Source organism: Carcharodon carcharias, chromosome 1, assembly GCF_017639515.1.
Source record: "Carcharodon carcharias isolate sCarCar2 chromosome 1, sCarCar2.pri, whole genome shotgun sequence".
Lineage (NCBI taxonomy): Eukaryota > Metazoa > Chordata > Chondrichthyes > Lamniformes > Lamnidae > Carcharodon > Carcharodon carcharias.
The window spans coordinates 247,647,806-247,791,984 of NC_054467.1; the positions used below are offsets into that span (position 1 = coordinate 247,647,806).

Genomic DNA, 144,179 nt, shown 5'->3' on the forward strand with positions numbered 1-144,179 from the left:
TCCAGGCTTGGGCTGGCAAGTGGCAAGTAACATTCATGCCATACAAGTGCCAGGCAATGACCATCTCCAACAAAAAAGAAACTAACCACTGACCCTTGACGTTCAATGGTATTACCATCGCTCCATCCCCAAATATCAACATCTTGGGTGTTACCATTGACCAGAAACTGAACTGGACTAGCTATTTAAATACTGTGGCTACAAGAGCAAGTCAGAGGTTGGGAATCCTGTGACTCATCTCCTGACTGCCAAAACCTGTCCAACATCTACATGGCACAAGTCAGGAGTATGATGGAATACTCCCCACTTGCCTAGATGAGTGCAGCTCCCACAACACTCAAGAAATTTGACACCACCCACCATAAGGAGATCAATAGTGGACACTATATCCAAGATATGGTCCCACAAATGTCTGTTTAGTTTTAATGAATAATTTCTGATACTATTTTGTGGTCGCAATGAGTGTGATTGCTCAGTGAAAAGGAATTGTGTTTGATACTGGGAAATCAGCAGGTTTTAATTTTGGCTTGGTGTCAGTTTACATATCACAGCAAGACAAGCTCTGCATTCAGGTATGCAGTTGGCAGAGAACACTGTCAATGTCCGGTCATCACCTACGATTCCTTGCATCCTGGCTCTGGCTTCCAGTGAGAAGGATTTCTGTGCATGTGGGACCATGTGTGCTCAGCCGTTTAATGGTCGCCAATGTGCAGCATTTTGATCCCCAGGGAAAAATACTGCAGAGCTACAGGAATAGGGTGGGCGAGTGGGGCTAGCTAAACTGTCCTTGACAAAATGGGCCTCCTTCTGTCCAGTAGCCATTTTATGGCTCTATGACACTGAGAAACAGGTTATTTGGCCTAACCCCCAGTCCATTTTGCTACCTATGCTTCATATGAGTGCCCTGCCACCTTAATTATTCTAACCCCATCAACATATTGTTTGCTTCCTTTCTTCCTCATGTGCTTATCTAGATTGCTCTTAATTGCATCAATGCTATTCACCTCAATTACCTCATGAGGTAATGAGTTGCACATCCTAATCACTACCTAGGTATAGAAGTATTTCCTGAATTTTCAATTGAATTTATAAGTGACTGTTTCATCTTCACTACTCCTAGTTCTAGTCTTGTCTTCAAGTGCAAATATTTTCCCTACATTTGCCCCATTAAACTCTTTCACAACTTGAAGAACTCTTTAATGTCACTCCTAAGTCTTCACTATTCAACAGAAAAGAGGTACAGTCTGTTCAATCTTCTTTGATAGTTTTAACCCCTCACATCCAATATCATACTAGTGAATTTTTATTTTGTCAAAGCCTGCTCATCATCTTTGCTATATGCAGCCCAGAATTGCACAGTACTCTACATGCGGCCAAAACTTGACAAAGTTTCCCTGCTTATCTGCTCTATTCCTCTAGAAATGATTCCCAGTATTTCCTTTGCATTTTTATGGCCTTGCCAACCCAGGCCACGAATCTTGCGAGCAATAAAGGAGTGGATTTTAAAAAAAAATTCATTCAGGGGATGTGGGCTTCACTGGCTAGTCCAGTGTTTATTGCCTTCCTGATTTGCCCTTGAGAAGGTGGTGATGAGCTGCCTTCTTGAACCACTGCAGTCCATGTGGTGTAGGTACACCCACAGTGCTGTTAGGGAGGGAGTTCCAGGATTTGGACCCAGCGACAGAGAAGGAACTGTGTTTTATTTACAAGTCAGGATGGTGAGTGACTTGGAGGAGAACTTGCAGGTGGTGGTGTTCCCATTTATCTGCTTCCCTTGTCCTTCTAGATGGTGGTGGTCGTGGGTTTGGAAGGTGCTATCTTAGGAACCTTCCTGCAGTGCATCTTGCATATGGTACACATTCCTGCCATTGTGTGTCAGTGGTGGAGGGAGTGAATGTATGTGGGTTTTTTTTAAATTCAATCATGGGATGTGGGCATCCCTAATTGCCCTCAAGAACTGAGTGGCTTGTCCAGCCATTTTAGGGGGCATGTAAGGGTTTGAGTAAGGACAGCAGATTTCCTTCCCTAAAGTATTCAGTATTCCCTGAACCAGATAGATTTTCACAACAATCAACAATAGTTTCATGGTCATCTTGACTTTTAATTCTGGATTTTTTTTTATTGAATTCAAATTTCACCCCTTGCTGTGGTCGGATTCAAACCCGTGTCCAGCACAGTACCCTGGGTGTCTGGAGTAGTAGTCCAGTGACAACACCACTATGCCACCACCTCGCTGCATGGGGCGCCAGTCAAGCTGGCTGCTTTGTCCTGGGTGATGTCAATGATGTCAAGCTACTTGAGTGTTTAGGGAGTTGCATTCATCCAGGCAAGTGGAGAGTATTGCATTACACACCTGACTTGAACCTTGTACCTCGACAGGCTTTGGGAAGTCAGACATTCTATCAGGTTATTCGCCGCAGGATTCCTAGTCTCTGACCCACCCCAAGGTTTCGGTTCCACATCGAATCAGCCCCTGCACTCAGAGCTGCCAGCCGGATCTACCTCTGCCTCGATCCCACCCCCAGGATCGGGGCCAGAGGGGGTCCTCTCGGGTCTCCTCTTAAGGCTCTGAGTCAGAGGGCGGCAGCGGCTCAGAGACCCAGCATATCCCGGAAAAGCTCCAGTCCCAGAATGGCAGCGCCCAGTGCCAAGGACTAAGATGGAGTGGGGAGGCCATCCTTGCCACCTGCCGACCAATGACCCAACAATTAGGGAATCACCGCAGGCTCCTGGCAAGCCAGGTGGCATCTCGGGGATACAAGGTGGGTCAGAGTGGGCACCCGCCTGTTGACAAAGAACAAAGAACAAAGAAAAGTACAGCACAGGAACAGGCCCTTCGGCTCTCCAAGCCTGCGTTGATCATATTGCCCATCAACTAAAACATTTTGCACTTCCGGCGTCCGTATCCCTCTATTCCCATCCTATTCATGTATTTGTCAAGCTGCCTCTTAAACACCGCTATCGTACCTACTTCCACCACCTCCTCTGGCAGTGAATTCCAGACACTCACTACTCTCTGCGTAAAAAACTTGCCCTGCACATCTCCTCTAAAGTTTTCTCCTCTCATCTTAAATCTATGTCCCCTAGTAATTGACTCTTTCACCCTGGGAAAAAGCTTCTGCCTATCTACTCTGTCCATGCCACTCATAATTTTGTAAACTTCTATCAAGCCGCCCCTCAATCTCTGTCACTCTAGTGAGAACAATCCAAGTTTCTCCAACCTCTCCTCATAGCTAATAACCTCCAGACCAGCCAGCATCCTGGTAAACCTCCTCTGCACCCTCTACAATGCCTCCATATCCTTCTGGTAATGTGGTGACCAGAATTGCACGCATTATTCCAAGTGTGGCCTAACCAAGGTTCTATACAGCAGCAGCATGACTTCCCAGCTTTTATACTCGATAACCCTGCCAATGAAGGCAAGCATACCATATGCCTTCCTGACTACCTTATCCACCTGTGTTGCCACATTGTGACCTGTGGACCTGTACACCCAGATCTCTCTGCCCGTTGATGCACTTAAGGGTTCTGCCATTTACTGTATAATTCCTGCCTGTATTAGACCTTCCAAAATGCATTACCTCACATTTGTCCGGATTAAACTCCATCTGCCATTTCTCCGCCCAAGTCTCCAACCGATCTATATCCCGTTGTATCCTTTGACAATCCTCTTCACTATCTGCAACATGGAGTCATGAATTCCTCCACATCCAAGGAGTGGTGCCTCTTCCGAGGGTGGTAAGGGGCTGGGGAGATCTCCAGTAGTGATGTTCCCACTACCTCACCCCCCTCCCCCCAGACGCTCCGCCCTCTGGGGTTTTGGCATGGGCATCTTTCCAGGGGTGAAAGCCTTCTATAGGTTGGGGATGAGTTGTTGGGGGGGCGCTTTCAGCGTAGAGTACAAGGGGGCCGTCTACAGGGTCTTCATGGGTGAATGAATGTCTGGATGTCTGGTCTTCCAGTGCTGCTTCTTTCCCCTCGCCTTGCCTGCAGCCAAGGTGGGATTGGCCACCGGCATCACCTCCCCTTCTAGGAAAGTAGTCAAAGTGTTGGTGGAGGGAGGTGTAGCAATGCCAACCACGGCCACCTGACCTGCCCCACCTCCTCGCAGGCATGGCATCGTGTGAAGACCCTGTAGATGGCACCCTCCTAATCTACACTGATAGCCCCCTCCATAGGCACTCATCCTGGGCCTAGCGTACAAATACTTGGTGCCAGACGGAGTACGTGTGACGGAGACTTGCCTCCGTGAGGCTGAGCGGGATTGGTGCGATCCTGGACCTGACCTCACCCAGTAGATGGAGGTGGGGAAGGAGGAGCTCACTGGGGATAAAGGGCGGGACATTGGACAATATGAGTCTCTAGGCGGTGGTTCGGAGGGGTTCCCCACCAGAAAGGTTTCGCCCACATTGCGCCCCTTTTCCAGGCCAGGCACACCGCCCACTTGGACCTCAGGAAGAATACAGTCTTGCCGTATATTTTTGGGACCGCTACAATGGCCGAGGGGCCAAAGACCCCAGCTATTGCTTTGATGCAGGCCTCAATAGACCTGTCAGGGTGGGTGTAGCTTTTAACACCCTGCTCTCTAGTCTCCAGACGAAAAGGTTACAAAGCCATAGCAGCAACAGGACATGGAGAAGCCAACGCTCCCGCATAGATAGTTTTCGATGTTCCAGCCACCGCCGGAGATGGTGTAGCCATGGGCTATCAGAGACACACCCACCCCTAAAAGGTATTGGCATTACAACAATAGGGGAGACAAGGGTGGGAAATGCAATCCCTAAACAAAGAAGGTCAGAGAAAGGAGGGGAGAGAGAGAGGAGGAGGGCACAGGAGGGAGGATAGAATGGCACAGGGTGGTCAGGTGCCACTGGTGGGTAGGTGGTTTCTTCACCGTAGGATGTCTACGGACAGGGGAAGACAATTGCCTTCGTCTGGGTAGCTAGAACTGCCTGGCAGATTAGGCAGGTGGTTCACCATGCAGCCCCAACTAGCCTGGACTTAAAAGGAAGGTGAAGAGTGGGGTGGGCACAGATAGCCACAAGATTACAAAACAGAAAGTCCACAAACACAGCCACATCCCGCCGGTATTGGTAGCTCTTCCTTCTCCCTCTATCAAGACAATAACCCCTTGGAGAAAGATTTTTTCCCCCCACCCCTCTCAGGCCCACATCACCCACCTCTTGATGTCGCAACAGTTTCTGTTCCAGATGTAATATGCTCCCTCGTGGTCTTCTCCTCCCTCCAAATGGAGCTAGGCCCAAAGCCTGAGGCCTCTGGTTGTAGTCCTCCTGAAAGTGCAGCAGTTCTCCCCCGCTTCTCAGCAGTGTTCCCTTTCCCTTTCCTTCTCCCACCAAACAGGCAAACTCCCTAAGAGAGATGTTTCCCTGTTCTTTCCTTCCAGGGAACAGTCGCATCCACAGCAGCAGCAGTAGTGTCAGTGGTAGCAGCTCCAACTCCAGCCCCAGCAGAAACTACTCACACCTCTTTCCAATCAGGAAGGTGTAACCCTGGTGAAGATTTTCACCAGGGGCAACAGCAAGATGTCCGGTCGTGGTAAAACCGGAGGCAAAGTGCATGCCAAGGCCAAGACTCACTCTTCCAGAGCCGGTCTCCAGTCCCCCGTCGGCCGTGTTCGCAAGGGTCACTATGCCGAGCATGTCGGGGCCAGAGTCCCCATCGATCTGACCCCTGCCCTCGTGGACCTGAGCGCCGAGATCCTCGAGCTGGCCGGCAACGCGACCCGGGGCAACAAGAAGACCCGTATCATCCCCCCGCATCCCGCAGCTCACCATCCGCAATGACGAGGAGCTCAACAAGCTGCTGGGAGGGGTCATCATAGCCCAGGGTGGGGTCCTGCTCAACACCCAGGCTGTGCTACTGCCCAAGAAAACCAGCCATCCCAGCAAGGTTGATGCATGAAGCGGCAACATCAGAAAAAGATCTAGAGAATTAAATTAACAAAAATAGGGAGAAAGTAAGTGGCGGCCCCTCAAAGGGAAACTGCAAAAGAAAAATACATCACAAATTTTAATTTCCAATTTTTCAATTTTAAGTTTTCAATTTTTCAATTTCAAGTTTTCAATTTTACAGGCAAGCAATTGCATATGATCCAAAGTATATCAAAGACTTTCTAATGAGATAGCCCAAGATTCAACTACAGATGGAAGGTTACAGCAAGGAGCTACGAGAGATTGTGGATGGCATTGACAAGCGTCACAAAGATGCCACAATTGCGAATATCACAGGGTCTTCTGCAGGTGTTGTAGGAGGAATTCTCAGCATTGCTGGATTAATTGCTTCTCCTTTCACATTTGGTGCCTCATTGGTCCTCACAGCCATGGGAATTGGTGTGGGTGCAGCTGGTGGTGCCACTAACATTGGAGCCACTGTCACTGATAATGTTATACAAAAGGTTAAACAGAAAAGTGAGAGAGATCATAGAACAATATGAAAAAGACATCAAAATCATGTCAAACAGTTTTAAATCAGGTCCACCATATAATTGAATAATTGATTGAAGGCAGGGTGAAAAATATACCAAAATGCTTACTGATTGGTGGAACTCAGACATTCAGCAAATCCTTGAATACTATTGCTGTAGTGACTTCAGCAGCGACCAGACATGCTTTAAAAGCATTCAAAGCTGTTTCAGGAATTCTGTCAGGGCTCCTCATGTTTTGGGATATCTATGCTTTAGTGAAGGATGCACAGGAACTTCACAAAGGAAGTAAGACTGAAGTTGCTCAAAAGATACATGAAGCAGCTGGACATATAGAGGAAGAAATACAACATTATGAAAAGGTTTATGAAGAACTGGTGCAAAATTTCAATTGTGAGTGATGGCGGAGAGTTGAGGCAGAACCTTGTGCCCTCACTGGAGGCAGGTTTGGAGGCAGGAAGGGCGCGTGGCGTACACAGATGCCTTCCCGCCTGTAGGCACGAGATCCGATACCTCAACACGTTTGCGTTCATGGAATTTAATCTTTCAATATTCAGAACAATTCTCCCCAAAATATTAGAAACATCTCTTATTCCTTGTAAGATAAGTTTACTTTAAACTTTACAAATTCAGTTTTGAATACTGATGAGTGAATGGTCAAATGGAAAGTCAAACCCATTTCCATAAACTAAGGCTCATTCAGATCTCTAACTCGCGCAAAGGCCCACTCAACATTTACCGTTGTGTCCGCTGTATTAGCTCTGTATTCGGAAAAGTCTCATACATACATATGAACATACGAACTAAGAGCAGGAGTAGGCATTTCAGCCCTTCAAGCCTACTCTGCCATTCAATAAGGTCTTGGCTGATCTAACTGCACCCTCCTGCCTATACCCGATAACCTTTCACCCCCTTCTTTATCAAGAATCTATCTAGCTCTGCCTTGAAAACATTCAAAGACTCTACTTTCACTGCCTTTTGAGGAAGGGAGTTACAATGACTCACTATCCTCTGAGAGAAAAAATTTATTCTCATCTCTGTCTTAAATGGGTGGCCCCTTATTTTAAGCAGTGACCCCTGGTTCTAGATCCTTCCACATCCTCTCCACATCCACCCTACTAAGACCCCTCAGGATCTTTATTGTTTCAATCAAGTCATCTCTCACTCGTCTGAACTCCAGTGGATGCAAGCCAAGCCTGTCCAACCTTTCCCCATAAGATACCTGTCCATTCCTGGTGTTAGTTTAGTAACTGCTTCTAATACATCTACATCCTTCCTTAAATAAGAAGACTAGTAGTGTACAACAGTGTTCCACATGTAGTCTCAAATTTAAAATGCTTGTGTCCCAACGCCTTTACCCCTTGATCTTCCCTATCTCGAATGTGATGAGACATCCTGGTTCTGCCGGACAGTCCTGGTTTCTCATTAACTCTCCCGGTGTCCGGACACTTTCCTAAAAATGGTTCAAATGTCCCAGTTTTCACCTTTCACCTTTTTGTCCTGGGGGTTAGGGGTAGGGGGTAATGGTGGAGAAATCTGTGTGAAATTTTGTTCTTCTTTCTGTAAATGCCCATCACATCACATTGCATGTAGTGGACCTGTTGCTCCCCTGCCCCCTGACTGCCACCTTGAGGCCTCCAAGGGACAGATGCAGCCAACCGTGCTTCCCGATTCTAGCCGTCGGGAAGCTCGACACTCCTTCAAACTTCCCTGAACTTAGTGCAAAAGTTTATCTCACAGTTGGGAAACTGATCTCCCTCCCGTTCAATTAAGATCCCCCACCTTCCTGGCTTCTCACTCCTGGGAGCAGCACAAGATCCTGTATTATAAGAAGAAATTTGATAATTATACATAAAAGCGGTATGAATATTTTCTGCATTATTGTCTTACTGTGTGTGCTCAGTTCTGATATAACTCATACACATGGGCCTCAGGGCTGTGCGATTTTAAGAAGCTTAGCAAGTAAGATTTATTCAATCATTTTAAGTCTATATTAAGTTTTTTTTAAACTTTAAAATGATTTCTCCTGGAACTTCGGTTCTCAAAAGCCTTTGTCTAATAGTTTTCTTTGCCCTCCTCAGCTGCTTCCGTGGGTTTTCCAGTGGGAGTTATCCGTAGCAGGATATTGCCGGAGAAAGAGGAAGAGGCTCACCAAAGCGATGCCATGTGGGTCAGGCTGCTCCATGTGCTTTTCTTACCCATTAGCACATCTGTACTCTCATCAGCAGAGAGAAGTAAACATTCCTCAATCTGATAGAGTATTAGAACGTGCAGAGCCTTCAGCTCTGAAGATAAATTATAACTGCAGACCCAAAGAGATGGCTGCTTCCACCCCTCAGGGAGCCACTATGCTTCATCTCACTTTGTGTATTGCTATCCACACTCCATTTGGGGCTGAGGAGATGCTAACACAATGTGTGGAGTTGGCTATGATAGTGGCCATATTTTTGGCAGGTAGAGGAGCTTGGGTCTGTATTGCCACACAGTAACTGAAGTTAGAATAGCGAGTTAGAAAATAGAGATTTAGTATAGTTGCTCTGACTAATCACTAATTATTCATCAAAATTAGAACACAATTAACAATAAAAATATGCCTGTAAAATTTTGGCTGAATGATTATTTTTCTTCTGTAATTTTCTAATGTGTGTTTAATTTCTTTTTGTTGCTGGGGTGTGTGACTGTTTATTGCCCATCCCTAGTTGCCCTTGTGAAGGTGGTGGTGAGCAGCATTCTAGAACCATTGCAGTCCATGTGGTGTAGGTACACCCACAATGCTGTTAGGGAGGGAGTTCCAGGATTTTGACCCAGCGACAGTGAAGGAGCAGCGATTATATTTCCAAGTCAGGGTGGTGAGTGACTTGGGGGGAACTTCCAGGTGGTGGTGTTCCCATCTATCTGCTGCCCTTGTCTTTCTAGGTGATAGAGGTTGTGGGTTTAGAAGGTGCTGTCCAAGGAGGCTTGGTGAGTTGCTGCAGTGCATCTTGTAGATGGTTCACGCTGCTGCCACTGTGTGTCAGTGGTGGAGGGAGTGAATGTTTGTGGGTGGGTGCCAATGAAGCGAGCTGCTTGGTCCTGGGCGTTGTCAAGCTTCTTGAGTGTTGTTGGAACTGATCTCATCCAGGCAAGTGGACAGTACTATATCACATTCCTGACTTGTGCCTTGTAGATGGTGGACAGACTTTGGGGAGTCAGGAGGTGACATGGCAGGATTCCTAGCCTCTGACCTGCTCTTATAGCCACGGTATTTATATGGCTTGTCCAGTTCAGTTTCTGGTCAATGGTAACTCCCAGGATGTTGACAGTGAAGGATTCAGCGATGGTAATGTCATTGAATGTCAAGGAGCAATGGTTAGATTCTCTCTCGTTGGAGAATGTCATTGCCTGACACTTGTCAGCCCAAGCCTGGATATGGTCCAACCTGGATTTGCTGCATTTGGATATGGACTGCCTCAGTATCTGAGGAGTTGTGAATGGAATATTGTGCAACCATCAGTGAACATCCCCACTTCTGACCTTATGAGGGAAGGAAGGTCATTGATGAAGTAGCTGAAGATGGTTGGGCTGAGGACACTATCCTGAGGAACTCCTGCAATAGTGTTCCGGAACTGAGATGACTGACGTCCAATAAGCATAACCACCTTCCTTTGTGCTTGGTATGACTCCAACCATCAGAGAGCTTTCTCCCTGATTCCCATTGACTCCAGTTTTGCTATGGCTCTTTGATGCAGACAACTGAGGCCTTGATGTCAAGGGTAGTAACTCTCACCCTGCTTCGGGAGTTCAGCTTTTATGTCCATGTTTGAACCAAGGCTGTAATGAGGTCAGGAGTTGAGTGGCCCTGACAGAACCTAAACTGAGTGTCAGTGAGAAGCTTATCGCTAAGCAAGTTCTACTTGATAGCACTGTTGATGACCCCTTCCATTATTGTGATCAAGGGTAGATTGACGGGGCTGTAATTGGTCGGCTGGATTTGTCTTGCTTTTTGTGTACGAGACATCTTTGTGCAACTTCCCACTTTCTTGTAGCTGTACCGGAACAGCTTGGCTAGGGGCGTGGCAAGTTCTGGAGCATAAGTCTTCAGTACTATTACCAGAATATTGCCAGGGCCCATAGACTTTGCTGTATCCAGTGCCTTCACTGTTTCTTCATGTCATGCAGATTGAATTGAATTGACTGAAGATTGGCATCTGTGATGCTGGGGACCTTCGGAGGAGGCCAAGATGGATCATCTACTTGGCACTTCTGGTGCTGTCTTGCTATAACAGAGATCTAGCTCAAAGAAGGGCAGGACTGGATGTCAACTATTCCTGGATACACGTTGTTTAGGACAGAAAGGAAAGGAAGAAAAAGGGTTGGAGTGGCAGTATTGGTTAAAGATGCATTACAGAATTGGAGAGAGAGGATGTTCCGGAGGGGTCAAGGACAGAATCTCTCTGGCTAGAGGTAAGGAATGGGAAAGGTGCAATAACATTGAATGGTGTAGTATATAGACCGCCAACTAGTGGAAGGGACATGGAGAAACAAATTTGTAAGAAATTACAGAAAGGTGCAAGAATTATAGAGTCATCATAATGGGGGACTTCACTTGGCTGAATATAGACTGGAATAGGAATAGTACAAAAAAACAAGAGGGACAAGTGTTCCTGGAATATGTTCAAGATAATTTTCCACAGCAGTTATGTTTCCAGTCCAATGAGAGGACATGCACTTTTGGATCTGGTTCTGGGGAATGCGCTGGCACAAATGGATCAAATATCAGTGGGAGAGCCTCTAGGGGCAGTGACCATTATATAATAAGGTTAATCTTGGATAAGGACAGGGAACAATCCAGGGCAGGGATAACTAATTGGGGGAAAGCCAACTTCGATGGGATGAGAATGCACCTGAGTCAAGTGAGTTGGAATCAAATGTTGGCGGAGAAGACAGTGGCTGAACAATGGGCCACCTTCAATGGAAAGGTGTTGTAGGCATTGTCAAGGTATATTCCCTTGAAGGGGAAAGGAAGGACAAATAAATCCAGAGTGGTCTGGATGACAAGACGGATAACGGTGAAGACGTAAAGGAAGAAGTGCACGTACGACAGGAGTCAGGTAGGGAATACAATGGAGAATCAGGCTGAATATAGGAGGGCCAGAGGGGAAGTGAAGAAACTAATAAGAAAAGCAAGGACAGAGCATAAAACGAGGTTGGCAGGGAACATAGAAGGGAATCCCAAAAGGGAATCTTCTATAAGCATTTAATAATAAAAGGGTGGTAAAAGAAAGAGTAGGGCCAGTTAAGGATAAAAAAGGGGACTGTGTATGTGGAAGCAGGAGAAACAGAGGAGGTGTTGAATGATTACTTTGCATCCGCCTTTACAAGGGAAGAACTTGGCCAAGTTGAGAGAGGAGGTAACTGGTACACTAGAAGAACTTACAATCGAGAGGCAGGAGGTGTTGGAAAGGCTACCTTTACTTAAAATAGACAAGGTACCAGGACATGATGAAATGCATCCAGAGTGGAAATTACAGAGGCACTAACGATAATCTTCCAGTCTTCCTTAGACACGGGGAAGGTACCAGAGGACTGGAGAACTGTGAAAGTTATACCCTTGTTCAAAAAGGGGTGCAAGGATAAACCTGGCAACGATAGACCAGTCAGTTTGACCTCAGTAGTATGGTAACTTCTGGAAACTACAGTACGGGATAAAAATGATTCCCGGGATGACGAACTGTAGCTATGAGGATAGATTGGAGAGGTTGGGGCTGTTTTCCAGTGAGAAAAGATGGCTGAGAGGAGACTTGATTGAGGTATTCAAGATCCTGAGGGTAAGGACAGGATAAATAGTGAGAAACTGATCCAGCTCAAGTGAACATCAAGAACGAGAGGGAACAGATTCAAAATAATTGGCAAAAGGAGTAAATGTGATGTGAGGAAACTTCTTTTCACCCTGAGGGTGGTTGGAATCTGAAACAAACTTCCTGAAAGGGTGGTGGAGGCATGTTCGATTGAGTTATTCAAAAGGGAATTAGATTGCTACCTGAAAAGAGAGAATGTGCAAGGTTACAGGGGATAATGCAGGGGAGTGGGACTAGGTGGAAATACTCTTTCGGAGAGCCAGCACAGACTTGGTGGGCCGAATGGCCTCCTTCTGCACTGTAAAGATACTGTGTTACTGTGATGCATGAGAACATTTAGATCCCTTTGCAACTCGTAGTTCTGCAGTCGTTCTCCATTTAAGTAATACTCTGCTTTTTTTATTCTTTCTGTCAGTGAACAGAGATAGAGATAGCTTAAGTAAGTTATACTTGTGTTTGTGGGTGTAAGGAATGAGTTTTAGCTTTAAAGTTTAAGTTCGATCTGTATTTATGTGTGTGTTAAGAAAGGTCAAATGGAGTTTTAGTTTCACTTTAAAGGCTGCTTGCACTTCTAATGAGATGTTTCAACCCCTATAAAGTGAAAGTAAATACACAAGATTAGGAAGAACAGTGCTGTTGCTTAGCGACAGGCGGGGCCAGATAGGCAGGTTCCTCCCACAGGCACACACACCGAAAAAGGACAGCTGTTTCTGTTTGAGTCCAGTTGGTTTGAAGGCAGCTGTGAAGCAGAATCAGCCTAAAAGGGGGAGAGATAGCAAGTTCCAAGCTAAGAAAAACCCCAAAAGTCCAGGGGAGTGGAAGAAGAGAAAGCCTAAAGAAGCCCTTCTATTTAAAGGAAGGACAGGAACCTGGGAAAAGGCCCTGTTAAGTGAAGTTGAGAGTGTAGGGTAGGGAAAAAGGCTCTAAGCTTCAGAGGTAAAGTGAGAACAGCTTGCAGGAAGCAAGAAGATTCAAACAGACAGTTGAAGGTCTATAATTCTTTGCTATGGGCATTTGAAGCAGTGGTGTACTGTTAAGGCTGAGTTGGTGAGAGACAGTGCATGGAAGACAGCTTGAGTGCATGTGGTGGTGAAGCTGGAACTCAGTGAGAATGGTTGGCTCACAGTGTGACCAGCGCCTGGGGGGAGGTGAGAGATCCTTAGCATCTGTTTGAGATGGCATCTGTCACTTGGTTTCAGAGAGTGGTGTGCCTGACCACAGGTCACCTATTGGTTTACATGGACTGTATACTTTGTGTGAACATTAGAGTATAAGATAACTTTTGTAACTTGTGTTATCCTTACAAACCTGTAAAGGTATAGTTGTGGGTGAAGGAGTATTGTAATATAGTTCACCTTTTCTTGTTGAATAAATGTTTTATTCTTTTGTTAAAAGTTCATCAGCTGATTCCTGTGACTCTGTTCAGTAGCCAATCTCCACATATCTAAATAAACAAAAATAAAAGTTAGGGTCTATCAAGCTGAGCTCCACTCTGGGATCAGACTTGTCCAGGGGTAACCTCAGCTTGGATCATTACATTCACATTTTCCCACATGATACTCCACCTGCCAGATTTTTGTTCGCTCAGTCAACTTATCTATATTTATCTGCAAACTCCTTATGTCCTCTTCACAACATACTTTCCTACCTATCTTTGAGTCATCCGCTCATCTAAGTCATTGATGTAAATTTTAAAATCTGAGGCTGCAGCACAGACCCCTGCGGGATTCCACTCGTCACATCCTGCCAGTCAGAAAAAGACCCATGTTTCATACTCGGTTTTCTGCCACCCAGCCAATCCTTTATCCAGGCTAATATGTTACCCCTGCACCATGCGCTTTTATTGTTCGCAATAGCCTTTGATGTGGCCCCTGATCAATTGCCTTCCGGAAATCCAAGTACAGCACAGCTACAGGCTCCCCTTGTCAAGAAGATATAATTCTGTCTATAATGTTATTGGAAATTATTTTAAAATAAGAGTTTAGTGGTGTCTGTGGGCGGCATTTTCCAAGCCTGCTATGTCTTGGTGCTCCCCGGACATCCACAGCAGAGCCGACTGCGACGCCTTGTCTGTGATGACTTTGGCTGCCAACCTCTGGAGGGCCGAGACTTGGAGGGCCCCGGCCTGCTTTCGGGGTCCTGCTGTGTGGCAGTGGCACCCTCCTTGGCCTGTGGAGCTGGAGCTGTGGAGGTCACTGGAAGATGGGAATCGGATGGGCTGGTCAGCGCCAGAGTCACCCGGGTGGATGGCCCTGGAGTGTGCTCCTGCTGATCCTCCTCCCTATGGGCAATCGAGGGCCCCTGGCTGACTCTGTGAGTGGAAGGGGAAGCAGGAGTGAGATTGAGCTGCCCAGTATCCCTCTCACATACACACTGTTGGAGGCCAACTATGGCATCAGCGATGGAGTTAAGCTCATGCAGCACAGCAGGAGTGACATCCTGGACCAAAGTCGCTATGGCAGCCTCCATCCTGCCAGTGTTGACCTCTGTGCATTGCAATGCCAGCGCTATCACCTCAGCCTGAAGCTGGAAGGACTCCTCCATCATTCCTTGAAATCTGAGGAATGCAGTGGACATCCCTTCCTGATGTTCCTGAGCTTGCTGTTGCAGCTCCAGCAATTGTGACACGACCAAGTCCAGGGGCTCGTCATCTGACTTGGACTCAGCAACATTCTGACCTCCAGCAGTCCTCCGAGTGCCGGGGACCTGGGAAGTCCCTGCCTCCACCTGCTGTGGATCAGAAAGTGCGATGTGTTCACCAGATTCTGATCCTGAGGCTACTCTAAAGCTAGGTCCCACCAAAGTGTGTGTCCCTGCGCTGGTGGAAGGTGTGGGTGAACGCTGTGATGGGACTTCAGGGAGGGTGCCTTCAGATTCCTCTTCAGAGGTTTCTTCAGAGCTTGATTGGAGGCCCTGGGTCATGGACACTGTTGGCTGTTTGGCAGATGTGCCTGCGAAAGCAAGGGGAGATAATTAGTGCATGGCAGTGGCCTGTGAAACAGGACACATCACTCACAGCATGGTTGTCTGATGGGTGTTGCACTGCTGCATCCTCACTTGGTAGAGCAGCGCTGACCTCACCGTCAGTACAGGACCGGTCCCAGTCATCGCCGGCCAGCTGGATGGCTCTCTTTTCGAATCATGCCAGAACTTTGAACTCCGGCATCCCTCCACTTGCCTGCGACCTTTCCCTCTTGTTGTAAGCCATTTTGTCCTGCATTGATAGAGCTGGGGAGAGTCTATTAGGATGCCTGCTGGGCCAGATGAAAAGTATGCCTGGCATGTGTGGGTGGTGAGTAGTGCCATGGACGGGATAAGGACAATGAAGGTGTGTGTGTGTGAGAGAGTGAATGGTGATGTCCATGCACTGGCAGTGAGTGAGGGCCCTGTGGGTGTGTGATGGGTTTGTGAGTGGGTCAGCTGGGAGTGATGAAAAGAGTGACTTACCCTGGCGGAAGGGAGGAGATCATTCATCCCTTTGCAGCACTGGGTGGCTGTCCTCTTCTGCAGGGCGTTTGCACTGACCACTGCTGCCACCGCTTCCCAAGGCGGGTTGCTGCCCATCCTGCAGGCAGAGCGATGGTCGAGCATACCCCATCGGGCTCCACAGCATCCAGCAGTACTCGAGGAACCCGTCGCTGAAGCAGGGGTAGGTGGGGGGTGGGGGGGGGGGTGGGGGCTGCAGTTCTCTTTTCCCTTGCTGACCATGTTTCCCAGCCAGCGGCGATGATGAGCTGGTGGCCATGAGCGCTTTGCTGCCGGGAGCCTTTTAAAGATGGCGGCCGGCGTGATGCAACAGCGGGGTGACAGTGGGCAAATGAGAGCCCGCTCGCCATGGAAACGGTGTTTATCACGGGAGGGAATAAATGATGAGGCAGGCTCGGGATGATATGGTGTGAAAACCCATTTTCATCGGCAGGTAGGACTCCATTTTACCCGCTTGCTAACGCACTTGGTGCAGTTCTGGGAAAATTCCACCGCGTGTGTGCGTGTGTGTGTGTGTGTGTGTGTCTTAATTGGATTAGAGCCAGCTGGTTGAGAGGCTTTGATGTATAGAAGAGAACAGGTTTGAAATGTTAATTAAGTAAACATGGAGGCAATTTCCATTTTTTGTTTAAACAAACTAGTGTGGCTTGCATTCAAAGAGAGGGAGTGAAATATATTACCTCCCCCACCCCACCAGCAGTCGCCTCCGAGGCTGGCAAGCATTTGCTCCCAGACATCCCCCCCACCCGCCAGCACGCCCCCCCACCCCACTCCCCCTCCCCACCCCCACCTCCTCTGCAGTTGCCTGCGGGGCCAAGCATCAGTTGTACCCCCCCAACCCCTGGCATCCCTGAGGCCTGTAAACAACAGGGGGTGAGCTGTGGAGAACGCTGCTGCTCGCTCAGCTCAGTTCCCCCAAAGTGAAGGCCGCCAAGCGTACATCGCCTGCGTGATGTTGTCAAACACGTCGTTGTGCTTTCCCGCCGACGTGGGCGGACGATAGAGTGGGGTTCCATGAGCCTGGTGGGATGGCTTTTTAATGCTGTGCTGATGTATTACAATTGTCTCCTCGCCGACCGAAGGCAGGAAATGCGCCCCGCCGTTGGCGGGCTAAGTGGACAATCGCGACCTGCCTTCACACCGTCACGAAACGGGTCTGGCCAAATTTTTTTCATGCGCGCCACCTATCGCACCCACTGCCAGCAAGCTCGGAAAACTCCGCACGTTACACCTAACCAGGAGAAGCTCAGAAACAGCGGCTTCCACTTTCTTCCTGTCTGGTGGGGGTGGGGGGGGGGAATGCGGGAGTGGGCGCGGGTGCGTGGCCTTCCGATCGGCGCCCCCCAGTCGGGGACGCGGCGCCATTTTAGGTGGGTGGGCCAATTAAGACCCATCCAGCGTGACGTCCGCCAGAAAGCGCTATGTGCTCCCTGTGCGAACTGGGGGGTCGGGGGGGGCGGGGGGGCGGGTGGTTGGGGTGGTGGGATTCCCTCAGTCAGGAGTGCAAAGCAGTGCCTCAGAGCTCGGCTCCGATTGAAAACTTTAAATAAAGGTGATTAAAAAATTTCCCTGCCATGTCCACTCATGTGACACCGTCACATGAGTTGGGACCATGTCCATAACTTTTATTGAAACATTTCACAAAAATTTAAGTACCCTCATGAAACTTCATCCCGCCCAGGGATGAGGCTTCATGTTTTTTCAGAAGCCTGCCAGGGCTTGGGAAATGACGTGGTAAATGCGGGCTCACTCTTAGGTTTTAAGAATAAATTGGATCGATACGTGGATGGGAGAGGTCTGGAGGGTTATGGATGGGTGCAGGTCAATGGCATTAGCGGAATAATATTTTGGCACAGACTAGAAGGGCCGAATGGCCTGTTTTCTGTGCTGTAGTGTCCTATGGTTCTATGGCTCCCGGCCTGCCCTTAAGGTTGGACGGCCAGGTCCATTAATCATCTTAGTGCTGTGCGCCCGCCGAACTGAAAATCTAACTGACTGGGGGGGGTGACGTTGGGACACATACCCGACTTATCCCCGTCTTATTTCACGCATCGGCGAGTGGACCCCACCCCCCCCGCTCGCCAACCGGAAGATGCTGCCCAGCGAGTTTGTTTATTTTTCCCAAGGATTACGAATAAAGTGGGTATCATGAAAGCGTCTTAATATTAGAAGAGATAAAGTTCAAAGGACATAGTGACACAATGAAAATTTGTATTCAAAGAGGAAAATATGTGTAAAGGAAGAGAAGGCTGTTGGTAAAGCGAAGGGGGATTCTAAGATCTAAAGCAAAAACAGAAACAGAAATACCTGGAAATTTTGGTATTGGTATTTCTGTTTCTGTTTTTGTTTTGGATTTCCAGCATCCGCAGTTTTTTGTTTTTGTCTAAGATCTAAAGCCTCCAGCCTCAAGCCACTGTCTGCAAGGACTCAGAGCTGAAGGAAACTCAGTTTAAATCTGTGTGTTTTACTGTTACCTTAATGGAGGTGTAACTAGGAGTCAGCTTAATTCGGGGATTTTGAGAAGTTATTATAGTAGTAATTTGTAGACATATGTATGTGTTTACAATCTTTTAATTAATAAATGTTTAATTTAGTTTTATAAAAACCTCCTGAGACTCGGTGGTCTTATTATAACTGAATTCAAAGCCTGCATCTCGAAACATACAAATTTCAAAAATGGGTTATGACAATTGTTTCAAGTTTCCCACTGGGATTTGAACAGCTCAGAATTTACCATCGGCTAAGTCATAATAACCTCTATCCAGCGCATATGTTATTCCTTCAAAGAACTCTAATAATTTGATTGAACATGATTTCCCTTTTATGAAACCATGCTGACCCTTCCCAGTTAACATTGAGCTTTTCTAAGAACCCAGCTAAAACCTCCTTAATTATCAATTCTAATGCCTTCTCCACCACAGACGTCAAGCTAACTGGCTTAAAATTTCCTGTTTTCTGCCTCCCTCCCTTCTTGAATGGAAGGGTTATATTTGCTACTTTCCAGTCTGATGGAACCTTTTCAGAAACTAGGTAATCCAATGGATCTACTATCTCATTAGCCACCCCTTTTAAGACACTAGGATGTAGTCCATCAGGAACTGAAGATTTGTCAGCCCCCGGCTCCATCAGTTTGCTCAGAACCGCTACCCTAGCGATTGTAATTTCACCAAGTTCTTCTCTCCCCTGCACCTCCCTGTTTACAGCTACTACTGGAATGTTTTTTTGTATCCTCTATAGTGAAGACAGAAGCAAAATATTTATTCATTTCATCCACCATTTCCTTATTATCTACTATTAGTTTCACACTCTCACTCTCTAGAGAAACAACATTCAATTTATTTACTCTTTTCCTTTTTAGATACCTGTAGAAGCTCTTGCTATCCATTTTTACACTTCTAGCTAGCTTCCTTTCACACTCTAATTTCTTTCTCCTGATTAACCTCTCTGCTGTTCTTTATATTCTGACCAATCATCTGACCTGCCACTCATCTTTGAATAGTTTTGGACCTTGTCCTTAAGTTTGATGCTTTTCCTAAACTCTTTAGTTAACCATGGATGATCTCTCCTCCCTTTAGAATTTTCCGTTATTCTGAGTATTCCAAAATATCCCCTCAAATGTCTGCCACTGCTTTTCTATTGATCTATCCTCTAGCCTACTGTCCCAGTTCACTTCAGCTATTTCAGCTTCCATGCCCACATAGTTGCCCTATTTAAGTTTAAAATGCTAATCTTAGACCCACTCTTCTCCCTTTCAAACTGGATGTAAAATTCAATTGTGGTCGCTGCTACCAAGGGGCGCCTTCACTCTGAGGTCATTAATCAATCCTGTCACATTATACAATACCGAGCCTAATATAACCTGCTCTCTGGCTGGTTCCAGAACGTGCTGCTCTAAAAAACTATCTAGAAAGCTATGAAGTCCTCATCCAGGCTATTACTGCCAATATGATTTTTTCCAGTTTATATGTAGATTAAAGTCATCTATTGCCTTTGTCCCTTTATCCCTTTATCACAAGCACCAAATATTTCTTAAAAGCAAAATACTGCTGATTCTGGAAATCTGAAACAAAAACAAAAATTGCTGGAAAAACTCAGCAGATCTGACAGTATCTGTGGAGAGAAAGACAGAGTTAACGTTTCGAGTCTGTAAGACTCTTCTTCAGAACTAAGAACCAAAAGAACCAATATTTCTTCTTGTATACTTTGTCCTACATTGTGGTTACTGTTAGGGGGCCGGTGGACCACTCCCACTAATGACTTCTTTCCCCATCTCCACCCAAACTGATTCCACATTCTGATCTCCTGAATCAAGGTTATCTGTAACTATTGCACAAATGCTATCCTTGATTAACAGTGCTACCCCTCCACCTTTACCTAGCTTCTTATTCTTCATCATACACCCCTCAATATTCAGGACCCAACCCTTGTCATCTTGTAGCCAGGTCTCCGGAATAGCTATCCGATCATATTTATTTACTTTAATGTGTGCTATCAATTAGTTTACTTTGTTTTGAATGCTGCATGCATTCAAATACAGAGCCTTTATTCTTTTTGTTATCTTTGCAACATCTAGTCTTGATTCTTCATGAATTCTCTCTGTCCCTTCCTGCCTGTCTCTGACCCTCATTTCCCATGTTACTATATTCCTCCTTTGCCTTGTTTCTACTCTTTGATTACATCTTTCCACATTTGATCCATTGCCCCAACTATTTCACTTAAAATCCTCTCTACTTCCGTAGTTATTCGGTGCACAAGAACACTGGTCCTAGCGTGGTTCAGGTGTAGACCGTTCCAATAGTACAGCCCCCACTTTCCCCAGTGCTGGTGTCAGTGAGTGCACCATAAACCAGGCAAAAGCAAAACACAGCGGATGCTGGAAATCTGAAACAAAAACAGAAAATGCTGGAAAACTCAGCATCTGTGGAGAGAGAAACAGAGTTAATGTTTCAAGTCTGTATGACCCTTTTTCAGCTCTGAAGCAGGTTGGTAGATGAGGCCTCATATTGCTTATTTGACATTACTCCATATATATTTTTTTATTCTTTCATGGGATGTGAGCATCGCTGACAAAACCAACATTTGTTGCACATCCCGAAATTACCCTTCAGAAAGTGGTGATGAGCCGCCTTTGTGAACTGCTGCTATCAATCTCATGTATGTACGTCTGCTGCACTGTTTGGAAATGAGTTCCAGGAGTTTGCTCCATTGACAGAAACTGAACAACAATATAACTAGTCAGAATGGTAACTGACTTGGAGGTAAAATTGCAGGTGGTAGTACTTCCATGAGTCTGCTGCCCTTGTTCTGTTGGAGGTTGAGGCCGTAGGTTTGGAATGCGCTGTCAAAGGAGCCTTGGTGAGTTGCTGCAGTGCATCTTGTAGATGGTACACACTGCTCCCACTGTGCGATGCTGCTGGAGGGAATGAATCTCTAAAGTGGTGGATAAGGAACCAACCAAGTGGGCTGCCTTATCTTAAATGGTGTCAGTTATCTTTTGTGTTATGGGAGATGTGCTTTTCCAGGCAAGTGAAGAGTATTCCATCACACTCCTGACCTGTGCCTTGTAGACAGTGGTCAGGTTTTGGGGAGTCAAGAGGTGAGCTACTCACCTCAGAATTCCCAGACTCCGACCTGCTCTTGCAGCCACAGTATTTATATTGCTGGTCCAGTTCAGTTTCTGGTCAATAATAATCCTCAGGATGTTGGTAGTGGAGAATTCAGCAACGGTAATGTTTTTAATTCAGTTAATGGCCGTGAGCATTGCTGGCTGGGCCAGCATTTATTGCCCATCCCTAGTTGCCCTTGAGAAGGAGCTGGTGAGCTGCCTTCTTGAACCACTGCAGTCCTTGTGGTATAGGTACACCCACAGTGCTGTTAGGGAGGGAGTTCCAGGATTTTGACCTAACAACAGCGAAGGAGCTGCACTTATCCAGGCAAGTGGGGACTATTCCATCACACACATGACTTGGACCTTGTAGATGGTGGACAGGCTTTGGGGAGTCAGGAGGTGAGTCACTCACTGCAGGATTCCCAGCCTCTGACCTGCTCTTGTAGCCATAGTATTCATATGGCTATCATGTTTGGACCAAGGCATATGGTTCAGTCTCTGGTCAATGGTAACCCCCAGGATGTTGATAGTGGGGGATTCAGCGATGCTAATGCTATTGAATGTCAAGGGGCAATAGATACATTCTCTCTTGTTGGAGATGGTCATTGCCTGGCGCTTGTGTGGCATGAATGTTACTTGCCACTTGTCAGCCCAAGCCTGGATATTGTCCAGGTCTTGCTGCATTTGGACATGAACTGCTTTAGTTTCTAAGGAGTCACGAATGGTGCTGAACATTGTGCAATCATCAGCGAACTTCCACACATCTGACATTATGATGGAAGGAGCTCATTGACGAAGTAGCTGAAGATGGTTGGGCTGAGGACACTACCCTGAGGAACTCCGGTAGCGATTTCCCAGGATGGAGACGACTGACCTCCAACAACCACAACCATTTTCATTTGTGCTAGATATGACTCCAACCAGCGGAGAGTTTCCCCCCGATTCCCATTGACTCTAGCTTTGTTAGGCCTCATTGAAGTCACACACAGTCAAATGGTGTCAAGGGCAGTCACTCTCACTTCACCTCGGGAGTTCAGCTCTTTTACCCATGTTTGGACCAAGGCTGATCTGAGGTCAGGCATTAATTGGCCCAAACTGAGCACCAGTGGGCAGCTTGTTGTTGAGTAAGTGCCTTAAATAACGGCATTGCCGACAGCACCTTCCATCACTTTGCTGATAATCGAGAGTGGACTGATAGAGTGGTAATTGGCCAGATTGGATTTGTGCTGCTTTATGTGGAGAGGACATACCTGGGCAATTTTCTGCATTGTTACATGGGAAAAGCTTGGCTAGTGGTGCGGCTAGTTCTGGAGCACAAGTCTTCAGTATCATTGTTAGACTGTTGTCAGGGTCTATGGCCTATGCAGTACCCATTGTCTTCAGCCATTTCTTGATATCATATGGATTGAATTTAATTGGCTGAAGACTGGTATCTATGATGCTGGGGAGCTCAGGGCAAGGCCGAGCTGGATCATCCGCTCAGCACTTCTGGCTGAAAATTGTTGCAAAAGCTTCAGCCTTATCTCTTGCACTGATGTGCTGGGCTCCCCCATCATTGAGGATGGGGATATTTGTGGAGCCTCGTCCTCCAGATAGTTGTCTAAGTGACTTCCGCCATTCACAACTGGGTATGGCAGGGCTGCAGAGCTTGGATCCAATCTGTTGTCGGATCGCTTGGTTCTGTCTGTTGCATGCTGCTTCCACTGTTTGGCACACAGGTAGTCCTGTGTTATAGCTCCACCAGATTGACACCACATTTATGGGTATGCCTGGTGCTGCACATGGGATGTGAACATCACTGGCTGGGCCAGCTTTTATTGCCCATCCCGAACTGCCCTTGAGAAGATGGTGGTGAGCAGCCATCTTGAACCACTGCAGTCCATGTGGTGAAGGTTCACCCACAGGGTGAGTGGCTTACTGGACCATTTCAGAGGGCATTTAAGAGTCAACTACATTGTTTCAGAGAGGAGCCATACAAACTGAACATTTTAACTCTCTCCACAGATGCTGCCAAACCTGCTGAGTTTTTTTTCCAGCATTTTCTGCTTTTATTTCAGATTTCCAGCACCTGCAGTGTTTTGTCTTTAGTCTCTCCACTGGCCTGGATGAATGCAGTTCCAACATCGCTTCAGAAGCTTGACACCATCCAGGACAAAATTGCCCACTTAATTGGTACCCCATCCACCATCTTTAACATTCACTCCCTCCATCACTGAAGCAGAGTGACTCCAGTGTGTACCGTCTACAAGATGCGCTGCAACAACTCAGCAAGGCTCCTTTGACAGCACCATCCAAACCCACAACCGCTATCACCTGGAAGGAAAAGAGGAGCAGCTGTATGGGGGACATCACCACCTGGAAGTTCCCTTTCAAACCACTCACCATCCTGACTTGAAAATATATCACCGTTACTTCACTGTCGCTGGGTCAAAATCCTGGAACCCCCCCACCTAAACAGCACTGTGGGTGTACCCACACCACATGGACTGCAGTGGTTCAAAAAGGCAGCTCACCACCACCTTCTCAAGGGCAATTTGGGATGGGTGATAAATGTTGGCCCAGCCAGTGAAGCCGACATCCCATGAATGAACAAAACAAAAATCTATACACACATTTTCAAGGTGGCGGGCAAATTGATTGGGTTAAAAATCAGTTTGGATCCTTGGCTTTTCAGAATCATAGAATGGTTACAGCACAGACGGAGAAGAACAAAATGTAATTTTATTGAAACATATAAGATCCTGAGGGGGCTTGACAGCCTAGACACTGAGAGGATATTTCCCCCGTGGGGAATCCAGAGCTAGATGCACAAAATGAATTGTTTCCTATTTACGACTGAGATGAGCAGGAATTTCTTCTTTCAGAGGGTCATTAGTCTTTGGAATTGCCTTTCCAGAGAGCAGTGGAAGCTGCATCACTGAATATATTCAAGGCTGAGTTGGGCAGATACTTGATGAATTAGGGAATCGAGTGTTAATGCGTGATTCAGACAATCAGTCTGCCTGGAGGTTACAAAACAGGGACCCTTTATTCCACTGACATCAAACTTTCTAAACATTAATGGAAAAGCTTAGCTCTGAGAAACAAGCTATTTACAATGGCCATTCGCAGCTGACACTCCAGATCTACCAGGATAATGTCTACAGCTTAACTCCTGATCTTTAATCAGTGGGGTAGCAGAGTTCTGTTGGGGGTGCTCTTATTGCTAATGTCCCATGACCACATGAACCAGATTAGATAACATTTTAAGGAGTGGAGGTTTTTGGTATGTGGAATGCTTAAGAAGCTGGTATTGCACTCCTTAGAGCAGAGAAGGTGAAGGGAAGGGTTTTCAAAATTATGAAGAGGTTTAATAGAATAAATAGGGCTGAATTGTTTCCAATATGGCAGCAAGGTCAGTAACCAGGAGACACATATTTATCATAACTGACAAAAGAAACAGGCCTGCTGCCCTATGCAGCAAATTGTTTTGCACTTCCTGAAAGGGCAGTGGAAGCAGATTCAATCGTAACTTTCAAAAGGGAATTGGATAAATACTTGGAGAGGGAACATTTACAGGGCTAAGGTGGAGGAGCAAGGAGACTAATTGAGCTGGCACTGACTCGGTGGCCTCCTTTTCTGTTCTGTAAGATTTTATGAAAGTGGGGATTGCGGCCTTCCATTACAGGCACATCCCTGCTTTAGCAGTTGGGAAACAAACCAGAAATTGTGCAGATCACCCAGGCGGGCTGCCCAGTTCTTCAGGTGATTGGGATGGCAGCTTGCCCTTCAAATGTTAATGATGCCCTGGAGACAAAGTAATTAGCAAGGCCACGGGGGCTTGCTATACACTTGGACCCCAGCCCAATGGATCACTGCTCAGAGCTAAAATCAAACCTCCCATTAAAATCAAACCTACTCATGAATAATAGCTACTTGGGCAATGTACTGCAGAGCATGTGAAAGCCCTGGGACTTTACTATCACAGGGGGTTAGCACCGATCAGAATGGAGTGAAAATTCTAAAAACAGAAAGATGCTGGATGCATGCCAGTTTGGAGGCAGGGAACTCATTATTTGTGTATGAAAGCCTGATTTATAAAAGAGTATCACAGCTAAAGTACATTTATGAAGAGTCACCTCCACATGGACCCTTCCGCATCCATAACTTTTAATAATTAATAACAACTATAGTCACTCAGACAAAAAAACACTCAAGGTTGTTTCTCTGCTGACCATGCATCGACAAATACATGTACTGAGGATGCAGTCGATTATCCTGTAGAATATAGGCTAGAATTCATTTAAGCAATAGGGAAAAACCAAGCCCTTTAATTATGCCCTGTCCTAATATTAACCTGCTGAGGATTTCCATGCAGTGGTTCAATACTGCAGAGTGGTAGGAAATTAGATCAGGTACATTCGAAGAATAAGCTTTGAATTCTGAAGTTAAAGACAGAAAGCGTAAGGAATACATAGGGCCAGTATAATCAGATGAAGAGATTGAAATGTGCCGATGAACCCGATAGCCTGTTCTGGTTGGGTTGAGGGCGATGGCTTCCTTGAGGGTCCTGGGGCTGGCATTTCTGCTCCTTCTGACCCACGGGAGAGCTGACAGGGCCATTTGCCTTGGGAAGCCTGTAGTTTTTTGCCTCAGTTCACCTGGTGGAATCCACAGAGGCTGGATCTCTCCCTCAGTCTCTGTTGAATGTAAATTGTGCCAATGTTGATGCCTTCAGCCCGTGACGTTGAGTTGGTAATGAAGCCCCTGCTTACCTCTTGTCAGAGTCTCACCCATGGCCTGACTTCTGCATTTTAAAATTTCTGCGGTGGGAATGGGGTTGGCTTGCCGATATCTAATATCTTAAGCCTGTCCTGCCTCACAGGCTGTGATGCGGGGAATGATATGTGGTTAAAATCAAGGGCACGAAAGAGAAAGAGAGACCCTGGCCTTTTTTGTCCTGTTGATTTACTTTAATACTCCAAGGATTAACCACAGATTAATGCCAGCTTTGAACTAAGTAGTGTGTATTAATGTCCTCCACGCTATACCTGAACTTCTCTAGCCCGGATTTTGTAAAGGAAATTTCATTTCTTTTTCTAATGTTACTGTGGGATATGAAGCAAGCTTGTGGGAGCTGTGTGTGCATGTGTGTATGTGTGTGTGTGTGTGTATGTGTGTGTGTGTGTGTGTGTGTATGTGTATGTGTGTGTGTGTGTTTGTGTGTGTGTATGTGTGTGTGTGTGTGTGTGTGTATGTGTGTGTGTGTGTATGTATGTGTGTGTGTTTGTTTGTGTATGTGTGTGTGTGTGTGTGTATATGTATGTGTGTGTGTTTGTTTGTGTATGTGTGTGTGTGTGTGCTTGTTTGTGTGTGTGTGTTTGTGTGTGTGTGGCTAATTTAATTAAACTGAAAACAGTCAGACTGCAAGGTTTAAATCACCAAAGAGATTAAGTGTCAAAGCAGGAAGTTTGAAATGGAAATAGATGAGTTAACATTTGCATTTTTAGATAGGTTGAGAGGTTGTTTGAATTTTGAAGGGGAATTGGGAGGTGAGAAGGGAAATGTTTGAATCTTGCAGGAGTTCATAGGTAAACAAGTAGTGGGGAATATAATGTTTTATGACCCAAAAACAAAGACCAGATGGAAACATGAAATATCTTATATTTGGAAGAGTTTGAGTTTCAAAGAAAGTTTAAAACAATGGATTTAAAGACAAAAGAGGAGAAACGAGAAATATATTTAAGGAAAGGTTGAATGCTGTATGAGAGAGCGGCCATGTGAGAACTTGAAAGGTGGGCTATGTGAAGACAGACTTGTGTAAAAGTAACTCTAGAACGTAAGGTTTTGCAAAAAGCCCTGGCATTCCATTGTCGAGTGAGAGGGAGAGAGAAGCTGTGAAATACCTTCTTTACAGCAACAGCTGGTGCCATGTGGTAATATTATTGGATGTTTTAGAGATTAAGAATCTATTTGGATTGTTGCTTGGATAAAGGTGTTTATTTGGGAGTATAGCTAAGTAGAAATCCTTAGGGAAATGCTGTAAGGCTAAATTTAACTGTGTAATTGTAATCTTGTGTGTTTAAGTTTTCTTATATTTTGTTGATAAATATTTTAATTTAATCTTTAAAATCTCCAAAGGTGATAGTGAAATCTTTACTTCTGACTTCAGTGCACATACCATCTTGTGATAAAAATACAAATTGCAAATCACTGTGATAGCTTGGCCAAGTTTCCCTTTGGGATTTGGTCAGCCCAGCAATTACCACCTGCCATATCATAACAATTTTAACACAGCTTGACTGACATGAGTAGTTTGCACATGTTGTTAAAATGATGGTTGGGGAGTTCGCAGTGTCACCATCCTCCACAGGAACCCACATGACGTAGTGATGATCAATGGGTAGCCCTGAGCCTGTGAGCAATGACTGGCAGCAATTTGCATGGGGTCAGAAGAGGCCTTGGGAACTGTGTTTTATCCTATCTTATTCAGGTTCCTCATGGCCCGGAAGGATCAGGTATATTTCTCATGCCCCAGTGAAGAGGTTTGGGCACTTTCTTTCCTGCATTTTCTCTTCTCTGTTCTCTGGCTACTACCGACTTGATCCACACCCCTCCCCCTATCCTCACTTACTTTGTCTGGAAGGGAGTTCCAGATTCCTCACTCTCACCCATTTGCTCTCCCTCGCCAGGGGCTCCAGAACTCCAGGAGCACGGGTAAACACTAGCAGGCCTTGAAAGGAAGGAGGAGGAGGCCTGAAGCCACTGGGGGCACCTCGCTGAGCACTGCTGGCATCAACAATGGTTCCTCCACCTCTTTGATGGTGACAGCAATGCTTTGTGAAACCACATGAACAGAGGTGGCTCCTGCTGGTACTTTGAAACAGACTTTCCCACAGCAAACCCCGCCATGGGACAGTGAATATAGTGCTGCCCAATACCAGCTGCACATTCAGCGTGTTCTTTATTCTTTCATGGGATGTGGGCGTTGCTGGTAAGGCCAGCATTTGTTGCTCATCCCTAAACTGCCCTTGAACTTGCTAGGCCATTTTGAGTATTCACCACAAATAAGCTGGCTGAGTGGAATACGTCCGCTGTTACCCTCCCTGCCTGCCCCATAATAACCTGTAGTTCTAATGAAGACAGACTTGTGTAAAAGTAACTCTAGAACGTAAGGTTTTGCAAAAAAGCCTTGACATTCCATTGTCGAGTGAGAGGGAGAGAGAAGCTGTGAAATACCTTCCTTACAGCAACAGCTGGTGCCATGTGGTAATATTACTGGATGTTTTATAGATTAAGAATCTATTTGGATTGTTGCTTGGATAAAGGTGTTTATTTGGGAGTATAGCTAAGTAGAAATCCTTAGGGAAATGTTGTAAGGCTATATTTAACTGTGTAATTGTAATCTTGTGTGTTTAAGTTTTCTTATATTTTGTTAATAAATGTTTTAATTTAATCTTTAAAATCTCCATGCTGAATCATGTCAAAAATTGTTGGCAGGCGCAACTGTCAAATTCTCTGCACATCCTCAAAACGCCTGCATAAAATATTGGTAATCCAGCGGCATTCCTTTATGGTAACGCTGCCAGATCCTACAATTTTCTGTCCCTTCACCTCACCTTCACTTCAGGCTGTTTGATACTCAGGGTTTCAGCCGGTGCTTCCTAATCAAATCAAAATCCCTGGGGTCAATTAAGTGCCGTGCTGGTGCTTTTACCAAGCGGAGCAAGAAGTGCAGTGTGCTGAAGTGCTGGCCTTAGTGCCTCCGATCAGTTCTTGAGGAATGTCCAGAGACAGAGGTGGAAAATGGTCTGTAGTTTCTGCTGACTGAGGCTTTAAGGAGCAATCTTTGCCTGCTCTTTCAAACCCTTTTAATAAGTTGCCCTCTTCATGTGTTGTAGCATTGTTTGGACTCTCTTATTAAACAGAAGCAAGACCCTTTTCTCGATGCCGTAAGCCAAATGAGCTCAAAACCAGGAAAATAGTTTGGACTTATGGTCGCAGCAGTAGGCAGAACTTCTGCTCCACTACAAAAATAATCCAGCTTCAGACCAGGTTTAAGACCTCAAACTGGGAAACTGAGGCAGAAACATTAGCAGGCCCCATTAAGTACAGCAGAGCCTGAGGAGAACCCATAATTAGCAAGAAACAAAACAGCCCCTAACCCCCACCCCACACTCTGTTAAAATTCGAGCCCCTACATCAGTTTTACTCAGTCCAGTAAATGGCTTGTCTCCTGACAATTCCTCGGTGTCTCTGAGGTCCTCCTGTTTGATATCTTTCACGCACCTTTCTCTCCTCTGACTCCAGCAGTAACTTGATACTCTATCCTTCATACTGAATATATAGTAAGATTTGATGGATAAGCTTTTGCAGCTACCCAGCAGCCAGTCCACCCGACCTCTCAATAGCTGCAGCAGCTTAAAGGGCTACGGCCGTGCAGAACGCCCTACTTAAGCATTAAGTAAGCTCCCAGAGCCAGATCGAAACTCAGGTGAGGTGTTTTTGATGAATGTTTAATTAGCCCAACATCAGACAAACATGCATTATCATTTTTTATAAATGCTAGTAAGAACAATAGGGCTGGTGCCAGAAAACTTACCCTTCTGAAAGCTAACTCTGAACTTGATAGAAATACACAGTTGAACAGACAGCATTGGACATAGCAAAGACAGTTTAATGTGTTGTGTGGTAAGTTACATCAGACATGAGCAGATCCACCTCAAAATCTGCTGACTGGTCTTATTTTCTGTTTTTAATGTAGAATAGCAACTACTCAGTTGTAGAACGTCATGTTGAGAGTGGCAACTATTAAGTGATATTAGAACATAAGTAACAGTAACAGGATTTGGAATAGCCCACAAAGGTCACTGAGTCTGTTGCGTCACTCAATGGGGCAGTTCATGGCCCCCAGCCAGAGTATTTGCAAGCAGTGGGCGGGGCACGGTGGGGGGGGGGGGGGTCGTGTAAAATACAACAGGTGGCTGGCCCACTGCCTTCCTACCTGTTCCCAAGCTGTCCCCCATAATACAATGGGGGTAAGGGTCAGCCAGGTCGCCTGCCCTTAGGCCTATTGGAGCCCTCAACTTGCCATTTAATAGCTACTTAAAGGCCTCATCCTGCCTTTGCCATCATAATATGGTGGGCAGGGGGAGGTGGAACGAAGGGAGCCAGCCCGCCCTTTCATGATGTCCCACTAAAAAATGGGAAAAGAGGGGGGGTTACCTCCTTTGGGATGGGGTACCCTGTGCCAAGTGCCTCTTAGTACCTCCACCCTCCTGGCTTTCAGAACCCTTCCCCCTCACCGCCTTCTCCCATAAGGTCCTCAGTCTCACTCAGGAAGCTTGACACCATCCAGGACAAAGCTGCCCGTTTGATTGGCGCTCCAACCATAAAGATTCACTCCCTCCACCACCGACGCACAGTGGCAGCAGTGTGTACCATCTACAAGATGCACTGCAGGAATTCACCAAGGCTCCTTAGACAGCACCTTCCAAAACCTTGACTGCTACTATCTAGAAGGACAAAGGAAGCATATAGTTGGGAACACCAACACCTGTAAGTTCCCCTCCAAGCCACTTGCCATCCTGACTTGGAAATATATTGCTGTTCTTTTACTGTCACTGGGTCAAAATCCTGAAATTCCTTCTATAATAGCACTGTGGATGTACTTACACCCGCCTGTATTGCAGTGGTTCAAGAAGACAGCTCACCACCACCTTCTCAAGGGCAATTAGGGATGAACAATAAAATTGGCCTAGCCAGTGAAGCCCACATCCCTTGAATGAATTTTTAAAAAATCCCTACCTGGCCAAAAACCCTGGACATACCTTAGTCTAGCACCAATGTTGTCTTCTTCCTTGGGACTCCATTGTAGCCCCAGCAGTGTCCATTACTTGCTTCTGGCACTGCTAGGACTACTTAGCTGCCAGCCAATCTGATTGGCCGGTAGCTCTCAAGGCTGGGACTTCCTTTCCCTGAGAGGCAGAAGTCCCACTCTCAGCTCACTAAGGCTGCTCCCAGTGTATTATGACTGCAATGCAGCCTTTTTTAAAGTTGTTCAGCTCAAGACCAACTTTACTACCGGCAGAAGAGGGTGGCAGTCTCCCCAATATTATTAAATTTGTAAAAATTCATTCATGGGAATTGGGTGCCCCGTGCAATGCCAGCATTTATTGCCCATTCTTAATTGCCCTTAGCTGAGTAGCTTGCTCGGCCATTCATTAAGAGTCTGTGGTCATGGAATCATATGTGAGGCAGCTCACCGCCACCTTCTCAAGGGCCGTTAGGGATGGGCAATAGATGCTGGCCTAGCCAGCAATGCTCACACCCCATGAACGATTAAAAAGATATAGGTCAGGCCAGCTAAGGATGGCAGATTTCCTCCCCTAAAGGACATTAGTGAACCAGATGAGTTTTTATGACAATGAATGGTAGGCTTGTGGCACCATTACTGAGACTAGTTTTCAGATCCAGGCTTAATTAATTAAGTAACTGCATTCAAATTCTCTAGTTACTGTGGTGCGATTTAAACTCATTTCTTTGGATCATTAGTTCAAGCCTCTGGGAGAATAGCTTAGTAACATAATTATGCTAACTTAGCTCATGTGTTCAGAGCTGAAATTCTACATGAAATCCATTTTCTCTCTGCACACATTGATTCCCTTGGTACCCATTAATCTATCAATCTCAGTCTTGAAATACGCAACTGAGCATCCGCAGCACTCAGGGATAGAAAATTCTAAACATATATGAAGCATTAATGTTGAATGTACGCCAAGCTTGTCAGCAGAAAGTAAATGCTTCATTAATTTTTAGTGTTCAGAGCCCGTTCAGGCCTATTGTTAATAGGCAAAGTATGGATAATTCTGTAAACAGCTTTGGAAAGTTGATTTAACTGGAGTTTCATTGAAAAAAATTAATGTGAACGCGTAGCATTGTGTCATAATTACAGGGGGACAATTGCATCAGGTCAAAAAAGGTGCATGTTACTTAGTGTTAGAGGAAATACAGTAAGAATTTATTGAAAGGGAATGAATTACTTAAAATCTCCAGGCAGCCAGTGCTATCAAACACATTAACAGTTAAAGGTTACCAGGTGAAGCTTGCACAGCCTTAGGGCCTGCAAACAACAGGAAGGCCTTGGGAGCCGGACTGGAGTCAGAGGATGACAACATCATAGATTAAGTGTGCTGTGCAACAGGTAAGGAAAGGACAGATGGTCCCAGCCTAGATAGAGGGAGAGTTCTCTGCCGGCATGAAAGAGGCTGTATGATGTAACCTATATGCAGACAAGATTGGAATTTGAACGTTGTTCTTGTACATGATCAGTAGTGTTTAAAATAAACTGTATGCTTGTAGTTTGGCAGAGTGCTATCTCAAGCAGCCTTGAGATGGTTCTCTCCTTTCAATTGCTCGAATAAACGATTGCGACCTGTAGCTGAGCCTCCTGTGGTCCGTTTGTCAAAGCTACCACAACAGTTTGGCATAGTTGGCAGGATACTCGGATCAGATCCTCAGGACGGCTCTGCACAGTGGGTGAGTATATTTTATTTACCACCCGTAGTTAGTGCAGCAAGCCTAGCCGAGAACGGTCCGGTCGAGTATCAAAAGAATTGGGAGGAGGACTCAGGACAGGTGGACAAGAGGTGCCGGGGTAGGAGGCAAGAGCCGCACTGGCAGGCTAGTGGTGCCAAAGCTGCACAGGGAGGTCAGACCACCACCCGAAGCAGGAGGCGGAGCTGAGCCGGAGGGTTACGGTTTGAAATATAACCATAACCGAAGCCGCGCAGGGAGGCCAGACCCCTAATTAAACCGTGAGTAACTAAGTTGTCAGAGCCGCATGAATTAATTGTGCAGAGACAAACAAAATAGAATGTTGTCAGGAAAACAGGAAACAGGAAAACAGGAAAGTGCTACGGAACTCGAATGGGGAACCCCGGACTCCATCATGAGATTCATAGCAGAACGATAGTAAAAATTAATCATGGAAATGCGGAAGGATGATTGGGACCCGAAAGGTCCTCTATCGAATTTTCTGTAACTTAATAAAATTAATTGATTGAAGTTACAAAAGCTGTTTGTGCTGAAGAGAGAGAGAGAGAGTGAGAGAGCAGTGGTGCCCTGGGGTGGGGTGGGGGGGCGGTGGTGGGGCGTGTGGGGGGGTGGCGGTGGTGTGCTAATGAGCAGAGACATGCAGGAGCAGAAGAAATGTGAGCTTCAGTTAGTTTGATTGTCCCTATAGGTGGAGCCTCCAAGATCCCTTTATTCCCCTCCGCTGCTACTTGAAATTTTTGTTAAGAGTATGAGAGTTTTAAGTCATCACATTCATTTTATAATACAAATACATACCTTTATATATGTGTTTGTTTGTGTGCAAGGAAGCATTCGTATGTGAGCTTTAATGTGTTTTCTTCCGTAAATTGTCATTTGTGTGTGCAGTTCAGCACTTTAGAGTCGAAAACCCCATATTAGATTAAAGGAAAAATATACTCAAACATTCCAAAGTTTTGAGTATAAGGTATGGGTTGAGATTTCTGGCAAAAATTGCAATTTGAAGGTATTGTCAAGCTAAAACAAGGTTAGATGAACCAACCTTTGTACCACCCCCTTGCTGACTAGCTGATTGGAGCTTGTTGAGGAGTCATGTGGACTCGAAACGTTGACTCTCTGCAGATGTTGTCGGTCCTGCTGAGTTTTTCCAGGTATTTTTATTTTTGTTTTTGTCCAAGCTAATTGGGATTGATACATACGAGTTAGTATACATTAGTTCATATGAGTTGGTATTCTAAAATTCTGAGGGAAAAAAATGACCTGAAGTTCAAAGCGTTCTAGGAAAACCAAAAGGCATAAACCCATGGTCTAGTTGGTTCCAATGGATAAATAGGAGTTTCTTTTGAAGAGATGAATTGAATAGGAAAGGAAATCTGTCTTCCAACAGCACTGTAATTTGAATCTGGGACAATCTTGAGATGTGAAAAGTGCAGTGTAATTTAACAGGTTGCTTCTGAATAACTAGGAAAATATCTAAGATGAAGAATGTGTTTATAAACATATGGGACCTTTAATCCGGATACAAATCAATACACATGAGGAAGAGGTAGTTTTCATTTTGATAGTGTAAATTACATATCTTACAAAGTTTAAAAATTTGAGGTTTGGTTCGTGATAAAGTTCTCAAAAGGGAATTTTCATTTTAAAGGGTTTTTGACAACAATTGGCACTAATTCAAATGCTGCAAGCTTTTGTGTTTGTAAGTCTGTTCCCAAAATATGAAGTTAAGCTCAAGACCTTGCCAAAGTTTGGCAGAAATCCAATTTTTGGCTGAGTTAATGAATCTGGGTAAGAAAAGAAACAGGTCAGACACAATTTAGTGGGTTACTTTTGAGACAATAAAATATTGTTTGAGAAGAAGATAAGGAAGCAAAACATGTCAATGCCTAATTTCTGTTTTAGAACTTATGAAAATATTTTATTTATTTTAAAGTCTCTCCAGGCAACCTGAACAAGATAAGATGGTAGCTGCTGCATGTGTAAAAGGGTATGGCGCAAATAGGAGAAAGAGTTAAGGAAAGAGGACACAATATACAAACTGTTTTAAAGGAAGTGAATATGATAATCTGGCCATCAACTGAGATATTGGAACTGCACAGGGGGAGATAAGCAAAGATCTAGAGACAGAGATCCTCATTGACACGGAATAGTTAATACGGCCTAAAGAGTAAGGAAACATTTTAAACGATCAAGACAATAGAGAAACTGAACTCAAGAGAATCTTAAGATGATCATGGTTTTACCTCAAGAGGTAAAACTATCTAGAAACTATAGTTCAGGCAATTGAAAGGTAAGGAGAAATAATACTTAACAACAGTTTACCACAAGGTGGATACAGGGAAAGGGAAAGCTGGAAAAAGGCTATATAGTTGTATTACTGACTATATTAATACGCCTGCGAGCTGCAAAAAGTAAGACCACAGGATTAGCAGCATGATGACAGAGTTAAGTGGATCCCAGAGAGAACCGTTACTGGAAGTGAAGATACTGAGCCACTGAACGATAGGTTAAGAAGGTGCACTGTACAGTTGTGTAGGCAGTTTAAGGAACTGAGGTCTGACGTGGGACAGCAGCAGGAGATTGTGGACTGGAAGGAGTGGAGGGTGCCTATCCAGATAGATTCAGGTCAAGGAACTCATTTCACAGGAAGAGTCATTAAAGAAATGTATACATTTAAAGTTAAACAGAAATTCCACATTCCCTACCAGCCACAGAGCTCGGGGTGGTGGAAAGGTTGAACTGAACTTTAACAAAAACATCAATCTCAAAAACAATTCAAGAGACAGGGAACAGCTCAATATTCTAATGCGCCTTAGGGCTACCCCAAGCAGGACCGCCGGGTTCACCCTATTTGAACTAATGACAAGGAGAGCAATGCAGTTACCCGAGGGAATCATAGTAGGAGGGGGAGATGTAGGAAGGGTGCGAGACTATGTGAGGGAAATGATCAAGCAATTGCATGAGTTAAGGAAGGAAGTCAGAGACCGACAGGTGATTAAGGATATGGAAACAGGCATCCCGAGCTGTGATGGAGCTCAGCCCCCACCGCCCTGTGATGGCCCCCACCCACCTACCCGCCCTGCACCCCCTCCCCCTCTCTTCCAAGTGATGGAATAGTGTGATGGCCAAGTGATGAGCTCAGTGTGAACGGCCTGTGATGGAGGTCAGTGACACCGATACCTGTGATGGAGCTCAGTCAGAATGCCCTGTGATGGAGCATTACATACAGTAAAGACACCGCCCTGTGATGGAGCTCAGTCACACCGCCTGTGATGGAGCTCAGTCTACGACCGCCCTGTGATGGCGTATCAGTACTACCGCCCTGTGATGGAGCTCAGTGTCACCGCACCTGCATGGAGGCTCTTTGCTACCGCCCTGTGATGGAGCTCAGTGCGACACCGCCCTGTGATGGATAAATGTAACAGCCCTGTGATGGAGCTTTCAGTAGTAAGGCCCTGTGATGGAGCTCAGGTCACACCCAAAATGGAGATCAGTACCACACCGCCCTGTGATGGAGCTCAGTGTCACCGTAGGGTGATGGAGCTCAGTCACACCGCCCTGTGATGGAGTCAGTATGCACCGCCTGTGATGGAGCTCAGTAATCACCGCCCTGTGATGGAGCTCACTCACACCGCCCTGTGATGGATATCAGTCACACCGCCCTGTGATGGAGCTCAGTGTCACCGCCCTGTGATGGAGCTCAGTCACACCGCCCTGTGATGGAGCTCAGTCACACCGCCCTGTGATGGAGCTCAGTCACACCGCCCTGTGATGGAGCTCAGTACACCGCCCTGTGATGGAGCTCAGTGTCACCGCCCTGTGATGGAGCTCAGTCACACCGCCCTGTGATGGAGCTCAGTCACACCGCCCTGTGATGGAGCTCAGTGTCACCGCCCTGTGATGGAGCTCAGTGTCACCGCCCTGTGATGGAGCTCAGTCACACCGCCCTGTGATGGAGCTCAGACACACCGCACTGTGATGGAGCTTGTCACCCCCCTGTGATGGAGCTCAGTGTCACCGCCCTGTGATGGAGCTCAGTAACACCGCCCTGTGATGGAGCTCAGTCACACCGCCCTGTGATGGAGCTCAGTGTCACCGCCCTGTGATGGAGCTCAGTACACCGCCCTGTGATGGAGCTCAGTGTCACCGCCCTGTGATGGCGCTCAGTCAGCACCGCCCTGTGATGGAGCTCAAGTGTCACACCGCCCTGTGATGGAGCTCAGGTCACCGCCCTGTGATGGAGCTCAGTGGTCACCGCCCTGTGATGGAGCTCAGTGTCACCGCCCTGTGATGGAGATCAGTCACACCACCGCCCTGTGATGGAGCTCAGGTCACCGCCCTGAGATGGAGCTCAGTGTCACACCGCCCTGTGATGGAGCTCAGTCACAACCGCCCTGTGATGGAGCTCAGTTCAACCGCCCTGTGATGGACTCAGTCACACCGCCCTGTGATTGAGCTCAAGTCACACGCCCTGTGATGGAGCACAGTGTCACCGCCCTGTGATGGAGCTCAGTCACCGCCCTGTGATGGAGCTCAGTCACACCGCCCTGTGATGGAGCTCAGTACACAACTTACTGTGATGGAGCTCAGTTGGACCGCCCTGTGATGGAGCTCAGTAAATTCCGCCTGTGATGGAGCTCAGTGTCACCGCCCTGTGATGGAGCTCAGTCTCCCGCCCTGTGATGGAGCTCAGTCACCGCCCTGTGATGGAGCTCAGTCACCGCCCTGTGATGGAGCTCAGTGTCACCGCCCTGTGATGGAGCTCAGTGTCACAGCCCTGTGATGGAGCTCAGTGATACCGCCCTGTGATGGAGCTCAGTAAGGACACCGCCCTGTGATGGAGCCAGGCCACACCGCCCTGTGATGGAGCTCAGTGTCACCGCCCTGTGATGGAGCTCAGTCACACCGCCCTGTGATGGAGCTCAGTGTCACCGCCCTGTGATGGAGCTCAGTGTCACCGCCCTGTGATGGAGCTCAGTCACACCGCCCTGTGATGGAGCTCAGTGTCACCGCCCTGTGATGGAGCTCAGTGTCACCGCCCTGTGATGGAGCTCAGTCTCACCGCCCTGTGATGGAGCTCAGTGTCACCGCCCTGTGATGGAGCTCAGTGTCACCGCCCTGTGATGGAGCTCAGTCACACCGCCCTGTGATGGAGCTCAGTCACACCGCCCTTTGATGGAGCTCAGTCACACCGCCCTGTGATGGAGCTCAGTCACACCGCCCTGTGATGGAGCTCAGTCACACCGCCCTGTGATGGAGCTCAGTCTCACCGCCCTGTGATGGAGCTCAGTCACACCGCCCTGTGATGGAGCTCAGTGTCACCGCCCTGTGATGGAGCTCAGTGTCACACCGCCCTGTGATGGAGCTCAGTGTCACCGCCCTGTGATGGAGCTCAGTCACACCGCCCTGTGATGGAGCTCAGTGTCACCGCCCTGTGATGGAGCTCAGTGTCACCCGCCCTGTGATGGAGCTCAGTCACACCGCCCTGTGATGGAGCTCAGTCACACCGCCCTGTGATGGAGCTCAGTCACACCGCCCTGTGATGGAGCTCAGTGTCACCGCCCTGTGATGGAGCTCAGTGTCACCGCCCTGTGATGGAGCTCAGTGTCACACCGCCCTGTGATGGAGCTCAGTGTCACCGCCCTGTGATGGAGCTCAGTGTCACCGCCCTGTGATGGAGCTCAGTCACACCGCCCTGTGATGGAGCTCTGTCGTCACCGCCCTGTGATGGAGCTCAGTCACACCGCCCTGTGATGGAGCTCAGTGTCACCGCCCTGTGATGGAGCTCAGTGTCACCGCCCTGTGATGGAGCTCAGTGTCACCGCCCTGTGATGGAGCTCAGTCACACCGCCCTGTGATGGAGCTCAGTCTCACCGCCCTGTGATGGAGCTCAGTCACACCGCCCTGTGATGGAGCTCAGTCACACCGCCCTGTGATGGAGCTCAGTCACACCGCCCTGTGATGGAGCTCAGTGTCACCGCCCTGTGATGGAGCTCAGTGTCACCGCCCTGTGATGGAGCTCAGTGTCACCGCCCTGTGATGGAGCTCAGTGTCACCGCCCTGTGATGGAGCTCAGTCACACCGCCCTGTGATGGAGCTCAGTCACACCGCCCTGTGATGGAGCTCAGTGTCACCGCCCCTGTGATGGAGCTCAGTCACACACCGCCCTGTGATGGAGCTCAGTCACACCGCCCTGTGATGGAGCTCAGTGTCACCGCCCTGTGATGGAGCTCAGTCACACCGCCCTGTGATGGAGCTCAGTGTCACCGCCCTGTGATGGAGCTCAGTGTCACCGCCCTGTGATGGAGATCAGTGTCACCGCCCTGTGATGGAGCTCAGTCACACCGCCCTGTGATGGAGCTCAGTGTCACCGCCCTGTGATGGAGCTCAGTGTCACCGCCCTGTGATGGAGCTCAGTGTCACCGCCCTGTGATGGAGCTCAGTGTCACCGCCCTGTGATGGAGCTCAGTGTCACCGCCCTGTGATGGAGCTCAGAGTCACCCGCCCTGTGATGGAGCTCAGTGTCACCGCCCTGTGATGGAGCTCAGTCACACCGCCCTGTGATGGAGCTCAGTGTCACCGCCCTGTGATGGAGCTCAGTCACACCGCCCTGTGATGGAGATCAGTGTCACCGCCCTGTGATGGAGCTCAGTCACACCGCCCTGTGATGGAGCTCAGTCACACCGCCCTGTGATGGAGATCAGTGTCACCGCCCTGTGATGGAGCTCAGTCACACCGCCCTGTGATGGAGCTCAGTCACACCGCCCTGTGATGGAGCTCAGTCACACCGCCCTGTGATGGAGCTCAGTGTCACCGCCCTGTGATGGAGCTCAGTCACACCGCCCTGTGATGGAGCTCAGTCACACCGCCCTGTGATGGAGCTCAGTCACACCGCCCTGTGATGGAGCTCAGTGTCACCGCCCTGTGATGGAGCTCAGTGTCACACCGCCCTGTGATGGAGCTCAGTCACACCGCCCTGTGATGGAGCTCAGTGTCACCGCCCTGTGATGGAGCTCAGTGTCACCGCCCTGTGATGGAGCTCAGTGTCACCGCCCTGTGATGGAGCTCAGTCACACCGCCCTGTGATGGAGCTCAGTGTCACCGCCCTGTGATGGAGCTCAGTGTCACCGCCCTGTGATGGAGCTCAGTGTCACCGCCCTGTGATGGAGCTCAGTGTCACCGCCCTGTGATGGAGCTCAGTCACACCGCCCTGTGATGGAGCTCAGTCACACCGCCCTGTGATGGAGCTCAGTGTCACCGCCCTGTGATGGAGCTCAGTCACACCGCCCTGTGATGGAGCTCAGTCACACCGCCCTGTGATGGAGCTCAGTCACCGCCCTGTGATGGAGCTCAGTCACACCGCCCTGTGATGGAGCTCAGTGTCACCGCCCTGTGATGGAGCTCAGTCACCGCCCTGTGATGGAGCTCAGTGTCACCGCCCTGTGATGGAGCTCAGTGTCACCGCCCTGTGATGGAGCTCAGTGTCACCGCCCTGTGATGGAGCTCAGTCACACCGCCCTGTGATGGAGCTCAGTCACACCGCCCTGTGATGGAGCTCAGTCACACCGCCCTGTGATGGAGCTCAGTCACACCGCCCTGTGATGGAGCTCAGTCACCGCCCTGTGATGGAGCTCAGTGTCACCGCCCTGTGATGGAGCTCAGTGTCACCGCCCTGTGATGGAGCTCAGTCACACCGCCCTGTGATGGAGCTCAGTGTCACCGCCCTGTGATGGAGCTCAGTCACACCGCCCTGTGATGGAGCTCAGTGTCACCGCCCTGTGATGGAGCTCAGTCACACCGCCCTGTGATGGAGCTCAGTGTCACCGCCCTGTGATGGAGCTCAGTGTCACCGCCCTGTGATGGAGCTCAGTCACACCGCCCTGTGATGGAGCTCAGTCACACCGCCCTGTGATGGAGCTCAGTCACACCGCCCTGTGATGGAGCTCAGTCACACCGCCCTGTGATGGAGCTCAGTGTCACCGCCCTGTGATGGAGCTCAGTGTCACCGCCCTGTGATGGAGCTCAGTGTCACCGCCCTGTGATGGAGATCAGTGTCACCGCCCTGTGATGGAGCTCAGTCACACCGCCCTGTAATGGAGATCAGTCACACCGCCCTGTGATGGAGCTCAGTCACACCCCCGCCCTGTTATGGAGCTCAGTGTCACCCGCCCTGTGATGGAGCTCATGTCACCCGCCCTGTGATGGAGCTCAGTCACAACCGCCCTGTGATGGAGCTCAGTCACACCGCCCTGTGATGGAGCTCAGTCACACCGCCCTGTGATGGAGATCAGTCACACCGCCCTGTGATGGAGCTCAGTGTCACCGCCCTGTGATGGAGCTCAGTCACAACGCCCTGTGATGGAGCTCAGTCACACCGCCCTGTGATGGAGCTCAGTGTCACCGCCCTGTGATGGAGCTCAGTGTCACTCCCCTGTGATGGAGCTCAGTCACACCGCCCTGTGATGGAGCTCAGTCACACCGCCCTGTGATGGAGCTCAGTCTCACCGCCCTGTGATGGAGCTCAGTGTCACACCGCCCTGTGATGGAGCTCAGTGTCACCGCCCTGTGATGGAGCTCAGTCACACCGCCCTGTGATGGAGCTCAGTCACACCGCCCTGTGATGGAGCTCAGTCACACCGCCCTGTGATGGAGCTCAGTCACACCGCCCTGTGATGGAGCTCAGTGTCACCGCCCTGTGATGGAGCTCAGTCACACCGCCCTGTGATGGAGCTCAGTGTCACCGCCCTGTGATGGAGCTCAGTCACACCGCCCTGTGATGGAGCTCAGTCACACCGCCCTGTGATGGAGCTCAGTGTCACCGCCCTGTGATGGAGCTCAGTCACACCGCCCTGTGATGGAGCTCAGTCACACCGCCCTGTGATGGAGCTCAGTGTCACCGCCCTGTGATGGAGCTCAGTGTCACCGCCCTGTGATGGAGCTCAGTGTCACCGCCCTGTGATGGAGCTCAGTCACACCGCCCTGTGATGGAGCTCAGTCACACCGCCCTGTGATGGAGCTCAGTGTCACCGCCCTGTGATGGAGCTCAGTCACACCGCCCTGTGATGGAGCTCAGTCACACCGCCCTGTGATGGAGCTCAGTCACACCGCCCTGTGATGGAGCTCAGTCACACCGCCCTGTGATGGAGCTCAGTGTCACCGCCCTGTGATGGAGCTCAGTCACACCGCCCTGTGATGGAGCTCAGTCACACCGCCCTGTGATGGAGCTCAGTCACACCGCCCTGTGATGGAGCTCAGTCACACCGCCCTGTGATGGAGCTCAGTGTCACCGCCCTGTGATGGAGCTCAGTCACACCGCCCTGTGATGGAGCTCAGTGTCACCGCCCTGTGATGGAGCTCAGTCACACCGCCCTGTGATGGAGCTCAGTGTCACCGCCCTGTGATGGAGCTCAGTCACACCGCCCTGTGATGGAGCTCAGTCACACCGCCCTGTGATGGAGCTCAGTGTCACCGCCCTGTGATGGAGCTCAGTGTCACCGCCCTGTGATGGAGCTCAGTCACACCGCCCTGTGATGGAGCTCAGTGTCACCGCCCTGTGATGGAGCTCAGTCACACCGCCCTGTGATGGAGCTCAGTGTCACCGCCCTGTGATGGAGCTCAGTCACACCGCCCTGTGATGGAGCTCAGTGTCACCGCCCTGTGATGGAGCTCAGTCACACCGCCCTGTGATGGAGCTCAGTCACACCGCCCTGTGATGGAGCTCAGTGTCACCGCCCTGTGATGGAGCTCAGTGTCACCGCCCTGTGATGGAGCTCAGTGTCACCGCCCTGTGATGGAGCTCAGTCACACCGCCCTGTGATGGAGCTCAGTGTCACACCGCCCTGTGATGGAGCTCAGTCACACCGCCCTGTGATGGAGCTCAGTGTCACCGCCCTGTGATGGAGCTCAGTGTCACCGCCCTGTGATGGAGCTCAGTCACACCGCCCTGTGATGGAGCTCAGTCACACCGCCCTGTGATGGAGCTCAGTGTCACCGCCCTGTGATGGAGCTCAGTCACACCGCCCTGTGATGGAGCTCAGTGTCACCGCCCTGTGATGGAGCTCAGTCACACCGCCCTGTGATGGAGCTCAGTGTCACCGCCCTGTGATGGAGCTCAGTCACACCGCCCTGTGATGGAGCTCAGTCACCGCCCTGTGATGGAGCTCAGTGTCACCGCCCTGTGATGGAGCTCAGTCACACCGCCCTGTGATGGAGCTCAGTGTCACCGCCCTGTGATGGAGCTCAGTGTCACCGCCCTGTGATGGAGCTCAGTCACACCGCCCTGTGATGGAGCTCAGTCACACCGCCCTGTGATGGAGCTCAGTGTCACCGCCCTGTGATGGAGCTCAGTGTCACCGCCCTGTGATGGAGCTCAGTGTCACCGCCCTGTGATGGAGCTCAGTGTCACCGCCCTGTGATGGAGCTCAGTGTCACCGCCCTGTGATGGAGCTCAGTGTCACCGCCCTGTGATGGAGCTCAGTGTCACCGCCCTGTGATGGAGCTCAGTCACACCGCCCTGTGATGGAGCTCAGTGTCACCGCCCTGTGATGGAGCTCAGTCACACCGCCCTGTGATGGAGCTCAGTGTCACCGCCCTGTGATGGAGCTCAGTCACACCGCCCTGTGATGGAGCTCAGTCACACCGCCCTGTGATGGAGCTCAGTCACACCGCCCTGTGATGGAGCTCAGTGTCACCGCCCTGTGATGGAGCTCAGTGTCACCGCCCTGTGATGGAGCTCAGTCACACCGCCCTGTGATGGAGCTCAGTGTCACCGCCCTGTGATGGAGCTCAGTCACACCGCCCTGTGATGGAGCTCAGTGTCACCGCCCTGTGATGGAGCTCAGTCACACCGCCCTGTGATGGAGCTCAGTGTCACCGCCCTGTGATGGAGCTCAGTCACACCGCCCTGTGATGGAGCTCAGTCACACCGCCCTGTGATGGAGCTCAGTGTCACCGCCCTGTGATGGAGCTCAGTGTCACCGCCCTGTGATGGAGCTCAGTCACACCGCCCTGTGATGGAGCTCAGTGTCACCGCCCTGTGATGGAGCTCAGTGTCACCGCCCTGTGATGGAGCTCAGTCACACCGCCCTGTGATGGAGCTCAGTCACACCGCCCTGTGATGGAGCTCAGTCACACCGCCCTGTGATGGAGCTCAGTGTCACCGCCCTGTGATGGAGCTCAGTCACACCGCCCTGTGATGGAGCTCAGTGTCACCGCCCTGTGATGGAGCTCAGTCACACCGCCCTGTGATGGAGCTCAGTCACCGCCCTGTGATGGAGCTCAGTCACACCGCCCTGTGATGGAGCTCAGTCACACCGCCCTGTGATGGAGCTCAGTGTCACCGCCCTGTGATGGAGCTCAGTCACACCGCCCTGTGATGGAGCTCAGTCACACCGCCCTGTGATGGAGCTCAGTCACACCGCCCTGTGATGGAGCTCAGTGTCACCGCCCTGTGATGGAGCTCAGTCACACCGCCCTGTGATGGAGCTCAGTGTCACCGCCCTGTGATGGAGCTCAGTGTCACCGCCCTGTGATGGAGCTCAGTCACACCGCCCTGTGATGGAGCTCAGTCACACCGCCCTGTGATGGAGCTCAGTCACACCGCCCTGTGATGGAGCTCAGTGTCACCGCCCTGTGATGGAGCTCAGTGTCACCGCCCTGTGATGGAGCTCAGTCACCGCCCTGTGATGGAGCTCAGTGTCACCGCCCTGTGATGGAGCTCAGTGTCACCGCCCTGTGATGGAGCTCAGTGTCACCGCCCTGTGATGGAGCTCAGTGTCACCGCCCTGTGATGGAGCTCAGTCACACCGCCCTGTGATGGAGCTCAGTCACACCGCCCTGTGATGGAGCTCAGTCACACCGCCCTGTGATGGAGCTCAGTCACACCGCCCTGTGATGGAGCTCAGTCACACCGCCCTGTGATGGAGCTCAGTCACACCGCCCTGTGATGGAGCTCAGTGTCACCGCCCTGTGATGGAGCTCAGTGTCACCGCCCTGTGATGGAGCTCAGTCACACCGCCCTGTGATGGAGCTCAGTCACACCGCCCTGTGATGGAGCTCAGTCACACCGCCCTGTGATGGAGCTCAGTGTCACCGCCCTGTGATGGAGCTCAGTTCACCGCCCTGTGATGGAGCTCAGTGCACACCGCCCTGTGATGGAGCTCAGTGTCACACCGCCCTGTGATGGAGCTCAGTCACACCGCCCTGTGATGGAGCTCAGTCACACCGCCCTGTGATGGAGCTCAGTGTCACCGCCCTGTGATGGAGCTCAGTGTCACCGCCCTGTGATGGAGCTCAGTGTCACCGCCCTGTGATGGAGCTCAGGTCACCCCGCCCTGTGATGGAGCTCAGTCACACCGCCCTGTGATGGAGCTCAGTCACACCGCCCTGTGATGGAGCTCAGTGTCACCGCCCTGTGATGGAGCTCAGTGTCACCGCCCTGTGATGGAGCTCAGTGTCACCGCCCTGTGATGGAGCTCAGTCACACCGCCCTGTGATGGAGCTCAGTGTCACCGCCCTGTGATGGAGCTCAGTCACACCGCCCTGTGATGGAGCTCAGTGTCACCGCCCTGTGATGGAGCTCAGTGTCACACCGCCCTGTGATGGAGCTCAGTGTCACCGCCCTGTGATGGAGCTCAGTGTCACCGCCCTGTGATGGAGCTCAGTGTCACCGCCCTGTGATGGAGCTCAGTGTCACCGCCCTGTGATGGAGCTCAGTGTCACACCGCCCTGTGATGGAGCTCAGTCACACCGCCCTGTGATGGAGCTCAGTCACACCGCCCTGTGATGGAGCTCAGTGTCACCGCCCTGTGATGGAGCTCAGTGTCACCGCCCTGTGATGGAGCTCAGTCACACCGCCCTGTGATGGAGCTCAGTCACACCGCCCTGTGATGGAGCTCAGTGTCACCGCCCTGTGATGGAGCTCAGTCACACCGCCCTGTGATGGAGCTCAGTCACACCGCCCTGTGATGGAGCTCAGTCACACCGCCCTGTGATGGAGCTCAGTCACACCGCCCTGTGATGGAGCTCAGTCACACCGCCCTGTGATGGAGCTCAGTCACACCGCCCTGTGATGGAGCTCAGTGTCACCGCCCTGTGATGGAGCTCAGTCACACCGCCCTGTGATGGAGCTCAGTGTCACCGCCCTGTGATGGAGCTCAGTGTCACCGCCCTGTGATGGAGCTCAGTGTCACCGCCCTGTGATGGAGCTCAGTGTCACCGCCCTGTGATGGAGCTCAGTGTCACCGCCCTGTGATGGAGCTCAGTGTCACCGCCCTGTGATGGAGCTCAGTCACACCGCCCTGTGATGGAGCTCAGTCACACCGCCCTGTGATGGAGCTCAGTCACACCGCCCTGTGATGGAGCTCAGTCACACCGCCCTGTGATGGAGCTCAGTGTCACCGCCCTGTGATGGAGCTCAGTCACACCGCCCTGTGATGGAGCTCAGTCACACCGCCCTGTGATGGAGCTCAGTGTCACCGCCCTGTGATGGAGCTCAGTGTCACCGCCCTGTGATAGAGCTCAGTCACACGCCCTGTGATGGAGCTCAGTGTCACCGCCCTGTGATGGAGCTCAGTCACACCGCCCCCTGTGATGGAGCTCAGTGTCAACGCCCTGTGATGGAGCTCAGTGTCACCGCCCTGTGATGGAGCTCAGTGTCACCGCCCTGTGATGGAGCTCAGTCACACCGCCCTGTGATGGAGCTCAGTGTCACCGCCCTGTGATGGAGCTCAGTGACACCGCCCCTGTGATGGAGCTCAGTCACACCGCCCTGTGATGGAGCTCAGTCTCACCGCCCTGTGATGGAGCTCAGTGTCACCGCCCTGTGATGGAGCTCAGTGTCACCGCCCTGTGATGGAGCTCAGTGTCACCGCCCCTGTGATGGAGTCAGTGTCACCGCCTCCCTGTGATGGAGCTCAGTCACACCGCCCTGTGATGGAGATCAGTCACACCGCCCTGTGATGGAGCTCAGTGTCACCCGCCCTGTGATGGAGCTCAGTCACACCGCCCTGTGATGGAGCCTCAGTCACACCGCCCTGTGATGGAGCTCAGTCACACCGCCCTGTGATGGAGCTCAGTCACACCGCCCTGTGATGGAGCTCAGTGTCACCGCCCTGTGATGGAGCTCAGTGTCACCGCCCTGTGATGGAGCTCAGTGTCACCGCCCTGTGATGGAGCTCAGTCACACCGCCCTGTGATGGAGCTCAGTCACACCGCCCTGTGATGGAGCTCAGTCACACCGCCCTGTGATGGAGCTCAGTGTCACCGCCCTGTGATGGAGCTCAGTGTCACCGCCCTGTGATGGAGCTCAGTGTCACCGCCCTGTGATGGAGCTCAGTCACACCGCCCTGTGATGGAGCTCAGTCACACCGCCCTGTGATGGAGCTCAGTCACACCGCCCTGTGATGGAGCTCAGTGTCACCGCCCTGTGATGGAGCTCAGTCACACCGCCCTGTGATGGAGCTCAGTCACACCGCCCTGTGATGGAGCTCAGTCACCGCCCTGTGATGGAGCTCAGTCACACCGCCCTGTGATGGAGCTCAGAGTCACCCACCCGCCCGTGATGGAGCTCAGTCACAACACCGCCCTGAGATGGAGCTCAGTCACACCGCCCCCTGTGATGGAGCTCAGTGTCACCGCCCTGTGATGGAGCTCAGTGTCACCGCCCTGTGATGGAGCTCAGTGTCACCGCCCTGTGATGGAGCTCAGTCACACCGCCCTGTGATGGAGCTCAGTCACACCGCCCTGTGATGGAGCTCAGTGACACCGCCCTGTGATGGAGCTCAGTCACACCGCCCTGTGATGGAGCTCAGTCACACCGCCTGTGATGGAGCTCAGTCACACCGCCCTGTGATGGAGCTCAGGTCACACCGCCCTGTGATGGAGCTCAGTGTCACCGCCCTGTGATGGAGCTCAGTGCACCGCCCTGTGATGGAGCTCAGTGTCACCGCCCTGTGATGGAGCTCAGTGTCACCGCCCTGTGATGGAGCTCAGTCACACCGCCCTGTGATGGAGCTCAGTCACACCGCCCTGTGATGGAGCTCAGTGTCACCGCCCTGTGATGGAGATCAGTGTCACCGCCCTGTGATGGAGCTCAGTCACACCGCCCTGTGATGGAGCTCAGTCACCGCCCTGTGATGGAGCTCAGTGTCACCGCCCTGTGATGGAGCTCAGTCACACCGCCCTGTGATGGAGCTCAGTGACACCGCCCTGTGATGGAGCTCAGGTCACACGCCCTGTGATGGAGCACTGTGTCACACGCCCTGTGATGGAGCTCAGTGTCACCGCCCTGTGATGGAGCTCAGTGCACACCGCCCTGTGATGGAGCTCAGTCACACCGCCCTGTGATGGAGCTCAGTCACACCGCCCTGTGATGGAGCTCAGTCTCACCGCCCTGTGATGGAGCTCAGTCGACACCGCCCTGTGATGGAGCTCAGTGTCACACCGCCCTGTGATGGAGCTCAGTCACACCGCCCTGTGATGGAGCTCAGTGTCACCGCCCTGTGATGGAGCTCAGTGTCACCGCCCTGTGATGGAGCTCAGTGTCACCGCCCTGTGATGGAGCTCAGTCACACCGCCCTGTGATGGAGCTCAGTGTCACCGCCCTGTGATGGAGCTCAGTGTCACCGCCCTGTGATGGAGCTCAGGTCCCACCGCCCTGTGATGGAGCTCAGTCTCACCGCCCTGTGATGGAGCTCAGTCACACCGCCCTGTGATGGAGCTCAGTCACACCGCCCTGTGATGGAGCTCAGTCACACCGCCCTGTGATGGAGCTCAGTCACACCGCCCTGTGATGGAGCTCAGTCACACCGCCCTGTGATGGAGCTCAGTCACACGCCCTGTGATGGAGCTCAGTGCTCACCGCCCTGTGATGGAGCTCAGTGTCACCGCCCTGTGATGGAGCTCAGTCACAACGCCCTGTGATGGAGCTCAGTCACACCGCCCTGTGATGGAGCTCAGTGTCACCGCCCTGTGATGGAGCTCAGTGCCACCGCCCTGTGATGGAGCTCAGTGTCACCGCCCTGTGATGGAGCTCAGTGTCACCGCCCTGTGATGGAGCTCAGTCACACCGCCCTGTGATGGAGATCAGTCACACCGCCCTGTGATGGAGCTCCAGTCACACCGCCCTGTGATGGAGCTCAGTCACACCGCCCTGTGATGGAGCTCAGTCACACCGCCCTGTGATGGAGCTCAGTCACCGCCGCCCTGTGATGGAGCTCAGTCACACCGCCCTGTGATGGAGCTCAGTGTCACCGCCCTGTGATGGGAGCTCAGTCACACCGCCCTGTGATGGAGCTCAGTGTCACCCGCCCTGTGATGGAGCTCAGTCACACCGCCCTGTGATGGAGCTCAGTGTCACCGCCCTGTGATGGAGCTCCAGTGTCACCGCCCTGTGATGGAGCTCAGTCACAGACCGCCCTGTGATGAGCTCAGTGTTCACCGCCCTGTGATGGAGCTCAGTCACACCGCCCTGTGATGGAGCTCAGTGTCACCGCCCTGTGATGGAGCTCAGTCACACCGCCCTGTGATGGAGCTCAGTCACACCGCCCTGTGATGGAGCTCAGTCACACCGCCCTGTGATGGAGCTCAGTGCTCACCGCCCTGTGATGGAGCTCAGTGTCACCGCCCTGTGATGGAGCTCAGTCACACCGCCCTGTGATGGAGGCTCAGTCACACCGCCCTGTGATGGAGATCAGTGTCACCGCCCTGTGATGGTGCTCAGTGTCACCGCCCTGTGATGGAAGCTCATGTCACCGCCCTGTGATGGAGCTCAGTGTCACCCGCCCTGTGATGGAGCTCAGTTCACCGCCCTGTGATGGAGCTCAGTGTCACCGCCCTGTGATGGAGCTCAGTGTCACCGCCCATGTGATGGAGCTCAGTTCACACCGCCCTGTGATGGAGCTCAGTGCACCACGCCTTGTGATGGAGCTCAGTGTCACCGCCCTGTGATGGAGCTCAGTCCACACCGCCCTGTGATGGAGCTCAGTCACACCGCCCTGTGATGGAGCCTCAGTCGTCACCGCCCTGTGATGGAGCTCAGTGTCACCGCCCTGTGATGGAGCTCAGTGTCCACCGCCCCTGTGATGGAGCTCAGTCACACGCCCTGTGATGGAGCTCAGTCACACCGCCCTGTGATGGAGCTCAGTGTCCACCCGCCCTGTGATGGAGCTCAGTGTCACCGCCCTGTGATGGAGCTCAGTCTCACCGCCCTGTGATGGAGCTCAGTCACACCGCCCTGTGATGGAGCTCAGTCACACCGCCCTGTGATGGAGCTCATGTCACCGCCCTGTGATGGAGCTCAGTCACACCGCCCTGTGATGGAGCTCAGTCACACCGCCCTGTGATGGAGCTCAGTCTCACCGCCCTGTGATGGAGCTCAGTCACACCGCCCTGTGATGGAGCTCAGTGTCACCGCCCTGTGATGGAGCTCAGTCACACCGCCCTGTGATGGAGCTCAGTGTCACCCGCCCTGTGATGGAGCTCAGTGTCACCCGCCCTGTGATGGAGCTCAGTCACACCGCCCTGTGATGGAGCTCAGTGTCACCGCCCTGTGATGGAGCTCAGTCACACCGCCCTGTGATGGAGCTCAGTGTCACCGCCCTGTGATGGAGCTCAGTCACACCGCCCTGTGATGGAGCTCAGTCACACCGCCCTGTGATGGAGCTCAGTGTCACCGCCCTGTGATGGAGCTCAGTCACACCGCCCTGTGATGGAGCTCAGTGTCACCGCCCTGTGATGGAGCTCAGTCACACCGCCCTGTGATGGAGCTCAGTGTCACCGCCCTGTGATGGAGCTCAGTGTCACCCGCCCTGTGATGGAGCTCAGTGTCACCGCCCTGTGATGGAGCTCAGTCACACCGCCCTGTGATGGAGCTCAGTCACACCGCCCTGTGATGGAGCTCAGTCACACCGCCCTGTGATGGAGCTCAGTGTCCACCGCCCTGTGATGGAGCTCAGTGTCACCGCCCTGTGATGGAGCTCAGTGTCACCCGCCCTGTGATGGAGCTCAGTGTCACCGCCCTGTGATGGAGCTCAGTGTCACACCGCCCTGTGATGGAGCTCAGTGTCACCGCCCTGTGATGGAGCTCAGGTCACACCGCCCTGTGATGGAGCTCAGTCACACCGCCCTGTGATGGAGCTCAGTCTCACCGCCCTGTGATGGAGCTCAGTCACACCGCCCTGTGATGGAGCTCAGTGTCACCGCCCTGTGATGGAGCTCAGTCACACCGCCCTGTGATGGAGCTCAGTGTCACCGCCCTGTGATGGAGCTCAGTGTCACCGCCCTGTGATGGAGCTCAGTGTCACCGCCCTGTGATGGAGCTCAGTGTCACCGCCCTGTGATGGAGCTCAGTCACACCGCCCTGTGATGGAGCTCAGTGTCACCGCCCTGTGATGGAGCTCAGTCACACCGCCCTGTGATGGAGCTCAGTCACACCGCCCTGTGATGGAGCTCAGTCACACCGCCCTGTGATGGAGCTCAGTGTCACCGCCCTGTGATGGAGCTCAGTGTCACACCGCCCTGTGATGGAGCTCAGGTCACACCGCCCTGTGATGGAGCTCAGTGTCACACCGCCCTGTGATGGAGCTCAGGTCACACCGCCCTGTGATGGAGCTCAGTGCTCACCGCCCTGTGATGGAGCTCAGTGCACACCGCCCTGTGATGGAGCTCAGTCACACCGCCCTGTGATGGAGCTCAGTGTCACCGCCCTGTGATGGAGCTCAGTCCACACCGCCCTGTGATGGAGCTCAGTGTCACCGCCCTGTGATGGAGCTCAGTGTCACCCGCCCTGTGATGGAGCTCAGTGTCACCGCCCTGTGATGGAGCTCAGTCACACCGCCCTGTGATGGAGCTCAGTGTCACCGCCCTGTGATGGAGCTCAGTCACACCGCCCTGTGATGGAGCTCAGTGCTCACCGCCCTGTGATGGAGCTCAGTCACACCGCCCTGTGATGGAGCTCAGTGTCACCGCCCTGTGATGGAGCTCAGTGTCACCGCCCTGTGATGGAGCTCAGGTCACCGCCCTGTGATGGAGCTCAGTGTCACCGCCCTGTGATGGAGCTCAGTGTCACCGCCCTGTGATGGAGCTCAGTCACACGCCCTGTGATGGAGCTCAGTGTCACCCGCCCTGTGATGGAGCTCAGTGTCACCGCCCTGTGATGGAGCTCTGTGTCACCGCACTGTGTTGGTGCTCTGGTCACACGCCCTGTGATGGAGTCAGTGTCACCGCCCTGTGATGGAGCTCAGTGTACCGCCCTGTGATGGAGCTCAAGTCACACCGCCCTGTGATGGAGATCAGTTCACGCCGCCATGTGATGAGAGCTCAGTGTCACAGCCCTGTGATGGAGCTTCGTCACACGCCCTGTGATGGAGTCAGTCACAACGCCTGTGATGGAGTAAGTTGTCACCCGCCTGTGATGGAGATCAGTGGTCACGCCCTGTGATGGTGCTCAGTACACCGCCCTGTGATGGGAGCGCAGTCAAACGCAATGTGATGGAGCTCAGTGACAACGCCCTGTGATGGAGATCAAGTGTCACGCCCTGTGATGGAGATCAGTGTCCACCGACCTGTGATGGAGCTCCGTCCCACCGCCCTGTGATGGAGCTCAGTGTCACCGCCCTGTGATGGGAGCTCAGAGCTCACCGCCCTGTGATGGAGCTCAGTGTCACTCCGCCCTGTGATGGAGCTCAGTGTCACCCGCCCTGTGATGGAGCTCAGTGCCACCGCCCTGTGATGGAGCTCAGTGTCACCGCCCTGTGATGGAGATCAGTGTCACCGCCCTGTGATGGAGCTCAATGTCACCGCCCTGTGATGGAGCTCAGTGTCACCGCCTGTGATGGAGCTCAGTGTCCACCGCCCTGTGATGGAGCTCAGTCACACCCGCCCTGTGATGGAGCTCAGTGTCACCGCCCTGTGATGGAGCTCAGTCACACCGCCCTGTGATGGAGATCAGTGTCCACCGCCCTGTGATGGAGCTCATGTCACACCGCCCTGTGATGGAGCTCAGTCACACCGCCCTGTGATGGAGATCAGTGTCACCGCCCTTGTGATGGAGCTCTGTCACACCGCCCTGTGATGGAGCTCAGTGTCACCCGCCCTGTGATGGAGCTCAGTCACACCGCCCTGTGATGGAGATCAGTGTCACCGCCCTGTGATGGAGCTCGAGTCACCGCCCTGTGATGGAGCTCAGTCACACCGCCCTGTGATGGAGCTCAGTCACACCGCCCTGTGATGGAGCTCAGTCCACACCGCCCTGTGATGGAGCTCATGTCACCGCCCTGTGATGGAGCTCAGTCACACCGCCCTGTGATGGAGATCAGTCACACCGCCCTGTGATGGAGCTCAGTGTCACCGCCCTGTGATGGAGATCAGTGTCACCGCCCTGTGATGGAGCTCAGTGTCACCGCCCTGTGATGGAGCTCAGTCACACCGCCCTGTGATGGAGCTCAGTCACACCGCCCTGTGATGGAGCTCAGTCACACCGCCCTGTGATGGAGCTCAGTCACAACCGCCCTGTGATGGAGCTCAGTGTCACACCGCCCTGTGATGGAGCTCAGTCACACACCGCCCTGTGATGGAGCTCAGTCCACCGCCCTGTGATGGAGATCAGTCTCACCGCCCTGTGATGGAGCTCAGTGTCACCGCCCTGTGATGGAGCTCAGTCACACCGCCCTGTGATGGAGCTCAGTGTCACCGCCCTGTGATGGAGCTCAGTCACACCGCCCTGTGATGGAGCTCAGTGTCACCGCCCTGTGATGGAGCTCAGTCACACCGCCCTGTGATGGAGCTCAGTCACACCGCCCTGTGATGGAGCTCAGTCACACGCCCTGTGATGGAGCTCAGTGTCACACCGCCCTGTGATGGAGCTCAGTGTCACCGCCCTGTGATGGAGCTCAGTCACAACCGCCCTGTGATGGAGCTCAGTTCACACCGCCCTGTGATGGAGCTCAGTGTCACCAGCCCTGTGATGGAGCTCAGTCACCGCCCTGGTGATGGAGCTCAGTGTCACCGCCCTGTGATGGAGCTCATGTCACCACCGCCCTGTGATGGAGCTCAGTGACACCGCCCTGTGATGGAGCTCAGTCTCACCGCCCTGTGATGGAGCTCAGTGTCAACCGCCCCTGTGATGGAGCTCAGTCACACCGCCCTGTGATGGAGCTCAGTCACACCGGCCCTGTTGATGGAGCTCAGTGTCACCGCCCTGTGGGAATGGAGCCCTCATGTCACCGCCCTGTGATGGAGATCAGTCACACCCGCCCTGTGATGGAGCTCAGTGTGCACCGCCCAGGTGATGGAGCTCATGTCAACCCCGCCCTGGATGGAGATCAGTCACAAAACCGCCCTGTGATGGAGCCGCATCACACAATAAGTACACAACCGCCCTGTATGGAAGCTCAGTCACACCGACCCTGTGATGGAGCTCAGTCACAGACCGCCCTGTGATGGAGCTCAGTCACACCGCCCTGTGATGGAGCTCAGGTCACGCCCTGTGATGGAGCTCAGTCACACGCCCTGTGATGGAGCTCAGTCACAACCGCCCGTGATGGAGATCAGTACACATACAATTACCCGCCCTGTGATTGAGCTCAGTCACAGCCGCCCTGTGATGGAGCACAGTGTCACCGCCCTGTGATTGAAGCTCATGTCACACCGCCCGTGATGAGCTCAGTCACACCGCCCTGTGATGGAGATCAGTCACACCGCCCTGTGATGGAGCTCAGTGTCACCGCCCTGTGATGGAGCTCAGGTCACACCGCCCTGTGATGGAGCTCAGAGTCACCGCCCTGTGATGGAGCTCAGTCACACCGCCCTGTGATGGAGCTCAGTGTCACCGCCCTGTTGATGGAGCTCAGTGTCACCGCCCTGTGATGGAGCTCAGTGTCACCCGCCCTGTGATGGAGCTCAGTCACACCGCCCTGTGATGGAGCTCAGTCACACCGCCCTGTGATGGAGCTCAGGTCACACGCCCTGTGATGGAGCTCAGTCACAGCCGCCCTGTGATGGAGCTCAGTGTCACCGCCCTGTGATGGAGCTCAGTCACACCGCCCTGTGATGGAGCTCAGTCACACCGCCCTGTGATGGAGCTCAGTCACACCGCCCTGTGATGGAGCTCAGTGTCACCGCCCTGTGATGGAGCTCAGTGTCACCGCCCTGTGATGGAGATCAGTGTCACCGCCCTGTGATGGAGCTCAGTGTCACCGCCCTGTGATGGAGCTCAGTCACACCGCCCTGTGATGGAGCTCAGTCACACCGCCCTGTGATGGAGATCATGTCACCGCCCTGTGATGGAGCTCAGTGTCACCAGCCCTGTGATGGAGCTCAGTCACACCGCCCTGTGATGGAGCTCAGTGTCACCGCCCTGTGATGGAGCTCAGTCACACCGCCCTGTGATGGAGCTCAGTGTCACCCGCCCTGTGATGGAGCTCAGTGTCACCGCCCTGTGATGGAGCTCAGTGTCACCGCCCTGTGATGGAGCTCAGTCACACCGCCCTGTGATGGAGCTCAGTCACACCGCCCTGTGATGGAGCTCAGTCACACCGCCCTGTGATGGAGCTCAGTGTCACCGCCCTGTGATGGAGCTCAGTCACACCGCCCTGTGATGGAGATCAGTCACACCGCCCTGTGATGGAGCTCAGTGTCACCGCCCTGTGATGGAGCTCAGTCACACCGCCCTGTGATGGAGCTCAGTCACACCGCCCTGTGATGGAGCTCAGTGTCACCGCCCTGTGATGGAGATCAGTCACACCGCCCTGTGATGGAGCTCAGTGTCACCGCCCTGTGATGGAGCTCAGTCACACCGCCCTGTGATGGAGCTCAGTATCACCGCCCTGTGATGGAGCTCAGTGTCACCGCCCTGTGATGGAGCTCAGTCACACCGCCCTGTGATGGAGCTCAGTCACACCGCCCTGTGATGGAGCTCAGTGTCACCGCCCTGTGATGGAGCTCAGTCACACCGCCCTGTGATGGAGCTCAGTGTCACCGCCCTGTGATGGAGCTCAGTGTCACCGCCCTGTGATGGAGATCAGTCACACCGCCCTGTGATGGAGCTCAGTCACACCGCCCTGTGATGGAGCTCAGTCACACCGCCCTGTGATGGAGCTCAGTGTCACCGCCCTGTGATGGAGCTCAGTGTCACCGCCCTGTGATGGAGCTCAGTCACACCGCCCTGTGATGGAGCTCAGTGTCACCGCCCTGTGATGGAGCTCAGTCACACCGCCCTGTGATGGAGCTCAGTCACAACCGCCCTGTGATGGAGCTCAGGTCACACCGCCCTGTGATGGAGCTCAGGTCACACGCCCTGTGATGGAGCTCAGTGTCACCGCCCTGTGATGGAGCTCAGTGTCACCGCCCTGTGATGGAGCTCAGTGTCACCGCCCTGTGATGGAGCTCAGTCACACCGCCCTGTGATGGAGCTCAGTGTCACCGCCCTGTGATGGAGCTCAGTGTCACCGCCCTGTGATGGAGCTCAGTCACACCGCCCTGTGATGGAGCTCAGTCACACCGCCCTGTGATGGAGCTCAGTCACACCGCCCTGTGATGGAGCTCAGTCACACCTGCCCTGTGATGGAGCTCAGTCACACCGCCCTGTGATGGAGCTCAGTCACACCGCCCTGTGATGGAGCTCATTCACACCGCCCTGTGATGGAGCTCAGTCACACCGCCCTGTGATGGAGCTCAGTCACACCGCCCTGTGATGGAGATCAGTCACACCGCCCTGTGATGGAGCTCAGTCACACCGCCCTGTGATGGAGCTCAGTCACACCGCCCTGTGATGGAGCTCAGTCACACCGCCCTGTGATGGAGCTCAGTGTCACCGCCCTGTGATGGAGCTCAGTCACACCGCCCTGTGATGGAGCTCAGTCACCCGCCCTGTGATGGAGATCAGTGTCACACCGCCCTGTGATGGAGATCAGTGTCACCGCCCTGTGATGGAGCTCAGTCACACCGCCCTGTGATGGAGATCAGTGTCACCGCCCTGTGATGGAGCTCAGTCACACCGCCCTGTGATGGAGCTCAGTGTCACCGCCCTGTGATGGAGCTCAGTGTCACCGGCCCTGTGATGGAGCTCAGTGCACACCGCCCTGTGATGGAGCTCAGTGCACACCGCCCTGTGATGGAGCTCAGTGTCACCGCCCTGTGATGGAGCTCAGTGTCACCGCCCTGTGATGGAGCTCAGTCACACCGCCCTGTGATGGAGCTCAGTGTCACCGCCCTGTGATGGAGCTCAGTGTCACCGCCCTGTGATGGGAGCTCAGCTGCGAGGGTCACAGCACCGCCCTGTGATGGAGCTCAGTGTCACGCCGCCCTGTGATGGAGCTCAGTGTCACCCGCCCTGTGATGGAGCTCAGTGTCACCCGCCCTGTGATGGAGCTCAGTGTCACCGCCCTGTGATGGAGCTCAGTGTCACCACCGCCCTGTGATGGAGCTCAGTCACACCGCCCTGTGATGGGAGCTCAGTCACACCGCCCTGTGATGGAGCTCAGTGTCACCGCCCTGTGATGGAGCTCAGTCACACCGCCCTGTGATGGAGCTCAGTCACACCGCCCTGTGATGGAGCTCAGTCACACCGCCCTGTGATGGAGCTCAGTGTCACCGCCCTGTGATGGAGATCAGTCACACCGCCCTGTGATGGAGCTCAGTGTCACCGCCCTGTGATGGAGCTCAGTGTCACCGCCCTGTGATGGAGCTCAGTCACACCGCCCTGTGATGGAGCTCAGTCACACCGCCCTGTGATGGAGCTCAGTCACACCGCCCTGTGATGGAGCTCAGTGTCACCCGCCCTGTGATGGAGCTCAGTCACACCGCCCTGTGATGGAGCTCAGTCACACCGCCCTGTGATGGAGCTCAGTGTCACCGCCCTGTGATGGAGCTCAGTCACACCGCCCTGTGATGGAGCTCAGTCACACCGCCCTGTGATGGAGCTCAGTGTCACCGCCCTGTGATGGAGCTCAGTCACACCGCCCTGTGATGGAGCTCAGTCACACCGCCCTGTGATGGAGCTCAGTCACACCGCCCTGTGATGGAGCTCAGTCACACCGCCCTGTGATGGAGCTCAGTCTCACCGCCCTGTGATGGAGCTCAGTGTCACCGCCCTGTGATGGAGCTCAGTCACACCGCCCTGTGATGGAGCTCAGTCACACCCGCCCTGTGATGGAGCTCAGTGTCCACCGCCCTGTGATGGAGCTCAGTCACACCGCCCTGTGATGGAGCTCAGTGTCACCGCCCTGTGATGGAGCTCAGTCACACCGCCCTGTGATGGAGCTCAGTCACACCGCCCTGTGATGGAGCTCAGTCACACCGCCCTGTGATGGAGCTCAGTCACACCGCCCTGTGATGGAGCTCAGTCTCACCGCCCTGTGATGGAGCTCAGTCACACCGCCCTGTGATGGAGCTCAGTCACACCGCCCTGTGATGGAGCTCAGTCACACCGCCCTGTGATGGAGCTCAGTCAACCGCCCTGTGATGGAGATCAGTGTCACCGCCCTGTGATGGAGCTCAGTCACACCGCCCTGTGATGGAGATCAGTGTCACCGCCCTGTGATGGAGCTCAGTCACACCGCCCTGTGATGGAGCTCACTCACACCGCCCTGTGATGGAGCTCAGTCACACCGCCCTGTGATGGAGCTCAGTCACACCGCCCTGTGATGGAGCTCAGTCACACCGCCCTGTGATGGAGCCTCAGTGTCACCGCCCTGTGATGGAGCTCTGGTCACACGCCCTGTGATGGAGCTCAGGTCACACCGCCCTGTGATGGAGCTCAGTGTCACCACCGCCCTGTGATGGAGCTCAGTCACACCGCCCTGTGATGGAGCTCAGTGTCCCGCCCTGTGATGGAGGCTCAGTGTCACCGCCCTGTGATGGAGCTCAGTCATCACCGCCCTGTGATGGAGCTCAGTGTCACCGCCCTGTGATGGAGCTCAGTCACTCCCGCCCTGTGATGGAGCTCAGTCACACCGCCCTGTGATGGAGCTCAGTGTCACCGCCCTGTGATGGAGCTCAGTCACACCGCCCTGGGATGGAGCTTCAGTCACACCGCCCTGTGATGGAGATCAGTCACACCGCCCTGTGATGGAGCTCAGTCACACGCCCTGTGATGGAGGCTTCAGTCACAACCGCCCTGTGATGGAGCTCAGTGTCACCCGCCCTGTGATGGAGCTCAGTGTCACCGCCCTGTGATGGAGCTCAGTGTCACCGCCCTGTGATGGAGCTCAGTCACACCGCCCTGTGATGGAGCTCAGTGTCACCGCCCTGTGATGGAGCTCAGTCTCACCGCCCTGTGATGGAGCTCAGTGTCACCGCCCTGTGATGGAGCTCAGTGTCACCGCCCTGTGATGGAGCTCAGTGTCACCGCCCTGTGATGGAGCTCAGTCACACCGCCCTGTGATGGAGCTCAGTGTCACCGCCCTGTGATGGAGCTCAGGTCACCCGCCCTGTGATGGAGCTCAGTCACACCGCCCTGTGATGGAGCTCAGTCACACCGCCCTGTGATGGAGCTCAGTGTCACACCGCCCTGTGATGGAGCTCAGTGTCACCCGCCCTGTGATGGAGCTCAGTGTCACCGCCCTGTGATGGAGCTCAGTCACACCGCCCTGTGATGGAGCTCAGTGTCACACCGCCCTGTGATGGAGCTCAGTCACACCGCCCTGTGATGGAGCTCAGTGTCACCGCCCTGTGATGGAGCTCAGTCACACCGCCCTGTGATGGAGCTCAGTCACCACCGCCCTGTGATGGAGCTCAGTCTCAACCGCCCTGTGATGGAGCTCAGTCACACCGCCCTGTGATGGAGCTCAGTCACACGCCCTGTGATGGAGCTCATGTCAACCGCCCTGTGATGGAGCTCAGTGTCACCGCCCTGTGATGGAGCTCAGTCACACGCCCTGTGATGGAGCTCAGTGTCACCGCCCTGTGATGGAGCTCAGTCACACCGCCCTGTGATGGAGCTCAGTGTCACCGCCCTTGATGGAGCTCAGTCACACCGCCCTGTGATGGAGCTCAGTGTCACCGCCCTGTGATGGAGCTCAGTCACACCGCCCTGTGATGGAGCTCAGTCACACCGCCCTGTGATGGAGCTCAGGTCACCGCCCTGTGATGGAGCTCAGTGTCAACGCCCTGTGATGGAGCTCAGTGTCACCGCCCTGTGATGGAGCTCAGTCACACCGCCCTGTGATGGAGCTCAGTGTCACCGCCCTGTGATGGAGCTCAGTCACACCGCCCTGTGATGGAGCTCAGTCACACCGCCCTGTGATGGAGCTCAGTGTCACCGCCCTGTGATGGAGCTCAGTCACACCGCCCTGTGATGGAGCTCAGTGTCACCGCCCTGTGATGGAGCTCAGGTCACACCGCCCTGTGATGGAGCTCAGTCACACCGCCCTGTGATGGAGCTCAGTGTCACCGCCCTGTGATGGAGCTCAGTCACACCGCCCTGTGATGGAGCTCAGTGTCACCCGCCCTGTGATGGAGCTCAGTGTCACCCGCCCTGTGATGGAGCTCAGTGTCACCGCCCTGTGATGGAGCTCAGTCACACCGCCCTGTGATGGAGCTCAGTGTCACCGCCCTGTGATGGAGCTCAGTGTCACCGCCCTGTGATGGAGCTCAGTGTCACCGCCCTGTGATGGAGCTCAGTCACACCGCCCTGTGATGGAGATCAGTCACACCGCCCTGTGATGGAGCTCAGTGTCACCGCCCTGTGATGGAGCTCAGTATCACCGCCCTGTGATGGAGCTCAGTCACACCGCCCTGTGATGGAGATCAGTCACACCGCCCTGTGATGGAGATCAGTGTCACCGCCCTGTGATGGAGCTCAGTCACACCGCCCTGTGATGGAGCTCAGTGTCACACCGCCCTGTGATGGAGATCAGTCACACCGCCCTGTGATGGAGCTCAGGTCACACCGCCCTGTGATGGAGCTCATGTCAACCGCCCTGTGATGGAGCTCAGTGTCACCGCCCTGTGATGAGCTCAGTGTCACCACGCCCTGTGATGGAGCTCAGTGTCACCGCCCTGTGATGGAGCTCAGTCACACCGCCCTGTGATGGAGCTCAGTCACACACCGCCCTGTGATGGAGCTCAGTGTCACCGCCCTGTGATGGAGCTCAGTGTCAACCCGCCCTGTGATGGAGCTCAGTGTCACCGCCCTGTGATGGAGCTCAGTGTCACCCGCCCTGTGATGGAGCTCAGTGTCACCGCCCTGTGATGGAGCTCAGTGTCACCGCCCTGTGATGGAGCTCAGTCACACCGCCCTGTGATGGAGCTCAGTCACAACCGCCCTGTGATGGAATAGTGTCACCGCCCTGTGATGGAGCTCAGTCACACCGCCCTGTGATGGAGCTCAGTGTACCGTCCCGCCCTGTGATGGAGCTCAGTGTCACCGCCCTGTGATGGAGCTCAGTGACACCGCCCTGGTGATGGAGGCTCAGTCACACCGCCCTGTGATGGAGCTCAGTGTCACCGCCCTGTGATGGGAGCTCAGTGTCACCCGCCCTGTGATGGAGCTCAGTCACACCGCCCTGGGAGGGAGCTCAGGGTCACCGCCCTGTGATGGAGCTCAGTGTCACCACCGCCCTGTGATGGAGCTCAGTCACACCGCCCTGTGATGGAGCTCAGTCACACCGCCTGTGATGGGAGCTCAGGTCCACCCGCCCTGTGATGGAGCTCAGTGTCACCCGCCCTGTGATGGGCGCAGTGTCACCGCCCTGTGATGGAGCTCAGTCACACCGCCCTGTGATGGAGCTCAGTCACACCGCCCTGTGATGGAGCTCAGTCACACCGCCCTGTGATGGAGCTCAGTGTCACCGCCCTGTGATGGAGCTCAGTCACACCGCCCTGTGATGGAGCTCAGTGTCACCGCCCTGTGATGGAGCTCAGTGTCACCGCCCTGTGATGGAGCTCAGTCACACCGCCCTGTGATGGAGCTCAGTCTCACCGCCCTGTGATGGAGCTCAGTCACACCGCCCTGTGATGGAGCTCAGTGTCACCGCCCTGTGATGGAGCTCAGTGTCACCGCCCTGTGATGGAGCTCAGTGTCACCGCCCTGTGATGGAGCTCAGTGTCACCCGCCCTGTGATGGAGCTCAGTGTCACCGCCCTGTGATGGAGCTCAGTCACACCGCCCTGTGATGGAGCTCAGTCACACCGCCCTGTGATGGAGCTCAGTCACACCGCCCTGTGATGGAGCTCAGTCACACCGCCCTGTGATGGAGCTCAGTGTCACCGCCCTGTGATGGAGCTCAGTGTCACCGCCCTGTGATGGAGCTCAGTGTCACCGCCCTGTGATGAAGCTCAGTCACACCGCCCTGTGATGAAGCTCAGTCACACCGCCCTGTGATGGAGCTCAGTGTCACCGCCCTGTGATGGAGCTCAGTCACACCGCCCTGTGATGGAGATCAGTGTCACCGCCCTGTGATGGAGCTCAGTGTCACACCGCCCTGTGATGGAGCTCAGTGTCACCGCCCTGTGATGGAGCTCAGTCACACCGCCCTGTGATGGAGCTCAGTCACCCGCCCTGTGATGGAGCTCAGTCACACCGCCCTGTGATGGAGCTCAGTCACACCGCCCTGTGATGGAGCTCAGTCGTCACCGCCCTGTGATGGAGCTCAGTGTCACCGCCCTGTGATGGAGCTCAGTCACACCGCCCTGTGATGGAGCTCAGTGTCACCGCCCTGTGATGGAGCTCAGTGTCACCGCCCTGTGATGGAGCTCAGTGTCACCGCCCTGTGATGGAGCTCAGTGTCACACCGCCCTGTGATGGAGCTCAGTGTCACCGCCCTGTGATGGAGCTCAGTGTCACCGCCCTGTGATGGAGATCAGTCACACCGCCCTGTGATGGAGCTCAGTCTCACCGCCCTGTGATGGAGCTCAGTCACACCGCCCTGTGATGGAGCTCAGTCACACCGCCCTGTGATGGAGCTCAGTCACACCGCCCTGTGATGGAGCTCAGGTCACACCGCCCTGTGATGGAGCTCAGTCACACCGCCCTGTGATGGAGCTCAGTGTCACCGCCCTGTGATGGAGCTCAGTGTCACCGCCCTGTGATGGAGCTCAGTCACACCGCCCTGTGATGGAGCTCAGTCACACCGCCCTGTGATGGAGCTCAGTCACACCGCCCTGTGATGGAGCTCAGTCACACCGCCCTGTGATGGAGATCAGTCACACCGCCCTGTGATGGAGCTCAGTGTCACCGCCCTGTGATGGAGCTCAGTGTCACCGCCCTGTGATGGAGCTCAGTGTCACCGCCCTGTGATGGAGCTCAGTCACACCGCCCTGTGATGGAGCTCAGTGTCACCGCCCTGTGATGGAGCTCAGTGTCACCGCCCTGTGATGGAGCTCAGTCACACCGCCCTGTGATGGAGATCAGTCACACCGCCCTGTGATGGAGCTCAGTCACACCGCCCTGTGATGGAGCTCAGTCACACCGCCCTGTGATGGAGCTCAGTGTCACCGCCCTGTGATGGAGCTCAGTCACACCGCCCTGTGATGGAGCTCAGTCACACACCGCCCTGTGATGGAGCTCAGTGTCAACCGCCCTGTGATGGAGCTCAGTCACACCGCCCTGTGATGGAGCTCAGTGTCACCGCCCTGTGATGGAGCTCAGTGTCACCGCCCTGTGATGGAGATCAGTCACACCGCCCTGTGATGGAGCTCAGTCACCGCCCTGTGATGGAGCTCAGTGTCACCGCCCTGTGATGGAGCTCAGTGTCACCGCCCTGTGATGGAGCTCAGTCACACCGCCCTGTGATGGAGCTCAGTGTCACCGCCCTGTGATGGAGATCAGTGTCACCGCCCTGTGATGGAGCTCAGTGTCACCGCCCTGTGATGGAGCTCAGTGTCACCGCCCTGTGATGGAGCTCAGTGTCACCGCCCTGTGATGGAGCTCAGTGTCACCGCCCTGTGATGGAGCTCAGTGTCACCGCCCTGTGATGGAGCTCAGTCACACCGCCCTGTGATGGAGCTCAGTGTCACCGCCCTGTGATGGAGCTCAGTCACACCGCCCTGTGATGGAGCTCAGTGTCACCGCCCTGTGATGGAGATCAGTCACACCGCCCTGTGATGGAGCTCAGTGTCACCGCCCTGTGATGGAGCTCAGTCACACCGCCCTGTGATGGAGCTCAGTCACACCGCCCTGTGATGGAGCTCAGTCTCACCGCCCTGTGATGGAGCTCAGTCTCACCGCCCTGTGATGGAGCTCAGTCACACCGCCCTGTGATGGAGCTCAGTGTCACCGCCCTGTGATGGAGCTCAGTCACACCGCCCTGTGATGGAGCTCAGTGTCACCGCCCTGTGATGGAGCTCAGTCACACCGCCCTGTGATGGAGCTCAGTCACACCGCCCTGTGATGGAGCTCAGTCACACCGCCCTGTGATGGAGCTCAGTGTCACCGCCCTGTGATGGAGCTCAGTCACACCGCCCTGTGATGGAGATCAGTCACACCGCCCTGTGATGGAGCTCAGTGTCACCGCCCTGTGATGGAGCTCAGTCACACCGCCCTGTGATGGAGCTCAGTGTCACCGCCCTGTGATGGAGCTCAGTCTCACCGCCCTGTGATGGAGCTCAGTCACACCGCCCTGTGATGGAGCTCAGTGTCACCGCCCTGTGATGGAGCTCAGTGTCACCGCCCTGTGATGGAGCTCAGTCACACCGCCCTGTGATGGAGCTCAGTGTCACCGCCCTGTGATGGAGCTCAGTGTCACCGCCCTGTGATGGAGCTCAGTGTCACCGCCCTGTGATGGAGCTCAGTCACACCGCCCTGTGATGGAGCTCAGTGTCACCGCCCTGTGATGGAGCTCAGTCACACCGCCCTGTGATGGAGCTCAGTCACACCGCCCTGTGATGGAGCTCAGTCACACCGCCCTGTGATGGAGCTCAGTGTCACCGCCCTGTGATGGAGCTCATGTCACCGCCCTGTGATGGAGCTCAGTGTCACCGCCCTGTGATGGAGCTCAGTGTCACCGCCCTGTGATGGAGCTCAGTCACACCGCCCTGTGATGGAGCTCAGTCACACCGCCCTGTGATGGAGCTCAGTCACACCGCCCTGTGATGGAGCTCAGTCACACCGCCCTGTGATGGAGCTCAGTCACACCGCCCTGTGATGGAGCTCAGTCACACCGCCCTGTGATGGAGCTCAGTGTCACCGCCCTGTGATGGAGCTCAGTCACACCGCCCTGTGATGGAGCTCAGGTCACACCGCCCTGTGATGGAGCTCAGTCACACCGCCCTGTGATGGAGCTCAGTCACACCGCCCTGTGATGGAGCTCAGTGTCACCGCCCTGTGATGGAGCTCAGTCACACCGCCCTGTGATGGAGCTCAGTGTCACCGCCCTGTGATGGAGCTCAGTGTCACCGCCCTGTGATGGAGCTCAGTCACACCGCCCTGTGATGGAGCTCAGTCACACCGCCCTGTGATGGAGCTCAGTGTCACCGCCCTGTGATGGAGCTCAGTCACACCGCCCTGTGATGGAGCTCAGTGTCACCGCCCTGTGATGGAGCTCAGTGTCACCGCCCTGTGATGGAGCTCAGTCACACCGCCCTGTGATGGAGCTCAGTGTCACCGCCCTGTGATGGAGCTCAGTGCTCACCGCCCTGTGATGGAGCTCAGTCACACCGCCCTGTGATGGAGCTCAGTCACACCGCCCTGTGATGGAGCTCAGTGTCACCGCCCTGTGATGGAGCTCAGTCACACCGCCCTGTGATGGAGCTCAGTGTCACCGCCCTGTGATGGAGCTCAGTGTCACCGCCCTGTGATGGAGCTCAGTCACACCGCCCTGTGATGGAGCTCAGTGTCACCCGCCCTGTGATGGAGCTCAGTCACACCGCCCTGTGATGGAGCTCAGTGTCACACCGCCCTGTGATGGAGCTCAGTCACACCGCCCTGTGATGGAGCTCAGTCTCACCGCCCTGTGATGGAGCTCAGTCACACCGCCCTGTGATGGAGCTCAGTCACACCGCCCTGTGATGGAGCTCAGTCACACCGCCCTGTGATGGAGCTCAGTCACACCGCCCTGTGATGGAGCTCAGTCACACCGCCCTGTGATGGAGCTCAGTCACACCGCCCTGTGATGGAGCTCAGTGTCACCGCCCTGTGATGGAGCTCAGTGTCACCGCCCTGTGATGGAGCTCAGTCACACCGCCCTGTGATGGAGCTCAGTCACACCGCCCTGTGATGGAGCTCAGTCACACCGCCCTGTGATGGAGCTCAGTCACACCGCCCTGTGATGGAGCTCAGTCACACCGCCCTGTGATGGAGCTCAGTCACACCGCCCTGTGATGGAGCTCAGTGTCACCGCCCTGTGATGGAGCTCAGTGTCACCCGCCCTGTGATGGAGCTCAGTCACACCGCCCTGTGATGGAGCTCAGTGTCACCGCCCTGTGATGGAGCTCAGTCACACCGCCCTGTGATGGAGCTCAGGTCACCGCCCTGTGATGGAGCTCAGTCACACCGCCCTGTGATGGAGCTCAGTCACACCGCCCTGTGATGGAGCTCAGTCACACCGCCCTGTGATGGAGCTCAGTGTCACCGCCCTGTGATGGAGCTCAGTCACACCGCCCTGTGATGGAGATCAGTCACACCGCCCTGTGATGGAGCTCAGTGTCACACCGCCCTGTGATGGAGATCAGTCACACCGCCCTGTGATGGAGCTCAGTCACACCGCCCTGTGATGGAGCTCAGGTCACCGCCCTGTGATGGAGCTCAGTGTCACCGCCCTGTGATGGAGCTCAGTCACACCGCCCTGTGATGGAGCTCAGGGTCACCGCCCTGTGATGGAGCTCAGTCACACCGCCCTGTGATGGAGCTCAGTCACACGCCCTGTGATGGAGCTCAGTCTCACCGCCCTGTGATGGAGCTCAGTGTCACCGCCCTGTGATGGAGCTCAGTGTCACCGCCCTGTGATGGAGCTCAGTCACACCGCCCTGTGATGGAGCTCAGTGTCACCGCCCTGTGATGGAGCTCAGTCACACCGCCCTGTGATGGAGCTCAGTCACACCGCCCTGTGATGGAGCTCAGTGTCACCGCCCTGTGATGGAGCTCAGTCACACCGCCCTGTGATGGAGCTCAGTCACACCGCCCTGTGATGGAGCTCAGTGTCACCGCCCTGTGATGGAGCTCAGGTCACACCGCCCTGTGATGGAGCTCAGTGTCACCGCCCTGTGATGGAGCTCAGTCACACCGCCCTGTGATGGAGCTCAGTGTCACCGCCCTGTGATGGAGCTCAGTGTCACCGCCCTGTGATGGAGCTCAGTCACACCGCCCTGTGATGGAGCTCAGTGTCACCGCCCTGTGATGGAGCTCAGTGACACCGCCCTGTGATGGAGCTCAGTCACACCGCCCTGTGATGGAGCTCAGTGTCACCGCCCTGTGATGGAGCTCAGTCACACCGCCCTGTGATGGAGATCAGTCACACCGCCCTGTGATGGAGCTCAGTGTCACCGCCCTGTGATGGAGCTCAGTGTCACCGCCCTGTGATGGAGCTCAGTCACACCGCCCTGTGATGGAGATCAGTCACACCGCCCTGTGATGGAGCTCAGTGTCACACCGCCCTGTGATGGAGCTCAGTCACACCGCCCTGTGATGGAGCTCAGTGACACCGCCCTGTGATGGAGCTCAGTCACACCGCCCTGTGATGGAGCTCAGTGTCACACCGCCCTGTGATGGAGCTCAGTGTCGGAGGAGCTCAGTCACACCGCCTGTGATGGAGCTCAGTGTCACCGCCCTGTGATGGAGCTCAGTCACACCGCCCTGTGATGGAGCTCAGTGTCACCGCCCTGTGATGGAGCTCAGTCACACCGCCCTGTGATGGAGCTCAGTCACACCGCCCTGTGATGGAGCTCAGTGTCACCGCCCTGTGATGGAGCTCAGTGTCACACCGCCCTGTGATGGAGCTCAGTCACACCGCCCTGTGATGGAGCTCAGTGTCACCGCCCTGTGATGGAGCTCAGTCACACCGCCCTGTGATGGAGCTCAGTCACACCGCCCTGTGATGGAGCTCAGTGTCACCGCCCTGTGATGGAGATCAGTCACACCGCCCTGTGATGGAGCTCAGTCACACCGCCCTGTGATGGAGCTCAGTGTCACCGCCCTGTGATGGAGCTCAGTCACACCGCCCTGTGATGGAGCTCAGTGTCACCGCCCTGTGATGGAGCTCAGTCACACCGCCCTGTGATGGAGCTCAGTCACACCGCCCTGTGATGGAGCTCAGTCACACCGCCCTGTGATGGAGCTCAGTGTCACCGCCCTGTGATGGAGCTCAGTGTCACCGCCCTGTGATGGAGCTCAGTCACACCGCCCTGTGATGGAGCTCAGTGTCACCGCCCTGTGATGGAGCTCAGTCACACCGCCCTGTGATGGAGCTCAGTGTCACCGCCCTGTGATGGAGCTCAGTCACACCGCCCTGTGATGGAGCTCAGTCACACCGCCCTGTGATGGAGCTCAGTCACACCGCCCTGTGATGGAGCTCAGTCACACCGCCCTGTGATGGAGCTCAGTGTCACCGCCCTGTGATGGAGCTCAGTCACACCGCCCTGTGATGGAGCTCAGTGTCACCGCCCTGTGATGGAGCTCAGTCACACCGCCCTGTGATGGAGCTCAGTCACACCGCCCTGTGATGGAGCTCAGTCACACCGCCCTGTGATGGAGCTCAGTGTCACCGCCCTGTGATGGAGCTCAGTCACACCGCCCTGTGATGGAGCTCAGTGTCACCGCCCTGTGATGGAGCTCAGTGTCACCGCCCTGTGATGGAGCTCAGTCACACCGCCCTGTGATGGAGCTCAGTCACACCGCCCTGTGATGGAGCTCAGTCACACCGCCCTGTGATGGAGCTCAGTGTCACCGCCCTGTGATGGAGCTCAGTCACACCGCCCTGTGATGGAGCTCAGTGTCACCGCCCTGTGATGGAGCTCAGTCACACCGCCCTGTGATGGAGCTCAGTGTCACCGCCCTGTGATGGAGATCAGTCACACCGCCCTGTGATGGAGCTCAGTCACACCGCCCTGTGATGGAGCTCAGTGTCACCGCCCTGTGATGGAGCTCAGTGTCACCGCCCTGTGATGGAGCTCAGTCACACCGCCCTGTGATGGAGCTCAGTGTCACCGCCCTGTGATGGAGCTCAGTCACACCGCCCTGTGATGGAGCTCAGTCACAACGCCCTGTGATGGAGCTCAGTCACACCGCCCTGTGATGGAGCTCAGTCACACCGCCCTGTGATGGAGCTCAGTCACCGCCCTGTGATGGAGCTCAGTGTCCACCGCCCTGTGATGGAGCTCAGTCACACCGCCCTGTGATGGAGCTCAGTCACCGCCCTGTGATGGAGCTCAGTCACCGCCCTGTGATGGAGCTCAGTGTCACCGCCCTGTGATGGAGCTCAGTGTCACCGCCCTGTGATGGAGCTCAGTCTCACCGCCCTGTGATGGAGCTCAGTGTCACCGCCCTGTGATGGAGCTCAGTGTCACCGCCCTGTGATGGAGCTCAGTGTCACCGCCCTGTGATGGAGCTCAGTCACACCGCCCTGTGATGGAGCTCAGTGTCACCGCCCTGTGATGGAGCTCAGTCACACCGCCCTGTGATGGAGCTCAGTGTCACCGCCCTGTGATGGAGCTCAGTCACACCGCCCTGTGATGGAGCTCAGTCACACCGCCCTGTGATGGAGCTCAGTGTCACCGCCCTGTGATGGAGCTCAGTGTCACCGCCCTGTGATGGAGCTCAGTCACACCGCCCTGTGATGGAGCTCAGTCACACCGCCCTGTGATGGAGCTCAGTCACACCGCCCTGTGATGGAGCTCAGTCACACCGCCCTGTGATGGAGATCAGTGTCACCGCCCTGTGATGGAGCTCAGTCACACCGCCCTGTGATGGAGCTCAGTCACACCGCCCTGTGATGGAGCTCAGTGTCACCGCCCTGTGATGGAGCTCAGTCACACCGCCCTGTGATGGAGCTCAGTCACACCGCCCTGTGATGGAGCTCAGTCACACCGCCCTGTGATGGAGCTCAGTGTCACCGCCCTGTGATGGAGCTCAGTCACACCGCCCTGTGATGGAGCTCAGTGTCACACCGCCCTGTGATGGAGCTCAGTCACACCGCCCTGTGATGGAGCTCAGTGTCACCGCCCTGTGATGGAGCTCAGTCACACCGCCCTGTGATGGAGCTCAGTCACACCGCCCTGTGATGGAGCTCAGTGTCACCGCCCTGTGATGGAGCTCAGTGTCACCGCCCTGTGATGGAGCTCAGTGTCACCGCCCTGTGATGGAGCTCAGTGTCACCGCCCTGTGATGGAGCTCAGTCACACCGCCCTGTGATGGAGCTCAGGTCACACCGCCCTGTGATGGAGCTCAGTCACACCGCCCTGTGATGGAGCTCAGTGTCACCGCCCTGTGATGGAGCTCAGTGTCACCGCCCTGTGATGGAGCTCAGTCACACCGCCCTGTGATGGAGCTCAGTGTCACCCGCCCTGTGATGGAGCTCAGTCACACCGCCCTGTGATGGAGCTCAGTGTCACCGCCCTGTGATGGAGCTCAGTGTCACCGCCCTGTGATGGAGCTCAGTGTCACCGCCCTGTGATGGAGCTCAGTCACACCGCCCTGTGATGGAGCTCAGTGTCACCGCCCTGTGATGGAGCTCAGTGTCACCGCCCTGTGATGGAGCTCAGTCACACCGCCCTGTGATGGAGCTCAGTCACACCGCCCTGTGATGGAGCTCAGTCACACCGCCCTGTGATGGAGCTCAGTCACACCGCCCTGTGATGGAGCTCAGTGTCACCGCCCTGTGATGGAGCTCAGTCACACCGCCCTGTGATGGAGCTCAGTCACACCGCCCTGTGATGGAGCTCAGTCACACCGCCCTGTGATGGAGCTCAGTCACACCGCCCTGTGATGGAGCTCAGTGTCACCGCCCTGTGATGGAGCTCAGGTCACCGCCCTGTGATGGAGCTCAGTCACACCGCCCTGTGATGGAGCTCAGTGTCACCGCCCTGTGATGGAGCTCAGTCACACCGCCCTGTGATGGAGCTCAGTCACACCGCCCTGTGATGGAGCTCAGTCACACCGCCCTGTGATGGAGCTCAGTCACACCGCCCTGTGATGGAGCTCAGTCACACCGCCCTGTGATGGAGCTCAGTCACACCGCCCTGTGATGGAGCTCAGTGTCACCGCCCTGTGATGGAGCTCAGTCACACCGCCCTGTGATGGAGCTCAGTGTCACCGCCCTGTGATGGAGCTCAGTGTCACCGCCCTGTGATGGAGCTCAGTCACACCGCCCTGTGATGGAGCTCAGTCACACCGCCCTGTGATGGAGCTCAGTCACACCGCCCTGTGATGGAGCTCAGTGTCACCGCCCTGTGATGGAGCTCAGTCACACCGCCCTGTGATGGAGCTCAGTGTCACCGCCCTGTGATGGAGCTCAGGTCACCGCCCTGTGATGGAGCTCAGTCACACCGCCCTGTGATGGAGCTCAGTCTCACCGCCCTGTGATGGAGCTCAGTCACACCGCCCTGTGATGGAGCTCAGTCACACCGCCCTGTGATGGAGCTCAGTCACACCGCCCTGTGATGGAGCTCAGGTCACCGCCCTGTGATGGAGCTCAGTCACACCGCCCTGTGATGGAGCTCAGTGTCACCGCCCTGTGATGGAGCTCAGTGCACACCGCCCTGTGATGGAGCTCAGTCACACCGCCCTGTGATGGAGCTCAGTGTCACCGCCCTGTGATGGAGCTCAGTGTCACCGCCCTGTGATGGAGCTCAGTGTCACCGCCCTGTGATGGAGCTCAGTCACACCGCCCTGTGATGGAGCTCAGTGTCACCGCCCTGTGATGGAGCTCAGTGTCACCGCCCTGTGATGGAGCTCAGTGTCACCGCCCTGTGATGGAGCTCAGTGTCACCGCCCTGTGATGGAGCTCAGTGTCACCGCCCTGTGATGGAGCTCAGTCACACCGCCCTGTGATGGAGCTCAGTCACACCGCCCTGTGATGGAGCTCAGTCACACCGCCCTGTGATGGAGCTCAGTGTCACCGCCCTGTGATGGAGCTCAGTGTCACCGCCCTGTGATGGAGCTCAGTCACACCGCCCTGTGATGGAGCTCAGTCACACCGCCCTGTGATGGAGCTCAGTCACACCGCCCTGTGATGGAGCTCAGTCACACCGCCCTGTGATGGAGCTCAGTGTCACCGCCCTGTGATGGAGCTCAGTGTCACCGCCCTGTGATGGAGCTCAGTCACACCGCCCTGTGATGGAGCTCAGTCACACCGCCCTGTGATGGAGCTCAGTCACACCGCCCTGTGATGGAGCTCAGTGTCACCGCCCTGTGATGGAGCTCAGTCACACCGCCCTGTGATGGAGCTCAGTCACACCGCCCTGTGATGGAGCTCAGTCACACCGCCCTGTGATGGAGCTCAGTCACACCGCCCTGTGATGGAGCTCAGTCACACCGCCCTGTGATGGAGCTCAGTCACACCGCCCTGTGATGGAGCTCAGTCACACCGCCCTGTGATGGAGCTCAGTCACACCGCCCTGTGATGGAGCTCAGTGTCACCGCCCTGTGATGGAGCTCAGTCACACCGCCCTGTGATGGAGCTCAGTCACACCGCCCTGTGATGGAGCTCAGTCACACCGCCCTGTGATGGAGCTCAGTGTCACCGCCCTGTGATGGAGCTCAGTGTCACCGCCCTGTGATGGAGCTCAGTGTCACCGCCCTGTGATGGAGCTCAGTCACACCGCCCTGTGATGGAGCTCAGTGTCACCGCCCTGTGATGGAGCTCAGTGTCACCGCCCTGTGATGGAGCTCAGTCACACCGCCCTGTGATGGAGCTCAGTCACACCGCCCTGTGATGGAGCTCAGTGTCACCGCCCTGTGATGGAGCTCAGTCACACCGCCCTGTGATGGAGCTCAGTGTCACCGCCCTGTGATGGAGCTCAGTCACACCGCCCTGTGATGGAGATCAGTCACACCGCCCTGTGATGGAGCTCAGTCACACCGCCCTGTGATGGAGCTCAGTGTCACCGCCCTGTGATGGAGCTCAGTGTCACCGCCCTGTGATGGAGCTCAGTCACACCGCCCTGTGATGGAGCTCAGTCACACCGCCCTGTGATGGAGCTCAGTCACACCGCCCTGTGATGGAGCTCAGTCACACCGCCCTGTGATGGAGCTCAGTCACACCGCCCTGTGATGGAGCTCAGTCACACCGCCCTGTGATGGAGCTCAGTCACACCGCCCTGTGATGGAGCTCAGTCACACCGCCCTGTGATGGAGCTCAGTGTCACCGCCCTGTGATGGAGCTCAGTCACACCGCCCTGTGATGGAGCTCAGTGTCACCGCCCTGTGATGGAGCTCAGTCACACCGCCCTGTGATGGAGCTCAGTCACACCGCCCTGTGATGGAGCTCAGTGTCACCGCCCTGTGATGGAGCTCAGTGTCACCGCCCTGTGATGGAGCTCAGTGTCACCGCCCTGTGATGGAGCTCAGTCACACCGCCCTGTGATGGAGCTCAGTCACACCGCCCTGTGATGGAGCTCAGTCACACCGCCCTGTGATGGAGCTCAGTGTCACCGCCCTGTGATGGAGCTCAGTGTCACCGCCCTGTGATGGAGCTCAGTGTCACCGCCCTGTGATGGAGCTCAGTCACACCGCCCTGTGATGGAGCTCAGTCACACCGCCCTGTGATGGAGCTCAGTCACACCGCCCTGTGATGGAGCTCAGTGTCACCGCCCTGTGATGGAGCTCAGTCACACCGCCCTGTGATGGAGCTCAGTCACACCGCCCTGTGATGGAGCTCAGTGTCACCGCCCTGTGATGGAGCTCAGTGTCACCGCCCTGTGATGGAGCTCAGTGTCACCGCCCTGTGATGGAGCTCAGTGTCACCGCCCTGTGATGGAGCTCAGTCACACCGCCCTGTGATGGAGCTCAGTCACACCGCCCTGTGATGGAGCTCAGTCACACCGCCCTGTGATGGAGCTCAGTGTCACCGCCCTGTGATGGAGCTCAGTCACACCGCCCTGTGATGGAGCTCAGTCACACCGCCCTGTGATGGAGCTCAGTCACACCGCCCTGTGATGGAGCTCAGTCACACCGCCCTGTGATGGAGCTCAGTCACACCGCCCTGTGATGGAGCTCAGTGTCACCGCCCTGTGATGGAGCTCAGTCACACCGCCCTGTGATGGAGCTCAGTGTCACCCGCCCTGTGATGGAGCTCAGTCACACCGCCCTGTGATGGAGCTCAGTGTCACCGCCCTGTGATGGAGCTCAGTCACACCGCCCTGTGATGGAGCTCAGTGTCACCGCCCTGTGATGGAGCTCAGTGTCACCGCCCTGTGATGGAGCTCAGTCACACCGCCCTGTGATGGAGCTCAGTGTCACCGCCCTGTGATGGAGCTCAGTCACACCGCCCTGTGATGGAGCTCAGTCACACCGCCCTGTGATGGAGCTCAGTCACACCGCCCTGTGATGGAGCTCAGTGTCACCGCCCTGTGATGGAGCTCAGTCACACCGCCCTGTGATGGAGCTCAGTCACACCGCCCTGTGATGGAGCTCAGTCACACCGCCCTGTGATGGAGCTCAGTCACACCGCCCTGTGATGGAGCTCAGTGTCACACCGCCCTGTGATGGAGCTCAGTCACACCGCCCTGTGATGGAGCTCAGTCACACCGCCCTGTGATGGAGCTCAGTCTCACCGCCCTGTGATGGAGCTCAGTCACACCGCCCTGTGATGGAGCTCAGTCACCGCCCTGTGATGGAGCTCAGTGTCACCGCCCTGTGATGGAGCTCAGTCACACCGCCCTGTGATGGAGCTCAGTGTCACCGCCCTGTGATGGAGCTCAGTCACACCGCCCTGTGATGGAGCTCAGTCACACCGCCCTGTGATGGAGCTCAGTCACACCGCCCTGTGATGGAGCTCAGTCACACCGCCCTGTGATGGAGCTCAGTGTCACCGCCCTGTGATGGAGCTCAGTCACACCGCCCTGTGATGGAGCTCAGTGTCACACCGCCCTGTGATGGAGCTCAGTCACACCGCCCTGTGATGGAGCTCAGTCACACCGCCCTGTGATGGAGCTCAGTCACACCGCCCTGTGATGGAGCTCAGTGTCACCGCCCTGTGATGGAGCTCAGTCACCGCCCTGTGATGGAGCTCAGTCACACCGCCCTGTGATGGAGCTCAGTCACACCGCCCTGTGATGGAGCTCAGTCACACCGCCCTGTGATGGAGCTCAGTGTCACCGCCCTGTGATGGAGCTCAGTCACACCGCCCTGTGATGGAGCTCAGTGTCACCGCCCTGTGATGGAGCTCAGTCACACCGCCCTGTGATGGAGCTCAGTCACACCGCCCTGTGATGGAGCTCAGTCACACCGCCCTGTGATGGAGCTCAGTGTCACCGCCCTGTGATGGAGCTCAGTCACACCGCCCTGTGATGGAGCTCAGTGTCACCGCCCTGTGATGGAGCTCAGTGTCACCGCCCTGTGATGGAGCTCAGTGTCACCGCCCTGTGATGGAGCTCAGTCACACCGCCCTGTGATGGAGCTCAGTCACACCGCCCTGTGATGGAGCTCAGTGTCACCGCCCTGTGATGGAGCTCAGTCACACCGCCCTGTGATGGAGCTCAGTGTCACCGCCCTGTGATGGAGCTCAGTGTCACACCGCCCTGTGATGGAGCTCAGTCACACCGCCCTGTGATGGAGCTCAGTGTCACCGCCCTGTGATGGAGCTCAGTCACACCGCCCTGTGATGGAGCTCAGTGTCACCGCCCTGTGATGGAGCTCAGTCACACCGCCCTGTGATGGAGCTCAGTCACACCGCCCTGTGATGGAGCTCAGTGTCACCGCCCTGTGATGGAGCTCAGTCACACCGCCCTGTGATGGAGCTCAGTGTCACCGCCCTGTGATGGAGCTCAGTGTCACCGCCCTGTGATGGAGCTCAGTGTCACCGCCCTGTGATGGAGCTCAGTCACACCGCCCTGTGATGGAGCTCAGTGTCACCGCCCTGTGATGGAGCTCAGTCACACCGCCCTGTGATGGAGCTCAGTGTCACCGCCCTGTGATGGAGCTCAGTCACACCGCCCTGTGATGGAGCTCAGTCACACCGCCCTGTGATGGAGCTCAGTCACACCGCCCTGTGATGGAGCTCAGTGTCACCGCCCTGTGATGGAGCTCAGTCACACCGCCCTGTGATGGAGCTCAGTGTCACCGCCCTGTGATGGAGCTCAGTCACACCGCCCTGTGATGGAGCTCAGTGTCACCGCCCTGTGATGGAGCTCAGTGTCACCGCCCTGTGATGGAGCTCAGTCACACCGCCCTGTGATGGAGCTCAGTCACACCGCCCTGTGATGGAGCTCAGTGTCACCGCCCTGTGATGGAGCTCAGTGTCACCGCCCTGTGATGGAGCTCAGTGTCACCGCCCTGTGATGGAGCTCAGTGTCACCGCCCTGTGATGGAGCTCAGTCACACCGCCCTGTGATGGAGCTCAGTCACACCGCCCTGTGATGGAGCTCAGTGTCACCGCCCTGTGATGGAGCTCAGTCACACCGCCCTGTGATGGAGCTCAGTCACACCGCCCTGTGATGGAGATCAGTCACACCGCCCTGTGATGGAGCTCAGTCACACCGCCCTGTGATGGAGCTCAGTCACACCGCCCTGTGATGGAGCTCAGTGTCACCGCCCTGTGATGGAGCTCAGTCACACCGCCCTGTGATGGAGCTCAGTGTCACCGCCCTGTGATGGAGCTCAGTCACACCGCCCTGTGATGGAGCTCAGTCACCGCCCTGTGATGGAGCTCAGTCACACCGCCCTGTGATGGAGCTCAGTGTCACCGCCCTGTGATGGAGCTCAGTCACACCGCCCTGTGATGGAGCTCAGTCACACCGCCCTGTGATGGAGCTCAGTCACACCGCCCTGTGATGGAGCTCAGTGTCACCGCCCTGTGATGGAGCTCAGTCACACCGCCCTGTGATGGAGCTCAGTCACACCGCCCTGTGATGGAGCTCAGTCACACCGCCCTGTGATGGAGCTCAGTGTCACCGCCCTGTGATGGAGCTCAGGTCACCGCCCTGTGATGGAGCTCAGTCACACCGCCCTGTGATGGAGCTCAGTGTCACCGCCCTGTGATGGAGCTCAGTCACACCGCCCTGTGATGGAGCTCAGTGTCACCGCCCTGTGATGGAGCTCAGTCACACCGCCCTGTGATGGAGCTCAGTCACACCGCCCTGTGATGGAGCTCAGTGTCACCGCCCTGTGATGGAGCTCAGTCACACCGCCCTGTGATGGAGCTCAGTCACACCGCCCTGTGATGGAGCTCAGTGTCACCGCCCTGTGATGGAGCTCAGTCACACCGCCCTGTGATGGAGCTCAGTGTCACCGCCCTGTGATGGAGCTCAGTCACACCGCCCTGTGATGGAGCTCAGTCACACCGCCCTGTGATGGAGCTCAGTCACACCGCCCTGTGATGGAGCTCAGTCACACCGCCCTGTGATGGAGCTCAGTCACACCGCCCTGTGATGGAGCTCAGTGTCACCGCCCTGTGATGGAGCTCAGTCACACCGCCCTGTGATGGAGCTCAGTCACACCGCCCTGTGATGGAGCTCAGTGTCACCGCCCTGTGATGGAGCTCAGTCACACCGCCCTGTGATGGAGCTCAGTCACACCGCCCTGTGATGGAGCTCAGTCACACCGCCCTGTGATGGAGCTCAGTGTCACCGCCCTGTGATGGAGCTCAGTCACACCGCCCTGTGATGGAGCTCAGTCACACCGCCCTGTGATGGAGCTCAGTGTCACCGCCCTGTGATGGAGCTCAGTGTCACCGCCCTGTGATGGAGCTCAGTCACACCGCCCTGTGATGGAGCTCAGTCACACCGCCCTGTGATGGAGCTCAGTGTCACCGCCCTGTGATGGAGCTCAGTCACACCGCCCTGTGATGGAGCTCAGTCACACCGCCCTGTGATGGAGCTCAGTCACACCGCCCTGTGATGGAGCTCAGTCACACCGCCCTGTGATGGAGCTCAGTCACACCGCCCTGTGATGGAGCTCAGTCACACCGCCCTGTGATGGAGCTCAGTGTCACCGCCCTGTGATGGAGCTCAGTCACACCGCCCTGTGATGGAGCTCAGTGTCACCGCCCTGTGATGGAGCTCAGTCACACCGCCCTGTGATGGAGCTCAGTCACACCGCCCTGTGATGGAGCTCAGTCACACCGCCCTGTGATGGAGCTCAGTGTCACCGCCCTGTGATGGAGCTCAGTCACACCGCCCTGTGATGGAGCTCAGGTCACCGCCCTGTGATGGAGCTCAGTCACACCGCCCTGTGATGGAGCTCAGTGTCACCGCCCTGTGATGGAGCTCAGTCACACCGCCCTGTGATGGAGCTCAGTCACACCGCCCTGTGATGGAGCTCAGTCACACCGCCCTGTGATGGAGCTCAGTGTCACCGCCCTGTGATGGAGCTCAGTGTCACCGCCCTGTGATGGAGCTCAGTCACACCGCCCTGTGATGGAGCTCAGTCACACCGCCCTGTGATGGAGCTCAGTGTCACCGCCCTGTGATGGAGCTCAGTCACACCGCCCTGTGATGGAGCTCAGTGTCACCGCCCTGTGATGGAGCTCAGTGTCACCGCCCTGTGATGGAGCTCAGTGTCACCGCCCTGTGATGGAGCTCAGTCACACCGCCCTGTGATGGAGCTCAGTGTCACCGCCCTGTGATGGAGCTCAGTCACACCGCCCTGTGATGGAGCTCAGTCACACCGCCCTGTGATGGAGCTCAGTCACACCGCCCTGTGATGGAGCTCAGTGTCACCGCCCTGTGATGGAGCTCAGTCACACCGCCCTGTGATGGAGCTCAGTCACACCGCCCTGTGATGGAGCTCAGTCACACCGCCCTGTGATGGAGCTCAGTGTCACCGCCCTGTGATGGAGCTCAGTCACACCGCCCTGTGATGGAGCTCAGTGTCACCGCCCTGTGATGGAGCTCAGTCACACCGCCCTGTGATGGAGCTCAGTCACACCGCCCTGTGATGGAGCTCAGTGTCACCGCCCTGTGATGGAGCTCAGTGTCACCGCCCTGTGATGGAGCTCAGTCACACCGCCCTGTGATGGAGCTCAGTCACACCGCCCTGTGATGGAGCTCAGTCACACCGCCCTGTGATGGAGCTCAGTCACACCGCCCTGTGATGGAGCTCAGTCACACCGCCCTGTGATGGAGCTCAGTCACACCGCCCTGTGATGGAGCTCAGTCACACCGCCCTGTGATGGAGCTCAGGTCACACCGCCCTGTGATGGAGCTCAGTGTCACCGCCCTGTGATGGAGCTCAGTCACACCGCCCTGTGATGGAGCTCAGTCACCGCCCTGTGATGGAGCTCAGTCACACCGCCCTGTGATGGAGCTCAGTCACACCGCCCTGTGATGGAGCTCAGTGTCACCGCCCTGTGATGGAGCTCAGTCACACCGCCCTGTGATGGAGCTCAGTCACACCGCCCTGTGATGGAGCTCAGTCACACCGCCCTGTGATGGAGCTCAGTGTCACCGCCCTGTGATGGAGCTCAGTCACACCGCCCTGTGATGGAGCTCAGTCACACCGCCCTGTGATGGAGCTCAGTCACACCGCCCTGTGATGGAGCTCAGTCACACCGCCCTGTGATGGAGCTCAGTGTCACCGCCCTGTGATGGAGCTCAGTCACACCGCCCTGTGATGGAGCTCAGTGTCACCGCCCTGTGATGGAGCTCAGTCACACCGCCCTGTGATGGAGCTCAGTCACACCGCCCTGTGATGGAGCTCAGTCACACCGCCCTGTGATGGAGCTCAGTCACACCGCCCTGTGATGGAGCTCAGTCACACCGCCCTGTGATGGAGCTCAGTGTCACCGCCCTGTGATGGAGCTCAGTGTCACCGCCCTGTGATGGAGCTCAGTCACACCGCCCTGTGATGGAGCTCAGTGTCACCGCCCTGTGATGGAGCTCAGTGTCACCGCCCTGTGATGGAGCTCAGTCACACCGCCCTGTGATGGAGCTCAGTGTCACCGCCCTGTGATGGAGCTCAGTCACACCGCCCTGTGATGGAGCTCAGTCACACCGCCCTGTGATGGAGCTCAGTGTCACCGCCCTGTGATGGAGCTCAGTCACACCGCCCTGTGATGGAGCTCAGTGTCACCGCCCTGTGATGGAGCTCAGTCACACCGCCCTGTGATGGAGCTCAGTGTCACCGCCCTGTGATGGAGCTCAGTGTCACCGCCCTGTGATGGAGCTCAGTGTCACCGCCCTGTGATGGAGCTCAGTCACACCGCCCTGTGATGGAGCTCAGTCACACCGCCCTGTGATGGAGCTCAGTCACACCGCCCTGTGATGGAGCTCAGTCACACCGCCCTGTGATGGAGCTCAGTGTCACCGCCCTGTGATGGAGCTCAGTGTCACCGCCCTGTGATGGAGCTCAGTCACACCGCCCTGTGATGGAGCTCAGTCACACCGCCCTGTGATGGAGCTCAGTCACACCGCCCTGTGATGGAGCTCAGTGTCACCGCCCTGTGATGGAGCTCAGTGTCACCGCCCTGTGATGGAGCTCAGTCACACCGCCCTGTGATGGAGCTCAGTCACACCGCCCTGTGATGGAGCTCAGTCACACCGCCCTGTGATGGAGCTCAGTCACACCGCCCTGTGATGGAGCTCAGTGTCACCGCCCTGTGATGGAGCTCAGTCACACCGCCCTGTGATGGAGCTCAGTCACACCGCCCTGTGATGGAGCTCAGTCACACCGCCCTGTGATGGAGCTCAGTCACACCGCCCTGTGATGGAGCTCAGTCACACCGCCCTGTGATGGAGCTCAGTGTCACCGCCCTGTGATGGAGCTCAGTCACACCGCCCTGTGATGGAGCTCAGTCACACCGCCCTGTGATGGAGCTCAGTGTCACCGCCCTGTGATGGAGCTCAGTCACACCGCCCTGTGATGGAGCTCAGTGTCACCGCCCTGTGATGGAGCTCAGTCACACCGCCCTGTGATGGAGCTCAGTCACACCGCCCTGTGATGGAGCTCAGTGTCACCGCCCTGTGATGGAGCTCAGTCACACCGCCCTGTGATGGAGCTCAGTCACACCGCCCTGTGATGGAGCTCAGTCACACCGCCCTGTGATGGAGCTCAGTGTCACCGCCCTGTGATGGAGCTCAGTCACACCGCCCTGTGATGGAGCTCAGTCACACCGCCCTGTGATGGAGCTCAGTCACACCGCCCTGTGATGGAGCTCAGTGTCACCGCCCTGTGATGGAGCTCAGTCACACCGCCCTGTGATGGAGCTCAGTCACACCGCCCTGTGATGGAGCTCAGTGTCACCGCCCTGTGATGGAGCTCAGTCACACCGCCCTGTGATGGAGCTCAGTGTCACCGCCCTGTGATGGAGCTCAGTCACACCGCCCTGTGATGGAGCTCAGTCACACCGCCCTGTGATGGAGCTCAGTGTCACCGCCCTGTGATGGAGCTCAGTGTCACCGCCCTGTGATGGAGATCAGTCACACCGCCCTGTGATGGAGCTCAGTGTCACCGCCCTGTGATGGAGCTCAGTGTCACCGCCCTGTGATGGAGCTCAGTCACACCGCCCTGTGATGGAGCTCAGTCACACCGCCCTGTGATGGAGCTCAGTCACACCGCCCTGTGATGGAGCTCAGTGTCACCGCCCTGTGATGGAGCTCAGTCACACCGCCCTGTGATGGAGCTCAGTCACACCGCCCTGTGATGGAGCTCAGTCACACCGCCCTGTGATGGAGCTCAGTCACACCGCCCTGTGATGGAGCTCAGTGTCACCGCCCTGTGATGGAGCTCAGTCACACCGCCCTGTGATGGAGCTCAGTGTCACCGCCCTGTGATGGAGCTCAGTCACACCGCCCTGTGATGGAGCTCAGTCACACCGCCCTGTGATGGAGCTCAGTCACACCGCCCTGTGATGGAGCTCAGTGTCACCGCCCTGTGATGGAGCTCAGTGTCACCGCCCTGTGATGGAGCTCAGTCACACCGCCCTGTGATGGAGCTCAGTCACACCGCCCTGTGATGGAGCTCAGTCACACCGCCCTGTGATGGAGCTCAGTGTCACCGCCCTGTGATGGAGCTCAGTCACACCGCCCTGTGATGGAGCTCAGTCACACCGCCCTGTGATGGAGCTCAGTCACACCGCCCTGTGATGGAGCTCAGTCACACCGCCCTGTGATGGAGCTCAGTGTCACCGCCCTGTGATGGAGCTCAGTCACACCGCCCTGTGATGGAGCTCAGTCACACCGCCCTGTGATGGAGCTCAGTCACACCGCCCTGTGATGGAGCTCAGTGTCACCGCCCTGTGATGGAGCTCAGTGTCACACCGCCCTGTGATGGAGCTCAGTCACACCGCCCTGTGATGGAGCTCAGTGTCACCGCCCTGTGATGGAGCTCAGTGTCACCGCCCTGTGATGGAGCTCAGTCACACCGCCCTGTGATGGAGCTCAGTCACACCGCCCTGTGATGGAGCTCAGTCACACCGCCCTGTGATGGAGCTCAGTCACACCGCCCTGTGATGGAGCTCAGTCACACCGCCCTGTGATGGAGCTCAGTGTCACCGCCCTGTGATGGAGCTCAGTCACACCGCCCTGTGATGGAGCTCAGTCACACCGCCCTGTGATGGAGCTCAGTCACACCGCCCTGTGATGGAGCTCAGTCACACCGCCCTGTGATGGAGCTCAGTCACACCGCCCTGTGATGGAGCTCAGTCACACCGCCCTGTGATGGAGCTCAGTCACACCGCCCTGTGATGGAGCTCAGTCACACCGCCCTGTGATGGAGCTCAGTGTCACCGCCCTGTGATGGAGCTCAGTCACACCGCCCTGTGATGGAGCTCAGTCACACCGCCCTGTGATGGAGCTCAGTCACACCGCCCTGTGATGGAGCTCAGTGTCACCGCCCTGTGATGGAGCTCAGTCACACCGCCCTGTGATGGAGCTCAGTCACACCGCCCTGTGATGGAGCTCAGTGTCACCGCCCTGTGATGGAGATCAGTGTCACCGCCCTGTGATGGAGCTCAGTGTCACCGCCCTGTGATGGAGCTCAGTCACACCGCCCTGTGATGGAGCTCAGTCACACCGCCCTGTGATGGAGCTCAGTCACACCGCCCTGTGATGGAGCTCAGTCACACCGCCCTGTGATGGAGCTCAGTGTCACCGCCCTGTGATGGAGCTCAGTCACCGCCCTGTGATGGAGCTCAGTGTCACCGCCCTGTGATGGAGCTCAGTGTCACCGCCCTGTGATGGAGCTCAGTGTCACCGCCCTGTGATGGAGCTCAGTCACACCGCCCTGTGATGGAGCTCAGTCACACCGCCCTGTGATGGAGCTCAGTCACACCGCCCTGTGATGGAGCTCAGTCACACCGCCCTGTGATGGAGCTCAGTGTCACCGCCCTGTGATGGAGCTCAGTCACACCGCCCTGTGATGGAGCTCAGTCACACCGCCCTGTGATGGAGCTCAGTCACACCGCCCTGTGATGGAGCTCAGTCACACCGCCCTGTGATGGAGATCAGTCACACCGCCCTGTGATGGAGCTCAGTGTCACCGCCCTGTGATGGAGCTCAGTCACACCGCCCTGTGATGGAGCTCAGTGTCACCGCCCTGTGATGGAGCTCAGTCACACCGCCCTGTGATGGAGCTCAGTGTCACCGCCCTGTGATGGAGCTCAGTGTCACCGCCCTGTGATGGAGCTCAGTCACACCGCCCTGTGATGGAGCTCAGTCACACCGCCCTGTGATGGAGCTCAGTCACACCGCCCTGTGATGGAGCTCAGTCACACCGCCCTGTGATGGAGCTCAGTGTCACCGCCCTGTGATGGAGCTCAGTCACACCGCCCTGTGATGGAGCTCAGTCACACCGCCCTGTGATGGAGCTCAGTCACACCGCCCTGTGATGGAGCTCAGTCACACCGCCCTGTGATGGAGCTCAGTGTCACCGCCCTGTGATGGAGCTCAGTCACACCGCCCTGTGATGGAGATCAGTCACACCGCCCTGTGATGGAGCTCAGTCACACCGCCCTGTGATGGAGCTCAGTCACACCGCCCTGTGATGGAGCTCAGTCACACCGCCCTGTGATGGAGCTCAGTGTCACCGCCCTGTGATGGAGCTCAGTGTCACCGCCCTGTGATGGAGCTCAGTCACACCGCCCTGTGATGGAGCTCAGTGTCACCGCCCTGTGATGGAGCTCAGTCACCGCCCTGTGATGGAGCTCAGTCACACCGCCCTGTGATGGAGCTCAGTGTCACCGCCCTGTGATGGAGCTCAGTCACACCGCCCTGTGATGGAGCTCAGTGTCACCGCCCTGTGATGGAGCTCAGTGTCACCGCCCTGTGATGGAGCTCAGTGTCACCGCCCTGTGATGGAGCTCAGTCACACCGCCCTGTGATGGAGCTCAGTGTCACCGCCCTGTGATGGAGCTCAGTGTCACCGCCCTGTGATGGAGCTCAGTGTCACCGCCCTGTGATGGAGCTCAGTCACACCGCCCTGTGATGGAGCTCAGTCACACCGCCCTGTGATGGAGCTCAGTCACACCGCCCTGTGATGGAGCTCAGTGTCACCGCCCTGTGATGGAGCTCAGTGTCACCGCCCTGTGATGGAGCTCAGTCACACCGCCCTGTGATGGAGATCAGTCACACCGCCCTGTGATGGAGCTCAGTCACACCGCCCTGTGATGGAGCTCAGTGTCACCGCCCTGTGATGGAGCTCAGTCACACCGCCCTGTGATGGAGCTCAGTCACACCGCCCTGTGATGGAGCTCAGTCACACCGCCCTGTGATGGAGCTCAGTCACACCGCCCTGTGATGGAGCTCAGTGTCACCGCCCTGTGATGGAGCTCAGTGTCACCGCCCTGTGATGGAGCTCAGTCACACCGCCCTGTGATGGAGCTCAGTGTCACCGCCCTGTGATGGAGCTCAGTGTCACCGCCCTGTGATGGAGCTCAGTCACACCGCCCTGTGATGGAGCTCAGTCTCACCGCCCTGTGATGGAGCTCAGTCACACCGCCCTGTGATGGAGCTCAGTCACACCGCCCTGTGATGGAGCTCAGTGTCACCGCCCTGTGATGGAGCTCAGTCACACCGCCCTGTGATGGAGCTCAGTCACACCGCCCTGTGATGGAGCTCAGTGTCACCGCCCTGTGATGGAGCTCAGTGTCACCGCCCTGTGATGGAGCTCAGTGTCACCGCCCTGTGATGGAGCTCAGTCACACCGCCCTGTGATGGAGCTCAGTCACACCGCCCTGTGATGGAGCTCAGTCACACCGCCCTGTGATGGAGCTCAGTGTCACCGCCCTGTGATGGAGCTCAGTCACACCGCCCTGTGATGGAGCTCAGTCACACCGCCCTGTGATGGAGCTCAGTCACACCGCCCTGTGATGGAGCTCAGTCACACCGCCCTGTGATGGAGCTCAGTCACACCGCCCTGTGATGGAGCTCAGTCACACCGCCCTGTGATGGAGCTCAGTGTCACCGCCCTGTGATGGAGCTCAGTCACACCGCCCTGTGATGGAGCTCAGTGTCACCGCCCTGTGATGGAGCTCAGTCACACCGCCCTGTGATGGAGCTCAGTGTCACCGCCCTGTGATGGAGCTCAGTCACACCGCCCTGTGATGGAGCTCAGTCACACCGCCCTGTGATGGAGCTCAGTGTCACCGCCCTGTGATGGAGCTCAGTGTCACCGCCCTGTGATGGAGCTCAGTGTCACCGCCCTGTGATGGAGCTCAGTCACACCGCCCTGTGATGGAGCTCAGTGTCACCGCCCTGTGATGGAGCTCAGTGTCACCGCCCTGTGATGGAGCTCAGTGTCACCGCCCTGTGATGGAGCTCAGTCACACCGCCCTGTGATGGAGCTCAGTCACACCGCCCTGTGATGGAGCTCAGTGTCACCGCCCTGTGATGGAGCTCAGTGTCACCGCCCTGTGATGGAGCTCAGTCACACCGCCCTGTGATGGAGCTCAGTCACACCGCCCTGTGATGGAGCTCAGTGTCACCGCCCTGTGATGGAGCTCAGTCACACCGCCCTGTGATGGAGCTCAGTGTCACCGCCCTGTGATGGAGCTCAGTCACACCGCCCTGTGATGGAGCTCAGTCACACCGCCCTGTGATGGAGCTCAGTCACACCGCCCTGTGATGGAGCTCAGTCACACCGCCCTGTGATGGAGCTCAGTGTCACCGCCCTGTGATGGAGCTCAGTCACACCGCCCTGTGATGGAGCTCAGTGTCACCGCCCTGTGATGGAGCTCAGTCACACCGCCCTGTGATGGAGCTCAGTCACACCGCCCTGTGATGGAGCTCAGTCACACCGCCCTGTGATGGAGCTCAGTCACACCGCCCTGTGATGGAGCTCAGTCACACCGCCCTGTGATGGAGCTCAGTGTCACCGCCCTGTGATGGAGCTCAGTCACACCGCCCTGTGATGGAGCTCAGTGTCACCGCCCTGTGATGGAGCTCAGTCACACCGCCCTGTGATGGAGCTCAGTGTCACCGCCCTGTGATGGAGCTCAGTGTCACCGCCCTGTGATGGAGCTCAGTCACACCGCCCTGTGATGGAGCTCAGTGTCACCGCCCTGTGATGGAGCTCAGTCACACCGCCCTGTGATGGAGCTCAGTCACACCGCCCTGTGATGGAGCTCAGTCACACCGCCCTGTGATGGAGCTCAGTGTCACCGCCCTGTGATGGAGCTCAGTGTCACCCGCCCTGTGATGGAGCTCAGTCACACCGCCCTGTGATGGAGCTCAGTCACACCGCCCTGTGATGGAGCTCAGTCACACCGCCCTGTGATGGAGCTCAGTCACACCGCCCTGTGATGGAGCTCAGTGTCACCGCCCTGTGATGGAGCTCAGTCACACCGCCCTGTGATGGAGCTCAGTGTCACCGCCCTGTGATGGAGCTCAGTGTCACCGCCCTGTGATGGAGCTCAGTGTCACCCGCCCTGTGATGGAGCTCAGTCACACCGCCCTGTGATGGAGCTCAGTCACACCGCCCTGTGATGGAGCTCAGTCACACCGCCCTGTGATGGAGCTCAGTCACACCGCCCTGTGATGGAGCTCAGTCACACCGCCCTGTGATGGAGCTCAGTCACACCGCCCTGTGATGGAGCTCAGTGTCACCCGCCCTGTGATGGAGCTCAGTCACACCGCCCTGTGATGGAGCTCAGTGTCACCGCCCTGTGATGGAGCTCAGTCACACCGCCCTGTGATGGAGCTCAGTGTCACCGCCCTGTGATGGAGCTCAGTGTCACCGCCCTGTGATGGAGCTCAGTGTCACACCGCCCTGTGATGGAGCTCAGTCACACCGCCCTGTGATGGAGCTCAGTGTCACCGCCCTGTGATGGAGCTCAGTCACACCGCCCTGTGATGGAGCTCAGTCACACCGCCCTGTGATGGAGCTCAGTCACACCGCCCTGTGATGGAGCTCAGTGTCACCGCCCTGTGATGGAGCTCAGTCACACCGCCCTGTGATGGAGCTCAGTCACACCGCCCTGTGATGGAGCTCAGTGTCACCCGCCCTGTGATGGAGCTCAGTCACACCGCCCTGTGATGGAGCTCAGTCACACCGCCCTGTGATGGAGCTCAGTGTCACCGCCCTGTGATGGAGCTCAGTCACACCGCCCTGTGATGGAGCTCAGTCACACCGCCCTGTGATGGAGATCAGTGTCACCGCCCTGTGATGGAGCTCAGTCACACCGCCCTGTGATGGAGCTCAGTCACACCGCCCTGTGATGGAGCTCAGTCACACCGCCCTGTGATGGAGCTCAGTCACACCGCCCTGTGATGGAGCTCAGTGTCACCGCCCTGTGATGGAGCTCAGTCACACCGCCCTGTGATGGAGCTCAGTCACACCGCCCTGTGATGGAGCTCAGTGTCACCGCCCTGTGATGGAGCTCAGTGTCACCGCCCTGTGATGGAGCTCAGTGTCACCGCCCTGTGATGGAGCTCAGTCACACCGCCCTGTGATGGAGCTCAGTCACACCGCCCTGTGATGGAGCTCAGTGTCACCGCCCTGTGATGGAGCTCAGTGTCACCGCCCTGTGATGGAGCTCAGTGTCACCGCCCTGTGATGGAGCTCAGTGTCACCGCCCTGTGATGGAGCTCAGTCACACCGCCCTGTGATGGAGCTCAGTGTCACCGCCCTGTGATGGAGCTCAGTGTCACCGCCCTGTGATGGAGCTCAGTGTCACCGCCCTGTGATGGAGCTCAGTCACACCGCCCTGTGATGGAGCTCAGTCACACCGCCCTGTGATGGAGCTCAGTCACACCGCCCTGTGATGGAGCTCAGTCACACCGCCCTGTGATGGAGCTCAGTCACACCGCCCTGTGATGGAGCTCAGTGTCACCGCCCTGTGATGGAGCTCAGTCACACCGCCCTGTGATGGAGCTCAGTGTCACCGCCCTGTGATGGAGCTCAGTCACACCGCCCTGTGATGGAGCTCAGTGTCACCGCCCTGTGATGGAGCTCAGTCACACCGCCCTGTGATGGAGATCAGTGTCACCGCCCTGTGATGTAGCTCAGTCACACCGCCCTGTGATGGAGCTCAGTCACACCGCCCTGTGATGGAGCTCAGTCACACCGCCCTGTGATGGAGCTCAGTCACACCGCCCTGTGATGGAGCTCAGTCACACCGCCCTGTGATGGAGCTCAGTGTCACCGCCCTGTGATGGAGCTCAGTCACACCGCCCTGTGATGGAGCTCAGTCACACCGCCCTGTGATGGAGCTCAGTCACACCGCCCTGTGATGGAGCTCAGTCACACCGCCCTGTGATGGAGCTCAGTGTCACCGCCCTGTGATGGAGCTCAGTGTCACCGCCCTGTGATGGAGCTCAGTCACACCGCCCTGTGATGGAGCTCAGTGTCACCGCCCTGTGATGGAGCTCAGTCACACCGCCCTGTGATGGAGCTCAGTCACACCGCCCTGTGATGGAGCTCAGTCACACCGCCCTGTGATGGAGCTCAGTCACACCGCCCTGTGATGGAGCTCAGTGTCACCGCCCTGTGATGGAGCTCAGTCACACCGCCCTGTGATGGAGCTCAGTGTCACCGCCCTGTGATGGAGCTCAGTCACACCGCCCTGTGATGGAGCTCAGTCACACCGCCCTGTGATGGAGCTCAGTGTCACCGCCCTGTGATGGAGCTCAGTCACACCGCCCTGTGATGGAGCTCAGTCACACCGCCCTGTGATGGAGCTCAGTGTCACCGCCCTGTGATGGAGCTCAGTCACACCGCCCTGTGATGGAGATCAGTCACACCGCCCTGTGATGGAGCTCAGTCACACCGCCCTGTGATGGAGCTCAGTGTCACCGCCCTGTGATGGAGCTCAGTCACACCGCCCTGTGATGGAGCTCAGTCACACCGCCCTGTGATGGAGCTCAGTGTCACCGCCCTGTGATGGAGCTCAGTGTCACCGCCCTGTGATGGAGCTCAGTGTCACCGCCCTGTGATGGAGCTCAGTCACACCGCCCTGTGATGGAGCTCAGTGTCACCGCCCTGTGATGGAGCTCAGTCACACCGCCCTGTGATGGAGCTCAGTCACACCGCCCTGTGATGGAGCTCAGTCACACCGCCCTGTGATGGAGCTCAGTCACACCGCCCTGTGATGGAGCTCAGTCACACCGCCCTGTGATGGAGCTCAGTGTCACCGCCCTGTGATGGAGCTCAGTCACACCGCCCTGTGATGGAGCTCAGTGTCACCGCCCTGTGATGGAGATCAGTCACACCGCCCTGTGATGGAGATCAGTGTCACCGCCCTGTGATGGAGCTCAGTGTCACCGCCCTGTGATGGAGCTCAGTGTCACCGCCCTGTGATGGAGCTCAGTCACACCGCCCTGTGATGGAGCTCAGTCACACCGTCCTGTGATGGAGCTCAGTCACACCGCCCTGTGATGGAGCTCAGTGTCACCGCCCTGTGATGGAGCTCAGTCACACCGCCCTGTGATGGAGCTCAGTGTCACCGCCCTGTGATGGAGCTCAGTGTCACCGCCCTGTGATGGAGCTCAGTGTCACCGCCCTGTGATGGAGCTCAGTCACACCGCCCTGTGATGGAGCTCAGTGTCACCGCCCTGTGATGGAGATCAGTCACACCGCCCTGTGATGGAGCTCAGTCACACCGCCCTGTGATGGAGCTCAGTCACACCGCCCTGTGATGGAGCTCAGTGTCACCGCCCTGTGATGGAGCTCAGTGTCACCGCCCTGTGATGGAGCTCAGTCACACCGCCCTGTGATGGAGCTCAGTGTCACCGCCCTGTGATGGAGATCAGTCACACCGCCCTGTGATGGAGCTCAGTCACACCGCCCTGTGATGGAGCTCAGTCACACCGCCCTGTGATGGAGCTCAGTGTCACCGCCCTGTGATGGAGCTCAGTCACACCGCCCTGTGATGGAGATCAGTCACACCGCCCTGTGATGGAGCTCAGTCACACCGCCCTGTGATGGAGCTCAGTCACACCGCCCTGTGATGGAGCTCAGTCACACCGCCCTGTGATGGAGCTCAGTCACACCGCCCTGTGATGGAGCTCAGTGTCACCGCCCTGTGATGGAGCTCAGTGTCACCGCCCTGTGATGGAGCTCAGTGTCACCGCCCTGTGATGGAGCTCAGTCACACCGCCCTGTGATGGAGCTCAGTGTCACCGCCCTGTGATGGAGCTCAGTCACACCACCCTGTGATGGAGCTCAGTCACACCGCCCTGTGATGGAGCTCAGTCACACCGCCCTGTGATGGAGCTCAGTGTCACCGCCCTGTGATGGAGATCAGTGTCACCGCCCTGTGATGGAGATCAGTCACACCGCCCTGTGATGGAGCTCAGTGTCACCGCCCTGTGATGGAGATCAGTGTCACCGCCCTGTGATGGAGATCAGTCACACCGCCCTGTGATGGAGATCAGTCACACCGCCCTGTGATGGAGCTCAGTGTCACCGCCCTGTGATGGAGCTCAGTGTCACCGCCCTGTGATGGAGATCAGTCACACCGCCCTGTGATGGAGATCAGTGTCACCGCCCTGTGATGGAGCTCAGTGTCACCGCCCTGTGATGGAGCTCAGTCACACCGCCCTGTGATGGAGCTCAGTCACACCGCCCTGTGATGGAGCTCAGTCACACCGCCCTGTGATGGAGATCAGTCACACCGCCCTGTGATGGAGCTCAGTGTCACCGCCCTGTGATGGAGCTCAGTCACACCGCCCTGTGATGGAGCTCAGTCACACCGCCCTGTGATGGAGCTCAGTGTCACCGCCCTGTGATGGAGCTCAGTCACACCGCCCTGTGATGGAGCTCAGTCACACCGCCCTGTGATGGAGATCAGTCACACCGCCCTGTGATGGAGCTCAGTCACACCGCCCTGTGATGGAGCTCAGTCACACCGCCCTGTGATGGAGCTCAGTGTCACCGCCCTGTGATGGAGATCAGTCACACCGCCCTGTGATGGAGCTCAGTCACACCGCCCTGTGATGGAGATCAGTCACACCGCCCTGTGATGGAGCTCAGTCACACCGCCCTGTGATGGAGCTCAGTCACACCGCCCTGTGATGTAGCTCAGTCACACCGCCCTGTGATGGAGCTCAGTCACACCGCCCTGTGATGGAGATCAGTCACACCGCCCTGTGATGGAGCTCAGTCACACCGCCCTGTGATGGAGCTCAGTCACACCGCCCTGTGATGGAGCTCAGTGTCACCGCCCTGTGATGGAGCTCAGTGTCACCGCCCTGTGATGGAGCTCAGTGTCACCGCCCTGTGATGGAGATCAGTGTCACCGCCCTGTGATGGAGCTCAGTGTCACCGCCCTGTGATGGAGCTCAGTGTCACCGCCCTGTGATGGAGCTCAGTGTCACCGCCCTGTGATGGAGATCAGTCACACCGCCCTGTGATGGAGATCAGTGTCACCGCCCTGTGATGGAGATCAGTGTCACCGCCCTGTGATGGAGCTCAGTGTCACCGCCCTGTGATGGAGCTCAGTCACACCGCCCTGTGATGGAGATCAGTCACACCGCCCTGTGATGGAGCTCAGTCACACCGCCCTGTGATGGAGCTCAGTGTCACCGCCCTGTGATGGAGCTCAGTGTCACCGCCCTGTGATGGAGCTCAGTGTCACCGCCCTGTGATGGAGCTCAGTGTCACCGCCCTGTGATGGAGCTCAGTGTCACCGCCCTGTGATAGAGCTCAGTCACACCGCCCTGTGATGGAGCTCAGTCACACCGCCCTGTGATGGAGCTCAGTGTCACCGCCCTGTGATGGAGCTCAGTCACACCGCCCTGTGATGGAGCTCAGTGTCACCGCCCTGTGATGGAGCTCAGTCACACCGCCCTGTGATGGAGCTCAGTCACACCGCCCTGTGATGGAGCTCAGTGTCACCGCCCTGTGATGGAGCTCAGTGTCACCGCCCTGTGATGGAGATCAGTCACACCGCCCTGTGATGGAGCTCAGTCACACCGCCCTGTGATGGAGCTCAGTGTCACCGCCCTGTGATGGAGCTCAGTCACACCGCCCTGTGATGGAGCTCAGTGTCACCGCCCTGTGATGGAGCTCAGTGTCACCGCCCTGTGATGGAGCTCAGTGTCACCGCCCTGTGATAGAGCTCAGTGTCACCGCCCTGTGATGGAGCTCAGTGTCACCGCCCTGTGATGGAGCTCAGTGTCAGCCCTCAAACAGATAAGTGAACATGCCCTGTGTTGGCCCTCTCATTTTGGCCTTCTTATTTTTGAATACTGAGTGAATGCTGAATGCAGATGAATCACTTTCTTGAAAACATTCCACAGCCCCTTTACTGACAGCAACCTTTTCATTAAAATTAGTGAACACATAAATGCCAGCCCCTGATAAGCTAACTGTATTTTTATCTATCATCTTGCTCCACAGGTTATGTATTTGACTGTAATTGCTATTAGGTTTCGTACCAAAGGCAATTAACACTTTGTCTTATCCATCACTTCTCCCCATTACTTAGGTAACAGTGCTTTGTAGTTTGAATTCCTTTGAGTTGCTCCTGTCTTAACTCTTAAATCACATTGAATTCATTTACTGCTATCCAGACACTTCCAAGAGTCAGTGGGCCAAACAACTGATGAATGAATGCAAAAGCTGGTCTGTAGCTGAACCACAGAGTCATTACTTAAAGTATTTTAAATCCTTAAAGTTAATTATTTAAAATCTGTAATTTTTCAAGCACTGAGCACCCTGCCAAGTGCGGTATTTATTGCCCATCCCTATTTGCCCTTGGGGAGTTGGTGGTGAGCCGTGTTCTTGAATCGCTGCAGTTTATGGGATGTAGGGATACCTGTCTTGCTGCAAAAGCGGTACAATTATTGATGACACATTGCTGATCCGGGGTTATAAAGTCACTGTTTGGTTCTGGTGCACCAATATCAATACAAAATAATCACTGAAGACAGGCTTCATTGGAACATTTTCATTGCCAACAATGAAATGTAGGCACTCAGATCAATCTGCAGGTTTTAGATAGGGGGCAGCTGTGAGGGGTGTGAGTAGTGCCTGTGCTGCGGATAGGGAAAATTATCAGGGGTTTAAAAACATAGCGGAGTACAACTAAAGGCTCTTCAATTGACCTGAGCAGTCTCAAAAACTATCATCTCTCAATTATCTACTTCCCCAATATATATCCAACTCCGCCTTACCTTTTTCATACCTTCACCCCTTCCCTGGGCAGTCCGAGCTGCACATTCACCAATTTACTTATGTTTTGCACTTCCTCTTGAAACCTTGACCAGTTGCTGTTTACTAACAGAGCATGTGTGCAGCCATCAGGTGAGAATGGGATCAGGTGTCTCTTGCCCTTTCCCAGCATCCCCCCCTCCCCCATCCCTCCCCCCACCCCCACCAGCCCCTCCCCCCAGTGAAGTAGAGAGCTTGACCTAGTGGATTTGACTTTTGCCTCTGAGTTACATGGTTAGCAGTTTAAGCCTGACTCTAGAGACATAAGCACACAAAATCTTGGCTGATACTTCAGTGAGTTCACAGAGTGGTGCCTTGTCAGAGCCGCTGCCTTTTTAGGCTTGTGTGGATTATAAAAACTGGCAGGGACCTGCTGGGCAGAATGGCCTGTTTCTGAGCCGTAATTATTATGCAAGTGATTAGGCAATGTGGAGGAGAGAAAATTGTAAAGAGTGGGAGGAAAACTGAGAAGTTCTCATGATTCTTTAATTATAACCCTGTGGTTACTTGTGTCGTGATTAGAAGGATTATGAAATCAATGACAGAAAGGGTAGAATGCTATAGTGTATTCAGACAGTCGCATCACTGCTTTCAATATTTTATGGAAATTTAAGAGTTTTCTCTGAATTTCATAAAGTTTGAGGTGTTTATCAAGTGGATGAAATTGCTGCCACCAGGTTGCTCCTGGACCTGAATAAACCTGGAGGTGACATGTTGGAATGAGAATGTTCAATAATGCTACAGGGTCTCCACTTGAGCTTGTAAAATTACACCACAGTCGACACGATTTCTACTACCCTTTGTGTGAAAAAGTGCTTCCTGATATGCTAGCTCTGATTTTAAGTGTGGAAGAAGGTATGTAGGGCAGAAAAAGGCGAGTAATGGTAAAGGGTAGTTAGTCAGAATGGTAGAAGGGAGGAAATGGGGTCCCACAAGGATCAGCGCTGGGACCGATATTGCTCATGATTTATATTAATAAATTAGACTTTGAAATAAAATAAAAAATTTCTAAATTTGTAAATGACCCCAAATGGAGAATGGGGTGGGGGTGTGAGAAAGAGGGGAAGGTGGATCATCAATGTGGAAAAGAGCTGTAAAGAATAACAAGAAGAGTAAACCTGGTAACTGGACACAGCCAATAAATGTTGGTCATGCCAGTGACACGTGCAATAAATAAAAATACATCATGGTGGTAACTGACCACTCTAGAATGGGTCATCAGCCCAACTCACCCGAAACCCAACTACCACACAGCGATATTACACTGGGAGCAGCCTTAACTGTTTAAGAGTGGGACTTCTGCCCCTGTCTGGGAGTCCTGCCCTAGAGATCTAACCTCCAATTTGATTGGCCGGCAGCTCTGTAGTCCCAGCAGCGCCAGGTTTGAGCGGTGGCCACTGCTGGAACTACAAGACGATTAGTGGAGTCCAGACTTAAAAGGTAAGTCTGGGATTTGGGATAGGTCTGGCTGGCAGGCCCCAGCAAGGGGGAGAATAGGTGGTGGGGTGGGAGGCAGGCTTGAGATGTCGGGGAGGGAGAGTAAAGACCATAAGACCATAAGACATAGGAGCAGAGATTAGGCCATTCGGATTATCGAGTCTGCTCCGCCATTCAATCATGGCTGATAAATTTCTCAACCCCATTTTCCCTCCTTCTCCCCGTAGCCTTTGATCCCCTTACCAATCAAGAACCTATCTATCTCAGTTTTAAATACACGCAATGACCTGGCCTCCACAGCCTTCTGTGGCAATGAATTCCATAGATTCATCACTCTCTGGCTGAAGAAGTTTCTCCTCATCTCTGTTCTAAAAGGTCTTCCCTTTACTCTGAGGCTGTGCCCTCAGGTCCTAGTCTCTCCTACTAATGGAAACATCTTCGCCACATACACTCTATCCAGGCCTTTCAATATTCTGTAAGTTTCAATCAGATCCACACTCATCCTGCTAAACTCCATCGAGTATAGACCCAGAGTCCTCAAATGTTCCTCATATGTTAAGCCTTTCATTCCTGGGATCGTCCTTGTGAACCTCCTCTGGACCCTCTCCAGGGCCAGCACATCCTTCCTAAGATACAGGGCGCAAAATTGCTCACAATATTCTAAATGGGGTCTGACCAGAGCCTCAGCAGCAGATCCCTGCTTTTATATTCTAGTCCTCTCGAAATAAATGCCAACATTGCATTTACCTTCCTAACTACCGACTCAACCTGCAATTTAACCTTAAGAGAATCCTGGACTAGGACTCCCAAGACTCTTTGCACTCCAGATTTCTGAATTCTCTCCCTATTTAGGAAATAGCCTATGCCTCTATTCTTCCTACCAAAGTGCATGACCTCACGCTTCCCCACAAGTTGTATTCCATCTACCATTTCTTTGCCCATTCTCCTAACCTGTCCAAATCCTTCTGCAGCCTCCCTGCCTCCTCAATACTTCCTGTCCCTTCACCTATCTTTGTATCATCTGCAAACTTAGCCAGAATGCCCTCAGTTCCTTCATCTAGATCATTAATGTATAAAGTGAAAGGTTGTGGTCCCAACACTGACCCCTGTGGAACTCCACTAGTCACCGGCCACCATCCTGAGAAGGACCCCCTTATCCCCACTCTCTGCCTCCTGCCAGACAGCCAATCTTCTATCCATGCTAGTACCTTGTCTCTAACACCATGGGCTCTTATCTTACTGAGCAGCCTCCTATGCGGCACCTTGTCAAAGGCCTTCTGGAAGTCCATGTAGATAACATCCATTGGCTCTCCTTTGTCTAACCTACTCGTTACCTCCTCAAAGAATTTAACAGATTTTTCAGGCATGACCTCCCCTTGATGAAGCCATGCTGACTTTGCCCTATTTTATCATGCACTTCCAAGTATTCTGAAATCTCATCCTTAATAATGGATTCTAAAATCTTACCAACGACCGAGGTCAGGCTAATCGGCCTGTAATTTCCCGTCTTTTGCCTCACTCCCTTCTTAAACAGGGGAGTTACATTAGCGATTTTCCAGTCCTCTGGGATCCTCCCTGGCTCCAGTGATTCCTGAAAGATCACCACTAACGCCTCCACTATCTCTTCAGCTATCTCCTTCAGAACTCTGGGGTGTAATCCATCTGGTCCAGGTGATTTATTCACCTTCAGACCTTTCAGTTTTCCTAGCACCTTCTCCTTGGTAATGGCCACCATACTCACCTCTGCCCCCCGACTTTCTTGAACTTTGGGGATGTTACTCGTGTCTTCCACCGTGAAGACTGACGCAAAGTACCCATTCAGTTCCTCCGCCATTTCTTTGTTCCCCACTACTACTTCTCCAGCGTCATTTTCCAGCAGACCAATGTCCACTTTTGCCTCTCTCTTACCCTTCATATATCTAAAAAAAACTCTTGCAATCTTCTTTTATATTACTGGCTAGTTTACCCTCATATTTAACCTTCTCCCTCCTTATTTCTTTTTTAGTTGTCCTCTGTTGGTCTTTGTAGGCTTCCCAATCCCCTGGTTTCCCACTGCTCTTCGCCGCATTGTATGCTTTCTCTTTAGCTTTTATGCTGTCCCTGACTTCCCTTGTCAGCCATGGTTGCCTCGTCCTCTCTTTACTATGCTTCTTCATCCTAGGGATGAATTTTTGCTGTGTCTCCCAAATTACTCCCAGAAACTCCTGCCATTGCTGTTCCACTGTTTTTCCTGCTAGGCTCATCTCCCAGTCAGTCCTGGCCAGCTCCTCCCTCATGCCTCTGTAGTTGCCTTTATTCAACTGTAATACCGTTACATCTGATTCCAGCTTTTTCCTCTCAAATTGCAGGGTGAATTCGATCATATGGTCACTTCCTCCTAAGGGTTCCTTCACCTTAAGCTCCCTTATTAAATCTGCCTCATTACACATCACTAAATCTAGAATTGCCTGTTCCCTAGTGGGCTCCACCACAAGCTGCTCCAAAAAGCCATCTCGTAGACATTCCACAAATTCCTTTTCTTGGGATCCACTACCAACCTGATTTTCCCAGTCTACCTGCATATTGAAATCCCCCATGATCACTGTAACCTTGCCTTTCTTACACACCTTTTCTATCTCCTGGTGTATCTTGTGCCCCACATCCTGACTACTGTTCGGAGGCCTATACATAACTCCCATTATGGTTTTTTTACCTTTGCAATTCCTCAACTCTACCCGCACAGATTCTACATCATCTGACCCTACGTCATTTCTTGCTATCGATTAATTTCAATTCTTACTAACAAAGCAACCCCACCCCCTCTGCCAACCTGCCTATCTTTTCGATAGGATGTCTATCCTTGGATATTTAGCTCCCAGTCCCGATCCCCTTGCAGCCATGTCTCCGTAATGCCCACCACATCATACCTGCCAATTTCAATCTGCGCCACAAGCTCATTTACCTTATTTTGTATACTGCGTACATTCAGATATATCACCTTCAGTCCTGTATTTCCCATCCCCTTTCTCATTGTTGTCCCTTTATCTTATGTGCTTGAAATTAGATTCCTCGTCCTTTCCTATTTTGTGCTCTGGGGACTTTAATATCCTCTCCTGGGCTCTCCTTTTCAGTTTTTTCATAATTTTCCTGAAGTTGAATCCACCCCCTCCACACACTAACCTGCTGCTTTGTTTCCCATTAGTCATACTTCCTGGAGTTTTACCCTTCCCTTCCCCCCCACTTTTTAGTTTAAACTCCTGTTGACCACCCTATTTACCCTTTTCGCTAGAACATTGGTCCCAGATCGGTTCAGGTGGAGACTGTCCCAAGAGTACAGATCCCTCCTGTACCAATACTGATGCCAGTGCCCGACGAATTGGAACCCCTCTTTCCCGCACCACTCCTTTAGCCACCTGTTTACTTCCCTTATTTTCGCGTCCCTATGCCAATTTGCACATGGCTTCGGCAGTAATCCAGAGATTAACCCTTGAGGACCTGTTCTTTAATTTAGTTCCTAGTTCCTGATAATCCCCAAACAGGTCCTCTTTCCTAGTCTTACCTATGTTATTTGTCCTGACGTGGACCATAACAACTGGATCCTCCCCCTCCCTCTCCAATATCCTTTCAAGCCGGTCAGCGATGTCCCTCACCCTGACACCGGGCAGGCAACATACCATACAGCACTCTCAATCCTGCTTACAAAGGATGCTATCAATTCCCTTAATTATAGAATCCCCTACAACTTCCACTTGTCTTTTTGCTGCCCCCTCTTGAATGGCCTCCTTTGCCATGGTCAGCTGGCTCATCCTCCCTACAGCCCTGTTCTTCATCCACACAGGGAGCAAGTACCTCGTATCTGTTGGACAAGGTCAAGAGCTGAAGCTCCTCTGTTCCTGAACACAGGATCCCTCTACCTGCCTAACTTGCAGCCACACCCTGCTGACCCTGACCACTGACCGAATTTGAGGTACTTAATTTACCAGGTGTGACCGCCTCCTGAAACAAAGCGTCCAGGTAACTCTCCCCCTCCCGGATGTGCCACAGCGTCTGGAGCTTGGACTCCAGCTCATCAATTCTGAGCCGGAGTTCCTCCAGCAACCAACACTTGCTGCAGATGTGGTCACTGCGGCTCACAATGGGACCTGCCAGCTCCCACATCATACAGCTGCAGCACATTGCCTGCCCAGCCATCTCGACTCAGTTAATTAATTTATTAATTAGCTTTGCAGTGTTTTTTTCAAATTTGGTGCAGATTTCCTAACAACCAATCAGATCACAGCTTTCCTGTGATGTCACTTTTTCAGTTTTGGCTTCAGTTACTCTGTGTCCCATGGTCACCACTCCGGTGCTCCTCCCTCCGAGTCTGCTCCCTGGAGACAAGGCCACAAATCCCCAAGATAAGCTAGAGTTATACTCACCGCTCCGGTGCTCCTCCCTCTGAGTCTGCTCCCTGGAGACAAGGCCGCGAATCCCCGAGGTAAGCTAGAATTATACCCACCACCCCGGTGCTCCTCCCTCTGAGTCTGCTCCCAGGATTTACTCACCAATCAGCTGCTTTTTCTTTAAAATCCACTTTCAGAAGGGTGTCCCTCACAGGTCTGGTACACTCCTGAAGACACTGTCTCTTCCTCTCTTTTTTTTTAGGTTTGAGGAGGAGGGAGGGATAGAAACACTATAGCAATGTAATGTTTGGGGCTATTCCGTTCTTTGACAATGGGTCCTCCTCGTTTCCCTCCTGAGTCGCGGTGTCTGCGGCGACTTCTTCCAGAATGCTTCAGATACTTCTCACCAACGCCCTCTGTTGGATCTATGGGGGTTATGATTTTGGGTGGGGTGCCTCCAGTGGGGACAAGAGATCCCCCAAAGGGAGGTAACACCCCTCTCCCTGCCTGACAGCCTTGCCTCCGCCTTCCTCTGCAGTGGGTGAAATAGTGGCAGAGTTGCATTGAGGCCTTGAAGTGGTCATTAAAAGCCTGACACCTTCCCTGCCCATCATAATAAGGGAAACAGGGTGGGGGCTGGCAGGGAGGCAGTGGAGAAAGCAACCGGCTTTATTTTACAAGCCTCTCCACCAAATTCCAAATACACCAGTGTGGCAGGTTGGGGGAGGGGTGGTGGGTGGGCATGGTGGTGGCATAAAATCCAGCCCAATATCCGTGGCAAAGGTCTCTATTTCACTCACAATAACAAAAACAGGGGCCTGAGTTTTAGTCCCGATAACATGATCTATTATTCCTTTCTCGTTTTTTTCTTTTGGAAATCCAAAGTCTGTGCATGCAAAGCATAACAATAAACTGAATAACAAGTCAGTTTAATAGAAAAATCTTGGCTGCTCAGAAAAGACTTCAGAGCTGGGTCTTTATTGTTCAAAGCAGCCTGGAGCTGATAAATGGAATGGTAATCTCGGTACCAACTCTTTCAGATCTCTGGGGCTTACATTGCACTTTAATGGGACCTTAATGCTGTGACCACTATTACACAAGAAGCTCAACCTGATGGAATCCTTCAGGCGTATGGAGCAGGAGGATATGCATCAGTGCTAGTTTCTCTTTGTGTCTGAGTGTTTCAGCGTGACAGAAGACTGAAAGCCTAGCTGCTGCTCTGGAGCCTCAGATGAGAGGAGGCAAGCGACACTGGCTGAATAAAATCTTACTATTTTCCTTTTGCCCTTGGGGATATATTTGACAAATTTTCTATGTGTGCATGATTCCTGTGACCTCCCCCACCATCCCCCCGCCCCCCCACCCCATAGTCTATTTTTTGGCCCCAATTTTCCCCCTTAGTTTGATGCGGATCATCACAGAAGTGGGAGATGGGTTATATTTCCAGAATTAACTTAATTTATTTGGGGGCTCAAGCTCAGTTCCAGGACTCAGGCGCTTATCTTGGGCCCGACTCTGCATTGGAGTGCAGAAGGGATACCGAAGTGTCAGGGGTGTGCATCCACGGAGGAGATGCTAACCTCAACTTCTGCTTCCCTACTTTATTGGTTCAGATGGATTTTAAGAAAGCCGTCACTTGCGTGGTTGAATGTGATAAATGCAAGTTTTTTTTAAAATCCTGAATAGAGCTTGTTCTACATTCACCGAACTCTGAAGAAATCTGATGTGAAGTATTGTTATTTCCTGAAAGAGCTGTCCTCAAAGGCCCTATTGGAAGAAAGTTTTTTTTATTTATTAAACTTCTTTCACAACCTCAGGAAGGCTCAATGCACTTTGCAGTGGTTGAAGTACTCTCGAAGTGTCGTCACTGTAGGAAACAGGGCAGCCAATTGTGCACACAGCAAGTTTCCACAAACAGCCATCACTTCTGACAGTGCAGCACTTCCTAGTGTCAGTCTAGATTTTGTGGAATATGATCGCATGACCTTCTGACTCAGTGATGAGAGAGCTACTCACTGAGCCACAGCTGACACTTTTGAAAGCTATACTGAAGCTAAGCGGAGTTGTGACATGGTCATATATCATCGTCAGCTGACTATCATCAAGGCTCCTGTGACTATCCTCCTCCTCCATCAGGTACCACGCCCTAAGAAGGCGTGGACTTCCATTGGATTGGTCCATGATTATGCTTAGCAAAGTACTGCAGTGGTTTGCTGTTGCCTTCTGCAATATGCAAGAAACTCGCTCGCTCTTACCGCCTGCCATCAGGCATATTGGAAGGATTTACTGGCTGATAATCAACCTGAAAGCACCTCCCATGAACCCCGAGCTTCTGGCTCAGAGATAGGGATGCTACTGTTGTATCACAGGAGCCCCCTGTTAATTATCCACCACAGTTTTCTTATTCATCCTCCATGATGATATTTCTTCAGTGGAAATTTCTGTATCCCTATTTACAAGTTGGGTATTGTCCTTAATTCCAAATGGACCCCTCTCTTTGTTTCAATGCTTTGTCCCCCAGATTATGGTTCTGAAACTGGTTCCTCTTAAGCTCTGGATGAATGACCAGCAAGTTTCAATCTTTCGTACTTTAATGGCTTGTCACATGTCCAGGTTTCCATATAGTATCACATAATGAACGTGAGGGACGGAATTATTCTTTGGAAGAAAGTACAGAATAAACAATTACAAACCAATAGCCCATTTTATATTGGCACTGATGTCAATATATTTTAAAAAGCTGGGTGTGGTGCAAGATGGGTTACCGAGAACCCACCCTGTGCTTTCAGTGAAGCCTAGTTTCACCTCTGGGTATCTCTTACTAACATCTAAAGCTTTCATCAACTGTCTGGTCTAAGAGCCACCTTTTCTTTGTCCAGTTTCTTAGTAAATGTCCAAATATATATAAACTCTGATCCACTGCGCTTCTAAATATCTTGATTATGTCTTTCTTGCTCAGCTCCCTGAACTTCCTTTCTCTCTTCATTTGATTGCTAGCTGACCAAATCTCACCTATACTGGTATTCATAGCCTTTTTTGTTCTTTTTTATGCTTTATAGTCTTTAACCTTGTCTAATTATAGAATCATCAAATGGTTACAGCACAGAAGGAGGCCATTCAGCCCATTATGTCCGTGCTGGCTCTGCGACAGTAACTCACCAAGTCCTATCCCCACGCTCTTTCCCCATAGCCCTGCAATTTTTCTCATTAGGTAATTATCCAGTTCCTTTTTGAAAGCCACAGCTGAATCTGCCTTCGCCATCCTCTCAGGCAGTGCATTCCAGATCATAAACACTCGATGTGTATAAGAAAGCTCTTCCTCGTGCTGCCTTTAGTTCTTCTGCCATTCACCTTAAATCGGTGCCCTCTGACTCTTGACTCTTCCACCAATGGGAAAAGTTTCCCCCATCTGCTCTGTCCAGCTCCCTCATGATTTTGAACACCGCTGATGCCTAGCTTTTCTAACTGGCACAGTTCTGCATCCACCTTCTCCTTCAATGTATAAGGCACAGGCCTGGCATTAAAGAAACAGGGTGTTGCCTGAGGGTCCACATATATTTTTGCTTGCAAGCCTTTTAACTTCCCTAATTCATCCCAAAATACAGTCATATTTCTTTAGCAGTTCAGGAAGTCCTCCTGTTTTCAGGTCTCAAACCTGTCAAGTGTGATTTTGTAACCAATCTCAGCCTAAAAGACTGAGTCCTTCTCCTGTCACTATTATCACAGGCAGCTGGGCTGTCTGTTCCTATAAGACACTGGTACTGTGGCGATGATCTCTACCTGAATAGATTCTCTCATTTATGTCTTTAATTTAGCAGTTGTCCGCTCCAGGTTTATTGGCTGTCTACCTTCATTAAAGCATTTGAAATTGTGCTCTCCCACCACTGTAGTTGAGGCACCTTATCTACCTCCATTAGTAGTAGTTTCTCATTAACTTGGATTGTCACAATGAAATGTTCGGTTTTTACAGTGGTTACATTATACGGGGAGTAAATGTTGGTATTGGCAGCTTCAGGTTCTGCTGTATTTTTTAATTCAGTCATGTTGGTTTGCCCCTTTATGGGCTGTTTTGACTTTGCTCAGCATTGCCTTACTACATGATCTTTCTTATAGCAGTAATGACATTCTGCCTCCTTGAATTTACAGGTGTCTGCTCCGTGGTCACCTCCACGTCTATAACTTAATCTTGAAATCACTGCTGAAATGTTTCTACTTGGCCTTTTCATGTTTCTAACAGCGGACATTGCCTCTCGTTTCGATGCTGTGGGTCTGGTTTTCGCCCCACGCTCAGCAGTAGGTTCCTGCCCTACATGAAGAACAGCGCCAGGTTGTACGTGTTGCAAAGCCTGTGAGTCTCTCGCAGCGCTTTCCATGGCGAGGGAGGTTTCTAGGGTGCGCTTCAAGCCGATGTTGACCTCGGTGAGTAAACGGTGCTGAACGGGGTCGTCCTGAACTCCACAAACTAATCAGCTCTGCAGCAAATCATTTAATGTGTCCCCAAAACCACGGTGGCCTGCCAACTGCTTCAGGTTCACTGCGTAGGTTGTGATGGGCTTTCCCGGGGCCCAATCTCTGATATTAAATTTAAAACGCTGCATCATTACAGATGGCTTTGGCTGGAAGTGCCTTTCTACGAAGTTGACCAATTCATTATTGGACATGCTCAGGGCTGTCAGGTTGCGGATGAGTTTTTGCTGCCACATGAGCTTAAGAGGATGGCTTTCTGCTTTTCCACTGCGGGAAGCTTAGAAATAAAATCTGAACCTCTTTCCATGCTGGGTCCAGCCTTCCATAGCCGCAGCATTTGGATCTATTCTGCTGAAGAGTGGCACGACTGGTGAGTCGTCTTTTCTTTTTCTTAATATTCGATGTACTCACATTCACAAGGCGAGGGGCAGTGTCGGAGCTAGTTTACTCTCGTCGCCAAATGTAATGACTTGTCGGAGCCAACAGGTTTCAACAAGAAACAGATAAACTTTATTGCAGAGAGCTTTTTCGGGTGTTACTTGCTCGATCAGGACTCTCAGCAGGAAGCCCAGCCCCCAGGTAGCCCACACTTAGAGCTGATTGATCGGAGCCTCCCAGAACACAATGTGACCCCGATAGACAGCAGGAGAGGCTATACCTTCAGTACAACCCATGATAGGTGAGAGCAGTTCACTGATCCTAGACAACAAATGGACAGTTGGCAAAGAATGCATTGACCTCAGTACCTCATGATGGCAGCATTGTGTGCTACACTCAAAGTGTTCGGAGACTCTTCCCCAGTCTTCCCTGGTTCATCTTCCATCAGATGCCTGACGAGGACTCCGGGCATTCATTTCTAGGGTTGATAGTTTCCCCGATGTCAATCACGTGTTTGAACGTTTCGAACCAATGTCAACAGGGAACGTACCCAAGATATTGAGATTGTTGCTTCCCCCTGTCCATCACTTTAACTCAAGGTCACTTTTTAGTTTATCTCATGCTAAGGGCCAATTGCTAGCCCTCACTAGACACTTGTATAAATAAAAGGGTACACAGGGTGCCATCCTATCAATTTAGGAGTGTCAAAATTTTCAGAAATATTTTTAAGTTCATGGGAGTGGACATCGCTGGCAATATCAGCATTTATTGCCCATCCCTAAAAGCCCTTGAGAACGTGATGGTGAGCTGCCTTCTTGAACTGCTGCAGTCCATGTGGCGTAGGTACACCCACAGTGCTATTAGGGAGGGAGTTCCAGGATTTTGACCCAGCGACAGTGAAGGAACGGCGATATATTTCCAAGTCAGGATCATGAGTGGCTTGGGTCGAGGGTTTGGAAGGCAGCATTGAAGGAGCCTTGGAGATTTCCTGCAGAGCACCTTGTAGATGGTACACGCTGCTGCTACTGTGTGATGGTGGTGTAGAGAGAGAATGTTTGTGGATGCGGTGCCAATCAAGCGGGCTGCTTTGCCCAGGATGGTGTCGAGCTTCTTGAATGCCGTGGGAGCTGCACTCATCCAAGCAAGTGGAGAGTGTTCCATCACAGTCCTGACTTGTGCCTTGTAGTTGGTGGACAGGCTGTGGGGAGTCAGTGTTTGGGCTTGAAACGAAATCAGTTCTATATGTCCTATCTGGGTAGTCATGTGCCTATATCATGAGGCAGTCTCTCTGGAGGCTGCCATCTTAAGATCAGTTCATTAAAGACCTACAATGAGAAAGCACTGAGGAAGCTCTGCTGCCTTTAAACACGAAACAGTCAGGTGGTGAGTTACTCTCCGCAGAATTTCCAGTCTCTGACCTGCTCTTGTAGCCACAGCATTTGTACAGATAGTCCAGTTCAGTTTCTGGTCAGTGGTAACCCCCAGAAAGGAAACATGAACCAAGAGATCTCAACATTCATGTGTCTTTTCCAGAGAGAGAAAGAAAACAGTTTCTCTGCCAAGGTGGTTTTATGTTATCTCTAACAATTCCATTGGGATTCCCTCATTTGTTAAAGGTCCTATGTCACACACAGGGAATCGCTTCACTGGGATTTATGAAACTTACCTTTTCGCTGGGGCCTCCCAACATTACCGATAGATCATGACTGGAGCCTCAGATATGCCTTGACTATCATGGTGCACCTGCCGCCAAGCATGCAAATGATCCCATCCCCATAATTTGGCTCAGAGTCTGGGCCTCCTTACTTCAACAACAGGAACCTGCATTTCTATTGCACCTTAAACTTAGTAAAGTGTCCAAAGCGTTTGGGCAGACTTTTGACTTTCTCGCCACACTTCGACTGGAGAAATCAGGCCAATTGTTTTTTTTTTTAATTCTTTCATGGGATGTGGGCTAGGCCAGCATTTTTATGTGAATTTGTGCACAGCAAGCTCCCACAGACAGCAATGTGATAATGACGAGGTGACCTGTTTTTGTAATATTTATTGAGGGATAAAAAATTGGCCGAGACACCAGGGGGAGAATTTTCCCTGTCGGTGAGGCGGGGGGTTGGGGGGTGGGGGGGGGGGGGGGGGGGGTGTTGTGGGGGATGGGCGGGAGCAGGCGTCAACCCAATTGGCGCCCCCGATCGGGTCTGCGCCACCATTTTACGTGGGCAGGCCAATCAAGACTTGCCTAGTGCGACATGTGCCCGGAAGCGCTGTGCCCTCCCTGTGCGGGCAGTGGGTTGGGTGGGGGGGGGTGGTGGCAGTGGTGGTTCCCTGAGTTGGGGCCTGCACCCTTTCACGCATGTGCACAAAAGAGCACCTCTGTGCCTCAGAGAGATTAGTTTAAGGTTTAAAAATTTAAATTAAGAATAGAAACACTTCATGGAACCTCAGTGGATGAGGTTTCATGATAAATGCAAAGGCCGCCTGGGCTCTTCGCTTGCCCGCCAACCTTAATGTTGGACGGGCAGTTCAATTTATTACTTTAATTGATACCTAACAGGCCTTAACAGGCCTTTGACAGTTCGGCGGGCACACAGCCAACTCAGCTGTGCCCCCGCCGGACTGAAAATCTAAATGACATGCAGTGACATGGGGATGCCCGCCCAACGTCACCCCGCGTCATTTTAAACCTCGGTGAGTGGGCCCCACCCCCACTCGCCGAGCCGAACATTCTGGCCCAGGGCTAACTCCCCTGGCCTTCTCCGAAATAGTGTCATGGGGTCGTTGACATCCACTGAGAGGGCTGGGGGTGGTGACGGTGGAGCTTGGCTCAAACATCCTATCTGACAGATGGCATCTCCTACAGCGAAGCAACATGGCACTGGAGTGTCAGCCTTGATTTTGGGCCTGAGGTCTTGGAGTGGGGGAGAAAGAGAAACAGTTCACAAAATTTATATCAATTTAAAAGGCAAGCATAGCGAGCGTGAAGACATTCTATAGCAATCAAGGCACATATAAAAATAATCGAATGCAAATGAAACACCGATGGATCCAAGAGCCAGTAGGTGACAGCCTGAAGTATAGGGTTGCCTAAAATTGCGTTAAAGAGCAAAAGTAATTCCTATTCTCTTGAGGTTAGTTCATTTCATACCCATGTATTCATGGCTTCAAATTCTGTAAATATAATTTCAAAGTGAATAGCCTAGTGGTATTCCCTTTGGAACTTGTAGACTTTTCAATCTTCCTTTCCGTCGATTCTCTCAGACTAGTCACATGATTTTGTGCCTTTGACCTATCCATTTCCTCACTCCGTGCAGCCTGTAAGATTGCATCAATAATCGTTTATAGGTAAGCTATCCCCAAATCGCACGCAATCCTCTAAAGAAGGGCTTTTTGAAGAATTTTAAAAACCTGTCAGTGTTATCCCTGTGGGTGAAGTACAATCCTGGAAATTAGCTCACTCAGCTTCATTCAGTGAGGGAAACGCTTGAGAGAATTAACCCTGCTCTTTCTTCTCTTTCCTGTTGACCATACCATCCTCCTTCCAACGCCTCTCCACTGTCACCACCACCTTCTCAAGGGCAGCTAGGGATGGGCAATAAATGCTGGGCCAGCCAGTGAAGTCCACATCCCGTGAATGAATATATATAAAAAAACAGCTGGGTATATCTGATCTCAGTTCTGTCGAAGGGTCATGAGGACTTGAAACGTCAACTCTTTTCTTCTCCGCCGATGCTGCCAGACCTGCTGAGTTTTTCCAGGTAATCCTGTTATTGTTTTATATCTGATCTCACCTGATTCTATTCTTATCTATTTAATTGTAGCCAGGGTATCATTTGCAATGGCTTATTTTTCAGTTCCCACACAGCTACCTCTGGTGTTCCTCCAAGGACCGTCAGTCAAACACATGCTGCCCCACAGTGACATCATTCACAGGCACAGCGTTCGTACACTGACGGCACCCAGCTCAAACTCACCACCACCTCTCCCGACTCCTCCACTGTGACTAAATTATCAGGCTGCTGCTTATTCGACCATCAAGTACCGGATGAGAAGAAATTGCCTCCGATTAAATATCGGGAAGACTGCAACCATTGTTTTTGGTCCCCACGCCAAACTGTATTCCCCAGCGGCGAACTCCATCCCTCTCCCTGGCAACAGTCTGAGACTAAGTCAATCTGTTTGCAACCTTGGTGTCATGCTCGATCCTGAGATGAGCTTCCGACCTCATATTCAAGCCATCTTCAGGACCGCCTATTTCCACCCCCATAACACCGCCCATAAAATCAACTTGCCACCAGACAATAGAGGAGAATCCTCAACAGAAAAGCCTCTGGGGGCAAGTCACTGGCAAAGATCTGCCACACACTAACCTGGTTCCTCAGTTGCTTGAGCTCTTCATTAATATTTTGCAGGGGTCCTTCTTGTTTAAGTAATGACATTTGCTGATAATGGTAAGCTATTTGGAGATAACACAGCACTCATTGTAATTTGAACCAGTTAAACAATTGGCCTAAGGAAAGGCCTAAAGCAATATGTATTGCAACAGAAGCAATATTGACACCATAAAATCTCCTAACTGGAAGTCTGCTTGACACAAAGGATGGCCATTTCAGCTGACTCAGCCCATTCACTACCACAATGCTCCAGGGAGGAAGGGATTGATGGAATTGGTGAGAATGCTTGATACTTCCTTTATTTGGACAACTGCATGTTTTTACAGAGAGCGTCAGGACAACACAGAACACTTGTCACCCTGAGGAGAACCTGCTCCAGTTCAGGTTATTCCACAAAACGTGTTTGCTGGCTTTCAGTTATGCGCAGTCGCTGAGTAAGGTCTGTTTCGCCTGTTAAACCAACCGGAAGACTTCATGCAACATTCCAGAGCTTTGGACTTTCCCCCACAATACAAATGTTCAATTTAAATCAAGCTTACACTTCAATAGCATTTTTCACAACTCCAGGATGTCCCAAAGTGATTTACAGCCAAAGTACCTTTGCAATTGTTGTAAAGTACGAAACACAGAAGCCAATTTGTGCACAGCAAGCTCCCATAAACAGCAATGTGGTCGTGACCAGATATTCTGTTTATTCCTTTTAATGTCTTTAGCAACCAACGGATAATTGCGTAGACTTTTTCGACAGCACCTTCCAAACCAGCGACCTCTACCACCTGGAAGAACAAATACAGGAGACACATGGGAACACTGCCACCTCCAAGTTATACACCATCCTGATTTGGAAATATATCACCATTCCTTCATTGTCACTGGGTCAAAATTCCAGACCTCCCTCCCTAACTGCACTGTTGGTGTACCTACACCACATGGATTTCAGCGGTTCAAGAAAGCGGCTCACCACCATCTTCTCAAGGGCAACTAGGAATGGGCAATAAATGCTGGATGCCTAATCACATGAATGAATGAAATGGGCACACACGTCCCAGAGTAAGGAAACTGTGACGTCCAGTAAACTTCATAATCTCAGAGATGTTCCTTGGAGTGATCGGAAAGGTTCTCTAGCACAGAAGTTGAGGGTAATGGTAGTTGTACCTGCCATTGATAGGGCAATGCCGATGTTTGATTCTGCTGGTGGTCTTGCCTATTAATCTCTCCAGGGCTTTATATACAGTAGCACCAGGTACAAGAGCAAGGTTATGCTAAAACTTTATAAAACACTGATTCGGCGCCTCAGCTAGAGTACTGTGCCCAATTATGGGCACTACACACTAGGAAGAATGTCAAAGCCTTTGAGAAGTTTCAGATGAGACATGCTGGTATGGTACCAGGGATAAGGGACTTTGATTATGGAGGGACTAGAAAAACTGAGATTAGATGAGGAAAGATTAAGGGGTGGATTGAATAGAAAATAGCAAAATCAGGAATGGGTTTGATAGAGCAAATAAAGAGAAATTGTTTCCACTGTCAGAGGGCACAAAGGACACAAATTTAATACGACAAAATACACCCGGGGGGAGATGAGAAGAATCTTTTTATTCAATGAGTTTCTCTGATCTGGATTTCACTGGCTGGAAGAATGGTGAGAGCAGATTCAATAGCAACTTTCAAAAGGGAATCGCTATTATATATTTGAAAAAGAGAAATTTGCAGAGCTATGCAGAAAGATCAGGGGAGCGAAGCTAATTGGGTCGCTCGTTCAAAGAGGTAGCACAGAGACAATAGGCTGAATGGTCTCCTGTGCTGCATGATTTTGTTCATTCAAAACCAATTTGGCTGATCCATTTTTTAAATTAAAAATGAGCTCCTGTTCCCTCCTTATCAGCAAGGCCTGGCTGAGTAAGGGCCTGACACTTCACTGACTCATACCACAAACTGCATGCAGCGTTTCATTTCCTTTCATTGTGCCTCCTCTGTAAAGGAAAACTCAGGACTGAGCCAAGGAAACACTTGATCTCATCGGTCACTAAAATGGGGGAAAATAAATACTGAAACTTTGCAAGAGAAACCGAAAGTGCTCGAAAAGAGGGCTGTCAGCAGAAAGGGAATAAAACAGGTTGACCTTTTTGGATGTAAGGGCCTTCCTGAGGACTGAGAAAACACAGACGATTTACCCATTCTTTCACTGATGATTTACACTGTGTTTTATGACTCTGTGGTTTTTCAGGTTCACAAATTAGCTCTGTCAACGCCACTGAATTCAATTGTGCAGTGACTGGGCAAGGTGTCATATTCTGAGTTTATAGGGTTTATTAACAGTATTAGTGCAGTGTGGTTGGTACATGCTGTGCTAACGCCCAGGCTGCAGCAGTTCAAGAAGGCTACTACTACCTCAAGGGCAATTAGGATTGGGCAATAAATATTGGCTTTGCCGATGACATCTACATCCTTGAACAAATAAAAAGAAATTCTCAGCAGTGCTTATAATCTCAGCATGTTTTTAATTGAAGGCAACATTACTATTTTCTCAGGCTCCACTCAAGCTTTGGCTGGCTGCAGTTGCAAGTCAAAAAAATTGGCGCCTGATTCACAGAGTGCGTGATTTCAAGAGGGCTGATTGTGGGCTTAATGATGAGCCACACGTACCAATTGAACATGGGGTCATATTATCTTCATAATAGCTTGTGGCTAATGCTGCTTACATACAAAGTGATGATGATGGAGGTTCCAAGAGTGTTGTAGAATACCTGTGGGGAAAACAAATTCATCAGAGGTCAGCAACAAGAACAATAAAGTTGTACCGTTTAATGCAGGATGGAGGAAAGCAGGCTGTTCACTTTGGACTGTAAGCAGAGAATTAAGGAAAACAGTTACACATTTGGTTAGACACCAGCATGAGGAGATCAGCAGGATTATTTTCTTCTTCCTCACGGTGGGGCACTGAGAGAAATACTTATACATTGAAAAAAATTAAGGATATAGGAAACCAGGAAGGGGGATGGGATTAAAGTCAATAGCTCCAAGCCCTCCTCTTCAATTTCATGATATGCAGATAATACTACCAGTGAAAGCAGCTGGTGTACAAGAAGTGGAGGTGTGAGGTGAAGAATATCACAACAATATTAATTTATATAATGCCTCTAACATGGAGAACATTCGAGGACCAAAGCAATGGTGACAAATCATGGTTGGAGAGTTAAGAAAGTGGGAGGGCAAAAGTTTCATCTGAAAGGTGGACTTAAAAGTGTTAAGAGTTGGAGAGGGAAGTGGAGAGGTTTTGGTAGGGAATTCTAGAAAGTGCGCTGAGGCAGTTCAAAACACTGCCACCAATAGTGAGGTGAAGGGTTCAGGAGATGCAAGAAAGAGCAGAGTCAGAGCTCTAAAAGCTGTAGGAGGGGATGGAAGGCTGGAAGAGGAGGCAGTGATAGTCTACAGTATGCTGGGTATAGATCAGATGAGTGAGGGTCAAATGGGTGGCTGAGTTTTCAATAAATTGAAGTTTATGCAAAGTGGATTATGTGAGTCTGACAAGGAAGACATCAGAGAAATAGGAATGGAGTCTCTGCAGCAAAGGATGATAGAAACTTTGGGGAGGGAGGACTATTGCCAATTCACCACCTCAAATTTGCTCCCTCATCCCTTCTAGGGCTACTTTTTTTCCCGCTTACCACATGCAAGTGGCAGGAGAGAGGGAATGGGGCTCATGTCCCCAATGCATTTACCTCCCATCTGCTTCTGTCACCACTGTTTACAGGGAAGATGGCAATAGGATTCTCTCCCTATAGCCGGGCCACAAATATGTATAAGACTTAACCTCTGTCAAGATCATCAGACCATTAGTTCAATTAGCCTTCTGAGCATTTCTGCTCCTTTAGTTCCATTCCCACCTGTTCTCATGTCGTAGCGTCACTGCTATTTCTCCCAGGGCCACTGATGGGTGCCATTTTTGGTGGTGGGAATCTTTCCAGGAGAAGGCCACATTTGGAAATTGCTCCCAGAAAGTCAGGCTGGAACTGGGAGGGTGTTGGTGGACGGTTCACCCTGTTGGCTTGATATAGGAGCATGGGTCAGTGTTGAGGTGGTTGGAAGCAGTCTTGCTGATGGCTGGGATGTCCTTCAAAATCACATTTAACAGAGTGCTAAGGTTTTTGCATAGTCTGATTGAGCCAGGGAGGGTCATGGAATGAGTAGTGAAGGATTAGAATTGATGGTGAGTACTGAAATGATTATTTGATTCATCTGCATGTTCAGTTGGAGCATCCTCCAACTGAGCCATGACTTAGAAAGTCTGACAGCATGGCTAGAGGAAAGTGTTGGGGAGGTTGAGTTGGGTGTCATCAGCAGATCCTCCTCAGGCTGGTCCTCAGCTCATGGATGCTGCCACTGAGGGGCAAGATGTAGAGATAGTAAAAGGCCAAGGATAGATCCTTAAGAGAGCTTATGAGATAAGGCATGAAGCAAGCATGTGAAGTAATACATCAACAATAGTATCATTTAGATCTACATTATATATAAAATACATTATATATGGTGAATTTCAGCACCAATCTACACACAACAAACTACCAGGAAACACACTGAGCTAATGACGAAATCATCTGTTTTTACTGATGTTAGCTCAGGGACAAGTATTGGCCGGGATATCAGAAAGAATTTCCCTGTATTTCTTCCAAATAGTGCCAAGGGATCTTTTACATCCACCCAAGAGGGCAGCTGGGGCCTCAATTTAAGGACTCATTGAAAGATAAAAGCATAATATTGCGGATGCTGAAAATCTGAAACAGAAACAAAAATTGCTGAATTGAATTGAAGAAGAGTCATGCGGACTCGAAACATTAACTCTGTCTTTTTCTCCACAGATGCTGTCAGACCTGCTGAGTTTTTCCAACAACCTTTGCATTTGACTCATTGAAAGATTGACTGTACAACACTCACTCAGCACTGAAGTGTCAGTTTAGATTTTTGTGTTTGAGTCCCTGCAGTGGGACTTAAACTATAACCTTATGAATCAGAGGCCAAAGTGCTACCCACTGAGTCACAACTGACACTAAATAAGGATAAGGCTCACAAAAGAAACTGGATTTCTTTTGCTTGCAATTTCTTGAACAGGAAGGCAACTTGAGATTTATGTAGCTGAAGTCAAAAGTCAATGTTGCAACTGAAGAATAAAGAACTGCTAACAAATTTGAGAATTGCTGTGGGAACATAATTTCAATTTAAAATTTACAGTCCTTTGAGAATTGTTTTCCACTTTTTGCCTGTTTTTTGGTTAATCCTTATCCACGTTACATTAAGAAATTGGGCTTGGGAACAAGAAATACAATTTCTGAATTTTGTGGAAGAGTCAAAATTGAGGCATGGAGACCATGCAAAGATACAAGAAGACACGAATAAACTTGAAGAACGGGGCTTGTAATTGGCAACCAGATTTTGATACTCTTAAGTGTGAGATGGTGCATATTGGTAGGAGGAATAGGGTAGCCATAAACTGCTTGGATAATAAACTGCTAGGTGCGATAAAGGAATAGAGGGACCTGAAGGTACAGATAAGAAACCAATAAAAGTACTGACACAGATAAATAAGGCTATTAACAAGCAAACTAAATGTCTAGAAGGGTAGAATTGAAAAGCAGGAAAGTCATATTAAACATAAAAAGACCTTGTTTAAACCAACTTGGTGTACTGAACACAGTTGTAGTCACTTCATTATAAACAGACTATCATGGCATTAGAGAGAGTACCAAAGAGATTCACAAGGATGATACCAAAACCGAGAGGTTATATCAATCAGAAAATACCGAACAGACAGGGCTCTTTTCTCTAAAGATTGAGGGGGGACCTGGTAGAGGGTTTGATTGAGTAGAAGTAAAGAACATGTTTCCACTTGTGGAGGAGATCAGAATATAAGAATCAAGTACATTAAATTGAAAAGGAAAATCTGGAGAAACTTCCTTACTCAGAGAGTGGTGAGATTGTGGAACTCACTACCACAGGGACAAACAGCACTTCCTGCATTGGATCCAAGTCTCCTTACAACATTCCCACTGCTCACTCTTGAACACCCTCCAGCCACACCTTTTTAAAGGCAGCCGTTTCTTTCCCCATTACTGGAGAATACAGTTCCTTGTACTTACTGCACCCAGCATACACTAAGGGATTCCTCAAGAAATCAGAGTGCATCCTTTGCCTTTCCTGATTCCATTCTTACTTCAAGCTATCACATACAGTTCAAGAAACTTCTTCAAATTCTACCTGAACATTAGCCCTTTAAATGGGCAGGGTGAAATTACATCACACTACAGCACTGGCATCGACCCACCAATGTGAATAATTGCCCAGGTATGTCCAGTCCACAGAATGCAGGGCAAATTCAAAACAAAAACAGAATTACCTGGAAAAATGCAGCAGGTCTGGCAGCATCGGCGGAGAAGAAAAGAGTTGACGTTTCGAGTCCTCATGACCCTTCAACCGAACAGGTGGGGGATATCCCAAAATCGAGAGTGTGCTTTTTCGCGCACGCGCACTAAAAAGCGCACTCATCTCCCTGAGGCTAAGTGCAGCCTCAGGGAGATGGGCTCAAAATGTAAAAAAGATAAAAATAGGAAAATAAAATTTTTCTTACATGTTCCCTCATGTGACAATGTCACATGAGTTGGGGCATGCCCATAATTTTTACACAACCTTTATAAAAAAATTTTTAAGGCCTACATGAAACCTCATCCCGCCTGTGGACGAGGTTTCATGTTTTTTCTAGTTCCCTCCGGGGCTCCTGGCCTGCCCGCCAACCTTAAGGTTGGACGAGCTAGTCCTTTAATTGCTTAATTGGCCCTGTCAATGGCCTCAATTGGCCATTGACAGGTCGGCTGGTCCGCAGCTGATTTGCTGCATTCCTGCCTTCCTGAAAATTTAAATCGGGCATGGTGACATCGGGAGTTCTCCCCAACATCACCGCATGTAATTTTATGCGTCGGCAATTGAGCCCCGACCCCGCTCGCCGACGTGTAAAATTCTACCCTATGACTCAATGCGTATATTGGCCTTCAAGATTTTGTGGCTGAGTTGAGCTTGGAGCTTCTGGATTTTGAGCAGCATAGAATCATAGAGCACAAAAGGAGGCCATTCAGCCCATTGTGCCTGTGTGTATTTTGTGAGCTTGACATGTTCCTTTCAGGGCTGTTGAAATTTTAGTCTTACCTGACACTTGTGTGGTGCGAATGTTACTTGCCACTTGTCAGCCCAAACCTGGATATTGTCCAGGCCTAGCTGCATTTGGACATGCAAAACAAAAACAGAAACAGAAATACCTGGAAAAACTCAGCAGGTCTGGCAGCATTGGTGGAGAAGAGTACAGTTCACGTTTCGAGTCCTCCTGACCCTTCAACAGAACTAAGTAAAAATCGGAAAGGGGTGAAATATAAGCTGGTTTAAGGGGGGGAGGGGGTTGTTGGAACAAGAAGCCAGTGATAGGTGGGGATAACCAAAAGATGTCACAGACAAAAGGACAAAGAGGTGTTGAAGGTGGTGATATTACCTAAAGGAATGTGCTAATTAAGGGTAGAAAGCAAGACAAACAAGGTACAGATAGCTCTAGTGGAGGTGGGGTGGGGTGAAGGAATACTAAAAAGGCTAAAAGGTAGAGATAAAACAATGGGTGGAAATACATTTAAAAATAATGGAAATAGGCAGGAAAAGAAAAATCTATATAAATTATTGGAAAAGACAAAAAGGAGGGGGAAGAAACGGAAAGGGGGTGGGGAAGGCGGAGAGAGTTCATCATCTAAAATTGTTGAACTCAATATTCAGTCTGGAAGGCTGTAAAGTGCCTAGTCGGAAGATGAGGTGCTGTTCCTCCAGTTTGTGTTGAGCTTCACTGGAACAATGCAGCAAGCCAAGGACATGGACTGCTTCAGTATCTGAGGAGTCGTGAATGGTTCTGAACATTGTGCAATCATCAGCGAGCATCCCCATTTCTGACCTTATGATGGAAGGAAGGTCATTGAAGAAGCCCCTGAAGATGGTTGGGTCTAGGTCACTCCCTGAGGAACTCCTGCAATGATGTACTGGAACTAAGATGATTGACCACCAACAACCACAACCATCTTTCTTTGTGCTAGGTATGACTCCAATCAGCAGAGAGCTTTCCCCCTGATTACCTTTCAGTCCAGTTTTGCTAGGGCTCTTTGATGCCACACTCAATCAAATGCGGCCTTGATGTCAAGTGCAGTCACCCTCACCTCGCCTCTGGAGTTCAGCTCTTCTGTCTATGTTTGAACCAAGGCTGTAATGAGGTCAGGAGCTGAGTGGCCCTGGCAGAACCCAAACTGAGCACCAGTGAGCAGATTATTTCTAAGTAACTGCTGCCTGATAGCATTGTTGATGACCCCTTCCATCACTTTACTGATGATGGAGAGTAGACTGATGGGGCAGTAATTGAACGGGTTGGATTTCTCCTGTTTTTTGTGTACAGGACATACCTGGGCAATTTTCCACATTGCCGGGTAGACGCCAGAATTATAGCCATGCTGGGAAAGCTTGGCCAGGGTCACAGCTAGTTCCACAGCACAGGTCTGAGACTAACTTTATATCCTGGATTTATTAAGTGAATTTAAATCCCACCAGCTGTCATGTTGAGATTTGAACCCATGTCCCTAGGGCATTAGCCTGGGCCTCTGGATTACTAGTTCAGTGACATTACCGCTATATGCCACAGTCTCCCCATTCAGGCCAAGGTATGGAGGGGGGTGGGAACCAGAACAACAGGTCAGCTGGTGAAATAAATGACTGGGAACCAGTGAATATGGCCAGTAGGACCAAGAGGAAGAGCAGGCAGGGAGAAATTACTGAACTACTGTGTTCAGTGGGACTGGGGGCTCTGAAATGCATTTCTTTCAATGCGAGTATAAGAGGCAAGGCAGATGAGCTTAGAGCTTGGATTAGCACTTGGGACTATGATGTTATTGCTATCACAGAGACTTGGTTGAAAGATAGACAGGATTGGCAGGTAACCGTTCCAGGATTTAGATATATCAGGCAGGATAGAGAGGGATGTAGAAGAGGAGGGGGAGTTGCACTGCTGGTGAAGGGGAATATCACAGCTGTACGACACAGGGATACCTCGGTGGGCTCATGCAGCGAGGCAATATGGGTAGAGCTCAGGAGTAGGAGGGGGTTTACTATAGGCCTCCCAAATGCTGGCGGGAGATTGAGGAACAGTTATGTAGGCAGATTTTCCAGGTAATTCTGTTTTTGTTATGTGCCTGCAGCTGTTTATTTGGTTCTTGTCAACCTGCAGCTAAATTCCCTAGGCTAAGGGCAGTCAGGCATGTCCCTACAATGAGAGACCATGCACCTACACATCAGGCCAAAGGAAACTATTTTTGAGGGCTTATCAGCAGTTTTGATTGAATATTCCTTAGAATAGCGTTGAACTTGCATTGACCCAGCTGATGAGAGAAACAACAGGCTGAAGTGTAGTTTATAGAGGAGTCATTAGTTGTAGCGGGAAGTGGGTTTGAATCAAAGAGAATAACAGATGCCACAGAGGCAAACTCCAGATTGTGTGAACTACACTTGACTGAACTATGAAGGAGCGTTGTCTGTAGTATTCCATTGCAAGGTTCATCTTCTGTGACTATGTGAAACAGATTTCCAGTTAATGTTTTCATGTGTGAAGAAGAATATACACAAACATACAAATTAGGGGCAGGTGTAGCCCACTCGGCCCCTTGAGCCTGCTCCACCATTCAGTAAGATCATGGCTAATCTGATTGTAACCTCAACCCCACATTCCTGCCTACCCCCGATATCCTTTCACCCCCTTGTTAATCAAGAATCTATCTAACACTGCCATAAAAATATTCAAGGACTCCTCTTCCACCGCCTTTCGAGAAAGAGAGTTCCAAAGTCTCTCTACCTTCTGAGGGAAAAAAAATTCTCCTCATCTCTGTTATAAATGAGCGACCCCGTACTTTTAAAGAGTGACCCTTAGTTCTAGATTCTCCCACAAGAGGAAACATCCTCTCCACATCCACCCTGTCAACACCCCTCAGGATCTTAAAGGTTTCAATCAAGTCACCTCTTACTCTTCTAAATTCCAACAGATACAAGCCTAACCTTTCCTCATAAAAATGACAGGCGCCCATCCCTGGTATTAGTCTAGTCGGCCTGAACTGCTTTGAATGCATTTGCGTCTTTCCTTAAATAAAAAGACCAGCTAAAAAGACCAATACTGCAGACATGATCTCCCCAGTGCTCTGTACAACTGAAGCGTAACCTCCCTACTTTTGTAATCAATTCCCCTCACAATAAATGATAACATTCTATCTAATTAACAATGGAATTCACAGTGTAAGGATACAGGCGACTGAATACTATGTGAAGTATAATAATTTCCAAGTTACTGGACTATCAAAGACAATCAGGCAAGAATGTGTAATGTAAGGCATCAGAGAGGTATTCACGGAGTATTGCTACATTGACCTTGTGTGTGTGTGTGTATGTGTGTCTGTGTGTGTGTGTGTGTGTGTGTGTGTCTGTGTCTGTGTCTGTGTGTGTGTGTCTGTGTGTGTGTGTGCGTGTGTGTGTGTGTCTGTGTGTGTGTGTGTGTGTGTGTGTGTGTCTGTGTCTGTGTGTGTGTGTCTGTGTGTGTGTGTGCGTGTGTGTGTGTGTCTGTGTGTGTGTGTGTGTGTGTGTCTGTGTGTGTGTGTGTGTGTGTGTGTGTGTGTGAACTTTGGCATTTTTAAATAAACCAGGCCAGGCTGAATTAAAAAGAGGGAGTGAAATGTTACACTTGGCCAGGAGACGTTAAGAAACAGTGGGCAGGATTTTCCCATCAGTGAGTGGGCCAACACGTAAAATGACGCGTGATGACATCAGGAGGAACTCCCGACATCACCGCGCCCCATTTAAATTTTCAGGTAGGCGGGGGCGCAGCAAAATCAGCTGTGGGCCCGCCGAACCTGTCAATGGCCAATTGAGGCCATTGACAGAGTCATTAAGCTCATTAACGGACCTGCCCGTCCAACCTTGAGGTTGGTGGGCAGGCCAGGAGTCCTGGCAGGAACCAGAAAAAGCGTGAAACCTCATCCACGGGCGGGATGAGGTTTCATGTAGGTTTAAAAAAAAATAATTAAAGTTTTTTAAAAAATTCTGGACATGTCCAAACCCATGTGACAGTGTTACATGAGGGGACATGTCAAGGAGTTTTTATTTCTCCTATTTTTAATATTTTTGACATTAGAGCCAATCTCCCTGAGGCAGCACTGAGCTTCAGGGAGATGAGTGTGCTCTTATGTGTGCATGCTCACGAAGGAGCGCACTCTCATGTTTTGGTATTCCACCCGCACAGGGAGCGCATAGTGTTTCAGTATGGACGTCACGCTGGGTGGGCCTTAATTGCCTCGCCCATGTAAAATGGCGGCGCACCCCCGATTGGGGGTGCCGATCGGAAGCGCACCTCCGTGCACCTGCACTTCAACTTCACCCCTGACGGGTGGATTCCTGTCCATTATGTTTATTCTTCCCAAAGGTTACTGGTGAAAGTGGTACTATGATGGATTTTTATTATTGGGGAGGTGAAAGTCCAAACACAGTGAAACAATGGGAATTTGCATACAAAGGGGAAAATATGTATAAAGGAGCGAGGGTTGTGTGTAAAGGCAGGAATTCTATAATCTAACAAGTGTGAAAAGCCTCCAGCATGTAAGCCTCAAGATGCTGTCTACAAGGAACTGAAGCTGAGAAAAACGCGCTTTGATTTCGACTGTTCAGAGTATTGTGTATTACTTTGCCTGTGTCTTTTAAAAATCTATGTGTCTCACTGTTGCCTTAACAAAGGTGCAACTGGGGTCATACAGCACAGAAACAGGCCCTTCAGTCCATCATGTCTGTGCCGGCCATCAAGTAGCTATCTATTCTAATCCCATTTTCCAGCACTTAGCCCATAGCCTGTATTCTATGGCATTTCAAGTACTTATCTAAATACTTATTAAATGTTGTGAGGGTTCCTGCCTCTACCACCCCTTCAGGCAGTGTGTTCCAGATTCCAACCACCCTCTGGGTGAAAAAAGTTTCCCTCAAATCCCCTCTAAACCTCCTGCCCCTTACTTTAAATCTATGCCCCCTGGTTATTGACACCTGCACTAAGGGCAAAGGTATCTTCCTATCTACCTTATCTATGCCCCTCATAATTTTGTATACCTCCATCAGGTACCCCCACAGCCTTCTCTGCTCCACGGAAAACAACACTACCCTTTCCAGTCTCTCTTCATAGCTGAAATGCTCCAGCCCAGGAACATCCTGGTGAATCTTCTCTGCACCCTCTCCAGTGCAATCACATCCTTCCTATAGTGTAGTGACCAGAACTACACACAGTACTCCAGCTGTAGCCTAACTAGCGTTTTATACAGCTCCAGCATAACCTCCCTACTCATATTCTATGCCTTGGCTAATAAAGGCAAGTATCCCATTTGCCTTCTTAACCACCTTATCTACCTGTGCTGCTGCCCTCAGGGATCTATGGACATGTACATCAAGGTCCCTCTGATCCTCTGTACTTCCTAGGGAACTACCATTCATTATGTATTCCCTTGCCATGTTAATTCTCCCAAAGTGCACCACCTCACACTTCTCAGGATTAAACTTCATTTGCCACTGCTCTGCCCACCTTACCAGCCCAAATTAATCAGGGGCAGAATTTCCATTTCGGCGAGTGAGGATGGGGCCCACTTGCCGATGTGTAAAATGATGTGTGGTGACATTGGGTGTGTGTCCCGGCGTCACTGCGCGTCAGTCAGATCTTGAGTTCGGCAGGCATGCAGCCGACTCCAGTGCACACCCGTCAAACTGTCAAAGGCCCATTAAGGCCATTTAAGTAGCAATTAAACTAATTAACTGAGCAGTCAGTCCAACCTTAAGGTTGGCAGGCAGGCGAAGACCCCAGGCGGCCTTCGCATTTATCATGAAACCTCATACATGGGCGGGATGAGGTTTCATGAAGGTTTTTAAAGTTTAATAAAAATTTATAATAAAATTTATTGACACGCCCCAGCTCATGTGACACGCCCGCTACATGCCCATGTGCACCTGCTCCCGTCCAACCCCCCTGACAGGGAGAAAATTCTCTCCTGGGGGTTTTAGAGGTTATCATAGTAGTAATTTGTAGATCTATGTATGTGCTTAAAATCATTTCTTCTATTAATAAAGGTTTAATTTAGTTCTGTAAGAAACCTATAAGACTTGGCAGCCTTATCATGACTGAATTCAAAGCCCGCATCTTGAAATAAGTACAAATTGCAAAAATAGTTGTGGCAGCTGCTTCAAGTTTCCTCCCGGGATTTAGGCAGCTTGGCATCTACCATCCACCTGCCGTAACAAGTACATGAACTAGGTTGACAGTGCTGAGGGACCACTGCTTTAGAAGAGACTGTAGACAGTGGAGGGAATGTGCTGTCCACAAGGGTGGTGGAAGCAGATTCAATAATACCTTACAAAGGGGAATTGGATAAGTATTTGAAATAAAAACATAGTTGCTGGTTATGGGAAAAGAGCAGGAGAATCTGTCTGATTTGATTATTCTTTCAAAGAGCTAGCATGATGGGCTGAAGGACCTCCTTCTGTACTGTGTCATTCTATGATTCTAACATCCATCAAGTGAAACATTGAACTGAGATCTCTTCTGTCTTTTGGGAGCTATGAATAATCTTGTGGCAGTACCCAAAAGGCAGGAATGATCTGCTGGTTTCTTACAAACCTCACAACAAATTCTGCCAAAAAAAGGTGGAAGCTTGCAAACGCAATGGTTAATTACATCTGTTAAAAAATTAAAAATAGTCGTTTGGTAGTGCAGAACCTGGGTATTGCTGAGAAGATAGACTTGTCTAAGCTTTTTGTCTCGCACTCATCAGGACACTCACAAGAAGACCAATATAAGGGGAAAACAATAATTTATACTGTATGTGACGAGAGTGCTGATTGGTTGGAAAGTAGTGTTGCCATGGAGTATGCACCACTAATGGTGACTGACAGTTAACTGCCAAGCATTGTTTCACATTTAAAACAAGTAGCTTGACCCTGATTGGTCAAGACATTGCCCTGATGAATGAGTCAGTGATTGGCTGTCTCTTCTTTTGTTTAGCTGAGAACAGGCGCAATGTTCTTCCTGTCTGCAAAGATCATGGCCCTGTGTATTAACATGTGTAGTTTCTAACACACACAAATGTGCCAGACTGCGAGCACAACTGACAATCCTAAATTGGGTGTCAGCGTAATTCTTAGCACATTGGGGATTATTTAACAAATGTTGTCCAATCACAGAATCACATCTAATGTTGGACACTGTGTTTTGAGTTTTGCAAACACAGGCTGGTTGTGTACAGTCTGTACCCTGCCCATTGTGAACAGTGGCTAAGAGGTACTGTTTGATACAGTCCACCAGTCTTTGGGACGTACAGCCTACAGAACTAGCACTACACTGGCACTGAAATTCATATACCACATTATTCATTTGTGTGATAGGCAGAGAGTCGTTTTGGCTTGATGGCAGCATCCTGTCAGTGGACTCTCGTGTTGCTGCTACATGGTAGCAGCGTGAAACAGGTAGCTTCACCTGTTGCTCAAATTTTTGGGATGCCTTGCCCTTCCAGGGTAATCTGAGGAAGACTGGGCACTTTTCAAAGGCAAATGTGATGACAGCCTGAGGCCCATTCACGAGTTTATGTGACATACAGTGCGAAATGATCTGATCAGGGTAGCCATTATACCGCAGGATGTCTTTGTTGCGTCCTATTTCAGCATCAAGCTTGCATGGTGAGCAAATGGCTCAGGCCCTATTTACAAGATTGCCGATAAGGCCAATTTAATGGCGTGTGGAACTATAAGAACCCCAGCCTGGAAATTGACCAGCGAAGGTAGGCTTGTGATAGACCGCAGTAGAGAATCCCCTGGCCGATTTCTCAACTAGTACGTCAAAGAAGGGGAGCTCATTTGACTGCTCCATGTCATGGGCAAATTTGAGCGCTGAATGGAGCCCATTGAGACATGTAAGGATATTGCTACATGCAGCTGCGGATTTAAATATAGCAACTGTATCATTCACATATCAGAAATAAGCAAGGGGTAGGAGGTTAGGTTTCTCATGGAACCCACCAAAAATGTTTGCGAGAGTGGGCCTAAGGGGGGATCCCATGGCAACACCATCTATTCAGGCATACACGGTGTCATCAAAACTGAACTCAACTGAGCGAGTTGCTGAGTTTTTCGAGCAAATAAGATAAGCTGACTGGAATCTACGACAGAGTAAACTATTGGCATTATGCGGACAGAATGCTCCTGATGGGCCAAATGGCCCTTTCTGATATAGTTTATCATATTCTCATGGAAAAGTATGAATGGAAATCAGGAATGGGACAGCACATTAGGTCGGCTGGCTGAGGATGCTCAGAGATGTACAGTGCCAGAGATCCATTAACACCAGTAACCAATGCTGAATAAAAATTAGAAATAGAGATAAGAATCACTGAGTGAAGCAATACATTTTATCAGAAGGCTTTTTGGGCCGAAACTTGCCTTAAAGGTGACAGTGTCTGAATGACACACAGTAATACACAAATCAACAAGTGCCTTGTAACGAGGAAGGAAACATAACCTCAAGTTGCAAATCACAAATTGTTGATCAACTTGTGACTTTGTGTGTCAGCTATGGCTCTCACCTCTGAGTCAGAACATTTTGGGTTCAAGAATCGCTCCAAGGTTTGAGAACAAAATCGAGGCAGACTCTCCAGTTCAGTACCTGAGAACATGTTTCGCTGTCAGAGGTGCTGTCTTTCAGATGAGGCGTTAAACCAAAGCCCTGTCTGCTTCCTCAGATGGATGCAAAGATCGCACAACAGTATTTTGAAGAAGAGCAGGAGAATTCTCCCTGTTGTCCCACCTGGCCAACATTTAACCAAAATAAACATCACAAAAGCAGATTACTCGGTCATTCACATTGTCAGTTGTGGGAGTTTGGCGGGTGCAAATTGGCTGCCCAGTTTCCTAAATTATAACAGTGACTGCAGTTCAAACATACTTCATTTGATGTAAAAGACTTTGGTGGTCATGAAAGGGGCTATCTAAATGCAATTCTTTCTTTCTTCACTTTCTGCCATTAGATTTGCAATAATGGTTAACATTCCTATGAACAATATGATGCTGCTGTAATTCCATTTTAATTGCCCATTAAACAGGGTACAGGTAGTTAAGTCTAGCAATTATTAGTGTAAGTACCCTTTTGTTAATTGTTAATGAACGTCAATCAACCTCCCTAGCCTATTTATGTTTTAATTGGGGAAAGTTGTCGTTGGAATGGCAGAGCAGGCTTGAAGAGCTAATTGGCCACCCCAACTCCAATTATAAGTGTTGGAGTCTCATTCCTTCAGGTTGTGCATTGTTTTAGGAGATTATAAAAATTTGAAATTTTAAAATGTTTAACTTTTGTCTTCCTTTTTCTTTGTCTCTTCTCTCTCTCTCTCCCAGTACAATTATGCTTAGCTCTCTCTGTATTTTTCTTTCTATATCTAATTTGACATTAAGTTCATCCAGTCTAATTTATGCTTCTTCCCAATTCTCCTTCTGTTCATTTCTCAATATTTAAATCCCGCTCATCAAGGAGACACACTGTCCATCATTTTTCACCAAGGTCCCAAGTATGTTATTGCTCTTGCTGCATCATTATCCACATGCACTTCCATCAAACTGATTATCAAAATAATTTGAAAGCTAAATGTGCATGAATAAGTTTAACTTATGGACCACTTCATAAGGTGCCCTGCTCCAGCATAATCAGGGTGAATCTTATTATGTTTAACTTACAAGATACAAACATCAGGTACTCTGCCAGCACAAATTTCATAGAGTCCTGACAACTAAGTACAGCTCACACACAAACTATTTCGCAGTGCAGCCTGCATAAAAATACATTTTAAGAATGCATTATTATATTAATATTTATATTTGCCAGTCAAAATTTAAAACTCAATTCAAATTTAATGTCCTTTTAAAATGAGACAGGAAGCATTATGGAGTCTTAGCATGTCCACATGGAGCTAAAAATCATTAATCATGAATAGCCTGTGTGAGTTGGCTATAGTGACTAGGCTATACCTAGTCAAAAGTGATTTCACTTGAATGTCATCACTGGGGACAAGGAGTTCCTTTTGTAAGTATATTCTATTACGGGGAGACAGTGCCATAGCGGTGTTGTTACTGGACTGATATTCCAGAGACCCAGGGTAATGCTCTGGGGACCCAAGTTTGAATTTCACCACAGCAGATGCTGAAATTTGAATTCAATAAAAATTTGGAATTTGTCAATTGTTGTAAAAGCCCATCTGCTTCATTAATGTCCTTTAGGGAAGGAAATCTGCCATCCTTACCTGGTCTGGCCTACATGTGACTCATAAAATGCCCTCTGAACAAGGCCTGGCCAGCAATGCCCACATCCCACGAACGATTTAAAAAAATGAATAATTTAGTGGCAAGAATTGCTGTCCATTGTATTACGTTCTGCAGTAAACTAGAAGTCTTCTACTTACTAAGGAAAGACAAAACGACCGAGTGCCTTAAGGTGGCTGTCAGAAACATGTCAAAGCACTTCACATACATTACTTTTTTGAGTGGTGTAACTGCAGATATTATTATACATGGTTTGATTCCACTGTATGAGGGAGTGAAATTCAGCAAGGTGTCAATGTAGCTCAAACCACTCATTACTGAAGAGAGTGAAATTCTGGTGCTGTGCTGCATGTACCTTTGTCAGGCCACATCTGAAATGTTGCCTATTTTTTATGTTTTGTTTATATTTATTCTTCCATGGGATGTGGGCATCACTGGCAAGGCCAGCATTTGTGGTGCATCCCTAATTGTCCTTGACTTATGAGGCCATTTCAGAGGGTAGTTAAGAATAAACCATATTGCTGTGAATCAGGAGTCACATTTAGGCCAGACCAGGTAAGGACAGCTGATTTCTTTCCTTAAAGGACATAGGATCATAGAATCACATCATTTTTAAAGTGCGGAGGAAGGCCATTTGACCCATCGAGTGTGCACTGGCTCTCTGAAAGAGCATGCCACCTAGTCCCACTCCCCTGCCATATCCCCGTAACCTTGCACATTCTCTTCTTCCAGGTAGCAATCCAATTCTCTTTTGAATACCTCAATCGAACCTGCCTCCACTGCCTTTTTAAGAAGTTTGTTCCAGACTCTAACCACCCGCTGGGTGAAAAACAAAATTCCTCACATCATATTTACACCTTTTTGCCAATTATTTTGAATCCGTGCCCTCTATTTCTTGATGTTGTCTTGAATGGGAGCAGTTTCTCACTATTTACCCTGTCCATGCCACTCAGGATCTTGAATACCTCTATCAAGTCGCCTCTCAGCCTTCTTTTCTCCAAGGAAAAGAGTCCCAACTTCTCCAATCTACCCTCGTAGCTACAGTTCATTATCCCTGGAATCATTCTTGTGAATCTCCTCTGTACTCTCTCTAATGCCTTCATATCCCTTCTCAAGTATGGCACCAAGAACTGGACGCAGTGCTCCAGATGAGGCCTAACCAGTGCCTTATACAAGTTCAACATGACCTCCTTACTCTTATTCAATGCCCCTATTTAATAAAGCCTAAGGTACAATATGCTTTATTAACTGCTCTCTCAACATGTCCTGCCACCTTCAATGACCTATGTACATATGCAGCGAGGTGCCTCTGTTCCTGCACCTCCTTTAGTTTCTCCCATTATTTAATACAATCTCACCATCTTCTTCCCAAAATGGACCACCTCACACTTCTCTGCATTGAACTTCATTTGCCACTTGTTCGCCCAATCAACCAACATGTCTATGTCCTTTTGAAGTTCAAGACTATCCTCAAGAAAGCTGACAACATTTCCAATCTTTGTATCATTTGCAAATTTTGAGATCATGCTCTGCACACCACAATCTGGGTCATTAATATATATTAGGAAGAGCAAGGGTCCCAACACTGATCCCTGGGGAACTCAACTACAAACCTTCCTCCAATCTGAAAAACAGCCATTTATTACTACTTTCTGCTTCCTGGCACTCAGCCAATTTCTTATCCAATTACGTTCTTCCCCTTTTATTCCAAGACTTAGAATTTTGCTCACAAATCTGTTGTGTGGCACTGTATCAAATGCCTTTTGAAAACCCATATATACCACATCAACAGCATTTCCCTTATCAACTTTCACTGTTACCTCCTCGAAAACTCCAACAAGTTAGTTATACATGATTTTCCCTTAATGAATCCATGCTGGCTTTATTTAATTATCCTTCACTTGTCTAGGTGATTATTGGTTTTATCGTGTACTATACTTTCCAGACGTTTCCCCACCACTGAGGTCAAATTGGTCTGTAGTTGCCAGCTTTATCTCTGCATCCCTTTTTGAACAAGGGTATAACATTCATAATTCTCCAATCCTCTGGCATCACCCCAGTTTCTAAGGAAGACTGGATGATTATCACTAGTACCTCTGCAATTTCCACTCTCACTTCCCTCAATACCCTTGGATGCATTTCATCCAGTCCTGGTACCTTATCTATTTTAAGTAAAGATAGCCTTTCTAACACCTCACCCTTCTCAGTTATACATTCTTCTAGTGTACCATTTATCCCTCTCTCACCTCGGCCTGGGTAGCACCTTCTTCCTTTGTAAAGACAAATGCAAAGCACTTGTTCAATACCTCCGCTATTTCTCAAGCCTCTACATACAAGTCCCCTTTTTTGTCCCTGATCAGCCCTATTGTTTCTTTTACCAGCCTTTTATTATTTACACACTTACAGGAGACCTTAGGATTCTATGGAACCTTTTTATGTCAGCTGCCAGCCTCTTTTCATGCTCTCTTCTTTATTTTCTTATTAGTTTCTTTACTTTCCCTCTGGTCCTTTTATATTCAGCCTGATTCTCCATTGTATTTTCTACCTGACATCCGTCTTACACGCACTTCTTCCTTTTCATCTTCACCTCTATCTCTCTTGTCATCCAGACGACTCTGGATTTATTTGTCTTACCGTTCCCCTTTGAGGGAATACGCCTTGACATTGCCTGCAACACCTTTTCATTGGAGTTGGCCCGTTGTTCAGCCACTGTCTTCTCTGCCAACACTTCATTCCAACTCACTTGACTCAGATGCATTCCCATCCCATCGATGTTGGCTTTCCCCCCATTAATTATCCCTGCTCTGGATTGTGCCGCATCATTTTCCATGATTAACGTAAGCTTTATGGTACAATGATCACGGTCACCCAGAGGCTCTCCCACTGATGTTTGATCCGCTTGGGCCACGTCATTCCCCTGAACCAGGTCCAGGTCTCATTGGACTGGAAACATACTGCTGTTGAAAATTATCTTGAACACATTCCAGGAACTCTCGTTCCTCTTGTCCCTTTTCCACTATACCTGTCCCAGTCTATATTTGGATAATTGAAGTCCCCCATTATGATTGCTCAATAATTCTTGCACCTCTCTGTAATTCCTTTGCATATTGTTTCTCCAGTTGGCAGCGTGCCCGCTGACAATTAAAAGGCTGTTAAGGCTATTAACAAGGTTATTGAAAGACATTTATCGCTGGGTGATAAAGGCCAAGCGGCCTTTGCACTTTTTAGGAAACCTCATCCACGGACGGGTTTCCTAAAGCAAATAAAAATAAAATTTAAAAAATAAAAATAAAATTAATAACATGTCCCTGCTCATGTGACAGTCACACGAGGGGACTTGTTTTATGGCATTTTTCGTTTCGTTATTTTCAAAAAAAATTCATCTCCGTGAGGCAGCTTCGTGTCTCAGGGAGATTATCAAGCACGCATGCGCCAAGTTTGGGCTGGCCCCGCTCACCCTTCCACCCCCGACCCCGCATAAGCAGTGCTGCCACGAACGTTTCACGCTAGGCGGGCCTTAATTAGCCGGCCGGCATCATGATATTGCCTTCTGGCCTCGATCACATGCATCGGCTTCCCCATCATCCCTGCCCATCTCCGCTGAGCCCACCCGACAAGGGAAAAATTCTGCCCATAATTCCATTTGTCATACTGTGCCTGCAGTTCAACAATCTTATTAATCACACTCTGTGTATTCACATACACGTACATTAGCCTGATTTAAGCTTTTTTCACTCCCCCCCTTATTCTGACTCCATCCAATGACTTACTATTGCCTACTCTAAATCTATCAAACTCTCCAAGTATTCTGCCTTACCTGATACTACTCTCTGGTATGCCCTCAGTTTTTCTGCTTTCCACTCTGAATTTCCCGATAGGTTCATATCCCCCTGCCAATCTAGCTTAAACTCTCCTCAAAAGCACTAGCAAACCTCCCTGCAAGGACATAAGTCCCTGTCTTGATAATGTGTAACTCGTCCTCCTTGTACAGGTCTAATCTGCCCCAAAAATGATCCCAAAGCCTCATAAATCTAAAGCCCTCCCTCCTACTCCAAAAGGCCAAATGACATAGGAGCAGTAGTAGGCCAGTCCACCCATCGAGTCTGCTACACTAGTCAATGAGCTCACAGTCGATCTGATAATCCTCAATTGCACTTTCCTGCCTTTTCCCCATAAGCCTTGATTCCCTTACTGATTAAAAATCTGTCTATCTCAGCCTTGAATATACTTAATGACCCAGCCTCTACAGCCCTCTGCGGTAAAGAATTCCACAGATTCATTAACCTCTGAGAGAAGAAATTCCTCCTCATCTCAGCCCCAGATTCTCCCGCGAAGGAAGCAACCTCTCAGCATCTACCCTGTCAAGACCCCTAAGAATCTTATACGTTTCAATAAGGTCGCCTCTCATTCTTCTAAACTCCAATGAGTGCAGGCCCAACCTACTCAACCTCTCCTAAGAAAATCCCTCTATCCCCGGGATCAACCTTGTGAACCTTCTGGACTGCCCCCAATGCCAGGATATCTCTCCTTAGATAAGGGGGCGAAAACTGTTCACAATATTCTGGGTATGGTCTAACTGGTGACTTGAATAGTTTTAACAAGAATTCCTTATTTTTATACTCCATTCCCTTTGAAATAAAAGCCAACATTCCATTTGTCTTCCCTATTACCTGTTGAACTTGTTTGCTAGCTTTTTGTGATTCACGCGCGAGGACTCCCAAATCCCTCTGTGCTGCAGCTTTCTGCAGTCTTTTTCCTTTTAAATAATATTCAGCTCCTCTATTCTTCCTGCTAAACTGCATAACCTCGCATTTTCCCACATTATATTCTATCTGCCAAGTTTCTGTCAATTCACTTAACCTGGATATATCCCTCTATAGACTCTTGGTGTCATCCTCACCGCTTGCCTTCCCACCAATTTTTGTGTCATTCGCAATCTTGGTGATTGTACATTCATTCCCCACATCCAACTCATTAATATGTATTGTGAATAATAGAGGCCCCAGCACTGATCCCTGTGGCACTCCACTAGTTACAGATTGCCATCCTGAAAATGCCTCCCTTACCCCAACTCTCTGTCTTCCATTAGTTAGCCAATCCTCTATCCAAGCTAATACTACCCCCAACACCATGAGCTCTTATCTTATTAAGTAGCCTCATGTGCAGTACCTTATCAAACACTTTTTGGAAATCCAAATATATTACATCTACTAGTTCCCCTTTATCTATTCTGCTTGTTACCTCCTCAAAGAACTCTAATAAATTTGTCAGACATGATTTCCCCTTCATGAAACCATGCTGACTCTGCCTGATTATAATATGCATTTCGAAATGCTCTGCTATTACATCCTTTATAATAGACTCTAACATTTTCCCAATGACGGGTGTTAAGCTAACTGGCCTATAATTACCTGTTTTTTGTCTCCCTCCCTTTTTGAATAAGGGTGTTACATTGGCAGTTTTCCAATCCTCTGGGACTTTTCCAGAATCTAAGGATTCTTGGAAGATTACTGCCAGTGAATCCACTACTTCTGTAGCTACATCTTTTCACATCCTAGGATGCAACCCATCAGGTCCAGGGACTTATCAACCTTTAGCCCCATTAGTTTCTTTCATACTTTTTACTCTAGTGATAGTTATTGTATTTATTACCTCCCCCCACTTTTGCCCCTTTATTATTTAGTATTTTTGGAATGCTATTAGTATCTTCTACCATGAAGACTGATGCAAAGTATTTATTCAACTCCTCTGCCATTTCCTGGTTGCCTATTAATATTTCCCCAGCCTCATTTTCTAAGGGGCCTATGTTCACTTTGGCCTCTCCCTTCTATTTTATATATTTAAAGAAGTTCTTACTGTCCATTTTTATAATACCTGCTAGTTTATCCTCAAAGTTTATTTTATTCCTTTTTTTTGGTCATCTTCTGTTGACCTTTAAAACTTTCCCAATCCTCTGGCTTACCACTAATCTTTGCCACATTGTATTTTTTTTCTTTCGATTTGATACTATCCTTAATTTCCTTGGTTAATCATGGTTGGTTTATCCCTTTCCTACAATCCTTCTTCCTCACTGGGATATACCTTTGTTGTGAATCATTTCTTTGTAATTACCCTTATTTAAGTTTCGCACAGTTGTTTCTGATGCAAGTTTTGCACTCTCAAACTGAATGCTATATTCGAACGCTGGTCACTGTTTCCTAGGGGATCTTTTACCCTGAGAACACTCATTGAACTTGCCGCATTGTACATTAGCAGATCCAAAATAGCCTGATTCCTGGTTGGATCCATAACATGTTGTGCTCGGAGACTGTCTTGAATACACTGTATTAATTATTTCTCGTGGCTACCTCTGCCAATTTGATTTTCCCAATCCACATGAAGATTAAAGTCACCTATGATTAATGTACTGTCTTATTTACATGCCCTCATTATCTCCTGATTTACTCTTTACTCCAGCATAGTCTCTGCTCGGGGACCTATAGACCACTCCCACCAGCATCTTCTTCCCCTTGTTATTTCTTACCTTCACCCATATGGATTCTATATCTTCCAATCCAAAGTCACTTTTTGCTATTGTACGTATTCCATATCACAATAACCAAGCTACCCCACCCCCTTTCCTTTTCTGGTGTCCTTTTAATAAGTCGTATACCCTTAATATTCAGTTTCCAGCTTTTATCCCCTTGTAACCACATCTCTGTAATGGCTATAAAATCATACACATTAAACCCTCTTTGTGCCATTAATTAATGTATAATGTTCCGAATACCACATGCATTTAAGTAAAGATCCATTAATTTTGCCTTTTTACCATTTTCTCTCCCTTTGACACTATTTACTGTCTTTTTAATTATGTTTGTACACCCTGTCCCTTCCTGTAACACTCTGGGTATCATTAGCTAAATAACTGTCCTGCAATGCTGCCATATCCTTTTGCTTTGTAAGCTTATGTATCCCCTTTCCAGAACCCTCCCCCCCTCTATTTAGTTTGAAGTCCTCTCTAAAGCCCTAGTTATTCGATTCACCAGCACTGGACCCAGCACAGTTCAAGTGAAGCCTGTCCCAGTGGAACAGCTCTTTTCTACCCCTGCACTGGTGCCAGTGTCCCATGAACTAAAACCCACTCCCCCCACACCTATCTTTGAGCCACGCATTTAATTCCTTGACTTTATTTACCCTACGCCAGTTTGCCCATGGTTCAGGTAGTAATCCCAAGAACCTTGGAGGTTCTGCTTTTTAATTTAGCTCCTAACCTGTTCAAATTCTGACAGCAGAACCTCCTTTCTTGACCTATTAATATTATTGGTACCAATATGGACGACGACAACTGGATTCCTCCCCTCCCACTCCAAGTTCCTCTCCAGTCCTGAGGAGATGTCCTTAACCCTGGCACCGGGCAGGCAACACAGCCTTCGGGACTCACTATCATGGCTGCAGAGAACAGTACCTATCCCCCTAATTATACTGCCCCCTACCACTACTACATTCCTATTCTCTCCCCCACTTGAATAGCTCCCTGTACCACGGTGCCATTGTCAGTTTGTTCATCCTCCCTGCAGTCCCTGCTTTCATCCATACAGCTTGCAAAAACCTCATAACCTGCAGTCACACCCTCCTGTCCCTGATCACACACGGAATTTGACTGACCTAATCTGAGGGGTATGACCCGCCTCCCGGAGCAAAGTGCCCAGGTAACTTTCCCCCTCCCTGATGTGGCGCAATGTCTGCAGCTCGGACTCCGGCTCCTGAACCTGAAGTTCCTCGAGCTGCAAATACTTAGTGCTGATGTGGAAAAACTCAGCAGGTCTGGCAGCATCGGCGGAGAAGAAAAGAGTTGACGTTTCGAGTCCTCATGACCCCTCGACAGAACTTGGATTCACTCAAGTTCTGTTGAAGGGTCATGAGGACTCGAAACGTCAACTCTTTTCTTCTCCGCCGATGCTGCCAGACCTGCTGAGTTTTTCCAGGTAATTCTGTTTTTGTTTTGGATTTCCAGCATCCGCAGTTTTTTTGTTTTTATCTTAGTACAGATGTGTTCTTTCTGGGTCACCTTGGTGTCCAACAGATGCCACATGCTGCAGCAGCAACACATCACCTGTCCTGCTATCACTATTGTGTTTTATTTTATTTATTAATTCATTACTCTAGTATCCGTGCTGTTAACAATTTATTGTAATTAACATTTTTTTACACTAGTATTGATCTTATACTTAACAAGCTGTTTTAAAGAAAAAGAGAGAAAAAAAAGACCAGAGACCAAAACACAAACTAAAGACCTTTTACTTTAAAGACGAGAAATACTCAACAATCAGCTGTTTTCCCTGCACTCACATAATGTTGTGGTTTGTGATGTCACTCCGCTGCCGACCTCACTAAAATCTCACATGAAGTCTCCCCACTCTTTTTAAAATGAAGGTACCACCCTCTCTCCCTGCTCTTTTTAAAATGAAGTCTCCCTGCTCTCCCTGCTCTTTTTAAAATGAAGTCTCCCCACACTCCATGCTCTTTTTAAAATGAAGTCTCCCCACTCTCCACTCTTTTTAAAATGACGTCTCCCCACTCTCCGCTCTTATTAAAATGACGTCTCCCCACTCTCCACTCTTATTAAAATGAGAACTCCCCGCTCTTTTTAAAATGAAGTCTCCCCACTCTCCCCGCCCTTTTTAAAGTGAAGTCTCTCGGGTCTCTGCACTCCTTTATAAATGAAGTCTACTCACTCTCCCTGCTCTTTTTAAAATGAAGTCTCCCCCCTCTCCCCGCTCTTTTTAAAATGAATTCTTCCCACTCTTCCCGCTCTTTTTAAAATGAAGTCTCCCCCTCTCCTTGCTCTTTTTAAAATGAATTCTCCCCGCACTCCCAGCTCTTTTTAAAATGACGTCTCCCCACTCTCCCCACTCTTATTATAATGAAGTCTCCCAACTCTCCCCACTCTTTTTAAAATGAAGTCTCTCCAATCTCTCCACTCTTATTATAATGAAGTCTCCCCACTCTCCCCGCTCTTTTTAAACTGAAGTCTGCCCGTTCTCCCCACTCTTTTTAAAATGAAGTTGACCTGCTCTTTCCACTCTTTTTTAAAATGAAGTCTCCCCACTCTCCCTGCTCTTTTTAAAATGAATGCTCCCCATTCTCCCCGCTCTTTTTGAAATGAAGTCTCCCCACTCTCCATGTTCTTTTTATAATGAAGTCTCCTTGCTCTCCCCACTCTTTTTAAAATGATGTCGACCTGCTCTCTCCACTTTTTTTAAAATGAAGTTGACCTGCTCTCTCCACTCTATTTAAAATGAAGTCTCCCCACTCCCCCCACTCTTTTTAAAATGATGTCTCCCCACTCTTTTTAAAATGATGTCTTGCCACTCTCCCTGCTCTTTTTAAAATGAACTCTCCCTGTTCTCCCCGCTCTCTTTAAAATGAAGTCACACCACTCTCTCCGTTCTTTTTAAAATGAAGTCTCCCCACTGTCTCCACTCTTTTTAAAATGAAGCCTCCTCGCTCACCTCACTCTTTTTTAAATGAAGTCATGCACACTCGACACAATATTTTTTAAAATGAACTCTCTTGGGTCTCTGTACTCCTTTTCAAATGAAGTCTCCATGCTCTCCGTACTCTTTTTAAATGTTTGGGCAGGATTGTCCGAACCCGCTGGCGACGGGCGTGATGGGTGGTGCGTGTGGAAAAGATGGTGCAAACTGCTTCACGACGGCATGAAGGAAGGTCGCGTTTCCCACCATCGCTCGGCGGGGAGCTAATTGTGATACATCAGCAGATAATTAAAAGGCCATCCTTCCAGGCTCCTGGAACCTCGCCGTATCGTCCGTCCATGTCAGCGGGAGAGTACGCTGACGTGTTTCACAACAGCATGAAGCCGACGTACACTTGGCGGCCTTCACTTTGTGGGAACTGAGGTGAGAGAGCAGCAGCATTTTCCACAGCTCACCCATAGTTTACAGGCCTCAGGGGTGCCAGGGAGCGGGGGCAGGTGCTGGCCAGCCTCGGAGGCGACCGTTGTTGGTGGGGTATAGGGTCAAGCGCTGCCCTAGCGCTGCATCCTGCGTACAGGCAATGGAGGTAAGTGAGGGAAGTGGCCATGCATTAGGGACACCTGTATAAACTGACCAGGTCTCAGCAACTAAGCCAGATCAGGCACAGCCACAGTGATATGATTGGGGTCGGGCTCCTAGCCTGGCCGCCCATGCAAGCAACATGGAGGCACCAAAGGGCCACCCAGCGCTCCATACCTTTACCATCACCACCCCCCCTACCCCCACCCCCCCCCCATCCCCCAAGCACAGACTTTGAGTCCGCCACCACTTTATTGGACCACAGAACAGTTGGACTGTACATGTTGTACAATCTCCTCACCAATGCTGGCCATGTAGCAGTCACTGCTGGAGGTGCTCGCAGCCCCTTGCAATCTCAGCATCCTGGTTCGGACCAGTGGCCCCCATGTTGCAGATTGACAGGGCAGTCATGCAGCGCACTCATCTCTGGCCATCTGAGGGGTGACCAGCACTCTCTGGGAAGCTTTAAGGGGCGGTCACACAGGGTCAGGAAAGGTGCTAAGTACAGTCATGATAACCACATCTCTCTCTCTCTCTCTCTTTCATGCTGCAGGTGGATCATGAATCTTGGTGACCTAGCTGTATGCCTGATGGCCTACAGAGACTGTAGAAGACAGAGGTGAAAGTGACTGAGGCCCCTGGCTGCGTAAAGGCCTCAGACTGCAGCAGAGCGATGCTAAAATGAGGCTTATGTTGCTGCTCGCAACTTGATGGAGCAAACCATTGGGATGCTGAAGATGAGGTTCCGGTGCCTGGACCGGTCTGGGAAGCCCTGCAATATAGTCCACAGATGGTGTCACGCGTTGTTATCGTCTGCTGCACCCTTTACAACCTGGCGCTGCAATGGGGTGAGGAGCTGGCTGAAGAGGAGATGGAGGGGCTGGAGGTCTCATCGGATAAGAAGGACGCTGATGGGGATAAGGGTGAGGAGGTCCTTGAAGACAATGATGACCGGGATGAGACTCTCGCACTGGCTAGACAAACAAGACACACTCAGGAGGCTTCATTGCTTCCAGATTCATGGAGAATGATGTCAACGTGCAGTGAGATGACCCCATAAATCCTCACATTGCAGTTGTGAACGTTTGACTCCAGTCTGTCTACAGTCTGCGCCAATACCCTCTGTGAGAATGCTCCTGTCATGGAGATGCAGTGGAGGCCCTAATAGTTGCTTGATCGCAGGAGGATGATGACAACATGCAGTGAGGACACTCCATAGATCTTCACATAGCCTCTGAGAACATTTGACTCCTGTCTGGCTGACTCCTGTCTGAGGGCAGCTCGCGCATGCCCCGTGATCAGGGCCGTCTCAGAGTCGCAGCCTTGAAACTTTAGAGGCATCTGATGCTGTGTCTGCCTTCAGCACCTCAGCCCTTCAGGAGCTGGTGCACAGCATCACTTGTCACAGATGCTGGTCTGAAGGGGGCCAGTCCCACCTTAAAGGTGCTGAGAGCACACAGAGAGAATGGGGGTTACACTGTGTTGCCTGCCCACGACATTCTGGCAGCAATGACCAGCACGGCCCAGGTGCAGACATCAGTAATGTTTCCAGGGAGTGTGAGAGTGGACCATCACTGTGGTCTGAAGGCCGTACAGAGCATAGGGAAGAGGCCCTGGATGGAGACAGAATCACAGAATCGCAGTGCAGAAGAGGCCCTTCGGCCCATCGAGTCTACACCGACACGTGAGAAACACCTGACCTACCTACCTAATCCCATTTACCAGCACTTGGCCCAAAGCCTTGAATGTTAGGACATGCCAAGTGCTCATCCAGGTACTTTTTAAAGGATGTGAGGCAACCCGCCTCCACCACCCTCCCAGGCAGCGCATTCCATCCTCTTTTTTTCCCTCTGGATAAAAAAGATTTTCCTCACATCCCCTCTAAACCTCTTGCCCCTCACCTTGAACTTATGTCCCCTTGTGGCTGACCCTTCAACTAAAGGGAACAGCTGCTCCCTATCCACCCTGTCCATGCCCCTCATAATCTTGTACACCTCGATCAGGTCGCTCCTCAGTCTTCTCTGCTCCAACAAAAACAACCGAAGTCTATCCAACCTCTCTTCATAACTTAAATGTTTCATCCTTAACAACATCCTGGTGAATCTCCTCTGCACCAACATCCTTCCTATAATGTGGCGACCAGAACTGCACACAGTACTCCAGCTGTGGCCTCACCAAGGTTCTATACAACTCCAACATGACCTCCCTACCTTTGTAATCTATGCCTCAATTGATAAAGGCAAGTGTCCCATATTTCTTTTTCACCACCCCACTAACGTGCCCCTCTGCCTTCAGGGATCTATGGACACACACGCCGAGGTCCCTTTGTTCCTCAGAACTTCCTAGTGCCATGCCATTCATTGAATACCTCCTTGTCAAATTACTCCTTCCAAACTGTATCACCTCACACTTTTCAGGGTTAAATTCCATCTGCCACTTATCTGCCCATCTAAATCTTCCTGTAGCCCAAGACACTCAACCTCACTGTTAACCACCCGGCCAATCTTTGCTTCATCCACAAACTTACTAATCCTACCTCCCACATAGTCATCTATGTTGTTTATATAAATGACAAATAATAGGGGACCCAGCACAGATCCCTGTGGTACGCTACTGGACACTGGCTTCCAGTCACTAAAGCATCCTTCTGTCATCCCCTCTGTCTCCTACAACTAAGCTAATTTTGAATCCACCTTATCAAATTACCCTGTATCCCATGTGTCTCTCATGTGGAACCTTGTCAAAGGCTTTGCTGAAATCCAGATAAATTACATCAACTACACTACCCTCATCTACACGCCTTGTCACCTCCTCAAAAAATTCAATCAAATTTGTTAGGCATTACCACCCTCTGACAAAGCCATGCTGACTATCCCTGATCAAACCTTGCCTCTCCAAGTGGAGATAGATTCTCTCCTCCAGAACTTTCTCCAATAATTTCCCTACCACTGACGTGAGACTCACTGGCCTGTAGTTCCCTGGCTTATCTCTACAACCCTTCTTAAATAGCGGAACCACATTAGCTATTCTCCAATCCTCTGGCACCTCCCCCTTGGCCAGAGAAGAATTAAAAATTTGGGTCAGAGCCCCTGCGATCTCCTCCCTTGCCTCCCTCAGCAGTCTGGAACATAAATCATCCAGACCTGGAGATTTATCCACTTTTAAGCCTGCCAACACCTCCAATACCTTGCCACTCCCTATATCAATTTGCTCTTGGGTGAAGATGGACAAGAATTATTCATTCAACACTCTATCGATGCCCTCTGGCTCCACCCAGATTGCCCCCTTGGTCCCTTATGGTCCCTAGTCTTTCCCTGGTTATCCTCTTCCCATTGATATACTTATAGAACATCTTGGGATTTTCCCTACTTTTAAAATTCCTCACACCCACACCCCATTCACCAGCCTCGATCATTCAACAAAACCCCATTCCCCAGTCACTACCTCACCAAAACCCCATTCCCCAGTCACTACCTCACCCTAACCTCATTCCTCAGTCACTACCTCACCAAAACCCCATTCCCCAGTCACTACCTCACCCTAACCTCATTCCCCAGTCACTACCTCACCAAAACCCCATTCCCCAGTCACTACCTCACCAAAACCCCATTCTCTAGTCACTACCTCACCCTAACCTCATTCCCCAGTCACTACCTCACCAAAACCCCATTCCCCAGTCACTATCTCTCACACTAACCTCATTCCTCAGTCACTACCTCACCCAAACCTCATTCCCCAGTCACTACCTCACCAAAACCCCATTCCCCAGTCACTACCTCACCAAAACCCCATTCCCCAGTCACTACCTCACCCTAACCTCATTCCCCAGTCACTACCTCACCCTAACCTCATTCCCCAGTCACTACCTTACCCTAACCTCATTCCCCAGTCACTATCTCTCACCCTAACCTCATTCCCCAGTCACTACCTCACCCTAACCTCATTCCCCAGTCACTACCTCACCCTAACCTCATTCCCCAGTCACTACCTCATCCTAACCTCATTCCCCAGTCACGACCTCACCCTAACCTCATTCCCCAGTCACTACCTCACCAAAACCCCATTCCCCAGTCACTACCTCACCAAAACCCCATTCCCCAGTCACTACCTCACCCTAACCTCATTCCCCAGTCACTACTTCACCAAAACCCCATTCTCCAGTCACTACCTCACCAAAACCCCATTCCCCAGTCACTACCTCACCCTAACCTCATTCCCCAGTCACTACCTCACCAAAACCCCATTCCCCAGTCACTACCTCACCCTAACCTCATTCCCCAGTCACTACCTTACCCTAACCTCATTCCCCAGTCACTATCTCTCACCCTAACCTCATTCCCCAGTCACTACCTCACCCTAACCTCATTCCCCAGTCACTACCTCACCCTAACCTCATTCCCCAGTCACTACCTCACCCTAACCTCATTCCCCAGTCACTACCTCACCCAAACCCCATTCCCCAGTCACTATCTCTCACCCTAACCTCATTCCCCAGTCACTACCTCACCAAAACCCCATTCCCCAGTCACTACCTCACCAAAACCCCATTCCCCAGTCACTACCTCACCCTAACCTCATTCCCCAGTCACTACCTCACCCTAACCTCATTCCCCAGTCACTACCTCACCAAAACCCCATTCCCCAGTCACTACCTCACCAAAACCCCATTCCCCAGTCACCACCTCACCAAAACCCCATTCCCCAGTCACTACCTCACCCTAACCTCATTCCCCAGTCACTACTTCACCAAAACCCCATTCCCCAGTCACTACCTCACCAAAACCCCATTCCCCAGTCACTACCTCACCCTAACCTCATTCCCCAGTCACTACCTCACCAAAACCCCATTCCCCAGTCACTACCTCATCAAAACCCCATTCCCCAGTCACTACCTCACCCTAACCTCATTCCCCAGTCACTACCTCACCAAAACCCCATTCCCCAGTCACTATCTCACCCTAACCTCATTCCCCAGTCACTACCTCACCAAAACCCCATTCCCCAGTCACTACCTCACCCAAACCCCATTCCCCAGTCACTACCTCACCCTAACCTCATTCCCCAGTCACTACCTCACCAAAACCCCATTCCCCAGTCACTATCTCTCACCCTAACCTCATTCCCCAGTCACTACCTCACCCTAACCTCATTCCCCAGTCACTATCTCTCACCCTAACCTCATTCCCCAGTCACTACCTCACCCAAACCCCATTCCCCAGTCACTATCTCTCACCCAAACCCCATTCCTCGGTCACTATCTCTCACCCAAACCCCATTCCCCAGTCACTATCTCTCACCCAAACCCCATTCCTGAGTCACTATCTCATTCAAACCCCATTCCTGAGTCACTGTCTCTCACCCAAACCCCATTCCCCAGTCACTATCTCTCACCCAAACCCCATTCCTCAGTCACTATCTCACTCAAACCCCATTCCTGAGTCACTCTCTCTCACCCAAACCCCATTCCCCAGTCACTATCTCTCACCCTAACCTCATTCCCCAGTCACTACCTCACCCTAACCTCATTCCCCAGTCACTATCTCTCACCCTAACCTCATTCCCCAGTCACTACCTCACCCAAACCCCATTCCCCAGTCACTATCTCTCACCCAAACCCCATTCCTCGGTCACTATCTCTCACCCAAACCCCATTCCCCAGTCACTATCTCTCACCCAAACCCCATTCCTGAGTCACTATCTCATTCAAACCCCATTCCTGAGTCACTGTCTCTCACCCAAACCCCATTCCCCAGTCACTATCTCTCACCCAAACCCCATTCCTCAGTCACTATCTCACTCAAACCCCATTCCTGAGTCACTCTCTCTCACCCAAACCCCATTCCCCAGTCACTATCTCTCACCCAAACCCCATTCCCCAGTCACTATCTCTCACCCTAACCTCATTCCCCAGTCACTATCTCTCACCCAAACCCCATTCCCCAGTCACTATCTCTCACCCAAACCCCATTCCCCAGTCACTACCTCACCCAAACCCCATTCCCCAGTCACTCTCTCACCCAAACCCCATTCCCCAGTCACTATCTCTCACCCAAACCCCATTCCTCAGTCACTATCTCATTCAAACCCCATTCCTGAGTCATTATCTCTCACCCAAACCCCATTCCCCAGTCACTATGTCTCACCCAAACCCCATTCCCCAGTCACTATCTCTCACCCTAGCCATATTCCCCGGTCACTATCTCTCCAGTCCCCAGTCTCCCTTTATCCCCAAGCCCATGATTCTTCAACAACCTGTCAATTTCCGACCCCTTCTTCCCCCCTCCCCCCTCCCCCCACTGGCTCCTTCCTTCAAAAATTTGGGCAGAATCTTCCCAGTACATCTGAGATGGGCTTGAAAGTGGGACTGTGAGGAATGGTAGAAAAGAGGGAGCCATGTCAGCACAGCTATGTGTTCCCATCTCCGACATTAAACCAGCAAGAGCTAGCCACCTGTCAGCCAATTTGAATAAATAATTACCCATTTATGGGCAGATTGGGGACACCGTCAAGGATGCTTCCCTCCACTGAGGCCGAAGGTGGCAAGTGGCTGGAGGTAACCTGCGGATGGCTGGCTGGGTGTGGGTAGGGCGGTGGATTGGGGCTGCCTAAATTGGATAGCGGACCCGGAGGTGGCCAATTAGGAGGTTGCCTCCCATCAGATTGCTACGATCGTGCTGGCGGGGTCGCTGCCAACCAGCTGGTACCCAGAAATTGTACCGCCCACTGGTTATTTTTTAAAGGGCTTAAGATTCCACCCCACGAGTGCGATAGAGGTCTTGATAAGCTATAACCTTCCACAGAACTAACAGGCGAGTGCGAACTTCACAGAGGAGAGCTGAAGGTTAGCTGGGTGATATTAAGAAAGTTGCCCGAGGAGTAACAAGTGTCCAGTGAGTCACGCGTGGCCTCTTGGCTAGAGACGCTTGTCATTATCATACAGCTGCTCGTGGTGATAGATTCTATCTTTAGCTCTTTTAGTAAATATTCAACTGAAAAAATAAAGCAACCCTAATGAGCTTCTTTTTGGCTTTGTTTTGGCTGCAAAATCAAATTAATATAAGCTGCCTCTGGAAGAAGGATCCCTGGTGAAATGTTTTCCTTCAATATATCCCTTCGTTCAGGTTCAAATGCAGTGCATGCCACAGCTGCAGGAAGTGGATTATTCAAATGCTGCTCACCATGATGAGTATTTCAGTGGGAGCATGTCACAGGGAATTGTGGTCAAGCTCCCTGCCGATGCTGCTTTCCCAGAGGGACCGCTGGATCACTGGATTCCCGCCCAGCGATGCACTCACCCACTCAGACCATGCGGGAAAGCCATGTAAAAGGTGCCTTAGCCGACCAATGCCAGGCAGAGATCAATAGGTATGTTAGCATGGAGGGGACAGTAGCATAGCAGTAATGTTGCTGGACCAGTAATCCAGTGACCCAGGCTAAGGTCCTGGCAGCATGGGTTCAAACCCCCACCATGGGAGCTGGGATCTGAATTCCATTCAGCTGGGGCAGAATATTATGGGGACGGGGTCGGTGGGTTGGGGGGGTGGGGGGGCGGGGGAAGAACAGATGCCAGTCACCACCCCACCCCCACCGCCGACTCCCTGGAAGCAAAGACTGAAGCTGACTAGTTCCATGCCGGCCCGCCCAGCAGCCATTGTGGGCTAAACAGGGGCAGACCGGGACCCTCACTGGAGAGGAAATTCCACCCTCAGTCACGGCAGCTCCAAGAGTGCTTGAGTGGGCAACATCAGGACTACAACGAGGAAGCAGGAGAAGGTCTAAGTGATTCCCAGAAGTGCTGTCTCGCGATGTTTCTTTCGGCGGGCACACACCAGAGTCAGCCGCGTGCCCACCGATAATTGATAGGCCCATTAAAGCCATTAACTAAGTCATTAATGTCAAGTTTACACTGTCAGTCAAACCTTACGGTTGGTGGGCAGGCGAAAAGGCCAAGCGGCCTTTACATTTTTTAGGAAACCTCATCCACGAGCGGGATGAGGTTTCTTAAAGCTTTTACCGCCTGAATAAAAAATTTCTATGGAAAATAAAAGCATATCCCATCTCATATGACACAGTCACATGAGGGGACATGTTTCATTAAATTTTTTATGTCTTTAAAAAAAATTTCTAAAAAGTGCTTCAACCTCCC

At 51.6% G+C, this 144,179-nt stretch overlaps 1 pseudogene; it reads left to right on the top strand.

Moving 5' to 3' along the window:
- The first annotated feature begins 6,163 nt into the window (after positions 1-6,163).
- Positions 6,164-103,546, top strand: LOC121275910 (annotated as a pseudogene).
- The last annotated feature ends 40,633 nt before the right edge of the window (positions 103,547-144,179 follow it).